Source organism: Manis pentadactyla, chromosome 2 (genome assembly GCF_030020395.1).
Source record: "Manis pentadactyla isolate mManPen7 chromosome 2, mManPen7.hap1, whole genome shotgun sequence".
Lineage (NCBI taxonomy): Eukaryota > Metazoa > Chordata > Mammalia > Pholidota > Manidae > Manis > Manis pentadactyla.
The window spans coordinates 225,943,587-226,087,765 of NC_080020.1; positions in this window are offsets into that span (position 1 = coordinate 225,943,587).

Here is a 144,179-nt window from a genome sequence, read left to right on the forward strand (position 1 = left end):
CATATGATGCACCAGACATAGTCTTCTGTTTACAGTCTGTCCTCCAGTATATGTGAAGAAAGACCCTCCCATCCAAATCTGATGTCCTGAGAGCACCTGTTTACACAAGATCATGCACACACACACACACACACACACACACACACAATAAGATCCCCAGTGTAAAGAATGATCTTTAGTGTTGGGAACATCTTTACCATTTTTAGTTAAAAACAATGTGTCTGCCTTCTTACGGTATTCATCTTTTCATAACTCCTTCATATATAAAGGCAGTAAGTAATGAGTTAGTACCATACTGCCTGGGATCAAATATTGATTCTGTAATTTATGAGTTGTATGAACTTGGATGTGTTATTTAAAAGTTCTGTGTCTCAGTATGTAACTCATTGATGTGTTGTAAGGACTAAATGAAATAATGCATGCCAGACAACTCAGCATCAGTGCCTTGTATATAACAATCAAGAACTTTTATCTCAATTAAGCAACATTATGACCAATCACATTTTTAAATTAATTATTATCTAGATGAAAAACAATATTAATTAAATTAATTAGTGATTCATTTATGCATATTTATTCCACACTTCCTACAGGCTATAGACAGAGCTGCTTTTATTATTTTTTGATGACATTTGCTATTAGACTGTGAGAATGCACAGCCATGTTTTCCTCTCACTTTTGTATTTTTTCCAAGTGGTTTATAGAGAGACAAAAATACTTATTTAAAATTATGCTTCTCTGTAACAGCTGAATAGTTTGGCTTCTGGTCTGTCTTGCACTTTAATCATATCTGATTACTTTCCTTACAAATATGTTCTTACTATTGTTGGCTACAGATTCTAGGACAGATGTGGCCAAGTCACTTGGCAACACAATTTTAAGCTAAGTTTATATTTCAAATGTTTAATTGCTTATGAGGTTAGAAAGTGCCAAGAGAACAGTATTGATTTCCAGATTGCAGATTGGAAGTGGTAAATTTGGTGTCTGGAAAAAAAACATCTGATTCTAAATTATGTAAATGTAATAGGGAAGCTGTAACATAAAATAAGGTTTTTAAAAATATCATTAAACTCTTCAGTGTATTTTCAGAGCAAATCTAAAATAACGCTTTATGAATGTGTTATGGTAATATGGTCAGATCATCAGTAACTTCAAGGCTTGAGTGCTCCTTGTGTCGCTACATTCTTATATTATAAATCAATTTGACAATTACACAACAGATATCAGACGTGGTGTTATGGAAACAGGAGTCCATTCCAATAACTCCAGACATCACTGCACCTGAATAATCACCTAAGTTGACTATTTTTGCAAGTGTGGATTTTAATAACAATCATCAAGTTACACCTAAAAATATTTCATGTGTAATTTGTAATTCATATCATGATTAGATAAACCTATTAGGCTTTGGAGAAAAAAAAGTTGCCTGAATATATAGACACTTTCTTAGTTTGCAAATTACATGGTATAATTCACAACTGACAATTACTTACTGGTCCCTTAAAATAAACACAGGGGATCAAATCCCTGAGGAAAAAAAATGAACCAATATATACTGAAAACAATTGATCCTTTTTTTATGCATCACCTTGTTTATTCTTGACAACAACGCTTTGTGTTTCATATTATTATCTCCATGTTACAAATTAAGAAACAGTGACTCAAAATACAAAGAAAATTTCCCAAAATCACACACACACACACACACACACACACACACACACTCACACACTCACACACTCACACACTTTCTTTATAATAAAATGATCAGCAAAATAACTTCAAAAATCCCCTACTAAAAATACCTAGGGACACCAGATAAAATATAACAAGTTTTTACAAACTCAGATAGTGTCTCAACAGGCTATGGGGAAATGTCAGGAGGCAATAAAGAAATAAGAAGGATATTGTAGTCCTTTATATAGATGCTGCAGTTTTTCTAGGAAGGGAGGTTGGCCAAGAAGTATCTTCTCATTTAACTTAGGACCTAGAATTTTCAGGTCTAAACTGGTACAGTGATTAAGGTTGTACTGTCACATACATGAAGAATTCAAACGGGACCTGTTTCTAAATCCAGAATCCTTAAAGTGCTGCCACATCCCAGAAGAATTGTCTGAAAAAATCTACCCATTGTCACTGGGGAAAACAAAAGAAGCCAAGGACAGTTAAGTACAAAAAGGCTCTTAAGAATATACATACATAAGCTAAAAATGGGGTCTTACTATCAGCAACATTCAAAAACCACATGAGAATTTAATGTAAATTTTCCCATAAGACATTAAAATATACTAAAGGAAAGTGGTGTGTTAGCATTCTTTGCATTTTCTTCATGTATTCCCACTTCAGAATAAATAAATAAAATGAACCTCATTTGCGTATTTTCTTCGAGTTTCCAAATACTCCCAATCTTTACTATTAATGACTGCTTCCTATTTCATGGGACAAATGAAACTCCAGGAAGACTCGCAGAATTCTGTTTCCCAAACTTCTCACTGGCATGCCTTCCCACTCACCTGAATTTGCATCTATAATTCTGATTCCCTCTACAAACACTAATGAATTATCCAAACTCATGACCAACGGCCAACGCCCCAGTTATGAACTACATTCTAGGTGGGCATTTCTTCCCCTCTCCCCTACCCCACTAAGGATGCCAGTCTAACAATTCTTTCTCTCTCTCCTGCATTATCATTCTCCTCCTTTTCATTGTAATATTCCCAAGAGCATACGACATCCTGTAGTAGCTGTATAGTCTCAGGAAAACTGTCTCATTCCATTTCAATTTTCAGCTATTCCCTCCTTTTTCCATTTATCTTTTCAGGATAATTCCTGCAGAGAAATGTTCATTTTGATGCCAGCAATTCATTTCTTATAATTCTTTGTCATCCTGCCAATATCTTTCTTTTTATGAAGTTAATGAATACTGAGCTGTGGCATCAAAGGAACAAATCTCAAAACCAACTTTGTTGACTAAACAGGAAACAATGATATTTCTGATATTTATCTTTGAGACATTGTCTTTATTAGTGATTAAGTCATTTCTTTTGGGGGAGACACCCAAAATTCAGAGGCTTAAAACAAGAAAAAAGTATTTTTCAAGATTGTATGGTTTAATTCTATAGTTCTTCTGGTAATATCACCTGTAGTTTCCCATAGAGCTGAATTAAGCTGAATTATAGCTATGGAATGGACATAGCTATGGCTACAGCTAGGGCATCTCAAGTATCTTCCGCATGGCCTTTAAAGAACTAGCTTAGACATCCTCACAAAGTACAGTCAAGGCGATGGTCCAAAAACAAACATTTAAAGACTGTGAAAATAAGTTAAAAATCTTTTAAGTCTGACCTTTGAAAGCCAGACATGATAAATTCTGCCAAATTTAGTTAAATGAAGTCACAAGTAAAAGTGGAAGTCATATCATTTGGGAAGAGATAATTTTTTTAAACCACATTGACATTTTAAAGACTAAACGTCTTAAGTGAATGACTATTAAAATGCAAAATTAGACTGAAAAAAAAAAAGGGGAAGTCATAAATATAAGCAGAGGAAAAGTAGAATCAGCTTTTTGCAAGAAGAGTAATGACGTTTCATTTGAGATCTCACAACTAAGATCCTAGTACATCACACTCTTCTTTCCCTTATTCTTGATGGGCCATTCACTTTGAAGACATTTTTGCTTGTTCCTTCTGACATCATTGACTTTTAATATTGGAATTCCCCAGGATGGAATCTTTGGAAATCATCTCTTTTCCTTCTGAACACACACTTTAGAAATTTCATTCATTCTCATGACTATAGTTGGTATTTTAAGGCTGATAATTTTCAATTTTACATCTCTAGTTTCACATACTTGGTATATACATAAACCTAATGCTTTCCTGATATTTGGATTTTTAATAGACATACAAATTAACTCACAGTATGAAAAATCAAAATTTGTAGGATACAGCTAAGACAGTGTTTAGCAAAAAAATAATAGCTTTGAGTGAATTTATTAGAAAGAATAAACACTGAAAATCAATGATCTAAATGTATATCTAAAAGCTCAAAAAAGAACAATAAGTTAAATATCAATAATATAGAATTGCAAAGATGAGAATAGATGTAAAATTGAAAAGCAATCATCAACTGAGAAAACATACTAAGAAGTTAATATGTTGAAAAGATTAATAAAATGATAAACCCTAAAGAAGGCTGACTGATTAAAAAATAAACAAATACTGAAGGAAAATAAAAGTGACATCACTACAGATCATACATACATGAGAAAGTTAAGAGGATGTTGTGAAAACTGTAGTTAATATATTTAATAGTTTAGGTGTGTTTAGCAGGACCACAGAAAATAAAGACAACATATAAAAGTCAGTTGTATCCTTAATACTAGCAATAAATAGTAGGGATTTGAATATAATACCATTTATAATAGCACTAAGAAATATTAAATATGTGGACATAAAATTAAGGAAAAGCAAAGGTTGAATAACCAAAACATTTCTGAAAAGGAAAACTAAATTCATAGGAAATCACATTACCTGATTTCATTATTTAATATAAAGCTAAAAGAATCAAGACAGTGTGGTATTGGCCATAGAGAGAGATGTAGAACAATGGAATATGATAGCCCAAAAACAGATAAACACACATGTAAGCAACTGCGTTTTAATAAAGGTGCAAAAGCAATTAAATGAAGAAAGAATAGATGTTTTCACAACCGGTATGGGAGCAATAGAATGTGTAACCCAAAAAAAGAGAAAAAGAAAGAAAACAAAAGAAACTACAACTGGCCTACATCTTTGAGAAAAATATAATCAAAATATGTTATGAGAACTAAATGTAAAATTAATAACTATAAAAATTCTAGAAGAAAAATATGAGAAAAAAACTGTAACCTGTGGTTTGGCCATTATTTTACAGATACAACACCAGAAAGATGATCCAAGAAAGAAAAAAATGATAAATTTGACTTTATAAAAATGAAAAACTTATGCTCTGGCAAAGTCACTCTTGAGAGACTGAAAATACAAGCCAAAGACTGAAATAAAATATTAGCAAATCACATTATCTGATAAAGACAGAATATACTTAAAATTTAACGATAAGAAAACACCCCAATAAAACATGGCAAAAGTTCTTAACAGACATTTCAAAAAACATAATAAGAATATGAAAACTAGCATACTGTAAACATGCTTGGCATCATTTGTCTTCAGGAAAATGCAAATTAAAATAATTGTATACCATTACACACCTATTAGAATGGCTAATTATTTTTTAATGACAGTACTGACAAGAATATAGAGTATCAGGAACTCTTATTCACTGCTAGTGAAAATGCGAAATAATAGCCACTTTGAGAGACAGTTTGGAATTTTCTTATAAAGTTAAACATAAACTTATCATACAACCTAAGACTTACAATTCAGTGTATTGCATTCCAAACTCAAAACTTATGTTTGCACAAAAATGCATGCACATTTTTGTAGCAGTTTCATTCATAATCACCAAAAACGGGAAGCAATCAACATTTCTTTCAACAGGCAAATAAATAAATTATGGTGCACCCATGACATTCAGTGATTCAAAAAAATGATTGATAGATCCATGCACATGGATGTCTGATGTGCGTTTTTCTAAGGTAAAGAATACACAGTGTACATACAAGTCTCCATGTTAAATAATAAATTCATATTAACTCTGGAAAAGGCAAAATTATAGCAATGAAAAACTGATCAGGAATCAGAAGTGAAATGATTGACTACAAAGAGGACAACCCATAAAGAGAATCTTGGCATGGTGGAACTTTACATGGTCCTGCTGTGGAAAACATGTCTCTGAATCTGGAAAACCTATAGAGCTGTACACCACAAGGAGTTCATATTAATGTGAGCAAATGCATATAATCAACCAGCATTCTGGGAGATCCTGGGATGGAATCAAACTTTGACCAAACAACCTAACTGTATCACAAATGCAGACAAGAAGGGAAAGAAATAAAAAGGAGCTGAGCCAGGTAACTTGAGCAGCTAGTGCCTTGACTCTAAACTGTAATGTTAAAGACAAAAGAACTGGCATAAACACTGCACTTTAGTTGATAAGCTTGTTTCTTACAATGGTATGTGCCCAAATTCTGAGAGTTGTTGATTCTATGCTTGGACTAAGTTAAATAAATAAATAGATAATAGATGCTGTTTTCCAGATTTCTCACTGCCCAAGGAAGAAGTTACAAATAAGCAAGCAGGGGAGGCTAGACAAGACCCAGCAGAACTGGGAAGGGTTATGGGAAAAATCTGTGTTAGCTTTGCAACTTTTTTTGTAAGTTTAAAATTATCCCAGAATATTTTTTTTTCTCCTTAAATCCAGAAAGGAGGTGATGGATTTGGGTTGTTGCCACACAGTTCTTCCTTCTTGCAGTGAATCAGTTTGCTATGATCACCTGAATGGTACAACTGATAAGAGCATATTGGCAGTGGACAGCAGTGATATCCTGACACCTTCACTAAAATAGTACTGGTCCATGGTAAAGTTTGCACTAGTATGTCACAAAATTAGTTTAAAAATTTAAGAAAATGTTATGTTAGCATGAGTTTTCTAGTTGTGAGTTATTTTCTTGCCTTTTATGATTTTTCTTCTTATTGGTGCTACAATATCTTTTTTTTATTTTTTATTTTGGTATCATTAATCTACAGTTACAGAAAGAATATTATGTTTACTAGGTTCCCCCCTTCACCAAGTCCCCCCCACATACCCCTTCACAGTCACTGTCCATCAGCGTAGTAAGATGCGGTAAAATCACTACTTGTCTTCTCTGTGTTGCGCAGCCCTCCCCATGCCCCCCATGCACTCACTCACTGTATATGCTAATCGTAATTGGTGCTACAATATCTTCATCAACATTATAAGGGTGATGGATAATTTTATTTTGCATTTTTAGGGATAATAAAAAGTGGCCAGCCTATATAATAAACTTTCTGAATTATCTTTATTGGCCCATAAATCAGAAATCTGGCAACAATGACATACAAGATAAACTTTAAACTATAATAATTATTAGTTTATTTGTCTAGAATTGCTAAATATGTTACAGTAGCAATTTATATGTGATAAGAATCCATTGTATGAAAACAAAATAAAATATGAATTACAATAAAATTATATAGACTATTATATTGACTTGCTAATAACAAGGTATATTGTATATATGCCTTTAATACTCTTTCCTAAAACCCTACAAGAATAGCAATGAAAATTTTAATGACAACTGATGGGGTTGGTGGAGGCTGGGGGTAGATGGATGGCAGATGATGAGTCAGTGATGTCGGAGGCTGGAGGAAGCGGAATCCCAAGCCGGCAGTGACAATGCTGAAGAGGAATTCCATGTACATCATAGGACCCCCCAAAGGCTCAAGATTGTTGGTCCCAGCTACCTCTGGAAGTAGAATGGTGAGAATGAGCCAAAACTGTAAAAACTGTAAGTCTGTTAAGATGGAGTTAGACTCACGATGCCTTCCCCTCGCACCATAGACATGAGCAATTGCATCAGCACAGTGACAGAAGACAGAATGTTTATCCCTTGGAGGAAAACTTTAAAAGGTGTCATGTTGCGGCAGATGGTATCATTCCAAAAGGCAGTGATTAAGTGAAAGTTTGTATGCTGTGTAAAAAATTCAAGTTCCCCCAGAAGCAGACCCCAAGATAAGGCACTGACATCAATTTCTGGGAGGAAACTGATAAAGACATCATGTGTAAAGACCACAGAAGAAAAGTCCCTCCTATACACCCAGAACTTCCTACTAGCTTTCAGGCATCTCCACTTAAATATGAAGAGATGGCCACATATGATCAGGTTCTAATAAGAATGACGTAAAATAGGCAAAGAAAAAAAGTCGCTTGGTGGAAAGAAGGATCATTCAGGAGAAGAAATTTTTAAAAATGCAGTTGCCATGAAATGGAGAGATACTGTTTTAATAAAGACACTCAGGGAACAGAAAAAATTATTAGGAATTAAGAATATATAACAGACATGGAAAACTCAAGAAGTGCTAGTCTTGACTGAAGCCAGTGGGAAGGTTCTAGGCAGAAGATAAAACTTATAGGGCACATAGGTTCGATTGAACAGAGAAGGGATTTGCACAACAGCAGGAGAATTTAGAGTAACTGTGTCGTAAGTGCTAAGGCTAAGCCAAATGATACCGTCAGCAAGAGTCATTACAACTGAGAATCACCATAAAATAATGGTTAAATGAACAACTTTTGATGTTGGTGCTAGAGTCCTTGAGTTCAAACACCACTCTAGCAACTGTTTTCCAGCTGTGTGACCTTGGCCAATTTACTGAGCCTCAGTTTTCCCCATTTGTAGAGTGGGCATAATGCTAATACTACCTTGACATGTTCTTATGAAGATTAAATGACTGTATGCATATATATTATATAATAAAAATAAAATCAACTACTAAAAGCTCTTGGGGAAAAACCCATGGCACTTTGAGGAAAAAGGGTGAACAAAATAAGCTATGTTTAATAGCCATCTAATGTTAACACAATATTGTTTTAACAAAAGTTATGGTGTCTTAGGAAGATGGAGTGTGTGTGTGTGTGTGTGTGTGTGTGTGTGTGTGTGTGTGTGTGAGAGAGAGAGAGAGAGAGAGAGAGAGAGAGAAAGAATGATAAGGATGAGTGTGTCAAGGTAGTGAATTTGAATCCACATCTTCTCTACTAGGAAATCAATAGATAAAGGCTAATACTGAAAAATCAATAAGTGGTTACATAAGCATGTTATTTATCAAAACGGAAGTAAACAGCAATGGAATTAGCTAAAAGAGTTCTAAGTATTTGCCTCTGCAGAGAGTTAAATGATTAGGACCTTCTGTTGTTTTCATAATCAGCCTTGTCAAACTAATTCACTCTTTAAACTTCCTACATGCATTACTCTGAAGGCAAGTAAAATTTTTAAAAAGGAATCAATACAGGTATGAATAAATGCTTAAATTCACATGCTCTCTGGTAGCTCTATGCCTTTGCACATTGTTTTCCTCTACCTGTAATACCTAATTTCTTGAACTTTTTTTTTCTGGCTTTTTTCATCAGTAAGCCTGAGTCAACTCATATTCTGGCCTAGGAAACCCTTACTGACCTACCCATGCAGATTTGGTAGCCCTTTATTTTGCTTCTTGACTGCACTTTGAGCATCCCTCCCTAGGGCACCACACCGAGATAGCAGTTTGTGCCTGCCTCCAGCTCTAGGTTGGATGCTCGTGGTAAAACTGTTTTTTGATTGTCTGTATTTTAGACCTTCACAGAATGGCACAGTAAGTACCTAGTTTTTTAATGAACTCAAGTAAGTCAATCCTCTAGACTGAAGTTTTCAGAGATGTATAGTGCCCAATAAAAGGTGCACAGTATTTTTTGGTTGGTTTCTTATAATGAGAAAAGAGGTCATATCTGAGTCTCTATGTTATGGCTTAGTTATGGGTGTTGTTTTGCCTAGCCAGCCAGCCAGCATCAGAATTACTGATCATAGAATTTCTGAAACTGTTCCATATCTCCTGGGAGACCTTTTTCCTCATCCCCACCTCAACTCCCCCCCCCCACACACAATCTGCGTGGTTACTGTGAATGTTAACATATTATTAAATCATGACTCAGAGTTGAATAATTCATGGTCATGACACAGTATTGTTTAGTTGAATGGTTCATAGATGGGAATATAACTAATTCTGGGACAATCGGTATTGAACCTTTGGAATTTTGGAACTGAAACTAGGAAGGAAATGAGTCTCTCTAGGAGTGCCTGAAGCAGTGTCATGTAAAATTCAGCAGTTTCCATCAGCCGTGTTTTCCACGGCATGAGCTAAAGTAGAGAAAGCTTATCTTCACAGACAGTAAAGAACAAAGCATATGCATAAAGCAGAGAAATCCAGAGACCTGAGGGCGCTGAGCTGCTGTTTCCATCCATTCCTAAGGCTTTGTTCTTGTCACTGAATTTCTTCAGACACCTTTGTGTGATTCTTTTTTTGTTTAAGTTATGTTGAATTTGATTTACATGATTTGTAACCAAAATGCTTCTCACAAACACAGAGTGAGTAAAGAAATAACTGCACATGGAAATTAAGGAAAACAGCACTGTCTGAATTAGGCAAGTGGTTTAGAGATTTAGGGGCTGGCTTATTAAAATAATTACGCATTGAGTCCAGACAGTATTTGCATGCTCTTCTCTGGTCTTTCTCTTCTATTTTCTGAAATTTCAGTACAATATTTTAGACAAAGATAACTTTGCCTAATTTGTAATAGAAGCAATTATGGATGGGTCAGCCCTAAAATTTGGGTTGAGCAGCAAAGTTTGGGTTGGACCTTCCTTCCCCAAGTCCAGTGGAGCACTGGCAGTGGTGTTAACTAGCAGAAGAGAATATGCCTCATTGGGGAAACACTACCACAGTCACTCCCCGGCATCAGAAGCATGATGTGGTGACCTGATGAGAAAGCTGGAGTAGTTGGTACTGAGGGACCTGAATGCTCTGAAGGCTGTTTAAAAATGTCTAAGGGAAAATTTGAGATGAGCAAGTGTTTAACAGTCTAGAAATAGGAATTACAGTGATAAAAATGTGATTGTTTTAGTCTTAATATGGCAAGGACCAGTTCAGTCTAGTATTAGAAAAATCATTTGCAAGCTATGTGGGGCCGAGTAACACTCAGGAAACTGTACTGAGAAGTATTGGAGTTGTATCACCACCCACCACAGCAAAAACATTGATGTCTCCTCCTGTAGTCAGAATGTTTAAAAAACTGAGAAAAGCCAGTGGACTTGTTTAGTTCTCTGTTGCCATGTAACAAAATACCGTGAAGTCACTGGCAAAGCGCAACAGGCATTTGTCATCTTCACGGTGTCTGTAGGTCAAGAGTCCGGGTGCCATTTAGCTGTGTCCCCTGTGCAGGTCTCACAAAGATGGAAACAGTGTCAGCTGGGCTGTGGTTCTCATTTGGAACTTGGGGTCCTCTTCCGACCTCATTCAAGTTGTTGGCTGAATTCAGTTCCTTGTGTTCATAGGACAGATTTTGTTGTTGTTTATAATGCTGTCTTTCAGCTCCTAGCAAGCCTCATAGTCGGTTCACAGATGGTCGTTGTTTCTTCCTGGAGAAAGAGAGACAGAGCTTGTTTAATTAATCAATCATAAAATTCACTCTCCTTCTACTGGGAAGAAGTGAGCAAGGGTTGGAATGATTCCTCAAAAACATTATTTATCAGAAAAATGCATAGGGAAACTTGAAGACAAAAGAAAAAATATGTTTGTAGTTAAGGGAGGGTAAAAAAAAAGAGGTGTTTTTCTTATGTTAAGATTGAGATGGGTATTACACAGCCCAGAAGAAATGTCAAATAGATATTGGAGGCTAGACAGCTCACCTGTATAGGTAGGAAGGCAGATGTCAGTGGTGGAGGCATGGTGCTTCAAACTTTGCAGATCATCCAGGAAGAGAGTTTAGAAAAAGAGGCCATGCAGCCAAAGACAGAATCTTAGGTCCTACAACATACAAGCGCCCCATAGAAGAAAAGTCCAGGATGAAGAAGACTGAGAAAAAGCAGAGACAGAGCTAAAACCAATGCATTATGGTATTATCAATTCAAGAGAAACTGTCATTAAATACAAGAGTTGTAAATGTACAGAATGTTCCTGAGAGCTGACTCCAGCATTTCACAGTATTTAGACTCTGAGATTTTTGATGAAGCAATTTCAGCAGAGCAATAGGGATAGAATATGCTTGGAGGTAGTTGAAGATAAAATTAGAAACCTAGTCTCCCTCTGGGTGTCTCTGTCTCTCAATCTGTGTGTGTGTGTGTGTGTGTGTGTAGGAGTACAGATAATTGAGCTTTAGTTAGAGAGGGATAGAGATAATGGAGATTCATTTTATTTTTAGTTTTATTTTCTGCGAGTCTATTGAATGTAGTAACAATTATTTTACTACATTATTAAATGGTCAAATATAAGCAATTTTTCCTAATGCTCTGTGATCAGTTTATTCAAATATAAAATGGAAGTATTAATTATTCCCATTTTGGGCTGTGAGAAGCAAAAGCAGTAACATATATAAAGCACTTAGAATGGTGCCTGAGACATAAAAGGAACTCATTTATTGTTTACTGTTTTTTGTTTGATGATTATCTTTGTATCTCCATATTCATTTTAGCATCTTCATGTATAAAATATGCCCTATACAAATTATTATGAATTCATGAGTAGATTGAATACTTTTGCCTCTGGATTCAGTTCACAAAAGATGAACAGAACCAGCTGAATCTGCATTCAAGGCTAATGTAATAGTAGAACTCTAAAAATTTACTAAAACTCATTGAATTTAGATATAAAATGAGGGAACTTTATGACATTTAAAATATACCTCAGTAAAGCTGTTAAATATCAACTTAAATGAACAAGACCCATTTCCTATGCAGAAGTCACTCTAATTATGTACCCCAAAAGCAGGAAGAAGAGGTTTCCTCTTGTCCAGATTCCAAGCAAATAATTCTGATGGAAGATGAGTAATATTCTCAATGCACTTATCTTTCTTGCATATGATTTAGTGTATTTGCTTAAAATTTTAACATTTTAGTAGAATCTTTAATGATCAGTAACATTATTAATTTTTGCATTTTAACAAGCAGGTTGTATAAATTTATGCATCAGAAAATATTAAGATACAACATGATCATCTTCCCAAGATTTACTCATTTGTAATTTAAAATAAAATATAATTGAAATAATTAAAGTTACATGTACAAATTGTGATTCTGATAATGTGTTTTACAGGCTCCTGTGCTCTTAGAGTTGGCAAAGTCCATCATGGCAACGTAGGGACTTGGAGATGCTGTAATTTTCTTAGCATATCGGTTTCACTGAACACTATTGTTGGTGATATTCTCTGGGCTACATATCAAATAAAGATTTCTTTAGACATTGCTTAATTCTAACAAGCATTTAAAGTGATGATACCCAAATTATCATACCATAAATTCTGTTTTTGAATGACATATTACTGACTCATTCAATACCAATGCCACTCTCTGAATGAAATGAAGTCATATCAAAAGTTGTTTTCTAAAACAATGTACTTATTTGACACACTGATATTTGTGGCTATAATAGACAATCTTAAAAGATAATTTTATTCTTTCTTTTTCTCTGTGAAAAAGGCAAACTCTAATGACAATTTACTCTAAGCATTGTATTACACTTAGTATTTTATCCCCCAAATTAGGATATGTAGTATAATATAATAGCAGTATAAACTACAGTTTAGAAATCCAGTTTTGAGATAAGCATGAACTGCGTTTACAAGCTCAAGTTCACCTTTAATTAACTCTGTGACATTGGATAAGTTATTAAATATTTTGAGTCTCTTTTTATATATACTGTTTGTAGGGACTATAAAGCCTAACTTACAGGATTATTACAATGGTTAATATAAAATATAAAACATAACATAAAGCACTTTGTATATGGTAGATTACAAAGTAAGTGTTCAATTAAGGGTAGTTTTGATAATGATAAGAAAAATTTTAAAATGAGTCAGACATGGTACCCATTTCCAACCTAGTGGTGTGGGGAATACTGTATTTAAATAATGACAATTAATTCATTTCTGTTTCAGCTCATCAATAATATGAGTTTCAAAAAATAAAAATCTGAGTATTTGATAATATTCCAGATGTTGTAGAAATATGGAAAACCAATCATAAAATACTCATTGCAGAGTTTATGACATGTATTTTCGCCAGATAATATCTTTCAACTTTCCAGTAGAAGCTTTTCATGTAAGAAGATAAAAAGACCAGGATGGTCATAGCAGAGGTCTAGAACATCATGTGTTCTAAATAAGATTTTGCCATAATATGGCAAAAAAAAAAAAAAATAGAGGGAAATGGAGGAGAATGATGAGGATAAGGTGAAATATTACCATCATAATCTTTCATCCATTTCAACTTATTTTGTCATAATATACTATTCACATATTAAGGCCAGTTTAATCATTGGTGTTATCAAAGCAATTTAGAATAATCAGATTAATCTTTGCTTTGATTTAAAAATTATTTTCAGCATGATCCTATGACTGTTAACAACAAATAATTCATAAGACAAAGTAAAATGTTCCATTTGAGAGCCCCAATCTCATTTATCCAAACATATACAACTATGCCATGCTAACTGGGTAAATTTAGCTACATGGGAAAAAATTTAAATTTTTTGGTTTGGATAAGAATTATCTACTCTAACTCTTTTAGGTACATATGAGGTGATTGAACAAAAATATAACTTAACTAGCACTCTTCCTCAAAGCCATTTGGATTTAATTATTTCTTTCTTCTTTGATTTTGTTATTCAAGGGTGGTATTTTTGTTCCAACAACTGATAATATAAGATACTTGAGAATATGAGAAGGTATGGAATCCAAGAAACAGCTAGAGAGATTGAGCAAAGAAAGCATAGAAATACTGCCTCCATGGAGAGAGAAGGGAAGAACATTTAAGTCAAATATCACAACATTAGTAATGCACAGTGGTTAGGAACTTCGTATCTGATGAGCTCTCTTTTCCCCTGAAATTGTTTCTCAGTTTCATGAAGCCACATAATCCTACATCTGAAGAAAACTGATTTTTGTTTTCCTTCATCTACTCATTCATTCTTCAAATAATTATTAGGTGTCTGTATTACATGTCAGGCATGGTGCTAATTGCTAGAGATAGAAAAGTGTAAAATAGGAATCGGCAGCTTAACAGGGACAACCGACATCAGAGAAAGCAAAACCTAAATAAATGTGTAACTAAATTTTTGTCTGTTTAAACTAAGGAGCATGCAAGAGTTAAGTAGGTGGAACTTTAGGTAAGGCACAAAAATTGGGTGGTAGTCACTGATCAAAGAGTGAAGAGTGTTCTGGCCGAGGCGGTCATGTGAAGACTGCAGTGGGCAACGGTCCTGAGTCGGTGCTGGGAAAGACGCCACCGTGACGCTGGGCAAGTTGGGGGGCAGCGTGGTACGTGGAGACCACGCTCAACTCTGAAAGGAATGTTAGAGGCCAGAACTTTCTCCTGTGGCAATTTTGGGTTTATTTGTCTCATACAACAGGAGGGCCCAGGACGCGGGCAACAGCTCAATAACGGCTTTGCAGATCCAGGCTTTGTGCCTTCCATTTAGCCACCTGAAGCCTGTAGTTTATGCCTTCAGGTCTGGTGGAGAATTGGCACTCACACCTGCCAGCCAGGCAGCCTGAGGGACAAAATGGCCCAAGGGGCACGGCGATTTCCTCTTTTACACCAGAGGAAGCCCTTGCCCAGTAATTCCACTTTCAACCCATTAACCAGAAACAGTGACAAGGCAGGCTGGAAAATGGAATAATTTAGCCTTTGTGGTAGAAGAAAGGAAAGAAGGAGATGAGAGGCTTTGTGTGGCCAAACCACATCTTTGGCCACTATCATGCCTTTCACTACCCAATACCCCTTCTTCCCAGGATGACGCTTTATGGGGAACGCCGTCACCTTCTCCCTAGAGGAGGCAGCTCCAGTTTCATTTCAGGATTGCATTCAGCTGGAAGTTCAGGGTCTAGGCATTATGTATGGTTCTCTGAGTCAAGGCCCCACTTCAAGAGGATCCCTTGGTCTTTGGAGCCCAGCAAATGGATCAGGAAGTAGAGGCTCTATGGGTTGAGTTGTCCTCAGGCTGGTCACCTGTGGAGGGTTGGCAAGATGATGATCTCTTGTAAAGACTGTTCTTACATGTTACTAGTCTCTCTGGACCAAAAGTTTGCCAGCATCCACATGTAGCATTATTCCATCAGTTCTCTTTCTGAAACCAGAAATGATTTTAGAAACACATTTCCATGTCTTTCTTTTCATACCTCCTCCTCCCCATGCAGACAGCTCAAATGACATTCAGTCAACTCCCCTTCCATATGTCTCTGATTTAATTATAATTCATACTGTCAAGGAGGGATGCTAAATCAGAGGTCTGTCAGAGCATACTGGCACAGCTTGAGAATTTTCCATGTTCATCTTTTCTCTGTCCTCAAATTTATATTAATGGCTATATCATTTCTTGGGAAGCTTTCCTAAGTAGAACTGGCCACCAAGAATAAAAGAAATAAACTATATATCGCCTCAAGCAGGGAATAGCTGTTGTTTCATTACATGAACACGAAGTTAAGCTGCTCCATTCAAGTTTCATATAACAAGGTATTTTGTGTTTCATAAACTAATCACATGCCTCTTGCCCAGTTTATCCTGTGTGGACAGGAAGGTATTAGTTATCTTACCACAAAGATGGAAATTCAAAAACAGAACAATTTTGCATGATACAAACCAGCTACAAATAGATAGGAAAGTCACTGAAAATGTTTATTTTAAGAGCTAGAGAATTTCTTTGAATGTAATAGAAGAGAAAGAATGTAATAGAATGTGAAAAAAAGCATTTTTTTTAAGCTTAAATAGATTGTATGCACATTTGGACAGGAAGAAATGTATCACTGATGTAGCATATTCTCTAAATATAATTCATACTATCAGAGACCAAAAGTCTAAGGAGTTCCACTTATCTGATTTCTCTCACTTATCCAAGTATTGACTCTGATGGGGCAGGTCTGGTCCATCTTCACATTTAGCATACCTGTTCAGAAGTTTATAAAGAATAAGGAGATCTGTTAAAAATTAAAAAAAAAAAATACCATATAATGGGGACAATCTAGCGACATCTATTCATCCACCCACATATACACACACAAATGCATTAAAACATAACAATCTGCACAAACTCCAAAGTCACCTGAACAATCAGGAGACACGGGCCAATGTGGCCACAGGAATGTCCTTGGTTGATGCCTTTCCCTCCATGTTCTATGGACCCTATTGTGTGTCCCACATGATTTCTGCCATAGAAAATCAATTCTATGACGTTTTTTGTGCTGTCTGGCCTGAAATGTCTGTTTGTACTTGAGAATTTTCTCAAGTGTTACCCGACACCACTCTTATGAAGATGTTTTGGCCAGTTTTCTTCACACTCTGGCAGTTGTGACTAAGCGATGCAGGTCACGGGCTCTGTCTGTCTAACTTCGGGCTCCCTGTCTTCTCTCCACTCCCCGGAATGGGCTATCTACTTCTTTGTGCTGTGTTTTCTGTTGTTCTGTGATGAAGAAAGGATAGTTTTAATGATTTTAGTGGGAGGAAATGGTCACTTCTAATTGAAACAGATTCGACGCTCAGCTTTTTATTCCCATTAAACAGACATGTGCATATTGTGGGTCTTTCCATGAAAACCCATTAAACATTGACACCCATGATTTTAGAATATTTCTCAAGTGTTTCATTTTTATTTTAATCATTAGATGTTTCTTAACAGTTTATTCTCATGTATCAGGACAGAAATGCTTTACCCCTTATTCATGAGCAAACGCACTAGAGTATTTATTTCACCCCACTCCTAAAGTCTAATAAGGGCCTTGTAAAAATTGAGGTGCTCACTAATGTCTATTAACTTGCATTTAGAAAAGAGAACTAATTCGATGGACATATTTATAGTGAGGTGCATTCAATTTCCATTATCTCAAGAGAGTTGAATTTTGTAAAGAGAACACACATTCCAAATAACTCATACATGTCTTAGTCAAATTAAGTTCCTTAAGTTAACAAAAACAACAACAGAGCTTTGAAATACCTTGAATATCACTGCAGGTTGGAAAAGAAGTAGCAAACATGTACAAAACATCTGGAAACTGTAAAAAGCCTTAACACCAATGGCCTATATTCAGTGTTACTCAGTTTCTGAAATCACTGGCTAGAAATGACATCTAAAAACAAACAAACCAAAGAAAACAGACAAATGATCCCAAGACACTTATTTTCTGTCCTTATGGAAAAGACTTAAAACTGACATTATATACCTGAACAACTTTGTGAGCTTTATGAAACATTTCCTTTTTTCCCCCTTACCACGATTTCCCACCTTTCGTTCATCATCAGTACCATCATTCTCAAAGTCATTTATTATATGTGCCCAGTGTGCTGAATCCTTCCTTTCATTCTCCATTCCATGTAGTCAATACCATGCAGAGCAGGAGGCAGGAGAAAGGGAATCTAAAGATGAAGTCCAGGCTGGTTTTTGTGGTGCCATTTTAGGCAGATAAAACTAAAAGGATGAATAGACTTCACAGAAACACACACACACATAATAAAGAGAAGGAACACCTGCTTTTAGGTCAAAATGTTTAGAGATAACAGCTGTCTCAGTACCCAAAGTATAGAAATGTTTAAAAGACCCTGACTTTGATACTCTATTTATATCATTTACTAGGTGTGTTATTTCGTATTAGTTACCTAGTCTTTTTGAATGTTAGCCTCTTCATATGTAAAACAAAACACAGCAAAGTAGGTTTTAATAACTATCTTGCAAGATTACTGTGACTATTATGTAACATAAATGTGTACAAAGACTTTGATATGCACAGGTGAAGTGTTTTTTTCCAATGGGCATTAGTCCCTTTTTTTAAAAAAAAGTAAAATAATTCTGTTAAGCACTGACTTAAATGAATGACATGTGTTTGTTTCCATAAGGCAATTAAAATACATTATGATGGTGACAAACTTTAAATTGTTCTGTAATTTAAATAGCCTCTCAGTCACAATAAGGTATAAATAAGTGGTTGAAAAATGAGAGATTTAGTTCAACGTATCTACGCAGAAAGGTTTTCCTGTTGTGTTTAATTCAATTGGTGTGGGTTTAGAATCTGTTTCTAGATCAATGCGGATAAACCATCAACCCATAAAGCTAATCTATCCCTCCTCTGGGAAATATATTGTGCAAGTCTGTAGACCCAGGTCAATCAGGTGCATTTATCCAGGTGCAAAAGGTGGAATTCTTCAACAGGTCCACTAAGGACAGAGTCCTAATACCTCATAATGACAAAAGCCCTCTGCAGCCTCTGCCCACCTATCCTGCGTGATAACCTGAGGCTTCCCCTCCAGTCACTGTCCTCATATACTCAGTGTTCTGGTCCCACTAAAAGTACACTGTTTTACAAACTGATTCTTTCCCTTTCCCCTTCCCCACCTTGAGGAGTCCAGCTCCTGGCCCAAATCCTGCATGTGATCTTTCAGGTTCAACTGTAGACAATTACAAGGCATTGCCTAGTAGGACTCAGGGGGAAAGCTGCCCTCCCTACACCAGACTTGGTGCCCAGCACTGCAGTCTCTGGATGGAGAATCAAAGACGCACCCCCTCTTCAGGCTGACTCATATCCATACATGAACCTATACTCCAGCACATGCACATGCATACACACATACACATACACATATGTACCCTCACCCATACCCATGCACATGCACACACATGTACACACATACATGCACCCATACCTGAGCACATACACATACACATGCACTTATATAGCTGTAGTCTTAGCTCACCTGCTCCATTATAAGCCATGGGGCCCAGGGAAGGGTGGTAGTGCTTAGCTGAGGCACTTTTTAGGCACCTGTGCTGAAATCTCTATTCTTCTCAGCCCTGACCCAATGTTTTTCCACTCCTGGTCCTCCCACCATCCCCAAGCCCTGCAGGTCCATAAAACAGCAGGAACCTGTGTTGAGCCTCCTCAACAGTGAATGGATTACTCCTGCCTGCACTTACTATTATGTGATTGACCTGCACCCAGTGCCCTTCTGGGTAGAAAATGGAGCAGTTGGTAACTGGCACGTTATTTTTCCTGTTGCTCACAGTATCACAGTAAGTGAATAAAGGCTTGTACTTCCAGATGGGCTCTTGTCCTAACTGACCACCTGGGCACCTGGCACTCTGGCTAGCTTCTTATATGCCTAGAAAAGTCCTTTATATGCTGGAGGCATAATGAAGTGTTCTCTTACAGTCTTCTCTCCTCTGACTCATCAGAAATTGAACTAATCCCTACATTATAAATGTATTTTTGTCCTACATATGCCTCTACACCTATGCTATTATCATTTTTCATACAGCTTTAAAACTGCATGCTCTTTTAGCTTTCTGCCTAAGAGACCATGAGGCTTTTGAGGAGACAGACTGTCATATTCATTTCCCCATATAAACTATGACAATGTGAGATACATTAGGTGAATAATACAATGTTCAATGAACCAGTCTTGTCAATATCTACCAAATGTTTTCATCTCTGGTTCTTATAAAAATGTATAGGTCTTGCTTTGCTTTATACAATTTAAAGAAGATGTTTAGGATATGAAAACAACACAATATAACACCTAATACCTTACATTGTTACAAAACAAATGTTTAAGAGAAAATAATTTCTCAAATAACTAAGGCTTGCATCATTAAGTGCTATTTCCTTTGATTAGTTTTAAGAGTTTGTTCAGTGGGTGTCATTCACATTTTATTGCCCAATTCCTCTTATTATAACTCACTGATATGTATTTAGGTAATCATCAATTTATATTCACATCCACCTTCTCACAAATATGACAAAAATATAGCCTTTGCAGCTTAAAATATCTCCAATTCTGAACTATTCATAAATACTCCAACTGCTACTGTTGTTACAATGAACTGGTTATAAAAAGTAAAATGTTTATTCTATGTAGCTACAAAATAAGATAGAAATAATTTACTCATTAATTATATAGCCTCCTATAGATATATATGAATACCATTTAAAAAACACTCTCCCAAGAAGTTAAGTATTATTGTTACATTTTAATTGTGAAACTATCACAATTGCATTTGCACTAGTTATAATCACTAAAATAAACAGATGGACTTTAATTGATGAAGAAAGCTGGTTCATTTAAAAATCTATTAAGAGATATGAAAATAGTGGCTCAAATCTCTGGGTGTCTTTGAGTATTTGGTAAAGATCTCATTTGACCCTTGAAGTGCTTCTAAAGACTCTTCTCTTCTACTTTCAGGATGCGGCAATGTGGGTAGTAATCCAGCCACAGAAGAATAATACGGGGCATAGAAACAGTAAATAGAAAATTCTCATTGTTAGTGGAAAAAGTGGACGGCTTAGAAACCCTTTGATGACTTTTTTGAGGAATGTGTGTCCTATCAGCTTTTGGGAAGGGGTTGCTCTTCTCACAAACAGTCCCACTGAATCCACTGCTAATGAGACTTCAGATTAAAAGAGGAAGGAGAAAGGAGAAAGGAGAAACAAGCTCTAGCACTTGCAGTACCAGCCCAGAGGAAAGAAAGCTGTTCTTTCAGAGACAGGGCCACGTTTGCAAGAGAACACACACGGCAAGACCATAGCCAGCCATTCTACTTGAAAAACCGTCTTTAATCTGATAGATTTATTTAGTCTTCTAATGACTGTATTATTCATCCATTGTTATCCATGCGTTCATCTTGTTCTGGGCATTGAAATCTTCTCTGAATTCATTTTCTATCCCCTTGTCTTCTTAAAATGAAGTTTAGGGATGAAAGTTATATTTTCCTTTTGGAGACTTACAATGATAATAATCATCATTAACAATATTCCAGCCTGGACTCAGGTAGTTGTTTTTGAGTACAATATAGTGAATACTGGGAAGGCATTGCCTCCAAAAATTACAAACAAACAAGCAAAGGGTTAAAAAAAAATGAATGAATTACATGATCCAGTTGGTTAAAAGCATTAAATGGCTGTGGATGCCAAGAAGCCTAGAGGGACTGAAGTTCTAGATAGGGAAGAACACTTTTCTAGCTGAACTGAGGTGGTTGGCCATTTCTGCCCCTGAAAATTTCTCTAGGTCTGGGGCAGGAGACCTGGTTCCCTGCCAATGGCAGAAGTGCTCTGGGAGGGAAAATGGAAAACAATGGACCTTGCCTCATAGCTTGAGAGGCTTGAACCTTAAGAACGTAAAACTCAAAGCTCGTTTTCCCCACTGTGCTTTGCCAAATGTTAGAGCTATGCACAAACGTAGGAGTCTGGAAAGACAGAATGAAATCCTCTAGAGGTTTTTTGTGGGTTTTTTTTTGGATGCTTAAGAGACAAAACTCCACAAACAAGTTGCCTCCTTGCAGCATTCATTGGCCAGATTTTTAACCTGAATAGGAAAGCAGACTAAAGAGCTAAAGTCAAAACATCTGAAGGGACCAACTTTTATGGCAGATGAAAGAGGGACATGACATGTCCGGAGGAAGCCATATGATGACAAAGACAAAAAGAAAACACAGAGCAGAGAGAAATGTTCTGGAGTCTCATAGTTTTTGAGTCCCTGTGTTTCCATTCACTTGAAAACTTTTTCAGTTGTTATTTATTCAGATATTTTTCTCCCCATCCCCCACCATTCATAGGTTTCCAGTCAAGATGGTAAACAGACTTTTTCTGCATGTCACTATCTATTTTATTTTCAGTCTTTTATTTTTCTGTGTTCAGGTTTACATAGTTTATATTGTTATGAAGTCATGCTTTTCCTGTAGTGGCAAATCAATTCTGAACCCTCTCCAAGGAAATTTTCATTTCAGTTACTGTATTTTTCAACTCCAAGTTTTCCATTGAATTGTTTTATGTGTCTTCCCTTGCTTTGCCTATACATACTCACCTGAGGAAATTACTATGCTAATGTTTTTGAATATATTCTTGAGAGCTGTTTTTAGATCCTTGTCTTCTAATTTCCTCATCTCTTTTAATCATAAACCTGCTTCTTTTGTCTGATTTTTCCCCTTTGCTTTTGGCTCATAACTTCTCGCTTCTCTGTATTCCCAACTTCAGATTAAATGCTTGACATTGTGAATTTTGAATCATTCGGAAGTAGTAGATTTTGTGTTCTTTCTTTGAGTGTTACTGTATTTGTTTGGGCTATTGGTTAATTATTTGTAGGTAACTTGATTAATGCTGTTTAAAAGCTTTTTTTAGGGGGTTCTTATCCTAGGGCCAGTTTAGCCTTTCTACTAAGGCACAGTCTTTATAGGGAATCTCCTGAATGCCCCGCATGTTTAACAAGATCTCTTTACTCTTATTACTCGAAAATTCAGTATTTTTCAGCAATTTACAAAGTCTGAAAATTGTCCAGCTCACAGCTCACCTGTAGTTCTTTATCCAGCCTTGCTGGGGTTCAGCTTTGGCATAAATAGCTTAGTTTATGCACCAGAGGTTTTCGGTGATATTTCTGGATTTTTTGCTGCATAGTTCCATTGTCTCCTGTATTCTACACCACAAAAGCAAGTCACCTCATCCTGCCCCAAATCCAATCTCTTTCTCTCTAACTCAAGGAAGTGTCTGCATTCAGCCCATGAGCTTCTCCAGTGCTGAATTCCAAAAGGTGCAGCAAGGCTGCGCATGGGGTGATCATGGGGCTCATTTCTTTATTTCCCTATTCATTGTACTTCCTATTAGCAAACTCTGAAAACAACTATCTCATATATTGTCTCTAGTTTATATTTGCATGCATAAGGGCAAACTCAATGAAAGATAATGCCACAAGTGATATTCTGATCTTTATAGTTTCCACATTAGCTTTCTCACAAATTAGTTGTACTTGAGTTACTCTGTGTAAATAATTTTTTTTCTAATTTTGATGACCAGAATTTTATTTCAATCATTGGAATGTGTCACATTCTATACTTATCATAACTAATCCATTGTGCTCCATATCCATAGGTTTCTTAAGTTAACAGGAGCAAAGTTTTTAATCCCACACTCTGTTTTGCCAACATTTATTTTTATACTGTCAATACAAAAATATGTATGCTTTTTAAGTAGGTTTACACTAGCATTTATAATAGTCATTTTTCATCTCCACAAGGATAAATTCTAATAAAAGTGTCACTTGGATTCCAGGAGCCATTTGAAAAGAAAAAAAATCAAACTCTTCTTAGAATTCATTATTTATATATTTTTGAAAAGTCTAATGACAGTGGTTATCATTTAACTGTTTATGAAGTCTCTCTTCTGGTAACCAGCCAAAACGTAACACTTTTTATTTCTGTCTGGAACAACCTGGAATCCAAAATGAACAAAATTAGTTTAGAAATGCATTCATTGGATTTAAATGAAAAGGCATGCTTCATAAATAAAATGTAAATGAATCTAAGGACACTCAACATGTTAAAGAGTCATCTTTAGCACATCTGGTCTAAGTAGCTACTCATTTTGAAGCAGATGGCTGAAGTTCCAGCAGGGTCTGATGGCTTTCATGACCTCAGTAATACCACTTTAACTCTGCACTGGGAAGTAAATGCAGCACACATTTTGTGCAAGTTACAGATTGATTATCTGCTTTCTTAAAAAATGAACATTCAATTCTAATTTTTTATTAAATATTTCCTTTTTTGATCATTGCTGTTGAAAGGCTTTATTGCAAGATATGTGAGCAATAAATAAGTACATAAAGCACTGCCAAACAAGACAAATACAAAATATATATACCTACACTGTACATCACATGAGCTTCTAGACTGTTCTTGCTATGTGGCTGTACTGTTCTGCCTCTTTGTGCTGCACATGTTTCCTCTATTCTTAATCTCAAATTTTCCACATTTCCCACTGACCACACTGACTTTTAAGCTTAGTTTTGTTTGAGGGCTAAGGCACCAGCTACAACAAAAGCAGCCGGTACATCCAGCGTCTGGCAGGCAGCAACATTGAAACTTCCTCCCTTGCTATCCAAGACCGGAAGGGGCTTGCTTTCCATAATCATTAGTGTCTGAGTGCTCTTTGCACTTCTTTTCTTCACATGAAATCCTATATGCTGATTAGCACAGAAGTTGTAGGTTAAATTGCATATGAAAGTTTCATGAAAACAGACTTGAGTTACTACTGGCTATTTTTCAGATTATACTTGTTACAAAGAGTAAGCCCTATTTAATGGAAGTGGGTCTCATGAGTGAATAAATGGCAGAAGACACGAGTACAAGAGGAAGTTCTCATAATCCACTTCAACTTACTTTAATGCAACTTTTTGTTATAACATTATGTGTTAAAATTAACAATCTGGGGATAAATTACAACAAAGATGGAATGCAATACAATAGGACTATACTAGAACTTTCCTAAGCAAAGGAGACATACAGTCACCTTGTCTCAGAGAGCCTCCCCCCACAAATTCCCACTCTGTGTCAATTGTTTGAATTATTTTCCTGATTTCTGTTATTTAATTTTTGTGTACCTTTTCTGATAGACAATGAAAACAGAGACTCAATTATTCTTTGATGTGGTGCTAACAACTCACAGTATGTTTAGACCACCCTAAGTTCTTAAAAAATATTTATTGAATGAGGGGGAGATACTTAAAACCTACATAGTTTCAAAATTTGTGAAGTTCTGAAAAACTATTTAACTAGTAGCATCAATATGTATAGTCCAATTTTATTTCAACTGAATCCTGAAAAAAACACAAATGCAAGTTAAATAATTCAACAAAGTGTTTTTGTGTATATGTAGAACTATTTTAGGTGAAATAGAAGAAAATAAAAACAAAATACACATTCCTTAATAACTGGGGTTGTATGTGTGAGATGGAATTTGATAGATTCCACACACACATAATTAGTGCCTTGCATTTGGAAAAGGAAAGGTGTCCTGTGGGCTAAAGACATTACAGAGATCTTCAGAGAAGAGGACTTGATCTGGAATTTGAAACAGAAAAGTCTTTTAAGAAGATTTTTTGTGTGCTAGAGGAAGACCATGTGCAAAATGTTCCGGTGGGACAGTGTCTGGCGTGTGTAGATGTTGACAGAGTAGTTCAATGGGAGCAAAGTTTTCCTCTACAAGAGCAGTGGATGCAAAGTAACAAGAGTGAGGTTGTAAACACTCTTGAAAGGCAAGTGTGTAAGTCGAGAGTCCAACTTGCTCAAAGCCATGGAAATAATATGAAAAAGGAATAAAAGTTCTTAAAATTGTTTCAGAATAGACTTGAGGAAAGTGTTATTAAATTTGACTTGGGTGAAGAATTCTTTCAATTGCAAGTGTCAGAAAACCTGGCTCAGGAGGGCTTAAAGAGTAAGTGGCTGTATTAGGTTACTGCCAATGGAAAATCTAGAAGCAGGGCTGTCTTCAGGCACAGTTTATTAAAGGGATTAACTCCAATTCTCTGACATCCTGTTATGTTAGCTTGGCTTTTTAATTGTTTGGCTACATTTGTGGTTTCCACACAGCTACCATTAGCAGCTGGAGCTATAAAGTTTTTTTGTTTTTTACCCAAATATGGAACTTTGTACTAATTGATCTAACCCGAATGAGTAGCTGTAGGCATGAAAAATCCCATGTGCTGATTGGCAATGGACTGGGTTATTATCTATCCCCAAACACAACACTTGGGAAGAAGATGTGATTTCACTTACTAGCTTGTAAGAAACAGGGTCCTTTCTAAACCACGTAGCTATACCATAAAAGTAAACCGGGGTGCCAATATTTGGAAGGGACCAGAAAAAGTGAATATCTATCTCTTATGTAAGCAGTAGGGAGCAGGATAAATTCTGATTTTTTTTCCATGTGGTCTTATTGTGTTAGTGATGAAGGTTTAGCAGTTTCATATTTATATTAAGTTGTTAAAATTCATAAGAACCAATGTACTCATAATAATCTTTTGGGTTTGAAACTGATTTTATGATAAAGATGAATACAAATAAATAAAAGTAATCTTAAAAGTTTCAGAGCTTTTATACATATGAAAACTAGCTATGTTCTGATTGTTGACACAACTATAATTCAATTGTAGTAAAATAAAACAGACAAATGATATTTTTGGTGCATTCACTAAAACACTAAAGTATGACTTTCCCCATATGACCAACAGTACAATTAGCAGGGCATTGCTTTTTAGTGGTAGAAGAGAAGGTCTTTTAAAACTTCTCTCCTCATCTGTTTCATGTTTAAATACAAAGTCAATTAAAACATGGAATGGGAAGATGATGTGTGAATTAGTAAACAGTATTTAGTAGGCATGCATATGTGTGATCTCACTTAATTTACTTAACACCCTTGTGAGTTATTGCAAAGGAGGTGACTGTTGCATGGAGAGCAGCTAAATAATTTGCAATGATTTTCACAAATTAGCAAGTGATAGAGCCAGTATATAAAGCCAAATAGGATACCCGAGAAACCAGTTCCTATGCTTCTTTGTTGCTTTGATTTCTTGAGTTCTAAGATTTTCAGTGAATACATCCAAAATCAGTCTGGTTAATTTCCTCTGAAGGATGTCTAGGTGATTGCCATTGGATCTACATCTTGGTGTATGCCTTCCAATAAGTAGAGCTGACATTTATCATTTGCATCCTCTTTGCAGTGATATGACCAAATTTCTGTCATTGATGAATAAGTCAGTTTATACCTGATTTTCTTGTGGACAGATGTGATCTTGTGTGTAATTATAAAAAGTGTTAGAATTGTATCTAGGCATTGATATTTCCATACCCCTTCTTACCTCTCTTTTCATGGTCCCAGAATTCAGTTGACTTCTTTATTCGCGAAGCAAATTAAAAACTAAAATGTCAATACTTACTAAGAATAGTAAGAGTCTGGCTTATATTTACAACGTGGATTAAATGACTGATACATATTTTTCTGAAAGCATATTTAGACAGGCGCTATGGATCAAGGAGTGATAGTAAATCGGGGAGAAAAAGGGAAGGACACAGTTCGCTTCTGAAGAAGGAAATTCTCAGAGAATAAACACTGGGAATAGTGAGATTGTCTTCTCTGTTGCCTCCAATTATCTCTTGCTGGAAATAGAAGTAGGAAGAAATGCCAGGGTTATCTGTCTCTATTTAACTGTCCAAGACATACATGGGAATTATTTTCTTAATTTTAGGTTTCATCTTCTTTTCAGTTATGCATGTATTTCTTAGACCTACAAATCTGCTTCTAAACAAACATTCATAGAGTGTTATTTCATAATAATTTCTGTATTCAAATTATTAGCTATAGCATTTTTAAAGAAATTATGAAAGGTTTAACCAATTAATTTTTTTCACTTAAATACCTTTTCTGAGGAATGTAGAGCTGTGTGTGTGTCCTCTTTCCATTTCACTTTGTTTCTCTACAGAGAATGTAAAACCCATGGCTGTTTTGCTTCCAGTTGCTAAGAGGAAATGTGCACATTTTCTCTGGCTAACAAGGTCACCTAATCATCCCTAGCCATCAAAGGATTTGTAAATGTCAATGCACTTGTTCACATATTTCCAGCTGCTAAGACAACTATGATTACTTTGCTTGAGTACTAAGTTTTTCTTTTCTCTGACCTCTAAACTATTAGTGTTTGAAGACCACTGGAGAACTGAAAGCTGGAATTTCTCCCAAGGAAGTTGCTTAATCAAACCTATTCCATATGTTTAGATCTATGCTAGTTGAACCACTTACTGTGTTAGCTTTAAAACACATCTTCTCTTAAAGTGCCTTTTTTTCCTTTTAAAGTTGATCAAGTTCTTGACAACTTGAGTAGAAATTTGCAGCCTGTTTTGTGATTAAATGACAAACTCAGTTCGATTTTTTCAGCAAATATATATTCAATTCAACATTCCCTATAGGTCTCATTGCCTAAGATATGTATTCATGCAAGTTTATTGAGGTACCCTTTTCTAGGCAAATCAGATTTCTATTGTTTTAAGGACCTAACAAGCCTCCTGGAAGAAACAAGACTGACCAGGTCGGCCTGATATCCCCAGTCCAAGCTGACAATCAGGTACTTTGTATATAATAGTCAGTCATAACCTTCCAAACCAGGATATCAGATGTGCAAATGTATCATATTAAAAGGAAAAAGAATTAGTGAACATAACTTTGCATTGCTTGGTGAACATGGGTAATCTGAGTGACTCATTCTGTGGTGTTGTTAAAATTGCCCTTAGCTCCTGTAGAACGTGTGACAGTGTCACAGGTGAACTGAGAAAAAAAATCTAATAATAGAGCAATATGCCTAGAGTCATACTGGCATGGCGATCATAGTAATAACCACATGAAGTATCATCCAACCGAGAGCATATTTGTTAGGGAAAGAAGGCAGTATAAATGATTGCTGTTTGGCGAAAAAGCATAAAATAAAACTTTTCAGATCAAACTAGGACTTCTATCTGCTGCAATAGATCAGATTAACAGAGATGAAAAAACTCCCCATCCATGCTGGAAATAATCTTCACAGGAAATTACCCGCAACACACCTACATACTGGAAGGCAACTACTTGGAAACAGATAAATTCATACATCAAAAAGAGAAAATGCAACTAGAAAGTCACAGACTGAGCGTCAGCACCAACTCAAAGAGGAGGAGGAGGAGGCCACACTGCAGGAGGAGAGAAGACTCAGGGTTGTTTCCAAGCCGCTGCTTCTTTACGTATGTTCTACTTTGATTTCTTTTTGAATCAATACAGTACCTGGTGTGAAGTTATATGAGATTCAGAGTGTATGTTAATCTTACCAGGACATACTGCCTAAATACCCAGAGCAGCTACTGGGGGCAAAGTGATAAACCTTTGTGGACATCAGGAAACTTGAGCAGGTGGTTATATTTGTTACTGAGGCTCAGGAACAAGAACAAACTGCGATTCTATCTGTTAGTTTGATTCTGTTGTGTTGTCTTCTGTGTTGACTTCACGTCACGGTGGCTCTGGGACACCCAGCTTATTTCATAAGCCTTTCGAGATAAATGATGTTGTGATTATGAGAGCCAAACCATCAACCCTCACGTCATCTTGGACAGTGACAACTGAAACCACACCTTACTGCCTCCATGACTTCTCCATTTCTCTGTCTTCATTAGCTTGACTCTTATTTTTGCAGAAGTCTCTTGCACAGATAAATGGTTTTATTGTTCATTAAAGGAACTTCTCCAAAGACCCATCAACTCTTTGATGGAAAACATCATTTGCTGTGCTTTTGTATCAGTGAATCCCATGTCTCAAAATCCTCCCCTTGATGTTTCCAATAATCCTAGACATTGTATCATGATTTGAAGCCAACCCTAATCATGTCCTTACACTGGAAGACCACCTTAAACCAAACCTCTGATTTCCCCATCTGGTATACAGCCAGAACTTTGTGACATGATATTCTTCCTAACGTGGACTTGCGATTCATTCAGCTTTGTCTTATGAATAGATTGTGTTTGTAATATTTGGAAAGTCATCTTCTGAGAGTTTCTGAGGCCAACATTTGACAGTTGTAGACCTCTACAAGCAATTCTATTTGTATTTTTTAATTAACAATGTCACCGTTCAATATCTCACCTGGAGATGTCTAACTATATTCCCTGTTATAGCTGTAAAGTCCATTGATGCTAATCATTTAGTGATACCTGATACCTTATCTTCCTCAAGAAGGAAACCACACTTTTGAAAGTGTAAATTATGATGGCGAGTATTTTTCCCATGAATTGCAAGAGATATTACCATCTGTCTCAAGAACTGTTTTCAGAGCTGCTTCCAAGATGGCTAAGTAAGCTCTTGTTGCATCATTGCTCCCAAAGATATGTACCATTAACTCTGGGAAAAATATAGAAAGCAAGTAGAATCTGGAAGGAAATAAGCATCTGTAAAAGAGGAAAGGTACTAAGTGATTTTATAGAATTAATGCCTTTTAGCCTAAGAACAAGCCAAATTCATCACCACATGGAGTGACTAGAATTTGAAAGAAAGCATAATGTGTTTTTAGCATGAATAAATAATTCACTTTCAGGCAACCACAGCCACCGGGAAGTGAGAGGTAATCAAGTACAGGAGAGATTCAGTGAGTTGAGTCTCAAATTCTGTGTGTACACACTGCCACCATCTCTGGCTGACCCCTGCATGGTGTAGATCCCAAGAATCACAACAAAACGTGAACATCTCCCCAAGAAACAGAGTTAGTTTGTATTTTGAGTTCATCCAGGTGAATTGCCTACTCGAAAAACAAAATCAATACTCTTCAGAAGAATATAACATAATCTGAATCTCCATAGCAAAACACAATCAACTGGATAGAATTCAGAAGTACCCAACATATTAACAGCAACAGGAAAACATGAGCATTCTCAAGAGAAAGAAAATGGAAGCAATCCCCGGAGGGAGCCAAGATGATGGCGTGAGTAGAGCAGCGGAAATCTCCTCCCAAAACCACATATATCTATGAAAATATAACAAAGACAACCCTTCCTAGAATAAAGACCAGAGGACACAGGACAATATCCAGACCACATCCACACCTGAGAGAACCCAGCGCCTCGCGAAGGGGGTAAGATACAAGCCCCGGCCCCGCGGGAGCCGAGCGCCCCTCCCCCCAGCTCCCGGCGGGAGAAGAGCAGGCAGAGCGGGAGGGAGACGGAGCCCAGGACTGCCGAACACCCAGCCCCAGCCATCCGGGCCAGAGTGCAGACACAGTGCGTGCGCGGGGCCCTGGATACTAGGGAAACAGTGCAGCAAAAACGGTGAGCGGGTACCAGATGCTGGCACCAGAGGACATAAGAAAAGCGAGTGGTCTTTTTTTTTTTGGTTGTTGTTGTTTTGTTGAGGTGAGTGCTTTTTGGAAGTCTTAAAGGGACAGAGACCGCAATACTAGGGAAAAAGGGCAGCAAGACCAATGAGCGGGTGCCTGAGGCTGGCGCCAGAGAATAAAGAAAAACGAGAAGCCATTTTTTAATATTTTTTATTTATTTATTTTTTTAATTTTGTAATTTTTTTTTGTGGTCGTTGTTTTGTTTTGGCGGGTGCTTTTTGAAAGTCTTAAAGGGGCAGGGTGGGACACTTAATCCACAGGTAAGGAATCCAGGGATCTCTGGGCACCCTAACCCCTGGGCTGCAGGGAGCAGGGAGGCCCCTTACGGAGATAAATAGCCTCCCAGCAGCTCCTGCTCCAACGCGACTCCACCACTTTGGAGTAGCTGCCCGAGCCAGGCCACGCCCATAGCAACAGCGGAGATTAACTCCATAGCAGCCGGGCAGGAAGCAGAAACCCTGTCTGCACGCAGCTGCGCAGCACAAGCCACTAGAGGCCGCTGTTCTCCCAGGAGAGGAGGGCCACAGACCAACAAGAAAGGAAGTCCTTCCAGCCGTCACTCGTCCCAGTTCTGCAGACTATTCCTATCACCATGAAAAGGCAAAGCTACAGGCAGACAAAGATCACAGAGACAACACCAGAGAAGGAGACAGACCTAACCAGTCTTCCTGACAAAGAATTCAAAATAAGAATCATAAACATGCTGACAGAGATGCAGAGAAATACGCAAGAGAAATGGGATGAAGTCCGGAGGGAGATCACAGATGCCAGAAAGGAGATCGCAGAAATGAAACAAACTCTGGAAGGATTTATAAGCAAAATGGTAAGACGCAAGAGACCATTGATGGAATTGAAACCAGAGAACAGGAATGCATAGAAGCTGACATAGAGAGAGATAAAAGGATCTCCAGGAATGAAACAATATTAAAAGAACAGTGTGACCAATCCAAAAGGAACAATATCCATATTATAGGGGTCCCAGAAGAAGAAGAGAGAGGAAAAGGGATGGAAAGTATCTTGGAAGAAATAATTGCTGAAAACTTCCCCAAACTGGGAGAGGAAATAATCGAACAGACCATGGAAATACACAGAACCCCCAACAGAAAGGATCCAAGGAGGACAGCACCAAGACACATAATAATTAAAATGGCAAAGATCAAGGACAAAGAAAGAGTTTTAAAGGCAGCTAGAGAGAAAAAGGTCACCTATAAAGGAAAACCCATCAGGCTAACATCAGACTTCTCGACAGAAACCTTACAGGCCAGAAGAGAAGGGCATGATATATTTAATGCAATGAAACAGAAGGGCCTTGAACCAAGGATACTGTATCCAGCAAGACTATCATTTAAATATGACGGCGGGATTAAACAATTCCCAGACAAGCAAAAGATGAGGGAACTTGCTTCCCACAAACCACCTCTACAGGACATCTTACAGGGACTGCTCTAGATGGGAGCACTCCTAGGAAGAGCACAGCACAAAACACCCGACATACGAAGAATGGAGGAGGAGGAATAAGAAGGGAGAGAAGAAAAGAATCTCCAGACAGTGTATACAACAGCTCAATAAGCGAGCTAAGTTAGGCAGTAAGATACTAAAGAGGCTAACCTTGAACCTTTGGTAACCACGAATTTAAAGCCTGCAATGGCAATAAGTACATATCTTTCAATAGTCACCCCTAAATGTTAATGGACTGACTGCACCAATCAAAAGACACAGAGTAATAGAATGGATAAAAAAGCAAGACCCATCTATATGCTGCTTACAAGAAACTCACCTCAAACCCAAAGACATGTACAGACTAAAAGTCAAGGGATGGAAAAACATATTTCAGGCAAACAACAGCGAGAAGAAAGCAGGGGTTGCAGTACTAATATCAGACAAAATAGACTTCAAAACAAAGAAAGTAACAAGAGATAAAGAAGGACATTACATAATGACAAAGGGCTCAGTCCAACAAGAGGATATAACCATTCTAAATATATATGCACCCAACACAGGAGCACCAGCATATGTGAAACAAATACTAACAGAACTAAAGGGGGAAATAGACTGCAATGCATTCATTCTAGGAGACTTCAACACACCACTCACCCCAAAGGATAGATCCACCGGGCAGAAAATGAGTAAGGACATGGAAGCACTGAACAACACAGTAGAGCAGATGGACCTAATAGACATCTATAGAACTCTACATCCAAAAGGAACAGGATATACATTCTTCTCAAGTGCACATGGAACATTCTCCAGAATAGACCACATACTAGCCCACAAAAAGAGCCTCAGCAAAATCCAAAATATTGAACTTCTACCAACCAATTTTTCAGAATACAAAGGTATAAAACTAGAAATAAATTCTACTAAGAAAACAAAAAGGCTCACAAACACATGGAGGCTTAACAACATGCTCCTAAATAGTCAATGGATCAAAGAACAAATTTAAATAGAGATCAAGGAATATATAGAAACAAATGACAACAATAACACAAAGCCTCAACTTCTGTGGGACGCAGTGAAAGCAGTTTTAAGAGGAAAGTATATAGCGATCCAGGCACACTTGAAGAAGCAAGAACAATCCCAAATGAATGGTCTAACATCACAATGATCGAAATTGGAAAAATAAGAACAAATGAGGCCTAAAGTCAGCAGAAGGAGGGACATAATAAATATCAGAGAAGAAATAAACAAAATTGAGAAGAATAAAACAATAGCAAAAATCAATGAAACCAAGAGCTGGTTCTTTGAGAAAATAAACAAAATAGATAAGCCTCTAGCCAAACTTATTAAGAGAAAATGAGAATCAACCCAAATCAACAGAATCAGAAATGAGAACGGAAAAACCACAACAGACTCCACAGAAATACAAAGAATTATTAAAGACTACTATGAAAACCTATATGCCAAGAAGCTGGACAACCTAGAAGAAATGGACAACTTCCTAGAGAAATACAACCTTCCAAGATTGACCAAGGAAGAAACAGAAAAGTTAAACAAACCAATTACAAGCAAAGAAATTGAAATGGTAATCAAAAAACTACTGAAGAACAAAACACCTGGGAAGGACGAATTTACCTCGGAATTTTATCAGACACACAGAGAAGACATAATACCTATTCTCCTTAAAGTTTTCCAAAAAATAGAAGAGGAGGGAATACTCCCAAACTCATTCTATGAAGCCAACATCACCCTAATACCAAAACCAGGCAAAGACCCCGCCAATAAAGAAAATTACAGACCAATATCCCTGATGAATGTAGATGTAAAAATACTTAATAAAATATTAGCAAACCGAATTCAAAAGTGTATCAAAAGGATCACACACCATGGCCAAGTGGGATTCATCCCAGGGATGCAAGGATGGTACAACATTCGAAAATCCATCAACATCATCCACCACATCAACAAAAAGAAAGACAAAAACCACATGATCATCTCCATAGATGCTGAAAAAGTATTTGACAAAATTCAACATCCATTCATAGTAAAAACCCTCAGCAAAATGGGAATAGAGGGCAAGTACCTCAACATAATAAAGGCCATATACGATAAACACACAGCCAACATTATACTGAACAGTGAGAAGCTGAAAGCTTTTTCTCTGAGGTCAGGAAATAGACAGGGATGCCCACTCTCCCCACTGCTATTTAACATAGTACTGGAGGTCCTAGCCACGGCAATCAGACAAAACAAAGAAATACAAGGAATCCAGATTGTAAAGCAGAAGTTAAACTGTCACTATTTGCAGATGACATGATATTGTACATAAAAAACCCTAAAGACTCTATGCCAAAACTACTAGAACTGATATCGGAATACATCAAAGTTGCAGGATACAAAATTAACACACAGAAATCTGTAGCTTTCCTATACACTAACAATGAATCAACAGAAAGAGAAATCAGGAAAACAATTCCATTCACAATTGCATCAAAAAGAATAAAATACCTAGGAATAAATCTAACCAAAGAAGTGAAAGACTTATACTCTGAAAACTACAAGTCACTCTTAAGAGAAATTAAAGGGGACACTAACAGATGGAAACTCATCGCATGCTCATGGCTAGGAAGAATTAATATCGTCAAAATGGCCATCCTGCCCAAGCAATATACAGATTTTATGTAATCCCTATCAAATTACCAGCAACATTCTTCAATGAACTGAAACAAATAATTCAAAAATTCATATGGAAACACTAAAGACCCCGAATAGCAAAAGCAATCCTGAGAAAGAAGAATAAAGTAGGGGGGATCTCACTCCCCAACTTCAAGCTCTACTATAAAACCATAGTAATCAAGACAATTTGGTACTGGCACAGGAATAGAGCCACAGACCAGTGGAACAGACTAGAGACTCCATATATTAACCCAAACATATATGGTCAATTAATATTTGATAAAGGAGCCATGGACATACAATGGCGAAATGACAGTCTCTTCAACAGATGGTGCTGGCAAAACTGGACAGCTACATGTAGGAGAATGAAACTGGACCATTGTCTAACCCCATATACAAAAGTAAATTCAAAATGGATCAAAGACCTGAATGTAATCCATGAAACCATTAAACTCGTGGAAAAAAACATAGGCAAAAACCTCTTAGACATAAACATGAGTGACCTCTTCTTGAACATATCTCCCTGGGCAAGGAAAACAACAGTAAAAATGAACAAGTGGGACTATATTAAGCTGAAAAGCTTCTGTATAGCACAAGACACCATCAATAGAACAAAAAGGAACCCTACAGTATGGGAGAATATATTTGAAAATGACACATCCGATAAAGGCTTGACGTCCAAAATATATAAAGAGCTCACACACCTCAAAAAACAAAAATCAAATAATCCAATTAAAAAATGGGCAGAGGAACTGAACAGACAGTTCTCCAAAAAAAAATACAGATGGACAACAGACACATGAAAAGATGCTCCACATCACTAATTTTCAGAGAAACGCAAATTAAAACTACAATGAGGTATCACCTCACACCATTAAGGATGGCTACCATCCAAAAGACAAACAACAACAAATGTTGGCGAGGCTGTGGAGAAAGGGGAACCCTCCTGCACTGCTGGTGGAATGTAAGTTAGTTCAACCATTGTGGAAAGCAGTATGGAGGTACATCAAAATGCTCAAAAAAGACTTACCATTTGACCCAGGAATTCGACTCCTAGGAATTTACCTAAGAACGCAGCAGTCAAGTTTGAGAAAGACAGATGCGCCCCTATGTTTATCGCAGCACTATTTACAATAGCCAAGAATTGGAAGCAACCTAAATGTCCATCGGTAGATGAATGGATAAAGAAGATGTGGTACATATACACAATGGAATACTACTCAGCCATAAGAAGAGGGCAAATCCTACCATTTGCAGCAACATGGATGGAGCTGGAGGGTATTATGCTCAGTGAAATAAGCCAAGCGGAGAAAGAGAAATACCAAATGATTTTACTCATCTGTGGAGTATAAGAACAAAGGAAAAAATGAAGGAACAAAACAACAGCGGAATCACAAAACTCAAGAATGGACTAACAGGTACCAAAGGGAAAGGGACTGGGGAGGATGGGTGGGTAGGGAGGGATAAGGGCGGGAGGAAGACGGGGTGTGTTAAGATCAGCATGCATGGGGGGGTGGGAGAAAGGGGAGGGCTGTACAACACAGAGAAGGCAAGTAGTGATTCTACAACATTTAGCTACGCTGATGGACAGTGACTGTAAAGGGGTTTATAGCGGGGACCTGCTATAGGGAAGAGCCTAGTAAACATAATATTCTTCATGTAAGTGTAGATTAAAGATAAAAAAAAAAAGAAGGAAAGAAAGAAAAGGGGGATTACTCCATGATAGGATAAAACTAACTGTAAATCAAGGATTAATGCATGCTTTAAATATCCTTAATTTTGATCACTTAAATGGTGTCAGATGATCGGCTATGGAGGTACACTTTTCTGATAATATTCCTTTCTCTTAAAAAAAAAAAAAAAGCAGTTCCTGTGTGGTGACCTCCAATGAGTTCTACACAACGGTATAAAGGGCAGATCAAAGTGCGGGCAAAGGGTCTGTTTGCGTTTATACAGAAGATCAAAGCCTAATTGGGCTACCCCGAAAATGAACTAAGATACAATATGAAGAACTTTCAACATCAGCACTCTCTGGAAGAGTCATACCAGAAGATGCTCATCAAAAAACCTCAACAAAGATCCAGGCGATGCTGCAGTTGTAGCTGCATTCATCCCACTGGTTCCTGGACTTGCCATTGGAATGAAGAAGGAGATATCTAAGCTGGCCTGTGCATACAGTAAAACAACAAATTTGACAGGATCTACACTGTTGGAACTCAACCAAGAATTAGGAGAAGTGCAAGTTATAGTGCTCCAAAATCTTACAACTACAGACTATCTACTGTTAAAAGAACATATGGGATGTGAACAGTTCCCAGGAATGGGCTGTTTTAATTTGTCTGATTTCTCTCAGACTGTTCAAGTACAGTTGAACAATATCCATCATATCATAGACAAGTTTTCACAAATGCCTAGGGTGCCTAACTGGTTTTCTTGGCTTCAGTGGAGATGGTTGGTAATTATAGATCTGCTTTGGTTATGTAACTTTATTCCTATTATGTTAATGAGTGTGCGCTATTTAATTAGTAGTTTAAAACCTATACATGCTTAAGTTACTCTACAAGAAGATATGTCAAAGAAATAGTCAATCTTCCCATGTTTTCTTCCATCTGCTACTTCTATAGCTTTTCTTCTTCCTTCCTAATTCCAACCCTCAAATAGAATTCGTGCCTCATATCGAATTTACCGAGTATCATAATTCTTCCAAGTGGTAAAGATACCTCAAGACAAATGCTGGGCATAGGAACCACAGAGCATAAATCTGCAAAGAAGTAAAAAGCTAACCTTTTCAAACAATATGGCTTCTCTCTCACTTACCAACTTAACATTTCCCTGTATGGCCCCGGAAGATGACTGGTTAGCCAGAGACAGGGAGGAATAACCCTAAGACAGGCACAGTCGCAGGGGGCCCATCAGGTGAGAAATTGGGGATCAACAGAGGTGAGGCTTAGAACCTCACCCCCCCCCCCGTTTTGAGAGGAATCTTCTGCATCTGTGGATGTTTTATTGCCCTTGTGTAGCTTGGATTAACACATAGTCTACAGGCACACACCTGATCATCTACATTTGCTCTCTTACAACACTAAACTAAGTTTTCTACCTTTATCTTGTATCTACCTACCACTTCAGCATTTTATTAAAAATCAAAATAATAATAATAATAAAGGGAGAAATGTGGGATCCACATACAAATCAAGTATAAAAATCAAACGAATATTCATATTTGACCTGATTTTTTATAGTTCATAATGCGTGATCAAAACTGAAAGTTTCTGTGATGGCTGCCCTTGTACTTTTCACCATGTAAGAACTTATTCACTATGAAAGAACTTGTTCACCATGTAAGAAATTGTTCGTTATGCTTCAGAAGATTGGAGACTGATGAGAATTAGGCTTGGGGTGGATTAATGATTGTGCATTGAGCATTGACTCCCCTATATAGAATTCTATTGTTGTTAACAACCATTTGATCAATAAATATGAGAGATGCCCTCTCAAAAAAAAAAAAGAAAGAAAGAAAATGAAGAATTCATGAGTTTGGGACTATTTGACACTTAAAATGACTTTTGGTACACTCTTCTACAGGCATGAGAAGGTGTAGAAAGTTGCTCAGCTACCAAGAAAGACATATTCTCCAATAGCCACTTCAGACATGACCAGGGAAATGGAGAAGGAAAGACTTCACAAAGGTACAGGACCTTGTGTTTGACACTGTGACAGGATAGAAAAATTGAGTTCTCTTCCTTATTGGGTGTATTTTTATTAACAAAAGAAACTGAGCTAAATATACAGCAATCAAAAAGGGAGAATATGGTTTTCTCAATATTTCCAGCTCTGTTTTCTGAAGACATAATAGAATTTCACTACCTGAACTTATTGTGGTTAGCTGGGACCTTATGTTTAATTGATTTGTAGGAAAATTAAAAATATATCACCTATATGACATGTTAGTTACATATGCCAATTTTTTAGATCAGAGCTTTAAAGCGTGGTATAAGATCATTTATACATGTTTTTACTTCCTTTTCTAGCATAGCAAGTGTTAACATTCAGAATGATGGTTGTTGTTCTATTAGATTCCTAAATAATTACAATGAGCAGAAACCTTTTCCTAATTCTTATGTATAAGAATTTATAGTGAGAAATGAATCTTGCTTATTTAAATTAAAAGGTATCAAATAGCAAATACTAAGTTTTGGAAGTTGCTGGTGAATTTAATGAAATGTAGCATAGTCTTACCATTAAATAAATTCAGCCAACTATTTTTGTTTTCCATGTTGGCTATGGTTAAGTCATCCAGGAAGCCTTTGTTCCTTGATGTCCCATAGTTTTGGCTGAAACTTTGAGCATCTTGTTGGTCTTCTGTTCTGCTCTAGGACCAGCTATTAGAAATGTCTTCACATTAAGTATTTCTCATCCTAAATTCAAAGATTCTACAGATTCAAAGGTTTTTCACTTAGCTCTCTGTAAATAACGAAAATAGAAGTCCAAACTTTAGAGAGTGATTAGAGGAATGAAAAATAGATATTAAGAATTTAGACACACCTGCTGATGTTTTCATCAGAATCATACCAGCAGCAGCGCCCTCACCTGTGCAATCCTACGGCGGACATGGAAGAGCCTAACATGATTTCCTGTCCAGGTTCAGAACTCTCGGATCACGTAGGTGTTATTTCCATCAGCATTTCGCTGAGATAGCGTGATTATACCAGCCTAATTTAATCAAGTGTGAAAACCTTAACTGTTCAAGGATGCTTCCACACTTGTCTATTCATTTCCATTCATAGCCTAGCCCATCTCTCTTTAGATTTGACTAAAGGAATCAAAGCAGGAATTATAATTGTAGAGACTCACCATGTCTAAATTGTCGTCAAAACTCCTCTGACTTTCACTCCTCCAACACATGCCTGGAAGTTAAGCTCTCTTCTCCTTTTAGTGAGAAAATTATATTTAGTGTTATCAGGAATTATTTGCAACTTTATAGTTTGAGAACCATACAGTCTGAGGCCTTCTTTCATTCCAATATGCCGTGTTCTATTTTTTTGTTTGAAAATAAACACACCAAAAAAAACAAAAGCATATTAAAAGCACTATCATTTCTGATAAGGGCTTAAAAAAATATACATTGCAATTCAAAACTGAGAAATAATTTCTTTTTCAGCTTAGATTATCTCTTTTCCTGGAGCAATAAATACACTGGCTTAATGTGTGAGAGACCATGGAAAAGAAAGCAAAATGTGAAAAAGCAAAATTTTAGTTCAAAATCTGCCGAGTGTATCTTGCAATGCTACTATTAATAAGGCTATTTTGGGGCCTCGGGAGTATTTAATAATCTATAGCAACACATTAAATTTGGCATTGCTAATTGGGAAAACTTCATGCTGACAAAAGTGTCTGTCTACTCTTTGTTTCTCATACATGGTGTGTATGTAACTTCAATACCTTACACACCAGCTACAGGCTAAAGTGTTTTGGGCCACTCGTGGACAGCCTTCCCTGTGCACCTTCTCCCTGCTCAGAGAGAGAAAGGAAATGTACTCCTACAGCTTCAGTGACTCTTGCCTAATTACTCCTGATTTGTTTAGTAACTGATTACATATTTCTTGCCATAATTAATGATATACCTCACTTCTATTTTGTCTTCCCACACACAGGATTATTTCTTTGTGTAATTATTGCCTGTGCTTTACGTATTATTAAAGTTATGTATCTTCAATTTCATATTGGACTCAGTAAAGAATGACTTACGGAGCTCTGGTTTTGCAGCCTTGAATGCAGAGCTGATGCCTTGCATGTTGGTGGCCAAAAAGTGCCCAAGTCCCTATTCTGACATTAAATATACTCAAACATATTTATCAGAATTTTCCAAGCAACTGTAGTGAAAGCATTTAGATTATGTTATATACTAATAGAGAGCTACCTCCAAGAATATATTTTATTTTTTTGCCTAGCAATTTAATATGAATGTATTTTGAAAACATATCCCAAAATTCAAACCTTTATGATTATTTTTTTGTCAACTTACAATCCTCATATTATGAGATTTTCAAGCTTTTGGATTCTCTTCATCCAGGCTTCCCAGATCATGGAAGATTTCCATAAATAGCTCTTATTGCAACTAATGACCCCTATATAAATTAATCTGAAAATTGCTTCCATTGGCACATCTATAATACGCCTGCATTTTTTATGATGACTCAGCTAAACTTTTCTCGCATAATTGGAGTAGTGACAACAAGATAACTTTGACAATGTAACTGCAATTTTTCCGTCCAACAGTTCTACATAGTTTTAAGTTTACAGGTAGAGGCAAGGGAAAGAGCTAGGATGCCAATGTTTCAGTGACTTTTTGTTTCATAAAAATGAATTGTGTATGTTTCAATGCACATTAAAATAATAGCCCGGCTGTAATTTGCACATATTTCAAAAGTGGTGACAGAAAGTTTTAAAAAATGGAATTACCTGAGAATTTAAAACAATCCTGTGAATTGATGATAACTAGAAAAGAGTTTTGGCAACACAACTATGGTTTGCAGTATTCATCCAACCAAGACTGGAAAAGCAGAGCTATTATGAAAAAAAGTACAAGTTGCTGAAAGGGGTTTATATTTGCTTTTGCTACTACTCTAAGCATTGCTTCTGGAAGGGGTGATCTAGTTCCTTCTTTTAAGTTAGAAATAGGAGTAAAGGAGACTTTCCCTATCCACAAATCATCCTGGTGTTTTTATCCAGCAGACCATAGATATGTTTCAGAATCTCTGCCTCTGGAAACATATTTTGGTGTCTCTTTGAATGGAGAAGGCACCTTTATACAGAATATGAATAGTTTATTTAGAGATTACTATGAACCTCTAATTCCACAGGGACTGAATGAATTCTTCTTAATCCCTGCTCCTTTTCATTACTATTTCACAATTCCACATTTGGGCAAGTGAGTCTGAGTGGAGATTCTGGGTCATATGCCTGTTTCCTATGGAAAGGGGATGACAGAAAAGCAACACGTCACTTCACCTTCTACTGAGGGACAGCGATCTGCTGTCTGGAGGAATTCAGATAGTCAGAGTCCCTTTCTGCAAAATGACAAATGCCAAGTGTGCAGGTTAAGAAAATAAGCTCTGAAATTAGTCAAAATTGGGTTTGAATTTCAGCGCTGGTGCCACTTAAGTGTGGATTCTGGGAGAATTATGTGCCCTTTCTGAGTATCAGTTCTTCATCTAGGAAAATGGAGAACACAACTTCCCTAACTTTTGAAATTATTGTTAAGATTAAAAAAACGTAAATAAAATGCATAACATGGCATCTGAAATATGGTAGATGCTCAATAAATATTAGTAATTATTACTTATAATGATACATGGGCTCTACTTTTAAGATTTGAATGAAGATGTTGGAGAGTGTGACAAACGTTAACAGAAGGGTTAATGGCCAAGGTGTTAAAAGAAATACTAATCATTTTGGGAAGTTCCTGCTTAAACCAGGTCCCTTCCACAAGAATCATGTTCAAATAACACAAAAGGCTACCCTGTGAAGGGATGGTGGGAAATGCCTTCATGTTAAAGATAATTTTGCCACTTGCTCAAAGAATAAGTAGCAGCATTTGGACTGAAAGATAAATCAGATCCCTTGGCTTTGCAATGATTTGCTTTGTGCTGTAGCAAACATAGGAATTGGCTTATTTCTAAAGGAATTTGAAGGTAAAGGCATTACAAAAATGTAGTGAAGTAACACCAAAGGTATAGAGGTACATTTCTAAATCCAAAACAGAGCTGATCTTTGACTGAAGATTTGCCATTTTGTAATTTTTATATTCATTGGCAAATTATTAAAATTTAATTCATATACAACTTTATGTAATGAATGTTATTATATGAAGGTATTTTCTTAAACTGTCATTGCTTTAAAGAACTAGGTCTGATGTTTACCTTACAGCTAAACTATAAAACTAATGAACAACACTCAGCCTATATCTGCTATGACTTCAACAGAGACAGCCATTGAACAGTTTCAAAGCCAAGAAACTTGTCTACCTTTGACAACCTCTCAAACACATTGGATGTGGACACTTTAGGGGACAAAATACAGTGTCAATCATCTGTCTGACATTAGTCTACATATGTCATTGATATTACTGTATCTCCAAAAATATGGACTCTAAGTTGTAAAAAATACATATTTTATTGGTTTAAGTTATGAGTATTTTAATACATAATATATTATGCCAATTTTTATTGGTTTTGATTCAAAATTTTCTCTGAACTGGCAAAAACAAATTTTGCCAACATCTTGAAGCACCTCACAAACTTTGTGACTTCTAAAAACTTGTCATTCTAGTTATTATAGCCAATTCATTTTCAGTATGGAGTTAATGATATCACTCGATTCATTACTAAATAGATCAAAAAATTTGCTTTGCTTCATTGTTCTCATAGTCTTTGTTTGCACTTTGTGTATTTGTTTTCTGCTCCTCTTCTCTATGCTGTACAATATAAATGTATCTATCACTCTATTCAGGTATGCCATCCCTACATATCTGTACATGTACCTATATGTACATACAACTTAGTGCTTGCACACTTTGTATATAAAATGATAAAAACCCAGACAGTCATCATCATCATCATCATCATCATCAAGTGGGGCTTGCAAATTGCTTTGTATGTAAGGCTTTGTTACTTTAAGTGAAAAACATTCTCTTTAACAAATTTGCTAATATCCTTAGTCTGTGCTACATACAATGTAATTTGGCTCCGTGTAAATTCAGACAGGTGTCTTAACCTTTCACAGCCTCAGTTTGGTCAACTGTAAAAATGTGCTAATTAGATGTATGCCTCACATGCTTCTACAATTTAAGGTAATTGCCTACATAAACTATTCGGTGCCTTGCTGGTTCTTTCCTTGGCAAATAGGTGGAACTCAATAAATAATATCAGTCATTTCTCAATTCCAGATTTCACCAATTGGATGACAGCGGATTCTTCATTCGCTCTATCAAATCTTAATCATATGGTCCATATGGATGCGAGCTTCATCAGAAGTCTACTACCACTGAATCCACTTAGCAGCGGTTATCATATTTTTTTGATTTCATGAACAATAAATTTAAAAATAGGAAATATAAAAGTATAAATAAATAAATATAAAAATATAAAACTGTGGCATATTTTGCATGTTTATATATTTTCCACATGCCCATACTTGAACTCCCCTCCTGTCTTCATCTCTGATATTTTTTAAAACATTAAGGAATAAATGACAGGCATAGTTTCTGTCAGTGTAAGCAACATATGCAGGAGGCATATATAAAATTGTTCATGTGTACAAAATTCTGGACTAAAACTATCACCTGTATAAATACAATGATGGGTCCAGTGCAAGACAAATCATGGACATTCTATCATGGACTACAGTGGATTCAAATGGAACTGGAAAGAAAAACAAATTAGTGATAGATACTATACTGCCGAGGTCAGTCTGCTGTAGCCAAAATTAGTCAAGTGTCACCTAGAAAAATGACCTTGTAACCGAGATGATAGAGTCCTGTAAGGGAAAAAGCACATATATACAGCATATTTGCCTTTCTTTTTTTAAAACAAACTTACATTAAAAGTTCTAATTAGTAAACCTCATAATGGAAAGTAAAAGAGAAAAAAGCAGCCAAAATTCTTGTAAATGAATTAAATGGGTTTTCAACGTGCACATACTGGGCATTGGAAAATAAATCAATAAAACTTTCTCAGTGAAATAACTGAAAATTATCTGAAAACAGCCTGGCAATCCATTAAGAGCTTTTATTGTAAAAAAAAAAAAAAAAAGTCAACTAATGCTGATAAAATAATACCAAAAGCACCAGTAAGGGACTGAATTCTGGCCTGACAGCTTGCAGAACGCTGTATACTTGCTTCTAGTGAAACCAGTGAAAATTATTTAAAAAGGAAACAAACATGCAAAGGCTCTGGAAATGGTCCTAAGGTAATACATGGGTGAAGCAGCATCTATTCAAGGAAATCTACAAACATACTCTGAGAAAAGCAGAAGCCTGTGGAATTTGAGCCAAGACTGCACTTTACCACCTCCCTTCCAGCCAAACTGCTCTTGTGTCTTTATATTTGTTTGCATTTCCCAGAATTTTACACAGGTATTATTACACACATTCGTGACCTGCTTCTTTAACTCAATTATTTTCAATATATAATTGTCGGATACATCTATGGAAGTATCATTGGTCCAGTCCTTTTGTTCTCACATAATATTCCATTATTTAGATGTGCCACATTCTCTTTATCCTTTCATGTTCAGATTGTTTCTAGCTTTTGGCTACTGTGAATAGAGTTCTCAGTAACACTTGTGTACAAATCTTTATGTGGACATACTTTTTCATTTTGCTTAGATAAATTCTGGGACTGAAATGAGCCTTAAAATAGATATATAGTCAAAATGAGTCATCAAGTAGGTATGGGTGTATGATCAAAAGAAATTTCCCAGTTTCCCAAATGGTCTTATCATTTTATATTTGCACAATTAATGAGGAGAATTCTAGTTACTCTAGATCTTGCATTTTTTCAGTCTTTTAAAAATTTTAGCCATTCCAGAGGGCATATATTGCACCGTGGAATTAATTGGTCTTCTCTGATGGTTTAATTATGTTGATTTTTATGTGCTTACTGGACATCCATCTCTTCTTTACAGTCTCTTAAAATATTTTACCCATCTGTAGGTTGGGTTGTTAGTTCATTATTGAGCTCTAAGAGCTTTTTATCTATTCATGATACAAGTCATTTAAAATATGTGTTATGAATATTTTCTCCAAGTCTCTGGCTTGCTTTATCATTTTTTAATGGTGAAACCCAAAGAGCAAATCTTTTTAATACTTTTAAAGTTGTATTTATCACTTTATAAATTTCAGTTCATGCATACTTGTCCCACAAATATTTTCCAGTAAAGTAGCAATGATTTTCATTGCACTTTCTTCTAGAAGACTTACATTTATAATTATATATTTGTCAACATGATCATAGGTCTAGCCATTGAATATAAAAAACGTAATAGTTGTTACTATCTCCTAATTGTGTGCCAAGTACGAGGTATTGTGCTAAAAGTACGTAAGGTGCTCAAGAGACATTGAGAAACTCAGAAAAGAAACGAATCCAATACTCTTTTCCCAGGAGGTAATATCTAAGCTGAGTAATTAAGGGAGAATGGAAATTAAACACAGAAGAACAGGGGAAGATTAAATGTTAGTCATAGTGAATATCAGATGCAAATGCCAGGAGGTGAGAGGGCATAGTAAGTTGGAAAAGTGATTTTAGCTTGAATGAATCCTAGCATGTAAGGGAGTGCAAGCTGAGAGACCGGTCTGAAATGGATAGAAGAGCTGGATGGTAGAATAAATGAGATGTGAAGAATTGTATGACCAAAAAGCCCCAGAGCATCATTTCATCAGCATCCTCTTAGCTAAGTCACTAATATCTTATCTGCTTTTTGCAAACAAAATGTAGTCTTAAATATATAGAAAAATAAATGGCACTATCTGGATGGTAGTCAGTGTGGTAATTGCTAGGCAGTGATGTCCTGGTCTACTTGGCAGCTAATTCTGGAAGACAAATATGTCTGGCCATTCAATAATGCACATTTAAGTGATTGCTTCAACCAAAAGAAATACTATAAGTCACCTTATTTTTCTTATTTAAGTATAGTTGATGTACAATGTTATATTGGTTTCAAGGATACAACATAGTGATTCAACAGTTGTATACATTAAGTCCTCACCTCACAACTAGTGTGGTTATATCTGTTAACATAGGAAGGTATTACAGAACTATTGAATATATTCTCTATGCTGTAGTTCATCCCCATGACTGGTTTGTATTATGATGGAGATTTTGTGCCTCTTTATCCCCTTCATCTGTTTCACCCACCTACCTGAACCCCTACCCTATGGCAACCACCAGTCACCTCTCAGTGTCTATGAGTCTATTGCTATTTTGTTCATTTTGTTTTTAGATTTCACATGTAACTGAAGTCACATGGTATTTGTCTTTCTCTGTCTGGCTTATTTCAGTTAGCATAATACCCTCTACTCACTTTTAAAATTCACTGTATAATTTCTCTTTGATTTTATTGTGTATGATAAACAAACAGTGTGGAGAGGTTTGGGTTAATTGTTTTAGAATTAAATTTATATGATTAAAAATAGGTCTGCAAAAATGAAAACTTCACTCATAGTGTTGATTCCATGCCCAAGAAAATGATTTAGGACAGTGAATATATTACATTTAGAGGTGAATAAATGTCTGTAAAATTGATAAATGAATAATAATTGAATGAAGTAATTGCATATAAGAGCTGGAGCATACCAGGCCAGATAGTAGCAGTCAAAAAATTCATACCCTATTTTTAATATCTTATAATATACAATAAATAAGTAATGTATACTAAGCTTATATTATTTTAACAACACCATTCCATGTCTCTTTCTATTTTTACTACTAATCAGAAGAAAAAAATGACTTTCAGTAAGTAGTTTGTGGTGATTCTAAATCCAGTGCTATTCAAAATATAGTCTTTAGATTATGCCAACCTCAAAATGTTGGTTTCCAGTCTGTAATGAGGTGGGTACACAAATTCAGAGGAAGCGTTAAGACATTTTTATAGCAATTTTACTTTTTCATGAAAAGTTATCAGTTCTGTATTTTTACTGTAGTTTGCAAAATGATTGGTATGCAGACATTTTTTAAATTAAAAATAAAACCTATTTCTTTGCCACAGACAATTTGAAAACAATGTATCTAGCCCACTTTTTGTACATAGAATACACCGTTGTCTTTTTGCATTAGGGCAACCTGCACTTATTGTTCTAAAACAACTTGTACATTCACCATTTTGCCTTTGGTATATTCAATACTAGTATAGTGTAATTGTATTTCCATTCTTTATAATTGATGCATAGTACCTCATTGTATAAATATACTGTAATACATACACTACAACTCCTCTAGTGAATAAACATTTAGATTATTTCCAATTTTTTTTTTGTTTTGAAATAATGCAATAGAAACGCTTCCACTCACGGCTTTATGCTTAACTGTAATTAAGGTAAATTTGTAGAAATGTAATTACCAGTTCAGTATATGTGCACAATTAAAAGTCAGCTGTATAATGACCAATCTCCTTAACTTGTCTTTCTCTTCCAACTCTGGCTATGGCTTATTAGTTTAAAGCATAGCAACCTTCCCACCAGGAAGAGCTAGAAAACAACAAGATAAAAAAAAACTGATTGGCATTGAAGAGGAATCAAGACAGATAATTCAGGAAATCATTTCGTCTCTCTGAGAACAGAGAGGAAACTCATTGAGGGGTTTCCCCACATTCTACAATGGTTTTAATAGCTGATTCATCAATGGCAGAACTATAATATGTATTTTATCCTTTCCTAGTGATCATGGTTTTGAGTTAAAATCAGGAGCAACAGTCATCCATAGCACATTAGAGGAGAGAAAAGACTATGAATCCAGGGTCTGCCACTTATTAGCTCTTGAAGAATTGGTCAATTTCCTTCAACTCTTGAAAATCTCATCTTTCTTCCTTAAACAAAGTAGATAGTAATATCTAAGTCACAAAAGTGTTAGGAAGAAATATGAGATGTAAAGTTTTAAAAGTTCTTAGCCCAAGAATAGTGGTCATATATTAATCTACTTCCTCATCAATTTCTAATCTCCTTTGACTTTGTTCAAGATTATTTGAGGTCTTCTTTCTCTCTGCAGGCAGCGAGCTTGGATCATTGTTTTATTATTTCAGCTGCTTGGGAGGAAGATAAGTGAAATGCCTGCCAGGCTTGGTTGCTTTCTCTACAAGAAGCCTGCTTATTCATTCTTAGTGGGAAGTCTGTTTCCTGGGTCAATAATGGCTTCAGCTCCTCCTGGGTTTAGTCAATTGCCAAAGGTCTGAGGAATTTTGGGCCTTTGCTAGTAGTTGAATTTAGGCTTTCATGCTCTGATTCCAGGTGGTGAGTTTGCCTGTCTGTTACTCCATAGTCTGAAATTGTGCACTTAAGAACTATATACACATCTGGGATGGTACTAAGCTACTTATTCTCACTTGTGTACAACTGGTTATACACAACAGACACTTTTCCAGCTCCCTTTTCAGGGGTCTGCAAACCCTGCTAACTATTCCCTGCCCAGGAAAGTATGTTGCTCACTTTTCTTACAAGTCTGTATCTTCTGCTAAAACCCTTAGGAAGTCAGTATTTCCTAGGATCCTGAGGCAGTATGTATCTGTTCCCGAGGCATCTGGGAACTTATAACCAATGCCACTAGTCCATCCCTAAACAAGTTATTGTCTTTTGACTTCTTAGTTCCATTTCAGAGCAACATGTGCATGATTGTCCTTTGGGCAGAGCCTTATTGAAGGGCACTGGGAGCTCATTCATTGGTGGAGCCAATGAAATTACCTGAAAGAACGCAATTATTTGGTCCATTTTTAGTTGCTGCATTTCCAAAGCCTGCCACCTTCTTTACCATATGCCTTGTGATATAACTTCTCCCACCCCAATCTGCAAGGACAACTGAGTTTCTTCTATTCCTTTGACCACTAACTTCGATCTCCCACCTTATTCCAGAGAATCCCAGTACTTACCATTCTGACCCAAAAAGTCTCAGCCAGAATTCCCATGTTCCATCAGCAAATTTGAAATAAAAATCCCTTTTTCACTTGAAAACATGCCTTCACAGCCTATATAATAACCATGCTTTGATCACTGTGCTAAATTAGATATAGTTTCTGGTCTGCTCTAGCAAGGAAAGGTTATCAGGTGGAGATGCCACCTTCTTTTCCTGCTGTTTCTTTTTCTTCTCTGCAGTAGCTTTATGTTTTTACTGCTCATGTTCTCTGGCAAAGCTGCAGTTAAGGATTTTTGTTTGTTTTGTTTTTACGTGAGAAGATCACTGTGGATAAATGGCATTAGGAAGTCCTAGAGCAAAGGATGGAGTTTTCACAAAAGAAAAAAAATAATCCCAAATGTACCCTCTTTTGGAGTCTAAGACATTCTTCCCCAAGTGGAGATAGAAACTAGAGTACTGAAATAATTTCAAAACATTTGAGTCAAAATATGAAAAACAGCACAGTATGAAACTTGCAGCATCTAAGTTAATTCAGAATTCATTGTCATCTGAGACTATATTGGTTTAATTTTGAGAGCCAGTATGGACACAGAGTGTGAACAGATTACTAAGCAGAACACTTCGCTAGAATTCCAGCACTTTCACTTACTAACTCCTCAACAAATACTGGATGTCTCCTAATCTCCATGACTTGATTTCTGCATTTATTTAAATAAGATCATAAGAATAGCTGCAACACAGGGTTGTGCTTTGCAGATAAAATGAGTTTATGCATGTACAGTACATAAAACAGTACCTGGCATACACTAAAGACATCATATATGTTAGATATAATGTAGCAAAAAATAATGTCATATTACAGAATTCATTTATGGTAAGAATATTGTCCAGTTCATTGATATTGGTCACTTAAATATGATTCATATCGTAAAATAGTTTGAGAAATTTTTTTCAAATAAATGTAATATCTGAAGAAGGGGAATAGATATAGGAAGATACAGTTAAGGTAATACGCTGTCCTATTATTTTGCATATGCGAATGTCACAAAGTATTATTATTGGTAGTAGTGTCACTGCAACTTTTATCAATTCACATCCCTATCATTTGCCTAGTAGTCCTTTTTCATTTGAAAATGTATACTACATGGATATGTATAACTTAAAAGGAGGACATCTAAACAATTCTCATGGCAAAATAGTTGATTTCTGTGGCCCTTTTTCCTCCAGAAGTAACTCTGGAACGAAACTATGTAGGGAAATGTTCTGCAAGGCTTTGGATTTGAGGATTTTCCTCATGTAATCTTTTGACAATATCTGTGCTCAGTTGACAATGTCAAAGAAGCTGTACTTTCTACCAATAGGCTTTTTATTTACACATTTTATTTTATCATAATCCTCTGATTCATATTATTTTTGTAAGATGACATGTTGCTCAGTGATAAATTTTAATATATGGACTTATGTGTGACTTTGAGCTGTTGAGAGCAGTGACTTTTATCAACAATTAGGCAACTTGTGAGGGGAGGTCCTTCCCCCTTATTTGTTAGACTCTCAAAGTTTCAAATATTTCATACTATTTTAACAATTTTAAACATTAAGAAGAAATATTTTTACCTGAGTAAAAGAATAGAGAAATATGCTGTGTATGTACATAATCACATATACAAATATGTATCTAAAACGTATGAATATATGCATATGTGTGTCTGCATACATACATGAAACATCATGTATAATTTGTGTGTGTATATTCACATGAAATATTGCAGAAATTTCCAAAAAAATTAGCATGTAGCTTGATGAATTTTCACAAAATGCATAGATCTTGTAAATAACACGCAGATCAAGAGACAGGACCTTAGCAGCCACGTGTAAGCCCCTCTCAAACTCATTTCCAGGCCCTAAACTCCAAGGGTAACTGCAATCTGAGCTTCTAATATCATAGATTAATTTTAGTTTTCCCCAGTTGTTTTTTCTTTCCACTCTCTGAAGCTCCATGTTGAAGGGCAGGGGCCATAGGCTTGAGGCCCCTCAGCTCCCCAGTTGTGTCTCTGTGATCTTAGGGTCACCCTAGCTGTGCTGGTTTCTGGTTGCCAGCAATACCTCTCTGCTGGGGCAAAGCACAGATGTGGTTTCCAGCCCTACACCTTGAATCAGCCAAAGCCCTCTAAGATAGGCCAATGCAAAAAGCCCCCTCTCTACTCACCATTGCCTCACCAGCTCTTTAACACCATCAACAGTTGATGAATTCTGTTTTATCCAGCTTTTCAAGTTATTCTTGATGGGAGCATAGTTCCCTTCAAGATACTCTTACTCAGAAACAGAAACTAGAATATAATTTATGTAATATCATTTTGAGACCTACCTTCTGTTTCACAGTGAACACTTCTTATGGTTGTGTTTTGAACCAGTAATAATATTGAAGGTAGAACTAATTTAAAGAGTATGTGATTAACTCAGGCTTGTGTAAAATAATTAACTGAAATTTTAAGACAGAGAAAGACTATTGATAAAATACTGGCTGTGCTTAACTCTTGATTAGAGGTAAAGTAAAATCCTTTATTCCATGGCAAGTGAAGTATAAATCTATCTTATTGTGCTAATTAATGTTCCTGCACTAGTGTTTTCCCCTGGGGTTAAGGCAGCACTCTCTGAAGATATGGCACAGCTATCAGCCATAAATTTTTAGTCTGCCCACCTATATCGGAACATTGACAGACCCATATTTAGTTTTAGCATTCAAAACTTTAATAATAAGATATTGCCTCACTTCTGTTAGAATGACTATTATCAAAAAGAGAAGGCATACAAGTGTTGATGAAGATGTGGAAAGAAGGGAACCCTCACACATTGTTGGCAGGAGTGTAAACTGGTGCAGCCACTCTGGAAAACAGTATGGAGATTCCTCAAAACATTACAAATAGAAATACCATGTGACCCAGCAAATTCACTTATGGGTGTTTATTGGAAGAAAACAAAACACTAAATCAAAAAGATACATGCACACCTATGTTTATTGCAACATTATGTACAATATCCAAGACATAGGAACAACCTAAGTGTCCATCAATGGATGAACCAATAAAGAAAATGTGGTATATACACAATAGAAAATTGCTCAGCCATAAAAAGGAATGAAGTCTTGCCATTTATGATAACACAGATGGATCATAAGGTTATTACGCTAAATCAAGTAAGTCAGGAAGAGAAAGACAAATATTATATGAGATCACTTACATATTGAATCTAAAAAGGAAAGAAACCCAAATGCATATATACAGAGAACACATTGGTGGTTGCCAGGGGTAGGGAGTTGGAAGAAGACCACATGGATAAAGGGAGTCAAATACTACAAACTTCTAGTTATAAAATAAGTCAGTCTTGGGGATCTAATGTACAACATGGTGATTATAGTTAATAATGTTGTATTGCACATTTGAAATTTGCTAAGAGAATTGATCTTAAAAGTTCTCATCACACACAAAAATATCTGTAACTATATGTGGTGATGGATATTAACTAGAAATGTTATAGTGATCATTTCACAATATATACAAATATTGAATCATGTTGAAAATCTGAAATTAATTTTATGTCCATTATATCTCAATATCTCAATATATAAATAAAATGAGGAAAGGAAAAAAAATCTTAATTAAACTCATATTCCAGGATGCTATTACCAGAACTTGCTAATCACCAGATACAGCCATCAGAAATGTCTATGTGCCCTAGACCGGAAAAGAACATATATGATGCACTTATTTGGACCTACCGCCTCTCAGCTCCAATCACATTCTTTTTGCTTGGTATATAACAATGTAAATATTTTTTTCTTTGCATGCTGGATCTTAAGCTTTGTCAGTAGAGAGTACTGGAGAGTCATTGCTGGAGGGAAGGGTTTTGCTGCTGGTCCTGGGGTGGGCATTAGGAAAGCTCCTGAGTGCATGTGGCTCTCAGAGCACGCGTAACTTCTCCAGAGCACAGATCCTGCCATCTGTGCAGCTTCTCCAGCCTTCAGCTCCTGCAGTGCATGGCCTCCTCAATGCTCAGTGCCTGCAGCATGGATGACTGCTCCAACACCAGGCTCTGGAAGTGTGTATGGTTTCTCCAGGGCTCAGCTCCTGCAGTGCACAGCGGCCAACAGCACCTGGTGGCCAGAGCTTCTCCCAGAAGGCTAGTGACCAACCACTCTGGTTTACTCAGGTGTGATGGGATCCATGGGACATGGGACTTTCAGGTTTAATATTGGGACATTCTCAGACAAACCAGGACAAGTTGGTCATCCTACGGACAGATCCCCTCTCCTGGGTGGTTGAAGCCTCTGGTGAAACTCCTCCCCCAAGACTTTCCCTGAAACCTAGAAGGCAGACTCAAGTTCTGCCAGCCTGGCACTTCAGTGGGCCTCCAGCAAGGTTTGCATCTCAGACATGGGGTTCGGAAGCAGGGGCTCTTCCCTGGGGACGCCACTTCAGCCCACAGCATAGCGGTTGCTCCTTACACCCCCTATTCCTATATCGTCTGGGGTTCCCTTTGCTTCTAACAAGTTAATACATCATTACCCCAATTTCCTTTTACAGTTAGTAATTCTTTATATGAAACTTACCCACTTAACTTCTGTACTGTCTTTCTTTCTGTTTGCACCCGGATTCCTTTGCTATGTTGATTTTTTTATCTAGTGCTTAAAATATCTCCTGACACACAGGAGGTACCAAATACATATATTATTAACACATATATTATGTTGGTATGAAAATTTTACCAATACTTCTCCCCCAGAATTGAAAAATAGAAATCCATTACACTTTTCGTGGAGAGGTGGAACTTTTTCTAATAAAATGATATTAAACTGGACTGGAGCATATAAAAGATGAAGAATTATACATTAATTTTTCCATCTTTTTACATTCCAGAACCACCATGATGATAAAATTTGGTTAAAATCTGAAATAATAAAATACCATGCCTGAATATATTGGGAGAATAAAAGCTTTCCATAATCTACAGTTGTTGATGATGATTTGGGGGATAAAGTGAAGAGTAATTTTTCCAATTATTAGAATTTATGGCCTGCTTGGAGTAAATCAGGCTTGCGGGGCCTGAAATGAGACGGACATTTTCAAAGCTGAAGGGGTGAATTTTAGATTTGAGGAAGCGGCAGAGTGGGGCTTCATTACAACAGCGCAATATGCAAAACACACCCCAACAGATGAAGCTTCAGAATTTGAAAATTATAACAGAAACAGGTCACACTGATCAAGGAAACCTAATGCTCCCTTTGGATTATTTGCCACCTAGAGGAAACAGTGACTCCTTCATGTGAGTTTGCATTTCTTGACAAGGAGAATTACACTGATTCGTTTCCCCCAGCGTTCTTAATAGATGTTTCCCTGTTGTTTGAGATAATGCAAAGGCCTGCTAGTTTTGTTTTTTTTTTGTGAAGCCTGTGACTCTTTTTACATCATTTATTTCCTGTATTTGAAAGAACACTGTCCTCTGTCACCCAATGTCTTGAAAAACATTGTTTCATGAGTTTGGTCCAGTTTTTATTGTATCTGGCCTCCAAGTCAAATCTGGTACTCGTTCTTCAATCTTATTTGGAAGTAATCAAGATTGATTTTGCTATTGCTATGTTATTGTGGGCACTGAACTAAGGCTGTGATTTTAAATATCTTTTAATTGATAGAAACCTGATACCCTTAGATTAAGCCACACACCCACAGAAATACGCAATGCAACCTAACCCTCGTGACTACAATCCAGACTACAGATCAGTTTGGTTAGTAAAACTTTTTTTTTCAAGTTTTTTAAACAACTGTACTTGAAGCTAATGCTAGACATGTGTAGAGGTAAATCTGCACTGTGGTTTCTGAAGTCTGCTCTAAGACAGGCCTACATTCCCCATTAGGGAGATGAAAAAGTGGGTCCAGGTTTTAATCTCTGCTCAGCCATGAGACCTGTGAAGCTCAGCATCATATATTTTGAGAAGTTCCTTGTTTGGTGTGATTCAGACTTTCTTGTTATAGCTTAGATATTGAAGAAAGTGGGGGGAAACCTCTGCTTTTCTTCCTGTGTTCTTTGTCAAGAATTCTGTGGACAGTTTAATATTGATAGCAGAATATTGTCATGGTGATAGATAGTTTTGAGGTAAGACTAAAAAGGAAGAAAACAGCCAGATCCTCAGTGACTTGAAAGACTTAACAAGCAAGTTTACTTTATTACTTTGACTTTGAGATTTCATTGATACCATCAGAGGAGAGGAGCTGGGACATCTATCCTGTGTTTTGAATGATAAATTTGCTAACAATCTCTTTAAGGTTATCAATTTCCCAAGGCCAAATGAGATATCTTAAAGTTACTTTTCTTCTGAGAATGAAATAACTCGTATCATAAGAAGTCTTCACAAGCCAAATCTTAAGAAAATATCTATTCAATAATTATTTCTGCTAATGCATTGAGCAAACAGTTTCCATGGCAAAGATGTGCAACTTTAGAAATGCTACAAGCAGTACAGGCTACATAGGCCAAGTGAGTTTTCTCTTGTTAAGTGCTGAATGTTTTCCAAGTTCATAACTGTAATAAGGTATTTGACTTACAAGGTTCTCAAAGTACTGCCCTGATTGTGGCAGAGTTTCAAGTGGCAGCAAGTGTAGATGAAACACAAATAATCATAACAACAAATTTTGAGAATTCAAGGTGGTCTTTTTTATTTTACCATCAAAAAATTAATTGGATAGAAGGTCATTATTTGGAAAAGTAGTATGAAGAAATGTATTATGAGGCCTAGATTTAGTTTTTAAAAAGAGAAAAAATATCACTATCTTGAAAGATATCTGCACCCCCATCACCCCCGTGTCCACTGCAGTGTTATTCACAATAGCCATGGCATGGAAATAACCTAAGTGTTCATCGGTGGATGAGTGAATGAAGAAAAGACACATACACACATACAGGAATATTATTCTGCTATGAAAAAGAATGAAATCCTCCCCTTTGCAACAACATGGATGGACCTTGAGGGCATTATATTAAGTAAAATAAGTGAAATAAGTCAAACAGAGAAAGACAAATACTGTATTATCTCACTTATATGTGCAATCTGAATAAAATAAACTCATATATACAGAGAGCAGATTGGTGATTGCCAGAGCTGGAGTTGGGGACTAGGAGAAATGGGTGAAGGTGGTAAAAAGGTACAAACTTCCAGTTATTAAAGTTCTGAGGATGTAATGGACCACATGGTGGCTATAGTTAATAATACTGTATTATATATTTGAAAGTGCTAAGGCAGATCTTAAAAGTTTTCATCATAAGGAAGGAAAACATTGTAATTATGGGAGATTATAGATGTTAACTAACCTTATTGTAATTTCATTATATATATATATATTTCATATATATATCAAATCATTGTGTTGTACATATTAGAATAGTACAGTGTTATATCTCAGTTATATCAATGAAACTGGGCAAATTATAATTATTAAGAGACAAGATATTTTAAAGAAATTGTACCTACCTATTTAGATCAACAGTGTTGTACATACCACAAATCATTTGATTTATTTTCAATTAATGACCTATAACCAACTACTAGTCTACTTAGTACTTGGATGTGTGTACTATGTCCTTATGTTTGGAGAACATTTTGTATTCATTTCATCCTATACTACTACATATGTGGTTCTGCCTTGGAAGATTGCACTATGTCCATGAAATAATGTGATAGCTGTTCCACAGTGAAGGAAGAAATTGGATAAACTAGACCAAAATATGACTTTCAGGTTTACATTGTTTGTAACTGATTTTGAGGTGGGAAGTTTTCTTCTTTTACTTTTGCCGCGTTCTGTATTGGATCCCCTTTAGAAAAGATGAAAGTGCACTTCTGAAAGCTTCACATGCTTTGGCATCAGATTTCTACCCAATGACCTTGGTGAGTCATTTCATCTCATTTCATATGCTTATCAATCTACAAATAAAAATTATACTCCCTGTCCATAGCTGTTTTCTGGACTAAATCTGAGAGTAGTGTCACAATTGCTTAGCATAGTGCCTGACTTACAGTAACAGGTTTTAAAATATACTACCTGGATCAGATTTAATGTGTGTCCTGGGTATAATTAGGTCCAAAAATTTAGTTTTACAGGCTGATATTTACACAGTGATATTTTTGTTATATTGTGATGGTAAAGTCGATGGATTTCTGAAGTATTTTGGTCTATGGTAAACAAATAGGAGAAAATAATGAGAATGGAGATGATTTGAGGAAAGACATTCATGCCACATATAATACATACCACATTACCTGGGTTTTCTAAAATAAAGACTGTAAGAATAACTATACTCTAACAATAATGATATTTAAACACACAAATTTAGGAAGGAAGGGTATGAATGCTGACATTTGCAATGCCAGTGTTCCCAGATGAAAATAGGGTTGAGTCAATGGCATATTAGGACAATAAGGCTTTACATTCTTGTAACTCCCTACATTTCAATAGCTACATGCACTATGCCACAGGAAGATCAAGAAATGTCATCTGAGGTGAGGTTTTTGAAGGAAGAATGATTTCTCAGTTAGAAAAGAACTTTCAAGGGTCAGGGAACAGTAAGCAAAGATAGACATAAAACTGTGAAAACTAATGGCATTTTAAGAAACTGAGTTTTATAAACAAGTGTCTTGAGAACCCAGTTTTATAGTGCTGTACTCATCCAGCAAGTACTTGTACTTATTCTTATAATCTAGACACTCTAGTAAGTAGCATCAGATGATTTCATAGCCAACACAGGGTTAAGAAAGGAGCAAATATGGTTACCCCCAACCAAAAAAAATTTAAGTGTCTGCCTACATCTATCTATATGTTTTTAAATAGGTTTTTAGATATTGCTTTCTCCAGTCATTGCATCCAATGTAAAAATTGCTATCTTGCTAAAGGATGTTGCCAAATATTTTTTTTCCTTATTAATGACACAGTTGTTTTAGTTAGTTCTCAAAAATTGAAGAAGGATGGATGTATATTCCACAAATTTTCATACAACATATTTTCATTATCATTCAGTTCGAAACACTTTCTAGTTTACATTTTCATTTTTTTTTGATCAATGGGTTATTCAGAAGTTTGCTGCTTTACTTCAAAGCAGTTAAATATTCTCCAGTTATCTTTTTATTATTGATTTCTAGCTTATTTTCACTGAGGTTAGCAAATATATTTTGCACCATTTCTGTCTTTCAAGGTTAATTTTGGTAAATATCCTGTTAACACCTTAAAATAATGTGCATGCTACATATTTTGGGGTACAGTGCTTAGGGTTTATATGCCAATTAGGGTAAGTATGTTGATTTTTATTGTCCAGATATTCTGTAATGCCTTTAAAACATGTTAATATGTCCAGCAGTTATTTTGCACATCATCTTAATTTTTTTCTTGAAGCTTTGGAAGCAATTTTGTAACTGCCTATATTCAAACTCTTTTTTTTTAGTTTTAGTCTGTATTTTTGTCTTTTAGTTTCCAAACTCTTTTTTTGTTGTTGTTGTTTTAGTTTCCAGACTAGCTCCTGACTGATACGAGAAGCTAATAATAGCAAAACATTTCTGTCTGTGTTCAGGAGCAGAGGTAAACTGATGGGGTGTAGTCAGAGCAGAGAGAGCTAAGTTTATTTTCAATGAACAAAGTAAGATGGGAGAGAAATAGTGATAGAAATTTTTATGCTTAACAACATTACATGTAATAATTACACAGGCTGTTGAGACTGCATAAATATAATCATGCTGATAAATTTGCAGTTGTGTATTATGCTGTTCACTGGCACTGCAGTTTTCATATGTTTGTCCATTGTGACTGGCCTGGGCATAAATTATGGTAAAATAAAAATTCAAATATTTGCTTTTCAAATTATTTAACATATTATTTAGGAATAAAGTTGCTTTAGCTCTTTTTTTAGAACACTTCAAATTAAAAGTAGATAGTGCAAAATGTCAAGTGTTAATTTTACTAATTAGTAAATATAACTGAAAGGCATATATGTATGTTTGTAATACTAGTCTGATTTTTCCATATTAAAAATTTTTTTCATCATATAAGCTAAGAAACAAAAGATATAATGGGTTGTGTTTTAAAATACACCCACCACAATTTATCACGCGTTTTCATGCAAGTTCACATTAGTTATAAAAAATTGAAAATTACTCAGATAACAGATACTTCAAGTTATGTAGAGATAATAACTGATCTTCAGATTTTGTGAACAAAGGCAATATAAAATGAGAATTTTATCACATTTCTAAAAATCCATACTTTTTCTTTGAGTATTATCGTTTATCATTGAGAATATTTTCTCATTATTATTATTCAGTTATCTTATCAGAAATGAAAAGGCAACTTATCAAAAACTTACCTACTTATGTGAAATATTGCAAATAATCATATGAGCTAACACCTGTTAGTGCTCTGTATATGCCAGCCACTCTCTTAGGTACACTGCAGGTATCAAGTTGTTTGATATTTACAACTAAATCTTAAGAAAATGACATTGTTTCCATTCCAGATGACAAAACTGAGGATTAGAGAGTTTAGTAATTTCTCAGACTTCACGAGTGTGGGATGGGTGTGGGCAGAGCACACCAGTTCTGCTATACCGTCTGTCACTGGAGGTTAATTATTACTCCAAAATGCATATCCTTGCTATTAATGTGAAAGAAGAAAATTCCAACTTGGAAATTAAATAAAATTTCTTAGTGTAATTTTAATTGTACTTTCATATAATTCCTTTAGTTGAGGACTAAAATATTCATTTGGGACATATTTAAATAAATTGTATTAATTTTTGCTGCCAAAAATGGCAGCAAAATTGTGAATGGAGGACTTTTCAAATAACTCTAGTTGAAACACAGTTGCAACGTTAAATATTATAGCAAAGGAACAGCATGAACCATAAAAGAAATATTTTCCTTAAACACTTTTATTGAGGAATTTAAAAAATACTTCATTTTGAATAACAGTTAATTACATCAGAATTTTACTTTAATTATTGCTGTACTAGTAGATGCCATCTCTATAAAATTTGTTTCAGTTATCATTTAGTAGAACATTTGCCGTTTATTTTGTATTTAGTTTCAGTTTTCTGCAATTGATGTTTTATTATCTTAAAATCCTTGTTAAAGAAACTTATTGATCAGAGACTGCAAATTCATAGCCTTTGGACTGTATCTAGCCTGCCTATAAGTTTGACCTGCATAGTTTTTTTAAATTCTTGATTGTGTTTCATTAATATTTTAAAATACAGAGATGGCCCCCAAGATCTAAAGTCTTTACCTTAGTAAGGAAATCAAATCTAAAGATATAACATTTAAATAATATTTAATTTATAAGGAATAAAGGAGGATAGATCCCAGATCCCAGTTAAGAAATGGGTAATTGAAATTAAGGATATTTAAGCTTCTTGTTTTGCAATGCAGGAGATTTATGATATTGATAAATTTAGTTATTATTACTTACATTTCATTTTCAAATTTAGGTATTCTGTAAATAAATACGTATGTTAGAATTTCTGGAGTAACTACTAAGATTTTAAGTACCAATTTAAATTTTCTAACTGGTAGAGAGAAAAAATATAATAAAACCCAAGAGGTTGAATGTAAAAGGATGAAAAAGATATAGAGGCAAGAGCTAACCAAATATTAAACAAATCACCAAATTATCCTTGAGTTGAGCATGCTTCTTTTGGGAAGGGTAGTAATACTGACTTCATTAAATCCATTTGCTGAGTTTATCGAGTTTTGGAAATTATTTAAGTCAGTTTTAGTAGTGCAGAAAATTATTTGTTTTTGAAATTCCACGCTTTAGTTAAAATTTTCTCTCTAGCTTAGTAATTATGCATGCACATGGTTATTGCTAGAAGTCTGCTCAGGGCAATCTGTCTCTTTCTGTATATTTTAAGCGTTTATTACATAGCAGAAAACAGATATTCTCTAGATTTCCTGTTCCATAAACTCAGACTGAAATATACATGCATTTCATAGGGTTATTCGGTTCTGATTTTTCAGTCCAGTTATCTTTGCTTCTATATCTCTCCTTTGACTCTGGGGAATAGACATCTTGATATTGTCTACTTTCAAAGTGCGTTAACACAAGGTCAAATAAAATGCACAAGGCAGCATTTAGCACCTTGAATCCATAGTAACATCTAACAGAAATCCATCACAGCCTAAGAGAGTGACAGAATTTATGAGCACTCTCTCAAACTCCAGCCTTATTTATTTGGTGAGCAGTCTTAAGACAGTAGCACAGTTCATGGGTAATGTAGTGAAGAATTGGTTTTTAATTATATAGAAAACAATTTGTTAGTGTCAGAACATGGAAGCAAAGGAAGTACAGCCTGTTTTAAACAATCATTATTTAAAATTAGATGACATGAGGAATTATTGCAGTTGCTGGTTTTAAAATTTTAAGCTTATATTCATAGGCTGCACTGCTTTAGGGAGCCAAGGTTCTAGTGTCTAGGGCAGGTCACATACCACAGTCGTGAGGAAACGTGTACTGGGCACTGTGCTCATTACACTAATATAGGTGCTGCCCATACATCATATCATTGAATCTCCACGTTGAAGAGTAGATATTCACAATTTCACCCATATTTTATACACAGAATCTGGGAACCCAAATCAACTGACTTTCCAGTCTTGAAAACCTCAAGTGATGGAGTTAGATCTTTGAAGTTTTACTTGACTTAAACCATATACCAATGATAGTAAATCAATCTGGGACTCTCCAGTGAAGTTGCAATTTAATTGAAAAGAGGGATTTTAAAAACTGGCAGCATTTCCCAGCAGAGCAAAAATAAACAAACTCAGGAAACATTTTTGAAAACTTATCTTGAACTAGTCGGTGAACTATTGCACAGATGAACTCATGTGAGTGTGGTGTATTAATTTTCTATTGCTTCCATAACCAATCTCCATAAATTTAGTGGCTTAAATAACAGAAGCTTCTTATTTCACATTTCCATAGGTTTAATTCAAATATAGGGCTCACCAGGCTGAAAGCAAAGTGTTGGCTGAGTTGCTTTCTAATTGGAGGCTCTGGGGAATAATGTTCTTCCGAGATCATTCAGATAAACTATATTTGTAGAACTGGTCCCAATTTTCTTGCGGGCTGTCAGTTTTTTACTTTTGTACAACTGAAATTCCAGTGTTTTTGCAGGCTGTCACCGGTAACGGATCTATGCCCCTGCAGACTGCCTGTATTCCTTCTCATGTTTTCTGTGAGCTCCTTGAGGTCTCTCTTTCTGGTGCCTGCACATGGGCCCCTGCATCTCAGAGCCAGCAACAGCATCTCAAGTCCCCCTCATTTTTGCAATCTGTATCTTACCTTCCTTTTCACATCATCTCTCCTGCTTTTTTCTTCCATGGCATCTTCCCTCAGCCTGGAAAATTGTGCTTGTAAGGACTTACGTGATTAGAATGGTTGCACCCAGATAACCCAGATTATGTGAAGGTCCATAACCTTAAATGCATCAGCAAAGTCTCTTCTGCCACATAAGAAAACACACTCACGTGTTCCAAGGATTATGGCATAGACATCATTATGGTGAAGAAGTGGGTATTAGTCCTTCCTAAAAGGCTAAGGAAAGAAAAATCAGCTTTCTGAAGGAACTAAGCGTCCAGTGGTATTGGTTGGTCACAGACAGGTTCTTGGAGAACATGGCCATTGGCTCTCTGATGATTTTGGAATACAGTCAGTGGACCCATCACCCTCTTTTGTTCACCAACCTTCCTTTTGTTTAGAGACACTTTGAGATGGTGGGCAGAAAACATGGGTATTTGTCTGATTAATCCCATGGTTTCTTTTTTTTTTTTTTTTTTCCCGGTTACTTATTTATTTTACAATTGGAAGTATGTTTATATATATATATATTTTGTGAGGGCATCTCTCATATTTATTGATCAAATAGTTGTTAACCACAATAAATTTCTGTATAAGGGGGTCAATACTCAATGCACAATCATTAATCCACCCCACGCCTAATTTTCATCAGTCTCCAATCTTCTGATGCATAACGAACAAATTCTTACATGGAGCACAAATTCTTACATAGTGAATAAGTTACATGGTGAACAGTACAAGGGCAGTCATCACAGAAGCTTTCGGTTTTGCTCATGCATTATGAACTATACACAGTCAGTTCAAATATGAATATTCATTTGATTTTTAAACTTGATTTATATGTGGATCCCACATTTCTCTATTGTTATTATTTTTAATAAAATGCTGAAGTAGGTAGATACGAGATAAAGGTAGAAAACAGAGTTTAGTGTTGTAAGAGAGCAAATGTAGATGATCAGGTGTGTGCCTGTAGACTATGTGTTAATCCAAGCTAGTCGAGGGCAATAAACATCCATGTATGCAGAAGATTTCTCTCAGAACATGAGGGGGGAGGTTCTAAGCCTCACCTCTGCGGCTCCCCATTTTCTCACCACATGGCCCCCTGCGACTGTGCCTGTCTTAGGTTGTTCCTCCCTTGAGGAATCTTAACCGTCTCTGGCTAACCAGTCATCTTCCGGGGCCATACAGGGAAATGTTAAGTTGGTAAGTGAGAGAGAAGCCTTATTGTTTGAAAAGGTTAGCTTTTTACTTCTTTGCATATTTATGCCCTGTGGCTTCTATGCCCAGCATTTGTCTTGAGGTGTCTTTACCACTTGGAAGAATTATGATACTCGGTAAATTCGACATGTGGCACGAGTTCTATTTAAAGGTTGTGATTAGGTAGGAAGAAGAAAAGCTATAGAAGTAGCAGGCAGAGGAAAACCTGGGAAGATTGATTATTTCTTTGACATATCTTCTTGTAGAGTAACTTCAGCATGGATAGGTTTTAAACTACTAATTAAATTGTGCACACACATTAACATAATAGGAATATAGTTACCTAACCAAAGCATACCTGTAATTACCAGCCATCTCCAGTGAAACCAAGAAAACCAGTTAGGCACCTTAGGCATTTGTGAAAACTTATCTATGATATGGTGGATATTGTCCGACTGAACTTAAACAGTCTGAGAGAATTCAGATAAACTAGAACAACCCATTCCTGGGGACTGTTCATATTCCATATGTTCTTTTAACGATAAATAGTCTGTAGTTGTAAGATTTTGGAGTACTACAATTTGCACTTCTCCTAATTCTTGGTTGAGTTCCAACAGTATAGATCCAGTCCAATTTTTGTTTTACTGTATGCACAGGCCAGCTTAGATATCTCCTTCATCATTCCCATGGCAAGTCCAGGACCTGGTGGGATGAGTGCATCTACACCTGTGACAGTGCGTGGATCTTTGTTGGAGTTTTTTTTTTTTTTTTTTGCTGATCATCTTCTGTCATGAGTCTTCCCGAGAGTGCTGATGTTGGAAGTTCTTTTTCATATCGTATCTTAGTTCATTTTTGGGGTAGCCCAATTAGGCTTTGATCCTCTGTATAAACACAAACAGACCCTTTGCCTACACTTTTATATGCCCTTTATATCATTGTGTAGAACTCATTAGAGGTCACCACATAGGAACTGCTTTTTTTTTTTTTTTTTTAATCATTAATCTACACTTACATGACGAATACATCGTTTACTAGGCTCTCCCCTATACCAGGACCCCCTATATACTCCTTTACAGTCTCTGTCCATCAGCGTAGCAAACTGTTGTAGAATCACTACTTGTCTTCTCTGTGTTGTACAGCCCTCCCCTTTCTCCCACCCCGCTATGAATGCTAATCTTAATACCCCTCTTTTTCTGCCCCCCCTTATCCCTCCCTACCCACCCATCCTCCTCAGTCCCTTTCCCTTTGGTACCTGTTAGTCCATTCTTGAGTTCTGTGATTCTGTTGCTGTTTTGTTCCTTCAGTTTTTCCTTTGTTCTTATATTCCACAGATGAGTGAAATCATTTGGTATTTCTCTTTCTCTGCTTGGCTTGTTTCACTGAGCATAATACCCTCCAGCTCCATCCATGTTGCTGCAAATGGTTGGATTTGCCCTTTTCTTATGGCTGAGTAGTATTCCATTGTGTATATGTACCACATCTTCTTTATCCATTCATCTATCGATGGACATTTAGGTTGCTTCCAATTCTTGGCTATTGTAAATAGTGCTGCGATAAACATAGGGGTACACTGGTCTTTCTCATACTTGATTGCTGCATTCTTAGGGTAAATTCCTAGGAGTGCAATTCCTGGGTCAAATGGTAGGTCTCTTTTGAGCATTTTGATGTACCTCCATACTGCTTTCCACAATGGTTGAACTAACTTACATTCCCACCAGCAGTGTAGGAGGGCACATCCTCGCCAACATTTGTTGCTGTTTGTCTTTTGGATGGCATCCATCCTTACTGGTGTGAGGTGATACCTCATTGTAGTTTTAATTTGCATTTCTCTGATAATTAGTGATGTGGAGCATCTTTTCATGTGTCTGTTGGCCATCTGTATTTCTTTTTTGGAGAACCGTCTGTTCAGTTCCTTTGCCCATTTTTTAATTGGGTTATTTGTTTTTTGTTTGTTGAGGCGTGTGAGCTCTTTATATATTCTGGACGTCAAGCCTTTATCGGATGTGTCATTTTCAAATATATTCTCCCATACTGTAGGGTTTCTTTTTGTTCTATTGATGGTGTCTTTTGCTGTACAGAAGCTTTTCAGCTTAATATAGTCCCACTTGTTCATTTTTGCTGTTGTTTTCCTTGCCCGGGGAGATATGTTCAAGAAGAGGTCACTCATGTTTATGTCTAAGAGGTTCGTGCCTATGTTTTCTTCCAAGAGTTTAATGGTTTCGTGACTTACATTCAGGTCTTTGATCCATTTTGAGTTTACTTTTGTATATGGGGTTAGACAATGGTCCAGTTTCATTCTCCTACATGTAGCTGTCCAGTTTTGCCAGCACCTTCTGTTGAAGAGACTGTCATTTCGCCATTTTATGTCCATGGCTCCTTTATCAAATATTAATTGGCCATATATGTCTGGGTTAATGTCTGGATTGTCTAGTCTGTTCCATTGTTCTGTGGCTCTGTTCTTGTGCCAGTACCAAATTGTCTTGATTACTATGGCTTTATAATAGAGCTTGAAGTTGGGGAGTGAGATCCCCCCTACTTTATTCTTCTTTCTCAGGATTGCTTTGGCTATTCGGGGTCTTTGGTGGTTCCATATGAATTTTTGAATTATTTGTTCCAGTTCATTGAAGAACGTTGCTGGTAGTTTCATAGGGATTGCATCAAATCTGCATATTGCCTTGGGCAGGATGGCCATTTTGACGATAGTAATTCTTCCTAGCCATGAGCATGGGATGCGTTTCCATCTGTTAATGTCCCCTTTAATTTCTTTTAAGAGTGACTTGTAGTTTTCAGAATATAAGTCTTTCACTTCTTTGGTTAGGTTTATTCCTAGGTATTTTATTTTTTTTGATGCAATTGTGAATGGAGTTGTTTTCCTGATTTCTCTTTCTGTTGGTTCATTGTTGGTATATAGGAAAGCCATAGATTTCTGTGTGTTGATTTTGTATCCTGCAACTTTGCTGTATTCCGATATCAGTTCTAGTAGTTCTGGGGTGGTGTCTTTAGGGTTTTTTATGTACAGTATCATGTCATCTGCAAATAGTGACAGTTTGACTTCTTCTTTGCCAATCTGGATTCCTTGTATTTTTTGTTTTGTCTGATTGCCGTGGCTAGGACCTCCAGTACTATGTTAAATAACAGTGGGGAGAGTGGGCATCCCTGTCTAGTTCCCGATCTCAGCGGAAATGCTTTCAGTTTCTCGCTATTCAATATAATGTTGGCTGTGGGTTTTTCATAGATGGCCTTTATTATGTTGAGGTACTTGCCCTCTATTCCCATTTTGCTGAGATTTTTTATCATGAATGGATGTTGAACTTTGTCAAATGCTTTTTCAGCATCTATGGAGATGATCATGTGGTTTTTGTCTTTCTTTTTGTTGATGTGGTGGATGATATTGATGGACTTTCTAATGTTGTGCCATCCTTGCATCCCTGGGATGAATCCCACTTGGTCATGGTGTACGATGGTTTTGATGTATTTTTGAATTCGGTTTGCTAAAATTTTGTTGAGTATTTTTGCGTCTACGTTCATCAGGGATATTGGTCTGTAGTTTTCTTTTTTGGTGGTGTCTTTGCCTGGTTTTGGTATTAGGGTGATGTTAGCTTCATAGAATGAGTTTGGGAGTATCCCCTTCTCTTCTATTTCTTGGAAAACTTTAAGGAGAATGGGTATTATGTCTTCTCTGTATGTCTGATAAAATTCCGAGGTAAATCCATCTGGCCCGGGGGTTTTGTTCTTTGGTAGTTTTTTGATTACCTCTTCAATTTCGTTGCTGGTAATTGGTCTGTTTAGATTTTCTGTTTCTTTTTGTTTCAGTCTTGGAAGGTTGTATTTTTCTAGGAAGTTGTCCATTTCTCCTAGGTTTCCCAGCTTGTTAGCATATAGGTTTTCATAGTATTCTCTAATAATTCTTTGTATTTCTGTGGGGTCTGTCGTGATTTTTCCTTTCTCATTTCTGATACTGTTGATTTTTGTTGACTCTCTTTTCCTCTTAATAAGTCTGGCTAGAGGCTTATCTATTTTGTTTATTTTCTCAACGAACCAGCTCTTGGTTTCATTGATTTTTGCTATTGTTTCATTCTTCTCAATTTTATTTATTTCTTCTCTGATCTTTATTATGTCCCTCCTTCTGCTGACCTTAGGCCTCATTTGTTCTTCTTTTTCCAATTTCGATAGTTGTGACATTAGACCGTTCATTTGCGATTGCTCTTCCTTTTTTAAATATGTTTGGATTGCTATATACTTTCCTCTTAAGACTGCTTTTGCTGTGTCTCACAGAAGTTGGGGCTTAGTGTTGTTGTTGTCATTTGTTTCCATATATTGCTGGATCTCCATTTTGATTTGGTCATTGATCCATTGATTATTTAGGAGCGTGTTGTTTAGCCTCCATGTGTTTGTGAGCCTTTTTGCTTTCTTTGAACAGTTTATTTCTAGTTTAATGCCTTTGTGGTCTGAAAAGTTGGTTGGTAGGGTTTCAATCTTTTGGAATTTTCTGAGGCTCTTTTTGTGTCCTAGTATGTGGTCTATTCTGGAGAATGTTCCATGTGCACTTGAGAAGAATGTGTATCCTGTTGCTTTTGGATGTAGATTTCTGTAGATGTCTATTAGGTCCATCTGTTCTAATGTGTTGTTCAGTGCCTCTGTGTCCTTACTTATTTTCTGTCTGGTGGATCTGTCCTTTGGAGTGAGTGGTGTGTTGAAGTCTCCTAGAATGAATGCATTGCATTCTATTTCCTCCTTTAGTTCTATTAATATTTGTTTCAGGTATGTTGGTGCTCCTGTATTGGGTGCATATATATTTATAATGGCTATATCCTCTTGATGGACTGAGCCCTTTATCATTATGTAATGTCCTTCTTTGTCTTTTGTTACTTTCTTTATTTTGAAGTCTGTTTTGTCTGATACCAGAATTGCAACACCTGCTTTCTTCTCTCTGTTGTTTGCTTGAAATATCTTTTTCCATCCCTTGACTTTAAGTCTGTGCGCGTCTTTGGGTTTGAGGTGAGTCTCTTGTAAGCAGCATATGGATGGATCTTGCTTTTTTATCCATTCTATTACTCTGTGTCTTTTGATTGGTGCATTCAGTCAATTTACATTTAGGGTGATTATTGAAAGGTATGAATTTATTGCCATTGCAGGCTTTAAGTTTGTGGTTACCAAAGGTTTAGGGTTAGCTTCTTTACTATCTTACTGTCTAACTTAACTCGCTTGTTGAGCCATTATAAACACAATCTGATGATTCTTTATTTCTCTCCCTTCTTATTGCTCCTCCTCCCTTCTTCATATGTTGGGTGTTTTGTTGTGTGCTCTTTTTAGGAGTGCTCCCATCTAGAGCAGTCCCTGTAGGACGCCCTGTAGAGGTGGTTTGTGGGAGGCAAATTCCCTCAACTTTTGCTTGTCTGGGAATTGTTTAATCCCTCCTTCATATTTAAATGATATTCGTGCTGGATACAGTAGTCTTGGTTCGAGGCCCTTCTGTTTCATTGCATTAAGTATATCAGGCCATTCTCTTCTGGCCTGTAGGGTTTCTGTTGAGAAGTCTGATGATAGCCTGATGGGTTTTCCTTTGTAGGTAACCTTTTTTTTCTCTCTGGCTGCCTTTAATACTTTGTCCTTGTCTTTGATCTTTGCCATTTTAATTATTATGTGTCTTGGTGTTGCCCTCCTTGGATCCCTTGTCATGGGAGTTCTGTGTACCTCTGTGGTCTGAGAGGCCATTTCTTCCCCTAGTTTGGGGAAATTTTCAGCAATTATTTCTTCAAAGACATTTTCTATCCCCTCTTCTCTCTCTACTTCTTCTGGAATACCTATGATTCTTATATTGTTCCTTTTCGTTTGATCACTCAACTCTCTTAAAATTCTTTCATTCCTGGAGATCCTTTTATCTCTCTCTCTGCATCAGCTTCTCTGCGTTCCTGTTCTCTGTTTTCTAGTCCATTAATGGTCTCTTGCATCTCGTCCATTCTGTTTTGAAGTCCTTCCAGAGCTTGTTTTATTTCTGATTTCTCCTTCCTTAATTCTTGCATATTACTCTGCAAGTCCATCAGCATGGTTAGGACTTTTGTTTTGAATTCTTTTTCAGGAAGACTGGTTAAATCTATCTCCCCAGGTTCCTTCTCAGGGGAAGATATAGCAGATTCCGAAGCTGTCTGGGTTAGTCTTGTCTGGATCATATTTTTTTGCCTTTTCATGTTGACAGGTGCTATTGACTGTCAGCTGGGAGGGCCAAAATTTTCACTTGCTACTGGCCTTTCTTTGCTGGGACAACTGTGACCCCTAGTGGCTTGTGTTGGGTAATTGCGTGTAGACTGGGTCTTTGTGTCTTGCCTGGCCGGAAGGGAGAAATTTCCCTTTCTGTGGGCGGAATTTGTATCAGGCTGCTTCTCTGCTTTTGCAGCGCCCGGTGGGGTAATGGATGGGGGGGCTGCTTGACTGTTTGCCTCCGTGAGGGGTCTCAGAGCTATTGCCCAGGGGGTTAGTGCGCCCGGTTTTCCCTGTAATTTCCAGCTGCTGTACTGTGACCTGGGTTGTTTCCGTCAAGCTGTTAAGTCCCTGTCCCTTTAAGACTTTCAAAAAGCCCCCGCTTTTCTTTGTCACAGGGGCATCAGCTTCGGCACCCGCTCAGAGGTCTTACTCCCTGTTCCCCCAGTATCCAGGGTCCTCTGGGCTTGTACTGTGTCTGCGCTCTGGCCCGGATGGCTGGGGCTGGGTGTTTGGCAGTCCTGGGCTCCGTCTACCTCCCGCTCTGCCTATTGTTCTCCCGCCGGGAGCTGGGGGGAGGGGCACTCGGCTCCTGCGGGGCCGGGGCTTGTATCTCACCCCCTTCGCGAGGCGCTGGGTTCTCGCTGGTGTAGCTGCAGTCTAGCCACTGTCCTGCGTCTTCTGGTCTCTCTTTTAGGGCTAGTTGTGTTTGTTGTATTTTCAAAAGTATATATGTTTTTGGGAGGAGATTCCCACTGTCCTACTCACGCCGCCATGTTGGCTCCGCCTCCCCATCGTTTCATAAAAGAGAAAGCTTGCATAGAAGAGGAGTGAGCTGTCCAAGATTGTACCAAGGCTAGTTAGCAGAACAACTGCTTAAATGGTTAAGGAGATAAAAATATAGGTGAAAATAAACTAGATATAAACTCACAGGAATCACTGTTGGCTTCTCTTCATTCTAGAGTGTTCTAGTGACAGGCAGGGGCTCTACATTCTCTCTCTCTCTCCATTTACATCCACAGTAAAGGGGGTCTAAGGTTTACACGGGGGAGTTATACGTTCTTACGGTTGAACCTCTTTTTCATCACCATTTCCCCAAGATTTGAACTTTCCCTGCCTGAGTCCTGAAGTGCCAACTATCCTGAGGTGCCCGAACTGTGTTACCTTTCAATTGACTTCCTGGTAATCTTTGTGCTTATTTTTAAAAATTGTAGCACATCTTCCAAAATAGAATGGCAAACACTTTCATAATATAGGAAGGGTCCCTCTATACTTTGTCATCCTTTTTCTTTTTCAGAAACGTATCTCCCAACTCTTACAAAGCAAGATTATCTTACTCCCTTCAATGAGATTCCTTGTCTATCAAAAGAAAGACTTTTATTTTGACTATTTCATTTGGAATTTTATGCTCTACCACTAGTATTTTAATTATATTTTTCTTATATCAAAAATAAACATATTCTAGGACTGCATATGATTTCCCCAAATTGTTACAAAGTCCCCTTTGTACCCACTGCTTACTGATACATATATATATGAATTTTAAACTGCAGCCTAAGGGCAGGAATTTGATTTTCTGTTTTATCTACTAGATTACAGTACTTGGTTAGGTTATTTGACATTACAGAGCCTTAATTTTCTCATCTGTGAAGTAAGATTTATACACCCAGTCAACTGTAGTGCATATGGATGAAATCAAATCATGTATGTAAAAGCATCTGGTACATACACTGGTTCATAGTGTTGATTCTCTCTCCCAAAGCTTCCACTGTAATTTTATATATGTTTTCTAGGAAATTCTAATGCTGAGTGAACAAAATAAATGGAGAGATCTAGCTCCTAATTCATAGAGAATGTGTTAATAATCATTCATTAATGAAGCTTTGAAGACAACAGTGTAAAGAAAACATTAGGGTAAATTTCAAATCTTCTTCCAATTCCCCATGTTGTCTTTATAATTACTATGCTTTAAGAATGCAGTCATATATTTTATAAGTGACTTGCGAATGTCAGCTAATCTTGTTTTAATTAGAGCATGTAAGATGGATGTGAAGGCAAGTTTCAAACTTTAATGTTGAATTCCTTTCAAGTATAAGATGCAGTGAAAAAATTTACTTTTTTAAATGAAAAAGGAGTCAACTGTAGTGAATCATCAGTCTCAAGAGGAAAGGCATTTCTTTTTTGAAGCACAAGAAAAATAAATATTTTAAAACAATATACAACTTCCCTTTGAGAAAGTATATGAAATCAATTTCCAAATTTAAAAGCTTAAAGTACAAATAAAGAACATTACACTGACTGTAATAGCTAAAATGTATTGAACATGTTCTATGTTCTGGATATTGACCAGGATGGCCTTAATGTTCCCCTCAGTTTGAAGAAACCTTAGATGGGATACTAGGCCCTAACCTCCTCCTTAGAGCATTTGCTTTAGAAAAAGTGGAATTGCAAATTATTTTTCATTCATTTGAGAGCAGAGGCTTGTTAAAAGCCATTTTCCAGTTTTATAACCCAAGAATGTGTTTCTCCAGGACCTGGGAGCGATCCCTTTGAGTCATCATCAAGGGAGGCAGTGTTCCTGGTTGCCAGTGTCCTTGGGAGGCTTGGAGTGGAGCTTCAGTGGGTGCCTTGCTTCAAGTTGTAAAACAGGGATATATAAGAAAGTTCACTTTCCCTTTTTGTAAAGCCAATTAGAAAACACAGATGGCCTGTCATCCCCACTCCCTACCCATCCCCGACTCCAGCTTGTACAACTCTCTCTCCCTTTGCTCCAGTGAATTTGAGTTCAGACTGAGTTTTGGCCTCTCTTCCCTATTTCAATTGCCTTGAATAAAGTCTTCCTTACCTATTTAACTTTGCCAGTGCAATTTTTGCTTTGAAATATCGGTACTTGGTAATTTGCTCAGGGGGCATGTAATACCTCCACTCGTCAAAAATTCAATAATAATAGTAATAATAATAATAATAATAATAATAAATACACCTGGTCTAGGCAGTATTTATGGGAAGCAGTTTGAACAATGATCCTCAGAAGCCTGGCTCATATGATTAGTTGGTGCCATGTGATCCGTCAAGTCACCCTTAACAATCTAAGGAGCCCATTTACTTAGTGTTTTCTGATGGTGAGAAATGTATCAAATGGCTGAAACTCATCTTGTAAAAACTACAATTTAGCATTCACATGTATTAAAATAAACTTGAAGAATTTGTAGTGGGTATCAAGACTTCACAGTCCTTCCTTTTTTATTTTACTTTATTTTTTATTGAAGTACTTACAATAAAATGCACAAATCTTAGTGTATCACTCCATGCATTTTGACATGTGTATATACTTAGATAACCATCACCCAGATTAAGATAGCAACCATTCTCGCTAAATTTTTTTCCTCTTCCCCTATTTCATTCTTCACAGTGCTTCCTTTTAACCGCTCTTGAAGTGTCTGATTAGGTGTTCTCATCCAGTCCAAAGATATCCTGTGGGTGCCCAGTTGTTCACCTTGTTCAAGCTCTAGCACTGGCGAGGTTCTTACCTTTGGTTTATGCAACTCCCCAAAAAACATTCCTGAAATATAAAGTTCTGTCAGTACTTTCTAGGCCACAATTGTCGAGGTCCAAACCAGCCCTCAGTGGGCAGACCAGGCTGTGAGGAGCAGCATCTCTGCATGCCCTGTGTGGCTGTCTCACATGTCTGTCTGCACACTCCTGGTGTATGCACTCTGTGAGGCCCACTTGAACTGATGTGAGGGATATTTTAAAATTCTTTTGGTAAGAAGGCTCATTTCCTGCCTAGTGCAGATTCAGGAAACTCATTCCCCTTGCAGAGCTGTCATGATGCTTCTGGACAGCAATGTGAAAGGCCTCCTCTGGACTCAAGTTCAAGCAGGTTCCTGACTGTTTCATTCCAAGTTGAAGCTCTACCTGCAGTATCACATTCTAGTCATATAACAATACAGTGAGGCAAATACAATTATTTCCATTTATAGATGAGGGAAATAATAGAGAGGTGAACATTTTTTGGAGATACAGGACTAGTAAGGTTACAAGCCTGAATTCAAACCTTACTTGTTTGGGTCTAAATCATGCTTTCTTAAATTGACTCTCTTTCATAGAACCAAGAGACATCAAGTCACCTTACAGTACATAAATTACAGATGAGAAAACAGGTTCAAAGAAGTTGAGTGATTTTGCCCAAGGTCTTCTGGTTCCTGAGTGGCAGAGCTTACATGAAACTCCGGGTCAGTGCTACATCATAAGTAATAGAGGGATTGCAATATAGGAAAATATTAAGTCTTTGTAGTAAGGGTGGAGTTAGGAAACACTTGGGAGTTAATTGCTTCTTTTGCAAAAATAACTATTAATGAAAAACTTTCCCCAATAATAACCTTCAGAACTTCTATTAGTATAAGTTCTAATGCTTACTCAGTGACACATATTATTCTTCATGAATGAACAGAAGGAAAGCAGCCTAGGAAAAGGAACAGTCTATCAAGTTATTTATTTTTTTAACAAATCTGTTCAATATTGTATTGGTGCAGCTTCTTCAAAGCAAGAAAGCCAATTGAATGTGTGTTGGGGGGGCGGACTGAGATTTATTTGAAGAAATTGTCTTAAACAATCTTGGAGACTGGAAAGTTCAAAATCTGCAGAAGATTGGAGATACAGGGAAGGGTTGATGTTGCAGTTCTACAGTTAAAGTCCTAAGGCCATCTTTCAGCAAGATTCCCTTTTCTTCAGGGGAGTCAGTCTTTTTTCCATTAAAGCCTTTAACTGATTAGATGAGGCCCACCCATATTATGGAGGGTAATATGCTATACTTAAAGTCTACTGATTTAAATGTTAGCCTCAACAAACTTCAGAAACTTAAGCAAATCACTTCTCTGAGCTTCAGCTTCTTTACCTTTCAAATGGACACAGATCTCTACCTGGCAGGTAACTAGGGAAGATTAAAAGTAATTTATTCAGAGTACTTAGCACAAGGTCTGTTAAATAATCCTCATTGTAAAATATCATCCTGCTTGGTCAGATCTTCGAAAGCCTGTCTGTGCTTATCCCCTCTCTGACCTAGTATCTGCTCTCTAACATTGAACATTTTGTTATTCTCAGCCCAGTCTGACGTTTTGTCCTTCAGCACTGATTCTCCTGCCTAGAGTATCTTTTATCTATAGTTGGTTGGTTGATTCTTATAATGAGACTCTTAGATGAAGTGTTAACCTTCTCCAGGAAGGCTTCCCTCTTACCAGCCAACCAGCTTTCCAGGAGCTGCCTCCTCACTTTATAATAGTTACAATCCCCATGCCACTGGGGCAGTGAGCACTACAGCCATGTATTTATTTTATTTCCCCAAGAATTCATGCAGAATATGACAAGTAGGAGATGATAAATGCTTACAGTGGAATGAATGGAACAGAGGTAAAAGCAAAATCAAACATACAGGTAATCCACCAAGGAACTATTTCCCACAGAAATACTTTCCAAAGTGATTTAAATATCCTTTCTTCTTACCAATATGTTCAGTGATTTTAGGCACCGTTTAGACACAATACCTTTCCTTCTTGGTATCCATTTCCTCTTTTGTCTTAAAGATCGAACTGAATTACTCTATAATAATGCCTGTAGTTCTGAATCTATGTTCTTTTAAACAATCTAGTAGTGAGAAGGTTAATAATTTCTTAAGAAAAAAAAAAACACCTGGTATTGTAACAGAAAATAATTGCATATTTACCAAAATCCAAGTCTGTGAATATCACACCCACGTGTGGTTGTGCCTCTGGCTGACAATTTTCCCCGAACATCTCTTCCTTCAAAGCTGCCCCCCTGCTGCCTCCATCTCCCAAGTACCTGTGTGACTCAGTACACGTGTCCCAGCCACACTCCCTCACAGAGCAGCAGTGATTTGGCTATTTTCCCGTCATTCTTCTCCTAGTGAGAGAAGTCCTTTATATTCTCAGGTCAGCAAAGCACTTTACATCCTCAAAGAAAAAGCTATTAAAATTCAACACATTATTTTCTTTCAAAGCAGAACTCTCCTACTTTTAAGTGTACATTTAGACCTCATATAAATGCTTAACCTTATGTATTTTGTACCAACCATTAATAGCAGCATATTTAATAATTCCTTATAACAGTATCACCTCATATCCCCAACAACTAAAAATGACTAATTTTGTTGCATGAACCATTCAAATATTGTGTGTCATGTACACTTTATATCCATATCGATTTGTACCCTATTCTTATACAGATACGTGCATGAAAAAATTATGCATGCGATTTTTCTAATTGCGTGTATTTCTTGATAAATGGATACATATATTTAGGACAAGAGTTATCCGATTAATCTCTGTACACTTTAAGACAACAGTTTTCCACTGTGGGCAAGTTTGTCTCCAGGGGACAAGTGGCAACATCTGTAGACGTTTTGTTGTTGCATCTGGAGGGTGGGCTGATACCAATATCCTACAATATCCAGGACAGCCGCCCATAACAGAGAATGACCTCACTGAAAACTCCAGCAATGCTAAGGTTGAGAAACGCTACCCTAAATCTATTACAGTACTTGGCATATCAGACATAACCAATAAATACTTGCTAACTCTTACGGGAAAATCTTTACCTCCCTATGGAAAGCGAAAAATCAGGTGCTTGAATTCATGATGCCCATTTTCTCTAGTATGCTCATTGCACATTAAAAGGAAAGTGCAAGGAATGCCCCAAATTATTACTGTGTCTAAGGGACTTATTCTGAAAACGTGTTTTTTTATTTGAAATCAGTTTCTCTGAACAGCTCATAAAGGCAGTTCTAGCTTTGAAAACCCACACAGCTCACGTCCTTGGATCCACTAGGCTGTAAGGCACTGCTGAACAGCTCTCAAACGGCTTAGAGCTCATTTTGGGCCTGCGCTGTCCTAGAGCCCAGGACCGAGGCGGGTAGCACACTCCGGCTCTCCGTCTGCCTGGCGGGGACCTGCAGGCCCCGCCCCCTGCCGCGCTGGGCCCCGCCCACACCCGGGCCCCGCCCACACCTCACTCCGGCCGCGCACCCCGCGGGCATCACGTTGAAGCTTCCGGGCTTCTCTCCCATAGGCGGCGCCGTCTCCCCGCGCTCCCTCTGCCTCCAGCAGAGCGTTGGTAACGCGCAGGAGCTTTGACGCTTTCGCGTGCTCCCATTAGCCTGTATTTGGGTGCAGAGATAGTCCTCGTTGGGACTCTGCAGGCCTTGGCCCCAAGCCTCCACTTCGCCCAGCTGTGCAAGGTTAAACGGGCTACTTGGAGGCTCGCAAAGTTTCCCCAGAGACAACCAGTTGCTGGGGCGGGTGGAATCTTGAGGTTCGTCCCCTACACGAGGCCAGTCCTTCAAGCCTGAGAGAGGCGGCTGGGCTGTGGACCACCCGCACAGGAGTCAGCACGGAGTCAAGCAAAGAGAAGGAGCAGGCACGAGTTCCCAACAAGAGAAAGATAAAGCCTGAAGAAAACCAAATGACAGGGACGAACCTCCTCCGGGATGACACGGCTGCTTCCCGGGTAAGCTCAGACAAATGTTCATTCCCATTTTATATAGTCTTTCCTTGCCTCTGCTTTGCTGCTCTGTGATGTGATGAATTTATTTGGTATTTGCAAAAGGACATCAGAGGAGGAAAGGTTTAAGAGGGCTGGGAGTGATTAGACAATTCTTTGGGGGAAGATTGGGTTTGAGCCTTGATGGAGCCTCTGCTAGTTCTCAGAGTGTGTTCCTACGGGCAGCCACAGAGTTTCCTCTTGGGAGCAGGTTAGAAACCAGATTTTGGAGCCCCACTCCGGGCCTACTGAGGGAGAAATTCCGAGGTCAGCCTCGGAGCGCTGCGCTTTAACAAGCTCTCCAGGCGTCTGAGACACATCAAAGTTTGCAAACCTGTTTCAGATAAACGGTCAGGAGGAGAAAGGGTATCCACTAAAAAAGAAGCAGAGAGTTCATTTGCAGCATAATATTGCAAGAATGAAATTCTCACCCTAAATGATGTTTTATGAATATAATATGGAATATAGTTGGATAGATGATTGACAGTCAGATATTCATCTTGTGTTATATCACAAATCATGTTTACCTGCTTCCTGTATCTGAATTCACTTGACTTTTATTTTCCTTGCTTCTTACTGTTTTAGAAATCAATTTAGCAGTATTCTGTGTGGTAAAGAATAGGTAATAATAATCAGTTGTTTTTATTCCCTTTCATGTTTCTTAACTCCAGAAAAAAAGCATAGTTTCTGTCAAGTTATTTAATGAATGTTGATATAATGCCCTCAGAGTTTGTGCAGTTATTGTAGGATGTCGAGTGAAGTTACCCAAGGTCTGAAGCTTGTCTCAGTCTTGTTCCAGCTATAGTCTTTTGCTAGTCTCACGTATTCTCTGTAAACTGTAAAATGCTATTCAAATATTAATTGTCAATTGGACTGAAAGAGAATCTGACATGCGCTCAGATAATTTCAGATTGGTTCTTGCATTACAAGGATTTTATATTTTACTTGCTCATAAAATACGTGCTCTTTTGGATAGATTCGGTAGAGTAGAACCCTGAAGATTCAGCATTACAGGTCAGTGAGAGCAATAAAATCTGCCTCATGTGATGGGCATGTCAATAATAGCATCTACCATATACTGAGTTGCATATATGGATATTGTTGCAGTGGATTTAGACATTTTATGGACTCCTTACAGCTCTGCTTTTAGTCTAGCATCATCATGCCATTTTAAAAGGTTGAAGAAGTTGAAACTTGACCATAGATAAAGTTGAAATGTTAAAAACTGAGAAAATTGTGATTGAAACCCGATTCTGGTTGACTAAAAGCTGTTGTTTTTCTAATCTCTGGAGTCATATCCATAGGGCCATGAAAGCAGTTTGATATTCACCTATCAAGCCCTTATTCTATACTTCCCTTGCTGTAGAATGTTCTGCAGAGGATGGGGACACATGTTATATATTTCTGCTCCATTTCCCCAGCCATTTTCAACTCTAGTGTCACCTTAGAGAAGCCTGAGGTTAAGCATTCTGTGTCTCAGTTTTCTCATCTCTAAGATAAAGTGAACCATGTTATATAGCACACAGAGTTGGGGTTAAGATGAAAATGTATGTAAAGGTGCAATTAGTAGAATAACAGATTTTTTTAAAGCCTCTATGGTTCCCCAGTGTTTTATAATGAATCTATATTAGTTAAATATCAGTAAGTAAATTTATTTTCTAGAAGAACCATTTTCCACCAGTGTTCTGGAAAATGTGTTCAATATCTATTCTTTGAAAAATCCTAGTTTGCCTCTTTCCTCAAGTTGTGTATTGGTGCTGCAGATCAGATTAGGCAAGGTAAACATGAAACAGCAGAGGATAAACGGAGCATTTCTGAAGTCTTAAGATAATTAAAATATTAAATACAAAATAAGAAAGGCATGTAGGAAGAAAAAAGACCTTTCCTACTAAGTTTGGAATCAAGAGTCCTTGGGCAGGTTTCCCTGGCAAGTTTTTAAAGAACTCTGATTTGGGATCTTATATAGAGCTGCATTATCAATCCTGGTAGAAATATGCTCAAACTACCAACATCTGTTCATATGCAAACTCCACCCTTCTTTCAACTGCCTCATAATTCCATTAAGCCTGCTCTGGTTCTGTCTCTATATACCTTCTCTGAATGCAGGGGGTTCTCTAGGACACTGTGCCTAAGGAAGTGCTGGGAAGAGGGTGAGAATTATCATTATACTGTTTAGAAAGAAGTGTGGAGAATGAAGACATTACCTCTGTTCTCCTCTGAAGACACTAACTAATGGTATTTTGGTTTTATTACATTCACTTTTTTTTTTGGTGTTTATTTGGTGTGTTTTTTTTAACATAATTAAAATCAACTTGTGAAAATATGAAGTCAAATTGTAAAAACAATCACACTGTACTTGCATATCATAATTTGTAATATCATAATTTGTCAGGCCACTCACTTCCTGAGGGTGCGTCATTTTCCAACATGTAGCCTGGGTTTTCACTGATTGTTACCTGCCACACTAGACCACACCTGGATGAAAGCATAAACTCTATCTGAATTTTACATTTTCCCCAGGGTCTCCCCATAGTAGATAGTCAACAAATATTTGTGTCCGGAATGGCTCTTTCACTTTTACTGTATTTTGGAATCCATGAAATACACTGTGCCATTGAACAACGACAACCCCTTAAGATAGGTAGACCTTTTTACTATTTCATGGGTAATTTAACTCTGGGAGTGAGAGGTCAAACAGATGTGGCCGTCCATCCTGAGTCTTTCATCCCAGGGCTGGTGTTCTTTCCCACAGAACCAGCTGCCTTAAATTCAAAGAATGAATGGATCACAAGAGGACCTTTCAACCTGGATTTATACCCTTTATAGGATGGCTAGGCAACTCTTCCCAGTGAAATTCAGGACATTAATACTCTGAGAGATTTGAGGTATTTCTAATGAGTTGGTCTTCAAATCTTCAAGCACATGCAGTGCCCAAAGCATTCTTTTGATAAATAGGCCCTAAACTTTTAAAAAATGAAGCTGTGATGGCAAATATCAAATCCTTTAAACAAAATCAAATTCAGAAGTGCAATTTAAATTTTGGCAAAGTTTCAGGCACATTAAAAGAAAATTAAATCAGTTTTAGGAAGCAGAGCTTTCATATTTTACCTTTATTATTAAACAACTTTTGAAACCTCTACTTTTTATTTCTCTACCCCAGAGGAAAAAAGTCTCCTGTAGCAGCAACCTTCTGTCTGACCCAGATATAGTAATACAAATAAATGGAGGAACAAGTTTTTTATTTAAAAGGCTTTTCAATTAAGTCTATTGCCAAGAGTAAGCAATTAAAACAGTTTACAGTTGTATTTTTAAATTTTCATTCTTAGAAATATATAGAATCTATTCCCAAGAAGTTAAACAATCCTAATATCTACTATTTTTAAGCCCATAAAATGTGAAAGATAGAGTGTTTTTAGGCTTTTTAATACATCAAGGCACTGTAGTCTTTTGAAGCAGCCATAAGTATCTCTAATAGCTCTAAATACATAGATGGGAACAAAATCTTGCTACAGTTGTATGTCTATAATCCAATGAATTGAAGTCTTGGACTTTAAAATCTCTGTTCTCTGCATACTACCCAGCTAGCATTAAAATCCATAAATCAATGTGCTTAAAAATGCAAGTTTTTTTTACTACAGCACATAATGTGTCTGTTTATTTTAATGCACAGTTAATATTTTGTATTGCCTATTATCAAGAAAACATGTTCTAGAAAGAAATGACATATTTTTCCTTGAGCTTTCTATCTATCTAAAAGGTGTTTATCCGAGGAGTATGTGCTTCAAGGTTGAGAAGAATAAATAAATTGCCATGTTTTAGGCGCTTATTGTGAGGAAGGATTATGCTGAGGATTTTATACATGATTTCATTTGATCCTCAGAAAAATCATTGAGACACAGCCTTGTGAGATCTATTTATGTAAAACATCCTTTACCATTTAATACAATCATCAGTTTCCCTTAAACTGAGTTGCTTTATAAGTAACACCAAGTTTGAACTTGGGTTCCGTAATCTGTGTTATTCATTTTGTTTCCACAAAGTGTAGAATTAGTGACCGAGAGGAATAAGGGGGAGTAGTTACCAGCAATGGGTAGGATGCCAGAAATTCTTGAGAAAGCCCGTATTTATAGGTGAATCTAGAAATAATATATTTCTCAGATTATATTACATTTTTATGGAACTGGAAAACTTCCTTTTATGTTAAAAGCAGGTAACTATCATTTAATAGTTAACTAAAAATAACCAGCTGAATTTATATATGTATCTGATTAGTTTTTGCAGAACAGAAAAATTCATGGGGATACTATATATCTGACTGATGATATACATTAGATAAAATATTATATTTCACTATTAGCCACTTTTTTTTTTACTCTTCTGTGCTTTAATTTGACTTTAAGATATTTCAGTTCCCAAATAAACTTAGAATTCTTAGTTTGAAAAGTAATGCAACAGAGAAGGTAATTTTGCAAGTGAGCATAGATAAAGGCAATCAAGTACGCATCTCTAGTTGTAGCTGGGGAAAGGACAGACGTAGTCAGGGTCACTAGACTCTGTGACTGGTGTTCTTTGGCCAAGGCAGTGGGTGCTTGTTGAACTACTGGTTCTTCTGTGTCTGTACTTATTTCAGGAAAACTGGATTGTAAATATAAAGCAGTTATGGGGAGTAGTGATCATTGTTTATTGTCAAGGGCTCAGTGTAACATTGCCTTCTGCACCAGCTTCCTACTAACTTTTCTAAATCTATTTTTAAATGGTTTTATTTGACTCCATCTTTTCCTCATGTGAACTAGGACTATTTCCCAGGCACTGTGCTATGTTCTGGACAAGACAAAATTTCTTTACTCATCAAACAAATATGTTAAAGGGGAAAGACATTAAACTGATTAAAAAAATGTTTACAGAATGAGTCCCATTATCAAAACAGACTTAACAGGGAATTCTAGGCCCTTCTGAAGAGGTGACATATAAAGTGATATGAGCTTGAGTCCCAAAGTGAACAAAGAGCATGTGGGATGGGAAACGGCAACCAAGATAAATGCCTGAGATGAAAGATGGCCTTGCAAAAGCCACTGTAGCTGAAATAGAGGGAGACAAGGAGGGTAATACAAGGTGCTGTTTCTGAAGGAGCTTTCAAGTATAAAGAATCTTAAGCCATAGCATTAGATTCCTAGGGCTGCTGTTACTAAGTATCACAAACTGGGTGGCTTAAAACAACAGAAATCTATTCTTTCACAGTCGTGGAGGCCAGAAGTCTGAAATCAAGGTGTGTGTAGGACTGATTCCTTCTGAGGATACCGAGGGAGAATCTGTTCCATGACTCTCTCCTAGCTTATGGCAGTTCTTGGAGTCCATGGCTTGCAGACACATTTCTCCTGTCTCTGCTGCCAACTGCACAAAGTGTTCTTCCTGTGTGATTCTGTCTCCTCACATGGCCAACTTCTCATAAGGACACCAGTCATATTGGATTAGAGGCCCACCCTTCTCCAGTATACCCTCAACTTACTGTAAGGAGCCTACTTCCAAAAGCAGCACATTCTGAGGTATTGGAGATTAGGACTTTAAGATGTCATTTTGGGAGGACACAATTCAACACATAAGAGCCGTATTAAGGGATTTTTATTTGCCTTAAGATCAAAAAGAAATCACTGACAAAGTATATACATTCCTGTGGAAGTTTTTGAAGAATTCAAAAAGACAAGAGAAGAAAAAGAAAGCAAATTGTAAGCTTTTCGTGGATACATTGGGATGGTGAGAGAAAATAGTGGCTTAAACTAAGACGGCTATAGTAAAGATAGACAAAGATGCATTTGACAAGACTATCATAAGAGGAGAAATAGATTTGAGGATAGCAGCAAATCAATAAATCATTATGGGCTTGTTAGGCTTGGCATGCTGCAGAGACACCAAAGAGAAATGAAAGTAAGAAGTTGGCCAGATAGGAGTGTCATTCAAAAAGGAGGCGGAAAATATGACTTAAGGACTCATCAACACAGATGGCCCTTAATGAAATGAGTGTGGATGTGTCATAAGGAGACTATAGGACACAGAATGAGGTCCTGGACTGAGTCTAATCCAGGTAGAGAAAGAGGGTAGGTAGTGGCCTGAGAGGTAAAGGGAAAAACAGGCCATAACAAAAACAAAACAAGAATGAGGTTCACAAATGAAAAGAAGAAAATGTTTCCAGAAAGGAGAGTTGAAAAATGCTTAATGTTGCTGAGAATAACATTGATAAGGAAAACATGGCAGGATGGGCTAATATGGACATCTTTTCAATCTCATAGGAGAATGCCATGATTATTAAAATAATTTCACATATAAGGGGCAGTATACCACCAGATGTATAAGGAATGTTTTACAATGTAGACAACTTTAGACTGATTTTGTTCTTGGCCCAAACAAATGTCAAAATCATAAATTGATAAAGTTAAATTAGTAAGGGCCTGGATAAAATCCCGATCTTTTTTTTTTAAAGACTTCTTTGAATGCTGTCAAATCAATAAGTCCACAAACCTCCAAGCACTTTTTTGCAGAATAGTTGAGGGCAATAATCTTATAGTTTTGTGCAGCAACTATTGATATATACTTCTTAATTTTCAAAAATTACCAAGTAGCCTTTGAATAGTTTCAGCTTTAACTTTTGAAAAGCACTGCCTATTTATATATTAATTTTATGTAACTATTATTGTCATATTCAGAGAGCATCACAGGGAATTTTCTTATTCCACCCCCCATTACGTTTGCCTCTCCTCTACTTCTCTTAGTGGTGGGTTATAAAGTAGTCAAGAAGGCTAGTGTAAAAGAGTAGTCCATGGTAGGAACTGTAACCCACCACAGAGAACATGTTGTGTCTGAAATCATTCATGCTAATTTTATAAAAATGTTTGGAGGCTCCCAAAACAAAACAAAACAAACAAGAAACCCTGCCCTAGTGTCTTGAAGTTTTATGCTGTATCTCTATAAGCTGAAAGTACATTTTCATAACATTGGAAACATAAAAGAAGCCAAAAACTTCAGTGAGATTTTGAGCATACCCACAGAATCCTGATTCTTTCCACACTTCAATTTATTGGATTCACTCAACAGTACAGTATTTTTTCTCTCCTCCCAAAGACTTGTCTACCTGCTGTTAAGAACTGGACAAGATTTACTGATCTAGCTGCTTACTGGTGTGGTGTCTTTAAGTGGTGAATATAAATCTTCAACTGCACTGCTTAGAATGATTTTACTTCTTCCTAGTATTTCATCCATGAATAAGAAGAAAAGGCTGTTGAGAACATATTATTGATGTTTGCAATACCAGTTTTGTCTTTCTGTTTAAATTCATTTTCAACAATTTTGGAGAATACACTATTTTTTTCCCTCTTAGACTGTAACTAGTTCTTCCTAGAAAACCAACTGTAGAAGAAAGAAAATATGCACTTTCCTAATATGGGCAGATATGCTAAAAGGGGATTTTAGAATATGACCAGGGTATGAAAAGTTTGAGATCAGGCATCTCATGGACCAAGCTTCTTTTTCAATCTGTGATGAATGGACTTAACTGAAATCAGTGTTGTTTGCTTGCTTAACTTCACTGTTGAGAGTTATTATTATGTCTAATGAATCATTAAGAGTTTGCTATTGCTAAGAATTCTGTGACATTACTAGAATAACTGGGCATCCTAAACATTAGCTTTTGGAAATACACCTTATTTTTCCTACTCGAAACATATCACTGACCCCCTTTCTCTGTCTTCAGCCTTTCCTTCCACAACCACATTCACTTTTTTTCTCTATCACTGCTATTTTTTTTTTCTGGATACAGATAGTTTAATAACTGGATTTGTGATTGAACACTTTCCCCCTTTTATGAAGTGTATATTGATGAGTTTTAGTGTTAATTTTTCAAACTCCAAGATGTCGAATATACTAAGGAAAACAATTACTGATAACCCTTTTTAGTGGAGTAATGCTAGGTCCTACAAGGGTAGTGGAGTACTAGAAAGACTAAGGTACATGAACTTTAGAGTAAAAGTTTGGAAATCAAATCCTGTTCATGCTATTGGCTGGATTTATGCTTATGGAGTCAATAATCAATTTTCTTAGACTGTCAATTTACCCACCTATGAAAAACAGATGCTAAGGGCGTTAAGAACTCTGCCAAGGATAGTTCTAAGAATTAAAAGAAATAATGTGAATGAAAGTGCCTAAAATGTAGAAGGTAGTTAATTATTGCTAGTTCTTCCCCTTCTTTCTTAGCAAAAATCTTCAGTAAGATTGGATGCTATTATAATATGTTTATGCCATAAGAAGTCTTCTGGAGAAAAAGAGTTTTCTATGCATAAATAACATAAATATAATGGTTTTGCTGATTTTAAATATTAGTATCATTATTATTACATCCTTAGAATTAACTTGTGCCCAGTGCTAGGATAACTTTATTATTCTTGAGACATTTGGAAACTTGCTGTCCAGAAGAGTCATATTAATTTAAAACATCATTAGTAACTAGATTACCAAATAATTTTTACTAAATTGCTTGCTATTACTCATTGTTATTTTACTATTTTAAGTGAAAGAGTTTTAACTCTAAGAAGGGACACATGAGTATTATCAGAACAAACACTATATTCAATTACAACATTTTTTCTCTTACTTACTCAAAAGAGCTTTGACTAAAATCTAAGGAAACCTACCGGGTTTTTCTGGCTATTTTCAGGTAACAAATATACTGGTAACTCTTAGGCACAAAACAGTCTTTCTAAATAACTTGAATGGTGCAGTGAATAGTTGCCTTTTTCCTATCTTGAGTTCGTGATTATTTCATCAACTACACTATGAATGGAGATATGATTGACTTTTCCATCTTTCTCCATTTGTGTGTTCTATCCCATCTTAATAACTGATTTCTAATATTGCCAGAGGTAGAAGTAGATAGGAGAAGTGAGGTGATGTAGACAAATCCCAGGACAGCCACTTCTCATTTGCTCTAACACTAGAGCATCCTGGTTGACACAAAGTTCTGTTCTTCAGCTCTCTGGGTCACAAAATAGGTATCACTGCTTATTGTCTTCCAAGTTCCAAGGGTGATATATCATGTACTCTAAGTGGTCCGTTAGAGCCATTTTCTCCAGGTTGCATCTGCTTTCTAGGAGAGTCAAGAGTATGACTCACATCTCAATAATAGGTTTTCCCAAAATACTTCCCTAATCTTTTAACTGTTCTTACAACCTTTTTCTTCAGTAAGTTGAAAGGGAATGATCAAGGACATGTTGATGAACATTTTTTTTTATATGCACTTGAATTTTTAGAGAAGTTTTAGATTCACAGAAAAACTGAGTGGAAAGTACAGAGAATTCCCAGACAGTCCCTGTCCCAACACATGAATAGCTTTCAGCACTATCAATACTTGAAGCAGTGTGGTGCATTCATTATAACAGATGAATCTACATTGACACATCCTCACTCAAAGTATGTAGTTCACATTAGAGCTCACTTTCCTGCACATTCTATGGGTTTGGACAAATGTATTAGGACATGCATCCACCATTATAGTATCGCACAGAATAGTTCCACTGCCCTAAAAATCCTCTGTGCCCTACCTGTTGACCTGCCCTCTTCCCCCCACCAAACTCCTGGCATCCACTTATGAATTTTCTACTGTCTCATAGTTTTGCCTTTTCCAGAACACCATATGGTTGAAATCACACAGTATGTAGACTTTTCAGATTGACTTTGTTCATTTATTAACCATGCATTTAAGGCTTCTTCATGGCTTTTCAGGCTTGAGAGCTCCTTTATTTTCAGTGCTAAAAAATATTCCATTGTCTGGGTGTGCTAGTTTATTTACCTGCTCACCTACTGGAGGATGTTTTGGTTGCTATCAAGTTTTGGCAGTTATGAATAAAGCTGCTATAAACATCCATGTGCATATTTCTATGTGGATATAAGTTTTTAACTTACTTGGGTGAAGTCCAAGGAGAGCATGAGTACTGAATTGTATGGTAAGAGTATTTTTAGTTTTCTAAGAAACTGCCAAACTGTCTTCTAAAGTGAGTATCGGTTGCATTCCTACAAGCAGTAAATCAGAGTTCCCACCATTCCACATTCTTGTCAGCATTTTGGTGGTGTCAGCATTTTTTAGATGTGGCCATTCTAATAGGTATGTAGTAGTATCTCATTTTTAATTTTCATTTCTCTAATTTCTCTATTTTCATATGTTTATTTGCCATCTGTATATCTTCATTTTTGAGGTGTCTGTTGAGGTTTATGACCCATTTTTAAAATTGGATTATTCATAGTCTTAATATTTAGTTTTAAGAATTTTTAAAATATAATTTTGGGTAACAGTCCTGTATCAGATGTATCTTTTGCAAATTTTTTTCCAAGTCTGTGCTTGTTTTCTCATTCTCTTGACCGTCTTTCAGAGTATAATTTTCTAATTTTAATGAAGTCCAGCCTACAAATTTCTTTCCTGGTTATGTCTTTGGTGTTCTAGCTAAAGGTTATCCCCATATCGAAGATCATTTAGGTTTCCTACTATATACCTGGTGAAGCTATCCTTCCGGAGTAAGGAAAAAAAAAGATAGTCTCCAGTGAAAGAAAACTAATGGTATTTATTTGTCACTTGTTGAAACCTTGAGTTGTAGTAACAGAAGTACTTCAAATAGAAAAGAAAGCTTTATATTTGGAAAGAAGGCTTGTAACTTCTGAAAGGGGAGAACAACAGAATGACTGAAAAGAGTGGTAAAAAATATTATCTATCATTCTTATAACTTTCTTAAATCATTGTTGATTTTTGAAGCAAAAGCCATAATATAATATAAAATAATAAAATATAATAAAACAATGTAATCCATATGCAGAGGAAATACTTAAGGTAGCTATACTTAGAAATTAATATGAGTTAATAGACCTAGATGAAGTAAAGTTTTTTTGACAATTCTTGCAGTGGTAAGGCATGAATCCTAGTAGACTGTGAAAAATTATGCATGTATATTGTAATACCCAAGGGAACCACTATACAAACTACGTAAATGATGTACTAAAAAACACTATAAATAAATAAAACAGAATTTTAAAAGATATTCAAGTAACTTGGAGGAAGGCAAGAAAAGCAAAGCAAAGCAAAGCAATAAAAAACAGAGGAAACAAAACAAGTAAAGTGGAAGACTTAAGCCCTAATATGTCAGTTGTTATTTTATGTGTAAAAGAATTAAGCAAACATATTAGAAGACAGAGACTAGTAGAGTGGACAAAGACAAAGAGCACAACACACACACACAATTATATGTTTTCCACAAGAATGGCATAAATATACAAAAGTGAAAAGGACTGAAGACATATTTATCATGCAAACGTTAATAAAAAAGCAGCAAAGGCTATATTAATATCTGGTGAAATAGACTTCAGAGCAAAAAAAATGACTAGGGACAAACAGGAACATTGTATAATAATATCAAACCATCAAGAATACATGGCAATCCTGAGTGTGTAAGCACAAAACAACAGTGAAGCAAAAATTGGTAGAACTGAAAGGCAGACAGGCAAATCTGTAATCACAGTTGGAGATTTCAACATTCTGCCTTAAGTGTTTGATGGAATAACTAGATATAAAATCATCAAGAAAGGAGAGCTTATCAACACATCAATAGACTATGATTAATATTTATAGGACATTCCACACAACAGCCGGACATCCGTTTGACATTCACCAAGAGAAGCCACACTCTGGACCATAAAACAAACTTCAGCAAACTGAAAAGAATTGAAAACATACAGAGTATATTTCCTGACCATAATGGAATAAAACAAGAAATAAAAGAAAAGCAAATCTCTAAACACTTAAACATTAAACAATGCACATGGATCATAGAGGAACTCCCTAATGAAAAAAAAAAACCAGAATGGAATGAAAACCCAATGCATCAAAACTTGTGGAAGCAGATAAAGCAGGGCTGAGAGGAAAAATTATAGTATTAAATCCTTGTATTAGAAAAGATGAAAGTTCTAACTCAGGAACCTAAGTTTCTGATTCAGGACACTGAAAACAGAAGATCAAAATAAACCTAAAGAAACAAAAGGATGGAAATAGTAATGGTAATAGCAGATATCAGTGAAATTGAAAACTGGAAAACAGTTAGTAAAATTGGTAAATTTCTCATAAGGTTGACAATGTAAAAGAGTGAAGACACAAGTCACCAATATCAGAAATAAAGCAGAGATATTACTTCAGGTCCTTAACAAATAAAAGGATAAGGCCATACTAGAAACAATTTTGCACTTAATAATTTAACAATTGAAAGAAATTGTCTAATTATTCAAAAACTGAACTACCAAAACTCAATAAAAATTAAGTAGATAATCTGAATAATACTCTATCAACAATTTAAAAAATTGAATTTGCAGATAAAATGCTCCCATAAAAGGAATTGCCAATCTCAAATACTTTCCAAGGACTAATTTACCATATTTTAAAATAATAAGTAACAATAATTTTACCCAATATATTCCCAAAAGTAGAATAAAAAGGAGTACTTCCACATTTTATGGACCTGAATTACATCAATCTCCAAAATCAGACAAACTAGTACAAAATAAGAAAACTGTAAGCTTATATCTCTTAGGAACCTGGAGACAAAATTTTCAATCAAATATTAACAAATTGAGTACAACAGTGAATTCAAAGGATTAGACCACAACCAAGTGAGATTTATTCCAGGCCTACAAGGCTTTCTTCAACATTCAAAAGTCAGTGTGATCTATCATATCAATAGGGCTAAAGAAGAAAAATCAAATTGATACAGGAAAAAAGTAGAAGTAAAACACACATTCACGTCAATAACTCTCAGCTAACTAGGAAAAGAAGGACACTTCATCAAAGTAATAAAGAGCATCTACAAAAAACCTACAGTAAACATAACACTTTAATGGTGAAAAACGGAGTGCTTTCTCCCTAAGATTGGGAGCAAGGCTATAATCACTCTTACATCATTAACACTCAGTGCACCCTAGTCATTGCACTGAGGCAAGAACAAGGAATAAAAGTTACATAGCTTGCTAAGGATGAAGTAAAACTCTATTTGGCAATGACCTGATTATAGATAAAAAAATCCTAAGGAATCTATTTTTTTTAAAAACTTGATTGAGCAAGGTCACAGGATACAAGATCAATACTCAAAAATCAGCCACATTTCGATATACCAGTAATGAACATGTGTAAACCAAACATTAATAATTACTCCTAAGAAAAGAAAATACTTAGGTATATACTTTACAAAACCTATACAGAGTCTGTATGCTGAAAATTATAAAATGCTGATGAAAGAAATAAGAGATGATCTAATAAGCATGTGGGAAAACACCATGTTTGTGAATTGGAGGACTGAACATAGTAAATATGTCAATACTTCCCAAATTAAGTTTAATAACACAATTCCTATAAAAATATTAAGGACTTTTTAGGACACAGATATATATATATTCTAAAGTAGGAGTGAAAGGCAAGCATGACATCTGCAAGCAAGGAACTCAAAGAGCTAAAGTATTTTTGAAAAAAGAATCATTTTTTCCAGTGTTAAGTTTACTAAATATTTCCAGTAATAAAGACAGTGAGTACTGGATGAGGAATAATGGATAAATGGATGAGTACTGTATGAAGAATATACGTGGATAAATGGAACAGAATTAAAAACCCAGAAATAGACCCACACAAATATGTTCAGTTGATTTTTATAATAGTTTAAAAGCAGTTTAATGGATGAAAAATAGTCTTTTCAATTGGACATTCATCAACCAAAAAAGAAAATGATCCTAGTCTTGAACTTCAAAACTTATATACAATTTAACTCCACATGTATCACAAACTTAAATGTAAGCCATAGATTATAAATCTTTTAGGGGAAAAATAAAAGCATTGGAGGAAATCTTTGTGACCTAGAACTAGGTGAACAGTTTTTAGAGTCGGCGCTGAAAGCACAGTCCATAAAGGAAAACATTGATAAAGTGGACAGATCAGAATTAACTGTGTTTGCTTTGTGAAACACTTTGTTAAGAGAATATAAAAGGTAAGCTATATCCTGGGAGAAATATTCACAAACCATGTATCTGCCTGAGAACTTGTCTGTAGAATATATAAGAAACTCTCAAATCTCAACAGTCAGAAAATACCAGACAATCCAGTTAGTAAGTGAGTGAAAGACATGAACACACAGAACACACAGAAAGATGTTTAACATCATTAATCATTAGACAAGTGCAAATTAAAACTGGAGTGAGGTATCACTCCATGTCTGTCAGGCTAAAAGAAAAGTAAGAATACCAAATGCTGGCAAAGGTAGGGGAACCGGATCATGTATACATTGCTGGCAGGAGTTTAAAATGGTAGAACCAATCTGGAAAATGGTCTATTGTTTCCTTTTACAACTAAGCATGTGCTGCCGTGTGATTCAGCAGTTGTTCTTTTGGTCATTTACCTAGATAAATCAAAATTTATGTTTACACAAAAACCTATAAATGAATGTTCATCACAGCCCTATTAGTAATAGGAAAAAACTGGGAATACATAAATGTCCTCCAGCAGTTGAATGGCTAAGCAAATTGTGATACATCTATATCATGGAATATAGCTCAATAATAAACAAATGGATCAACCTGTTGGTACGCACAAAAACTTGAATGGATATCAGGAAATTATGTTGAGTGAAATAAGCTAATTTCAAAAAATTATGTACTGTATGATTCATATAGCATTCCTGACATAATACAGTAAGAGGGAAAAAACAATGGTAATTGCTACTGGTTAGGAATCGGTGGTGTGGTGTGTGTGCATGTAACTGTAAAGAGAGACAGCCTTGTAGAGATGGAACAGTTGTATGTCTTTGTGGTTATGGTTAGATGAAGCTACACATATGATAGAATTGTAGAGAATTATACAATCACATAAATGAATGCTAGTGAAATATTAAAATCCAGATAAACTCTGTGAGTTGTACCCATGTCAATTTCCTGGTTTAATATTGTACAATTGTTATTCAAGTTGTTATCACTGGAGGTGGTTAGTTAAAAAGTACATGGGATCTCTTGGCACATTTTTTGCAACTTTCTGCAAATCTATTATTTCAAAATAAAAGTTTAAGAATGTAATTAATGCTGTCACATGTGTATGGTAGCAAAAATAATTTCATATCACCCACAAAAATAATCCTTAGGCTTTTTCCTAATACATTTATCCAACTTATGTATCTTATTATTTGATTTTTAAATATTACATGGCATCATAGGATAAGCTCTCATGCCAAGGATCTAATGGCTTCTTTCAACTCACAAATATTTAGTTGTGGGCTCTGAGTAGGACATAAAATGATGCAATTATCTTAGGTAGGAATGTTGTGGTAAATTTGGAAATGTAATGATATTACTAAGATATTATTTAACCTAGGTTTTCTGATTTCTATTCTGATACTCTGTTATGTCTTGAGAGTAGCCTTGATCTTGAGTCATACAAAGAAAATTGTGGTCTCTCTTATAGATGGCATATTTAATATTGGGAAACTTTCACCCAAAGGATTTTCTCTTTTCTACCTGAGGCTTTCCTATTGCTTAGCATAACGTTGCTACAGGACAGTTTCTACCTTCAATTTGCTCTTTTAAATATCCTCAAATTTTCCTTTAGGGACATCTCACATTATTTTATGCAAGTTTTGGAGAAATTTCTCTTCACTTGTATAAAAAAAAATGCTATCAACCTTATTTTTAAATAAACTCTATCTCAATACTCAGATTACTCTACAAAACATAAAAAATACATCTACATTGCAAGAATAATGTAGTTTCTGAAAGTAACCATGTTGTAATATAATGCATTCACTCCGCTTTACTGAACTTGAAAATATTGTATTTGTTGTCATTGTTAAATGACAAAAATGATGAAGGAACATGTAGGGAATCCATGCAGAAAATCATCTTTCCTGATCAAATAAACATGAAACAAATCTAACCTTCTAGGTAAATGCCTAGCCTGAATGCAGAAGTGGGCATGCCACAGCATGTTAATTTCTGTGTCTAGGTGGACAAATTTGGGTCTGTGCTGAGTGAGAGTTATTCTGTGAAGGTCTCTGATTGTTTGCTAGGCAGAAACCTACGGAGCATTGTTAGTTTTCTCCTACTCCCACCAGGAAAAAGCTTTTCAAGTTTGACTTCCATAAAGCATTTAATAGACAAAAATGATTTTAATATAATAAAATGAATGTTCAGGTCTCCAAGTTCTAAAAAACATGGTAAGATACCCAGTTTCCCTCTTGGTTGGATGCTCAACTTTAATTCAAGAAGTTAAGGCCCAGAGGGCACAGTCCCCATGGGTGGAGCTGTTTCCTCTTTGGTTTCAGAAGGTGAGGCCCAGGGCCAAGAAGTCTGTGCCTTGCGGTTGAGGGGACAGGGCTGCCACCTTGGTCTGCCTGAACAGCAGGGACACCGCTCTTGTGGGCCCTGGGCATGCAACATCAAGCCAAAGCGGATTATTCTCAAGGTTAAAATAGAATAGAATTTGTCCTGCTATGTTTTAGACTTTCTTGGGAATATTACAATATTTGAAGATAGAGTCTTTACAGATATAATTAAAATGAGATCATATGGGTAGGCCGATAATACTGGTGTCCTTATAAGAAGAGGGAATCTGAACAGAGGACACATGTGGAGACAGGGAGAAAATGGCTAACTGCAAGGTAACGTCAGAGGCCTGGAATAGTTCTTTCTCTCACAGCTTTGAGAAAGAGCAAACCATGCCGACACCTTGATCAGGACCTCCAGCACCCAGAACTGTGAGAGAATGAATTTCTGTTATTTAAGCCACTCAGTCTGCAATACCATGTTACAGCAGCTCCAGCAAACTAATATGCCACCCAAAATGATGACTTTTTCTGCACTTGATTTCAAGCAAGGTTTGTGAAGTTAAAAGCAGAAACACATGAACATCTGTCCATTTCTGAGAGTATGCAGTTATGTAACTGTTCCTTATTTTATTGGCTTTGAATAATAAGGTAATAAAAATGCCCAGTCTTTAGTTGTATATTTTCTTTTTTTTTTAATATTGGCTCTGCAAGATTAGCAGAAGTGATAAATACATGTCTGATATGAATGATGACAAAAATAATGTGTGCCATTCAATCTGGTGAATCAGAATTATAGGATTTTAGAGCTAGCAAAACATTTGAAAATTTTATTTCAACCTAATATTACACAATGTTCTTAACTCAAACCTTTACTTTGGTAGCGAATGGAGGTTACTTTTTGCTATTATAAAAGTAAAATACTATTTGTAACTTTGTATCTTTTTTTATCTTTAGAGATCCCCATCCAAAACTGCTTTTTGCAGGAGATAGTTCTTTATCAATAGAAATAAATCTTAAAGAAAAAAAAACTATTTACCTAAACATGACTAAATCATGAAGAGGCTCTTTTGGGTGGAGGAGTAGCCACAGAAGAGCTTTTAATTTCAGAACTTAATGAATGTACCAAAACCTTTTTTAAGGACTGAACCACTTTGTAGAAAAAATATCTTGAAAAATTTTATCATTTGCTTATCTTACACATAATTATTTATGGTAAACTCGGTATGTAGTGGGCTTAGGTTAAAAATAAACATCTTCAAGATGGACAAATTAAGAGAATCATTTCTGAATTAAATAAGCCATGTTTGAAAGATAAAAGGCCTTCACCTCTGTGCAGCAGGTTCTTCAAGTTCACTTCTTGAGAGTGGAACTTTGTGTGATTCCAAAGCACACTCATTCCTCAGCCAGGAACTGTGGTAATTAGCATACCAGCAAGGATAGCAGTCCTTTGTCTATACTGTTTAATTCTAGATTCCTCTGCACTTTGAGATTTCCTAGATCTGTAGCCTCCAAATTGTACATCTTGGTGACTCTCTCCTTGCTGTCTACTTTAATTTTAAAGAGGTATCGTGGATCTGCTCTCTTTGAAACTCTATTCTAGTTCTCGCTCTTGGTCTGCATCCCATATATTTTGCAACCCACTGGATATGAATGTACCATCTGAATGTTTAATACATAGGTTCCACAAATGCAACTATATACAAAATCAAACTTTAGTAATCTTCTTATGTCTCCCACTTCTCTACTCCTCCTCTAGGGATTTGTGTTTATCAGGGGAGACCACTGATATGTGAAGCTTTCCACACTGTAAACATACATATCACCTTATCTTCTCTTCATTTAATCTCCTCATTCATCCATATCATTTTTTATTCTATTTCCAAAATGTTAGAGGAGACGTCTTTTTTCTTTTCTTAATTTCAAATTTTACCTCCATATGTCTATTTCCTCAATTACTTTCACATCTTTCAACTGTTGCCAGCTTTCCATCTGGCTTCCTTCAATAAGTTTTCCATATTGAATCCAGATCGATCTTTACAAATAGAAAATCTGCTTTTGAAAATGTTTTTGCTTCAACTCCTTGCTCCTACCATCCTCAGAATGAGTTCCAGTGGTTCCAGTGGTTTGCCTCAGCCTCTGTTTCATTTATACTACCTACAATCCAGTAAAATAAGCTCAAGCAATTAGACTGATGACCCACTTGCAGATCTCTGAAGACATCATGTTCTTTCATCTCAGTACTAATTCCTTCTCCAGAACATTTTCCTTGCCTCCCTTATCAGCAACTTACACTGAACAACCTGTTCACATACTTTAGGGCTCAGATTTGAGGTGTTACTACAAATAAAAATTTCCCTGATTTCTTAAGACTGAATTCAGTATCCATGCAAGGTGCTTCACTGAGTACATTGTTATAAGTTAAACCATAACACTTGTGGGGTGTGTTGCTATTCTGTTTCCTTTTCTAAGCCCCTTTATGGAAGGGACCATTATTTTGTTTTATGTATAGGTTCAGAACATATCACAGTTCTTAGTGCATTGTAGACATGCAAAATTTCTTTTGTTGAAAGGATGGAAAAAAAATTCCTATACTCTAGCTCAAGTCCCTTCCAGTTCCCTTGACCATAACCTAGTCCTCAGACTTAGATGAAATTTTCTGTTTCTAGTCCCAAAAATTATGGACACTTTTATTGCAGCTTTTGAAATTAGTTCTAAAAAAATTAGCACAAACCTCAGTGCCTAAAAATCTATTGCCTAGGAACTCAGATATCTGAATCTACATGGTATATATGTGTTTATTCATTCAAATATCAAACATGATTGAGCATTTACTATATGCAGAATTTTAAGTCAGGGGTAGACATACAGAATAGCACAAATAAATCAGGCCTTGTTCTCCAGGTGTATATAGTGTTTTCCATCTGTATGTTAATGTTGATGGCTTCACTAATAAATATTTTTAAATGTTTGGGTTATATGACTGATTTATCTAAAATTGCTAATATTTGATAGTTTTTGTCTAAAAGGTACTGATTTCAATTGTTTCAACCTAATGTTTTGCCTATAAATTTGGGACATGTTATAAGATTTGCTTGTATGTATATGTTCCATAAATAAATTTCAATATACATATTCCTAGTGTTAGCAGAAGTCTGAAGTCCATCATTTCCCTTGAGGTTATGATCACATAATCATATAATTCAAGTAAAGAAGCATTTATTTATCCAAAATAGTGCTTACCACATGGGTGAAATACATGAATATTGCCTTTGGTCTCCAGTGTTTATATTTATTTTGAATTGTAGTAGAAACTGTACAAACCCAGATAGGGATTTGTACTATGTTTCAGTCACTCATTACCTATATTATTTTGGACAGTAAACTTTGAAAGCTTATTTTAAATACTCATTCAGACACAGACATTCTTTATACTTATCACTGTATGCTCCTTGAATTACGTATTCACTCCACTCTTTGCTCCAATATAGGGGAAACTGTATAATGAAGGAATTGAATATGCTGCTTAATCTAGATGGATGTTGGGGAGATATCTCAGAAAAGAGTTAAAAAAATGAATTATTTCCCTAAAAATTACATTCTTCCATATGCTCCATCATTAAATCTTAGATGCTATGCTAATTTGACAGTGACAGACCTCCGATTCCTCCTGATGTCTGAGATTAAATGCTGACTCCATTTTCTCAATTTTTCTTTCTGGTAACTAGAACAACAATATTTGCATAGGATTAGATAAACTAATAATCAAATAGCAGTCTTCCTGTTTCAAGGGAGCAATACAGTTGACACAAACAAAGAGACTATTTGGGTTGCTGTCAGGGACTGTGGCTCTAAGTTTTGCCTCACTATGAGACCATAGAGATGCTAGGCAGGGCCTCTGGCAATCAGTCCAAGTGGAGGAGGAGTTTCCTGTGACCCAAAAATCCCCATGACCTGGAGATGCTGTGAACATATCGTTCAATTCATATGGATTGTAGCCTTCTTATTTTCATAATTGTCATTTTAATCAAAATTAGCACAATTTCTTTTGTGGAAGTGAAAGATGGTTTGAATTTTTGACTTTTACCAAACTGTTAACATGCAAGCAGTCTGAATCCTCAAACTTACACATATCACAAAAGTGTCTGGATAAACTTGAAGATATTTTTTCATATTTAAAAGAAAGACAGATATGTGCCAAATACAGAGTTAAATGTAACATTTTAAAAGTATTGAGTACAATGTCCAGTTAATGATAAACTAGCTTCCTATGACTATTGCATACAATTTTTGTTTAAAAAATTAAAAATTAAGGTACTGAAAGAATAAAATGGTATTTCCTCTCATCTGTCTTGCAGAGCCCATGTTAAATGACATTTTACTCTTAGAAATCTCTCTATATTCCCTGAGAATTCTGACTCCCAAACAAGATACTCTCCTTACATTTGCTTTATAAGTATGCATCTGCATTAATATTTGTATTTAAATACTTATAAAGAAGCTGTATGGGCAATGCACATGGTTGGTGAAGATTTGGCGTGTTTTGAAAAGGGTATATATTTGAATACAGCAGGGATGCATATTGTATGAAACTAGGAGAAACTAGCTGGGGTTTACAATGGAAATTTAGGTGAAAGTTGGATTAGGCCATGTAAATGAAGGTGGAAGTGTTTTGATGAATTTGGTCCTAATCATCAGGTTTAAATTATCTTCAGTTTTCCACTGAAGATCTCTGCTGTCATTTCTATAAAGACCACATCTGACCAGGGTTAAGTTTAGTCTGAAACTGGAAGAGAATGTGAAGGAAAGAACTTAAAATTACCACTGTGATCTGACAGGATAAAGGGACAGAAGTATGGCTTGATTAAACTGTGGAGTGAAATGGATCATATAAAGGGCACATCGAAGACTTTGCAGGGCCAGGGAGGGAAGAGGAAGAGTTGATTGGATTCTAGTCATTAATCTGCCAGGTTATTTTATAGTGTCAGAAATATTATGGTTCCTGGGATAATAGCTAATTGCATCAACTAAGCATATTTTATAGTATACTCCCAACCTAGGATGTGTAAAAATTAAGGCATTTTGAAAGTATTAGGTGGAAAGAAAATTACATGAAGCCAGTGTTAACATACATGGGTGATATGACTCATGTTTTCCTCTTAAATATGAACTTCTTTTAAACATTTCCAAGTTGATTAGTAAATACTAACCCAAAGACTTAGGAGTGGTAGTAAGGGTTCATTTAAAAAGTGTCAGGAGGGACCTGGGGGAAAAGATGACAGCATGAGAAGTGTGACAGAAACCTACTCCCCAAACCACATGTAACATGAAAATACAGCAAATACAACTAATCCTGAGAGAGTGACCAGAAAGAAGACTGCAACAGATTGCCTACAGCTTGGAAAAAGAGAAGAACTAACAGAAAAGGGTAAAGTAGCAAAGCCACGATCAGGTGGGATTCAAGCGTACCACCCATGCCAGTTCATAGGTGGGAGGAAGAGAAATGAAGTGGGGAGGGAGCAGAAACCCAGCACTGCTGGACACCCAGCCCTGGAGATCTGCTCCGGGAGCACAAACCCACATTACATGGTGCTCTGGAGATCAGTGGGATTGGAAAGCAAAGACAGACAGAATATTCAGAGGGACTGAGATTCCCATTGCTTACTGAGAACAGATACCTACAACTGGCTGCCCTGGGACAAAAGAGAGGCAGGTACTTTGAAAAACTTCCCAACAGTGAGAGGGATGTTAAAGGGGAAAGCATTACACAGCTTTCTGCTCAGAAGAAAGGACAGGTGGACAAAATTGTTGGGGCGCACTCAGTCCAGCACATTGAGAACTTTCAGAAGCTTCAGGTGCTATATCCCCCTGGCTGGCAACACAGTGCTGAGGCCTGCCCACTGGAATAGGCACCTGTTGCTTCTTCTTCGTGGCCAGCACCGGTTTGCAAACCTGCTGCTCCCACTATTGTGCCAGGCCAGTCACAGGGTGGCCCATCTACAGCAGCTACAAGGGTATAATGCAGAGGATCCTCCCTGTGTGCTTGGCCCACTGACCCTGGCAGAGGAGACAGGCACTACAGCTGGGAAGCAGGGAAGAGTTCTTTCCTCCTGGCAGGCACCAGTTCTGCTCACCTGTGACCCCTGCATCACTCCACATGCTTGGCAGCTCCAGAGAGTAGAGCTTCTGGGCACTGGAGGATGCCGCTTACACAAATTTATTATTCCATAGTAATCATTAGAAATATGAAACAGCAAAAGAATCTTGTATAAACCAAAATCCCACAAACACCAGAAAGAGGGCTAAGTGAAACTGAAATCACCAATCTTCCTGATAAAGACTTCAAAATAAAAAACATAAAAATGCTCATGGAGCTACAGAAAACTATTCATGATCTCAGGGAGGTCATTAAGAAAGAGAAACTTTGAAAAATACAGTATCTGAAATGAAACATACAATGGAGGGATTTAAAAGCAGATTACGTGAGGTAGAAGAGATAGTAAATAAAAATTAGAGAATAAAAATACAAAGAAGGTGAGAGAGAGAAAAACTACCTCTAGGAATGAAAGAATAGTAAGAGAATTGTGCGACCAATCCAAATGGAACAATATTCGCATTATAGGGGTGCCAGAAGAAGAAGAGAGAGAAAAAGAGATAGAAAGACTCTTTGAACAAGTAATTGTGGAAAACATCCCAGTCTTGGGAAGGAAATAGTCTCTCAGGCCATGGAAGTGCACAGATCTCCCAAACTAGGGACTGAAGAAGACAACACCAAGGCATATAATAATTAAAATGGCAGAAATCAAGGAAAAGGACAGAGTATTAACAGCAGCCAGAGAGAGAAAAAATATCACATACAAAGAAAAACCCATCAGGCTGTCATCAGACGTCTCAGGAGAAACCTTATAGGCCAGAAGGGAGTGGCATGATATGTTTAATGTAATAAAACAAAAGGACCTCCAATCAAGAATACCCAAAAAGATTGTCATTTAAATTTGAAGCAGGGATTAAGCAATTTCCAGATAAGCAAAAGTTGAGGAAATTTGCCTCCCACAAACCATCTTTACATTATATGTTAAAGGTACTACTCTAGATGGAACTGTTCATCAGGCTAAATAACTGTCACCAGAGAATATAACACCACAGTAAAGGAAGTAGACCAATTAATCACTAAGCAAATGCAAAATTAAATCAACTGCCCACAAAGTTAGTCAAGGGATACACAAAGAGTATAGAATATGACACCTAATATATAAAGACTGGAGGAGGAAGAAAAAGAAGGGAGAAAAAAAACCTTTAGGTTGTGTTTGCAATAGTGCAATAAGTGAGTTAAGTTAGACTATAAGAAAGTAAAGAAGCTGCCCTTGAACCTTTGGTAACCACGAATCTAAAGTCTGCAATGGCAATAAGTACATATCTATTGATAATCACCTTAAATTTAAATGGACTGAATGCACCAATCAAAAGACATAGTCACTGAATGGCTATAAAAACAAGACTGGCTATATGCTGCCTACAAGAGACTCACTTCAAACCCAAAGACATACACAGACTTAAAGTGAAGCAATGGAAAAAGATATTTCATTCAAACAATAGGGAGAAAAAAGCAGGAGTTGCAGTACTTTATCAAACAAAATAGACTTCAAAATAAGGTCACAAGAGAAAAAGAAGGATATTGCATAATGATAAAGGGGTCAGTCCAACAAGAGGATATAATCATTATAAATATTTGTGCACCCAACATAGGAGCACCTACTTGTGTGAAACAAATACTAACAGAGTTAATGGGGGAAATAGAATGCAATGCATTCATTTTAGGAGACTTCAGCACTCCACTCACTCCAAAGAACAGATCAACCAGACATAAAATAAGTAAGGAGACAGATGCACTGAACAACACATTGCAACAGATGGACCTAACAGACATTTCTACACCCAAAAGCAGCAGGATACACATTCTTCTCAAGTGCACATGGAATATTTTCCGGAATAGACCACATACTAGGCCACAAAAAGAGCCTCAGTAAATTCAGAAAAATTGAAACTGTACCAACCAACTTCTCAGATCACAAAGGTATGAAACTAGAAATAAATAATGCAAAGAAAGCCAAAATGCCCATAAATATTTGGAGGCTTAACAACATGCTCCTAAATCAATGGATCAATGAACAAACAAAAACAAAGATGAAGAAATATACGGAGACAAATGAAAACAACAACTCAACACCCCAAAATCTGTGGGATGCAGCAAAGACAGTTCTAAGAGGAAAGTATATAGCAATACAGGCTTACCTCAAAAAAGAAGAACTATCCCAAATAAACAGTCTAAACTCACAATTAATTAACCTAGAAAAGGAAGAACAAATGATGCCCAAAGTCAATAGAAGGAGGGACATAATAAAGATCAGAGCAGAAATAAGTAAAATTGAGAATAATAAAATAGAAAGAATCAGTGAGACCAGGAGCTAGTTCTTTGAGAACAAAAACAATATGGATAAATCCCTAGCCAGACTTATCAAGAAAAAAGAATGTGCACACACATTAAACAGATCCAGAAATGAGAAAGGAAAAATCTTTACAGACACCACAGAAATACAAAGAATTATTAGAGAATCCTATGAGAAATTATGTGCTAACAAATTGGATAACCTAGGAGAAATGGACAACTTTCTGGAAAAATACAACCTTCCAAGACTGACCCAGAAAGAAACAGAAAATATGAACAGACCAGTTACCAGCAAGGAAATTGAACCGTTAATCAAAAAACTACCTAAAAACAAAATCCCTGAACCAAACGGCTTCACCTCTGAATTTTATCAAACATTAAGTGAAGACCTAATACCTATCCTCCTTAAAAGTTTTCCAAAAATTAGAAGAGGAGGAAATACTTCCAAACTCATTCTATGAGGCCAGCATCACCCTAATACCAAAACCAGGCAAAGACACCACAAAAAAAGAAAATTACAGACCAATATCCCTGATGAACATAGAAGCAAAAATGCTCAACAAAACATTAGCAAACCTAATTCAAAGATAGATCAAAAAGATGATCCGTCATGATCAAGTGGGATTTATTTCAGAAATGCAAGGATGGTCTAGTATTTGAAAATCCAACATCATCTATCACATCAACAAAGAGAAGGACAAAAATCACATGATTATCTCCATAGATGCTGAAAGAGCATTCCACAAAATTCAATGTCCTTTCCTGGTATAAACTCTCAACAAAATGGGTACAAAGGGCAAGTACCTCTACATAATCAAGGCCATATATGAAAAACCCACAGCCATCGTACTTAACAGCAAAAAGGTGAAAGCTTTTCCTCTAAGATTGGGAATAAGACAAAGATGCCCACTCTCCCCACTTTCATTCAACATAGTACTGGAGGTCCTAGCCATGGCAATCAGACAACACAAAGAAATAAAAGGCATCCAGATTGGTAAGGCAGAATTTAAACTGTCACTGTTTGCAGATGACATGATACTGTACATAAAACTCTAAACAATCCACCCCAAAACCACTATAACTAATAACTGAATTCAGGAAAGTTACAGGATACAAAATCAATACACAGAAATATGTTGAATTCCTATATACTAACGATGAACTAGCAGAAAGAGAAATCAGGAAAACAATTCCATTCACAATTGCATCAAAAAGAATAAAATACCTAGGAATAAACCTAACCAAGGAGGCGAAAGACAAATACCAAATGATTTCCCTCATTTGTATAGTATTACAACAAAGCAAAACTGAAGCAATAAAACAGCAGCAGACTCACACTCACAGACTCATAGGTACTAGTGATTACCAAAGGGAAGGGTTTCGTGAGGGTGGGTGGGGAGCGAAGGAGAAGGGGATTGAGTGGCATTATGATTAACACACATAACGTAGGGGGGTCATGGGCAAGACAGTGGAGCACAGAGAAGACAAGTAGTGACTGTATAGCATCTTACAATGCTGATGGACAGTGACAGCAATGGGGTGTAAGGGGGTACTTGATATGGGTGAATGTAGTAACCACAATGTTGCTCATGTGAAACCTTCGTAAGATTGTGTATCAATTATATCTTAATAAAAAAAAGTGTCAGGACAATGTAGCTTTAAAGCACATGCAAAATGTTTCAATATTATTGTCCATTATGCAGTGGCAAATAGAAGGCTTTTAAAATCATTCAAGTACTCCTGCTAATAGTTGGAGAAAAATATTATACTTTTACCACATCAGGGAATAAAAGTACCTACTGTAAGGGCTTTAAAATTTAAATTGCCATAATGACCCTCTATTGTCATCCTGCAGTTTACAGTTCACTTTTGGTTCCAAATTGCTCCCTGGGAATTCTTCTCTTTACTTCTGTTTATTTATTTATTTATATTTATTTGTTTGTTATTTTTATTTAATTTTTTAAATAAAAGGAAACCACCACTGAAATTTAGGCTCTTGATTTAAGTTTGTTTACCTAAGTAAAACTTAATGGCTTTGAGAGACCACTTCCAGCATGAAGTCAGGAGGCATGCAAATATTCTCCCCCACAAAGAGAAACTAGACAATGCTATAAAAAATAGCCATTTCAGTGCTCTAAAAATCGACCAAAATGTGCAGCAGAATAAGTGCTTCTTCATGAGAAACTCCTGAACTTTGTGTTAAAAGAGCAGGAAAAGATGGTGTTCTTGCCAGGGGTAGATGCCATCCTTTCCACCCTGGCTCTGGAGGTGTAGCTGTGAAAACCAGTATCTTTACTGGGGGATGTGGTTGAGCTCATTGAAGCAGAGGGGAAAAACTCTTTTGAAATCCAGTGTGTATGCTATACTTAGAGGCATATCAATTTGGAAGGACCGCACATTCCAAGGGCTCAATAGCTGCATTTGACCACTGGGTGCCTTTGCTCTATATTAACTGGCCACTGATAACTTTTAACTAGATGAATTCACTGTTGTTATACTGTATTACTTTCTTTGCATGTTTTGTTCATGGTTCTGTTCAGACCCATAGCACTGCTTGTTGGGATGACCGCCATGGTCTTTAAGGAATATTCCTTCTGGTTGCTGCTCTGAACTTTCTTGCTTCCACCTCATTCTTCCCACAGCCTCTGGAACACCATTTAAAAGAAAAGAATCATCCATATTTGAGTTTTACTGTGTGAATTTTCATCATACTGTGCATTTCTCTTTATGTACGTGAAATTGTAATAAAAATTTACATAAGAGAGACCAGGTCCTTCCAGTTCTTGAGGCTGCAGTGGCACTTGAGGGTGCCACATGATCTCTTTCCCACCCAACACATTTTTATAAACCCTTAACCCCAATACTCATGACCACCCCAATGATGAAATTCAGAGTTTGCTTCAACCGTTAAATTAGAATGTGCTTTTTCTTGTTTTTAATATTAATTTTGCCATTGATAATCCTCATTGAATTCCAAGGCTCAGCTTAAAAGGACCTCTTGTTGGAGTATTGTGGAAGTCAATCATTGAGGCTGAGATAGTAATTTCTTCCCCTAATTTTTCTTAGAAATTCACATATGGGTATATAAAATGTTATAATACATTCTTTTATTTTAACATGCAGTTTCTCATCACATATTTTGGATAGATGCATAATGTTTGTGCCTGATATGTTTTAGTCTAACTCACACTGGCTCCTTGAAGAAAAGATACTTCAATACATTTGCACTTAGTATTTTCAGAATATAGCATAGAGGTGAATGTATTAACTCAATACATTTTGCTAAATTTCCCAGCAAAATGCTCAAAAACTGTAGTGAAATTGTTTAAATAATAACAGATAAATAAAAATGTATGAACTAGATATCTTTGTGTTATAAATTATACCATATTCCTGTATTTCCTCTAATTCCACAATAGTCATGTTCATGCACATGCAGATAAAGGTAAGCCATGAGAATGTTTTCTCCACATGAAATGAAAATCCCTCTGCAAACGGCTTATGAAAAAAGAAATTAGTGTTATACATATCAGAGTTACTGAAAGTGTACACTTAGGTGGCATTTAGAGTATTTACAATGTAGTGCAACTATACTTCTATCTAGCTTCAAAACTAAAGTCACCTTTACCAGTGATTTTTATTTTTTCTTATGGCTTTGAGTCACTGTACAGTGTCCTTTTTTATTTTTCAATCTGAATGACTCCCTTCAATATTTTTTGTAGACAAGTCTACTAGAGACACATACTTTTATCATTTATTTATGTGGGAATGTCTTAATATCCTTCATCCTTGAAAGACAGTTTTTCCAAATATAGAGTTTTTAGGTAACAGGCTTTTTCTTTTCTCCAGCACTTTAAAAAATTTCATCTCACTGTCTTCTGGTCTACATGGTTTCAGACGAGAAATTAGTTGTTAATTTTATTGAGGATCACTTATTTGTGATGAGTTATTTCTGTCTTGCTGCTTAAAAGATTCTCTCTTTGATTTTTGACTATTTGATTATAATGTGTCTCAGTGTAGATTTTTTTTTAAAATTATCCTGCTAGGGGTTCATTGAGCTTCTTGTGTAGATTGATATTTTGCATTAAATAATATTTTGGTCATTATTCAAATTTTTCCCCCTTTTCTTTCTTTTCTTCTGGACTCCATTAATGTTAGTACTGATGTTAGTATGCTTGATGCTGTCTCATAGTTATCATAGGCTCTCGATTTTTCTTCATTTTTTATTTTGTTTGCTTTTGCTTCACTGACTGGGTAATTTTAGTTGCTCTAACTTTAAGTTTGCAAATTTTTTTTTTGCCTGCTCAAAATCTTCTTTTGACACCCTCTATTGAATATTTTATTGCAGCTACTATACTTTCAACTTCTGAATTTCTATTTGGTTCATTTTTATAATTTCTCTCTCTTTATTGATATTCCCTACTTGCTCATATAGTGTCCTCCAGATTTGCTTTAGATTTTTTTAATCCATTATTTCCTCCATCTATTTGAACATTTTTGATACAGATAATTTAAAATCTATCTAGTAGGTGGAATGACTGGGCTTCCTCAGGGATGATTTCTGTCACTTTGTTTTCCTGTGAATTAACCAAAATTTCCTCTTTTTTATTTGCCTTGTCGTTTCTTGTTGAGAATTGTGAATTTTGGATATTGTAATATGGTAACTAGAAATTAGATCCTCTCCATTCCCCAGAGATTGCCATCTTTTCTTGCTGAAGGCTATGGTATTCTGTTTAGTGACTTTTCTAAACTATTTTTTGCAGAGACTGTATTTCTTATCATGTATGGTTACTGAAGTTTCTGTTCTATTTTCTCCATGATCACTCTGTGATGTAAAAGAGATTTACTTGAATGCCTGAACTAGGAAAAAAAAAGGGAAGAAATAAAGGCACTCTATCTCTTTAAATTCCCTTGATCAACACTGCCAGGAAGGCCACTTTAGCTGGTGAGAGTTGAAAAAATGGTCAGCCTCTGTGCCATCCCTCATTGAAGAATCAGGCATATCAAAACCCATGGCCTCAATTTGTGTATGACAGTGTCCCTGTTGTCCAGTTTGTCATAAGAAATCCTCATGTGGGCCACAGTCCTAACAGCTGCCTACTGCTAGGCTAGGGGTTGGGAAATTGTACCCACTACTCAGTGCCAAAATTTGTCAAAATTTTCAAACCTCTTTTTGCAACAGGTACTCTTTTGGATGCTGCAAATGTTCAACTAGATTTAAGGGTTTTTATAATTTAAATAGTTGATTCAGATGATTCTTGCCCTAAATAAGGTTTTTGGTAGAGGAATAGATTCCTGGAACTTCCTCCTGGCATCGTCTGTGAGATCAAAAATATAAAAGCTTTATTCTTCCTATTTTCATTCATCCTCTGATTTCTTTCTTTCTTTCTTTCTTTAATTTTTAATAGACTTTTTAAACGAGTAGTTTTAGGATCACTGCAAAAGCAAGTGGAAAGTACCCAGAGTTCCCATATATACTTTCCCCTATAAATGCACAACCTCCTACACTATCAACATCCCACACCACAGCAGTACATTTTTTATACTCAATGAACCTACACTGACACATAATTATCCTCTAATATGCCTAGTTTGCATTACGGTTCACTTAGTGTTATACATTATACAGGTTTGGACAAATGTATAATAACATATTATCTACCACTGTCGTATCATATCAACATAATTTCACGGACCTGAAAAATCCTCTGCACTCTGTTTACTCACCCCTGCATCATCCCTAAACCCTGGAAATCACTGACCTTTTCACTGTCTCCATAGTTATGTCTTTCCCAGCATGTCATATAGTTGGAACCTTATAGTTTGTAGCTTTTTAAGGTTGGCTCCTTTCACTTAGAAAAATTCATTAAAGGTTCTTCCATGTCTCTTCATGGTTCAACAGTTTCTGCTTTTTTAGTGCTGAGTAATATCCCATTGTCTGGAATTTTATTTATCTAGTCACATATTGAACGATATCTTGGTTGCTTCCATGATTTGGAATGACAAAACAAGAATAAAGCTGCTATAAACACACAAATATGATTATATGAACAATGAATATGAATAAAGCTATTATTAAACATTCATGTGTATGTTTTTTTGTGTGAACACAGGTTTTCAGTTTATTCGGTTAAATACCAAGGAGTGTGAAAGCCAGATTGTATGATAAGAGTGTTTAGTTTTGTAAAAAACCACCAAATTGTCTTTCAGAGTACAATCTGGCTTAATTTTTGTAAGATATACAAGGTCTCTGTGTCTAAATTTTTTTTTGCATATTGATATCCTGTTGTTCTGGCAACAGTTGTTGAAATGATTGTCTTAATTGTATTATCTTTGCTTCTTTGGCTAAGATAAGTTGATTATCTTTGTATAGACTGATTTCCAGGCTCTCTGTTCTGTTCTATTAGTACGTCTATTCTTTCACCCACATATTCTCTTGATTACTATAGCTTTATAGTAAGTTTTAAAGTAAAGTGTTGTCAGTCCTCCACTTCTTCTTCAGTCCTTCTCCATTGTTGAGTTGGCTACTCTGGTTATTTTGTCTCTGTATATAAATTCTGTAGTCATTTTGTTGATTATGATAAAATAACTTGCTGGCATTTTGATTGGGAATACATTGAATCTATAGATCAAGTATGAATATCTGTTGTATGGTCACACTACAGTATGGTGACATCTTGACAGAACCGACAATATTACTTATTCTTCTCTAAGAATACAGAATAGCTTTCTATTATTTTATCCTTCTTTGATTGCTTTCTGAAAATGCCATATTACTCTTTTTGCATTTTAAAAATTATTTTGTGTCCATTATTTTACTACCTGAATTTCTCTTTATGCTCCCTGAGCCCTCTCCTGCAAGTTTCCCAATCAGTAGTATTTAAGGATTACATATGATTTGTTTCAAAATCTGTAAGGCATACCTTGCTTTATTGTGCTTGGAAGCTGTGGTGCTTTTTATAAATGAAAGGTTTGTGGCAACCCTTCATCAAGCTAGTCAATTGGTGTCATTTTTCTGACAATGTTTGTTCACTTTGTGTCTCTGTCACATTTTGGCAATTCTCATAATATTTCAAAATTTTCATGATTATATTTGTTATGGTGATCTGTGATCAGTGATTTTTTATATTACTATTGTAATTGCTTTTGGGTCCCACAACTGCACCCATATAAAGTATGAACTTAATTTATAGATGTTATATATGTTCTGACTGCTTCACCAACCAGCTGTTCCCATCTCTCTCTCTCTCTCTCTCTGTTTCTATTAGGTCTCTCCCTGCTGGGCTTCCCAGTTCCCTGAGAAACAATATTGAAATTAGGTCAACTAATAACCCTACAATGGCCTCCAAGTAGTCAGGTGAAAGGAAGAGTCACAAACCTCTTCCTTTAATCAAAAGTTAGAAATGATTAATTTTAGTGAGGAAGGCATGTCAAAAGCCAAAATAGGCTGAAAGCTTAGAGGTCTTGTCCATACAGTTAGCCAAGTTGTGAATGCAAAGGAAAAGTTCCTGAAGGAAATCGAAGAGCTGCTCCAGTGAGCACATGAATGCTAAGAAAGCAAAGCATCCTTACTGTTAATATGAAGAAAGTTTGAGTGGTTTGAATAGAAGACCAGACTAGCCAAAACATTCCCTGAAGCCAAAAACCTAATCCAGAGTAAGGCGCAAGCTCTCTTCAATTCTGTGAAGGCTGAGAGATGTGAGGAAGATGCAGAAGAAAAGTTTGTAGTTACCAGAAGTTGGTTCTTGAAGTTTAAGGAAAGATACCCTCTCCACAACATAAAGGTGTGAGGGGAAGCTGAGCAGGTACTACTGTATTAACCGAAATAAGTTATCCAGAAGACCTAGCTAAGATAATGAAGGTGGCTTCACTGAATAGCATATTTTCGATGTAGACGAAATAGCTTTCTGTTGGAAGAAAATGTGATCTAGGACTTTCCTGGTTAGAGATGAGAAGTCAATGCTGGCTTCAAAGCTTCAAAGGACAGGCTGACTCTTGATAGAGGCAAATGCAGCTGGTGACTTTCAGTTGAAGCTGATGCTCATCTACTATTCCAAAAATCCTTGAACCCTTAAATCTCTGCTGCCTGTACTGTATAAATGAAACAACAAAGCCTGGATGACAGCACATCTATTTACAACATGGTTTACTGAATATTTTAATCTCATGATTGAGATCTACTGCTCAGACCAAAAGATTCTTTTCAAAATATTACTGCCATAGCCACCCCAAGCCTCGGCAACCACCGCCCTGATCAGTCAACACGTGTCGACATCGAGTTGAAAGCCTATGCCAGCAAAAAAGGTTACAACTACCTGAAAACTCAGATGATGGTTGGCATTTTTTAGCAATTAAATATATTTTAGTTAAGGTATGTACATTGTCTTCATGGACATCTGTTGTATGGTTAGACTACAGTATGGTGTAAGCATAACTTTTATATGTACTGGGAAATAAAAGTAACTTGACTTGCTTTATTGCAATATTTGCTTTATTGCTGGGGTCTGGAACCTAACCACACACTATCTCTGAGGTAAACCTGTATCGTATGTTTGAATTTATCTTACTTTTTCATCTAAAACCTTATATTTTAAGGATTATCACACTGTTTTACACTCTTATATTTTATCACTCCAGCTATCTCCTTTTTTATATGAAGTGACAAATATTTTTCCTCACTTATAATGATATTGTTGAATTATTAAAACAATACACATTTATAACAATGTGGGAGAATTGCAAAAATAAGCAAAGGAGAATTAAAAATATGTATTCTCCACAAATATTTACGTAAGTCTTACTTTTATGTTAATGAATTTACTAAAATCTTTTTCTTTATACACAATCCTTTCTCTTGTGTGCCACACATATATAAACATTTATGTATCTGATCCCTATAAAAAGTAAACTTTTGCTTCCTGCATTTTGTCTCATTACATCATGACCATTTACTTATATTTTTACAGATTATTTCAGGATGTATTCTCTCCCTAAATGGTCTCATTCACAATCATGGCTTTAAGAATAACTCATGTAGGGGGTGGGAAGGGAGAAAACAAAGAATAACCCATGTAGATGATCCAGAAATGCATACCTCAGTCTCATATAGCTCCTTCAACTTCACATGTATATATTAGAACTGCATATTCAAAGTATACTTGAATTCTCAAAGATTTACCACTCATTAATTTAAAATTCTGATTTACAACCTTAGAAAATTCTAATTTATAATCTTCTATTCCAAATTTAGTCATATTCAAGTTTTCTATTTTGCATGGCCTATAAGATCATTGACCCTGTTATATGAACCGTAATTTTGGCATAATCTTGATAAACTCTCTCTCCTCCTAAAAAGTATCACATTCTGATTATGCTATTTGGATTTATACCTACAACCACAAAGATGTAGTTGGATTAGGCAAATTCAGTGCTCAGCTGTTATATTAGAGTATATTTTATGTGAAAGTTGATAACATTTTAATATTTATACAGAACATCCTGACAGTAAACAAATAACATTTCAGGTTTATTTGAGCTTGTGATCATACTTTTGAGTATTTGATTTATATTTGGAACATGTACAATATTATTCTACTAATTGATGTAACCTTTGTTTTATAGTCCAAAACAAATTAATAAATAGCCACTATTTTTGAGAATACATTTCACTTTTTGAAAATACAGATTAAGTCAATACTGTACTGTTACATAAATCCTAATAGGCTTTCATGAGGAACCAATGGGAAATGTAGATTTTCTGCATAAATGTTATTCATAATTGTGAAAAAATAAGATTAAATAAATATCCAATAATAGGAAATATTTAAGTAAATTAGAATTAATTGTAGGTTAGGTGATTTATTGCAACTTCTGAATGGGCAGGAGCTAATGAGGAACTGAAATGGTATGAATTAGAATGGAAAACAAAGAGGTAAAAGTTTATTACAGTGGCCGTCCTTAAGTTTCAATAATGTGTATATGTAGATATTTGAGCAGGCAAAAGCAGTGTTTGAGGAAATCAGGATGACCCTTAAGCTTCTAAATTGGGTAATTGTGTTAAAGGTAGTGTCAATATGTACATATATATGTACACACATACACACAAACAAGTTAATATGTATTTGAGGCAGAGTTGATGTAATAACCTATGGAAAGTTTGAATGTGACAGCTGTGTCAGATATCCAGGAGGAAGGATACACTAGGTCATTATCAGTACAATTTAGTTCTCAAATGACATGTCATAGTATCTAGGAAATTATCTTTGTAAAGGTGCTCATAAGCTTAACTGCTCATAAAGGGTTAACACCTCAAAGACAAAAACCTAAAAGATGAATGAAGATTATGGAGACAGTGGTGATCTTAATGGGAAGATAATATTATGCCTAAAGCCTTTTGCTTCTGTGATTTGTTTTCCAAACTTTTCCTGCTATTCAAAGCCTAGGATATATGAACACATTTATGTATGTAGAAAAAAAGCTTCCACGAATTTGCATCTGCTGTTTAATATTGAGACTAAAAGTGATCTGATATCTTAGTTTTCTAAATTTGTGCTCCTTAAAATCCCAAGGTTCACCACAGAGTAAGCAAGAGCCAGTATACCTGGTGTTGAAGTCCTTATCCCTCACTCCACCAGAGCCCTTGTGTCCCTATTTATTTTGCTTATTAGGATTGTGCATACATTCTCTTCTATATGAATAAGGAAATGAACTACTCATTTCCTTCTTTACCGCTGTAACATGATAGATTGTGACTAGCTTATATTCCAAAAAGAATGAGCATAAGAACTACTTATTCAAAGAAAGTACAGAGAATATCAGCGAATCATTCTGTTGAGGAATTACATTACTCAGTTGATTAAGAACTTACTAGTTGAAATTTCCAATTCAATGCATTGTGCAGTTTTTGCAATAAACTTAGAAAAAGGGCAACAAAAAAAAACAAGAGAGTATTCATTCAATAAACTAAAATAATTTGGAAGAGCAGATAGGAATACGTGCAAAACTTCCACAGCAAAATATTATTAATAATAACCATTGTTTGAAAAGTTGGATTTATTCTAGGTACACCTGAACAAGATTAAAATATTAAGAGGTATGTGCAGCATTTTAATCACATATTCCCCCAGATAATCACCTACCTACTTCTATTTGTCAGCCCAGATTGGCCTCATTGGAAATATTTTTGAGTAGAAGATTTAGAACCAGGTTTAAATGATGAATTAAAATACTCCAGGGAATGAAATAGATGGTGCAGCCAAACATAAAGATAAATTTTATCATTATTTGTTGCCCAATGTAATGTGCATGCATTCTTTTAGGTGTCTGAATGGCTTATAATATAGCATCTAGGAACATTTATAAATGTTGTTAGGCTATAATGACATATTTCACTCTGAATTATAGCCAATTTATGTATATGAAATTAAAGAAGCTCAGTTTAAAAAGAAATAATATCTTGAGTGTTGTAGCATATGTAATAGCTTTTCGAAAGAAATGAAATAAAACAAAACAGGCACATTCACTAAAGAAAAGTAAATCAGGACTCTTACATGACATCCAGAATAAACACTCTATGGCTATTAATAATTGAAAGTCCTGAAATGTAACCTTTTACACCACAGCATAAATTAACCAATTTGTTTTCCAGAAAAATCACTGGCTGTGATCTTCGTGTTAAACATTTAATGGTGTTTATTTTTTGTTTATTTATTTTTTATCAGGAAAGATAAAAAATCCTCAGGCCACCAGATGGTATTCATCAAAATAAATTATTTCTTAGCACTTGTTTGAGTTAATTTCAGTAAATATCACTGAGCACATTTCTGAATACTCACCAAACCCTGGAGACCCAAAGATGAATTTGAATGCACTTTTCCCTTGGTGATACACAAGTCTAGTGAGGGAGATAAAGATGTGATGAAAAAATGTCAATATGTCAGGTGCCATGATAAATATATGTACAAGGAGTAAATGACAAGGAGAGGTTGCTTCACCAAATTAGGCACTTCAGAGAGTAATTCCTGAAGAAGATACTCAGTTAAATCTTGAGAGTTAATTAGGCTTTCTTCAAAAAGAGAATGGAAAAATACAACATTTCAGACAAAGGAACTAAGCATTTTAAGGTACTGAAGCATAAACTCCCACAGTATTCAGAAGAGGTGCAAAATTTTTGATTTACTAGAGTATGAAGTTTAAGATGCAGAATACTGAGGAATGAAACTGGATAAAAGGAAGAAGCCAGGTCATGGGAGCCTTGCATGTCATGTTAAAGCTTGGACTTTATCTTAAAGGCAATGGAAGGACATGGAATAAATTAAACCTAGGGTATATCAGGAAGACACCCTTGCAACAAGATAGATCTGTAAGGAGAAAGCAGCTTGGGGAAAGTTTAGTAAAATGAGTCTCAGTCAGGTACTGTGGTTATAAAATATATTAATTCTATAAATTTCTTAATGCCAATATTAAAAAATTTTAAAACAATGTAAGTGACCATTTGGTCTCCTTTGATTTGCTATATAATGATAAATTTCTCTTCTGTGACTCCCATTCATAGAGAATGGCATTTTGACTCTCCTGAACCCACTTGTTCATCAGTAACAGCCAAGATTTGGCTTGAATATGCCCTGTACAAAGGGGTCTGTCATTATAATCTATATACTCTTCAGGCCCAAATGAGAGGCCCTTATGCTAAAATTTATGGCTGGCTAATATATAATGTGTCTTCCTCAGCCTCATGACATTTGGGCTGTGTCTGAGCATCATGGGTCTTGGGTCACAATATATTTTTCTAAGAAGTTCACATTATTCCTGGGCTAGCTATCTCCTCTTCATCAGAAATGTTTCACCAAATGTCAAGTGCCAAAGATGTTTGAATGATTTTGTAGTTCTTCTTGAAATCTTGAGGCTTTAAATGATCGTATTAATTGGGTCATTGTTTTCTCCATTTAATCATTTATTCATGATCCATTTGTTCATTTGGCAGACAAATTCCTTTGAATTAGATACTTTTTTAGGTACCTAGGATGCATAGTACAAAACTGAACTGCCTTCAATTATCCAATAATCAATTAATAAAATATTGGTATTTCTTTGCCATTGTGGGTACGGAAGGCAGAAAATACCCTTGAAAACTTTCCAGATATACACTGTGTTTGGCTCTGATTAAGCTAGTCATTAAACCTATAATATCTCATTTATTTTTGGTGATCCTGCCTTTTTTTTCTATTTTCTTGATTCTATCTTGCAACCTCTGCAATTCTGCACAAATGACTTACTGTTCTAGGATCTAGATTTTAGGTATTGGCTAGTTTAAAAAATGCATTTCAGTATAATGGGATCTCATCTTTGATTCACACTGTAGAGATAAGGAGATTGAGAAAAATCTCTTAAAGCAGGAGATAAAAAATACATGCTGTATGTGCAGTATATTACAAATTATTTTCAGCTACAATGTCACACTTCATATTCACAGCAATATGATGAGTTATGGATTATCATTCAATTTGATAGATGAAGAAAATGAAAATTGTTTTAAGATTTGTCTAAGACTACACATATTGAAAATGTTAGAGTTGGGAGTTGAATATGGATCTCTGTATTCTGAAAGTTAGCCTTTGTAATCGGGCCCCAGTTTTTCAGTCAAGTTTTTATTTTATAAGTTTGCCTTATATACAAATTCTTGAATCCTGCCTTCCCATTCTGTTAACATTAACCCCATAAGTACTGATTATGGACACTGACATGAAGTTTTTCTCATGTTTAGCAATTACCTGGAGCCATACAAACAAATAATATGGACTTGATGGAATCTCTTGTGTAAATAGTCATATTATAGTCAGCAAACATGATTTTTTTAAGTAGCGAATGGCAGAGTTAAAATGCAAACTCAGTCTTTCATTAAATGCCCATATGTAAAGGATTACTGTGCAACAAAACCTATATATTTAAGAATACTAACAGAGTTTGTATTTTGAGGAAACTGCTAGATAAGAATATCAGTGATTAGATGTTTGGTGAGTGTTACCATCCTTCTGCAATTGAGTGGTCTTGCTAGGATGTCACTGCAACATACATATAATTGTACATTTTTTTATATTTGCAAAAACTATGAAAGAAAGAATTTTCCTATGTCAGTCACACACACAAAAATGTAATCAAAGGAAATGAAGTTTGTCTGATTTGAGACCATATTTACACAAATTCCAAGAAAATGTATGGACTAGAGGGAGGGATCACTATTGATAATGGATCTGGTGTAAGAAAGAAACATAAATAGCATATAAAAATATTATATTAAAATTAAGCTGAAGGACAGATAATTATTGTGATATATTTATAAATTTAAATATGACACGATGGCCTGGACCTGAGTTAATCTCTGTCTCCAAAATCAGGGTTTGAATGTGAATGAATTCTAAAGTGCAGTAGGAAATCTAGAGTCTACTATTGTTTTCCCCTTTATTGTACTTCAATTGACTATTTTTTATGTTTTTTGTAGATTTTGAGATGATTGCATATTCAAATGCAATAGCAATAAATAATACAGACTCACCCCTTTGATACTTTACCCAGTTTTCCCAAAGGTGACATCTTGAAAAACTAGAGTACAATAACGCAACTAGAATATTGACCATACTGCAGTTAAGGTACTTAACATGCCCATCACCAGAAGGATTCCTCATGTTAGCCTTTATATCCACACCCATTCCCTTCTATCATAAACCCCTCCTTCACCTCTGGCAGCCATTAATGTATTCTCCATTTCTGTAATTTTGTCATTTTAACAGCATTATGTGAATGGAATTATGTAGTATATAACTGATTTTTTTCTCCACAAATTATAGCTTTCTGGAGATTCATCCAGACTGTTGTGTATATCAGTAGTTCCTTCCTTTTTATTTAGGCTAGTATTCCATGGTATGTATGTGTGTGTGGTTTGTTTCACCATTCACCCGTTGGCAGATATCTGAATTGTTTCCAGGTTGAGACTATTATGAATAACTCTGTTACAAACATTAGTACACGGGTTTTAGTGAGAACAAAAATTTTGGTTTTTCTGGGATAAGTATATGCTCTGGTTTGAATTACAATTGCATATGTAGGTATTTAGGAAACTCCCAAAATATTTTCCAGAAAGGCTATACAGTTTTACTTTTCCCCAGCGATATGTGAGTGACACGGTTTCTCTGTATCCTTGGCAGGATTTGGTGGTGTCACCTATTTCTTATTTAAGCCATTCTTACAGATGTGTGGTGCTAGCTCATCGTGGTATTTTTAGTTGAATTTTCTTAGTGGCTAATGAAATTAAACATATTTTTATGTACTTAGTTGTCATCTGTGTATCTTCTCCAGTGAAATATCTCTTCATATATTTTACCCAATTCTTGATTGACTTTTTACTTGTTATATGTCTATTTTGCCCTTATTTTTATAGGTTCCTAATGTGCCAGCTTAGATTATTGATTTGAGAAATCTCAATTTTTCAGTTTTTCAGCGTATGTATTTAATGCTATAAATTCCCCTGCCGACACTGTTCTGTCTCTCCCCTGCAAATATCAATGCGCCTTCTCATTTTCATTCAGTTCAATGCATTTTTATTTTCCCTTGAGATTTCCTCTTTGACCCGTGTATCAATTTTATGTGTTGTTTACTTTCCAAGTGTTTGCATATTTTTCTGTTATATTTCTGGTACTGATATTTAGCTCAATTTCATTTTGTTCAGAAAACACACTCTACATGATGTCAATTACTTTAATTTTTATTTTTTAATGTCCCAGTGTAGGGTGCATCTTGGTATGTGTTCTGAGGGCACTTCGAATTAGTGGGTATTCGGCTGCTTTGGGTACAGTGCCTGTATCATTATATTTAAGATGAGTTTCTTGTACACAGTCTGTAGGTCAGTTGGGCTTTTTATTCCACTCTCCCAATCTTTGTCTTTTTATTGGTATCTTTAGACAAATTACATTTAATGTTATTATTGCTGTAGTAGTGCTAAGTCTGCTACTTTATTTGTTGTTGTTTTGCTTGTTTTCTCTCTGTTTTTTTGTGTGTTTTTTTTTTCTGCTGTCCTGTGGGTTACTTAAACAGTTTTTAGAATTCTATTTTGATTAGTGTGCAGTGTTTTTAAGTGTATCTCCTTTTAATAGCTGTCTAGGGGTCGTCTAGGTGTGACATCATACGTATATAACTTGTCGTAGTCTACTTGTGTCACACTTACCAGTGTGAGTGGTGTAGAGATCTTACCTCTCTGTACATCCTTTTATCTTTCCTCTTTTATAATGGTCTTAAATGTTTTCACTACATACTTTTAAAACCACATCTAACAGTGTTGTAATTTTGCTTCAATTATAAATCATAATTTGAAAAACTCAAAAAGAGAAGTCTATTGAATTTACCCACACATTTGCTTCTCATGTTCTTGCTTCCTAATCTTCCAAGGTTCCTTCTTTTAGCTTCTTTCTTAGACAACTTGGTTTAGTTATTCTTTTAGGATACGTCTACTGGTGACAAATTCTCTTAGTGTTCTTTTATCTCAATTTACTTTTCACTTCTGCAGGTTATATGCTTGGATATAAGATTCTAGGTTGACAGTTCTTTTCTTTCATCAGAAAAATGTGCCAGTGTCTTTTGGCCTCCATGTGTTTTTATGACAAATGCACCATCATTCAAATCATTTCTTCCCTAAAGGTAAGGTGTAGTTTCTCTCTTATTACATTCAAAACATTTCCCTTGCTTTTAGTATTCAGAGGTTTGACTATTATGTGCCTCACTCTGGGCCTTTCAGGGATTATACTGTCAGGGTTTTTCTCGGCTTCTTGAAACTGTAGGTTTCTTTATTTTTTTCCAAATTAGGAAGTATTTTCTCCTAGTACTTTTTCAGTCCTTCTCTCTTTTTCATCTTTTTCTAGGATTCTGTTGTCACAAAAGTTAGATTTTTTATTTTTATATGTGTTCCCACTGGTCAGTAAGGATCATTTGTTTTATTCCCCCCCAATTTTCACTGTAATTTTCAGAATAGGTTATTTTTATCATTCTGTCTCATACTTGACTGATTCTTTCTGTTCTCTTCATGATTCTGTTGTCTATTTATTGAAGATTATTATTATCATCTTTTTCAGTTCTGAAATTTCCATTTAGCTTTTCTTTATTTCTTTGCTGAGACTTGTTATTTTTTCATTTCTTTCTATCATGTTATATAATTGTTCATTAAAGCATTTATTTGATATCTGCTTTAAAGTCTTTGTCAACGAAATCTGACATCTCTGTTATTTTTTGGTGTAGCATTTATTGATTGTCTTTTTTCATTCAGTCTTTTCATTCTTCCTGGTTCTTGGTATAAAGTATGTTTTCTATTGTACTTTGGATAATTTGGGTGTTATATTATGGATTCTGGATGTTTAACTTCTTTTTCCTGAGATTGCTCTGACATAGGAAAGGGGAACATCTCTTTATTACTGTCAGTTGAGGATAGAAATACAAATTTCTCTTTTGGCCTCCATGGACACCAATTCAGTGGGGGCTTTCATTATTTCTTGGGGTTGGAGGGGTGTGGGTTGTTTTTAGCTCTCCATCAGATCTCCACTGATACTGTACTTGCTCAGAAGATAGGAGTGCCTTGTTATTGTTCTCCATCGAGCCTGCACTGATGTCAAGGTGTAGGGTGGCCTCTTTATTGCTGGTGAGTGGTGCAAGTACTGGAACTCCAGTAGGCCTCCTCCAGCATGGCCCCAGCAGGGAGAAGGAGCAGTAGCTCACTCTTACAAGGTTTGCATGGATATCTTGGCTCCGCCACTGTCAAGGGCAGGTGGAGGACTGATAATCTCTTGCACGGGTTAAACTTTCCACTTCTTATCTGGCCTCTATTGATAGCATTCTACCTGATTGCTGGGATATTGAGGTGCCTTGTTTCACCCTGGTGATGATGGAAATCTTGGTTCCCAACTCAATCTTTGCTGGTGCAGTTGGAGTCACAGTTGTTTCTGTCCTGTTTATCTAGAATAGAGCACTGTTTGTCCCCAAATGTTCCATCTCCTAGGCTTCCCCTTTCCTGGTCCATGACTAGAGAGAGCAGATTTTAGTAATGGCATTCTTTCTCTGTGGGGAGGGAGTGCCTGTTGATGCTTTTGGGTATTTGGCTTCTTAAGCTTCAAGTTTATGATATGTGAGGTAAGAAACCTCAGGGAACTCACAGTTTCATTCCCTTAGGTCCTGTAATCCCCAGCTATTCTCTCCACCTTTCAGCAGCATATTATTTTTTAATGTATGTCAGGGTTTTAGTTGTGAAATTATTTGGAAGACATTTGTTTTAATAGTACAGAGGTCTTTTATAATTTTTCTTACACCCTCAGTTGGATGATTTTCAAGAAAGACTTGCAGAACTCAGTAAAGCTGTTATGCTCACAGGGTTTATTACAGTGAAAGGTTTGAGATAAAAATCAGCAAAGGTAATAAACAGATGCATAGAGTGGGGTCTTTGGCTCTCTAGGCACAAGCTTCCAACGGACCTGTCCCAGTGGAATCCTGTGGACAACACTTAATTCTTCCAGGAATAATGTATGACAAGACATACAAAATATCGCCAATCAGGGAAGCTCACCTGAGCCTTGACATCTAGAATTTTTATTAGGGGACAGTCGCATAGACATGGAGCACCCTGTGTAACTGACCTTAGCTCACTCAGTTTCCAGCCATCTCCCCGAGGTCAAACTAATATAGCCCAGAGCCCCAGGTGAGCAAAAATAGCTATTCACCATAATTCATATTGTTAGCACAAACTAACTGGTGTGCCCTTGGTCTCAAGTATGTGAAAACATTTTATGAAGCAGGATAATCCAAGGGCTCAAAGTTTATCTCCTTAGTCAAGGGGCAGATCCTTTCTTTGGAAAACAAGGTTTGAACACTCCAATTTGCTGAGTCAAAATTTTACTGCACTGCTACGTATGTATTTTGCAGGACCCAGTGAAAAATGAAAATGTACCTCTTGATCAGAGAGCAGGAATAGTGCCACTGAAGGTGCCAAATATAAAGCAAATATAAAAATGCCAATTATTAAGCTTTTCCTTTCTTCCATTATCTCTCCTTCACAATGCTATGGTGTTTTGTATTTGCTGTGTAATATTCTAATTAAGAAGAATTAAAATTTTAAACTAGTGGCAATAATTTTACCATTTATCTAATGCTGTATAATATCAGTTTTAAATGTAAATAGGAGCCTTGAACTCATATCTTGAATAACCAAAATTATACAATTTGTATTTCATAGCTCATAAGTGCGTATGTATTTTATTCTTACCAGAACAGTGGAAACAATGCGGAAATCTAACTGCTATTTATATTTTACTTTTTGATATGTACACTGTCTAGCAATATTCTCTATCACTGGCTTACAAATGAGTACAAAAGAATTGTAAGAAAAAAGAATTCTTTGCCTATCTTTATTGTCCTGTATTTTTGTATTTTCCTTTCCTTTTATGTCATTATTTTAGGTGTGAGTAGTTTCTAACACAGTCAAGTAGCATAAGTAAGAAAGAATATGGCAGGCTTCCTTGGCTCTTTGTCCTTCTTAGAACACTGTAGCCTTATTTTTGGGAAATGAAGCCTCTCAGCACTGTAGAGTTCCTGCTTACATGCTTCCTTTGCGCCCATTTTGAGTGCACTCAGTCAGGCACCATGGTCCGCAGGAACCTGATGGGCATTGTAAACACTATGCAAGCAGCTAACAGGGAACTTTGGCAGACCTGCCTATTGTGCATATTTCGTCTGTTCACTCACATGCTCCATTGTCCCATTGAGGTCAAATATAAAATACAAGTTCAAAGATAGAGTTATGAAGAATTTCAAGAAAGCAAAAGCAGAGCATTAAACCAAGTCAGAAGCTCTTCTTACCACGAGGTCCTATCCAACTGTGAACATCATAAAAATTGGAATGAGTGTATACTAGTATACAATCTATTAACTAGAAGAATGGTAATATTAGATCATATTGTTTTCAGTGAGCTTAGAATAAAGCATGAAAAATACCAATACTGGAATTGTTCAGGGTGCTCAGAGAATCCCCTGGAGACAACCAGTTTAACTCAGGTTTCAGGAGTGACTTTTTGAGTGGGAGCCAAGGTTTGAGTAGGAGTTAGGTTAGGAAACATGGGTGAGGGAAACATTTTGGGAGAAGGAAGAGTATGGACCATTCCCCCATGACTCTTCTCTCATATCCATACGGATGCTTTTCTAAAACTACAAACAAAAAAAAGTGGGATACTTTTTCAAGGCTTATTGAAAATTTGTATACATTTAGTAAAAAGGGTTTCATAAGCCCAAGGAAAAGGCAGATAAAGTTTGAATGGAATTTCAGAGTATGCACTGATAGCAAATATGTTAGTTGCAATTTCAAAGAAAATGCTACTTTGAATAGCCATGCTTGAACCTTCTGTTTCATCCAGAAATTTTCTTCCTCATGTCAGGTAGAAAATTACAGCTGATTTGTTCTTCCTAGAAAGTTTTCAAAAGGAAATGGACTATAGAATTATCATTGGACCATAGAATTATCAACAAGATGACACAGATTTCTTAAATAAGTCCTTAATGCACAAATAAAGCATTACCTTGTCGCTTGTTTTCAGCATAATTGTAGCTGAAACTAGTAAGTACAAAATTCCAGACATTGGGGTGGAGCTAATTAAGTTGAAAGCCTGATGCTTCAGTCCTGTCTTCTTGGTCCTTTCTACACCCTGAAAGATACACTTCATGCAAATCACAATCCTACTGCAGTTTATCTGAGAACCTGAGGTATTATCCAGTATGGATCCTGAGTGAGTTCAAAGCTTGAGAAGGGGACCTTAATAGGTGTTAGAACAAGTACACCACAGTGTTTGAAATGCAAAATCATATAAAGTAATGGGGCAGTGATGAAATGACAAGACAAACAGAATCCAGGTGCTTGGGCCTAAGGTGATTAATTAAATGCCATCATTAAAGGAAAACACAGCATCAGCAACATCTGCCTCCGCAGGAAATTTTGCACAGTTGAGGTTTGGTGAGAAGAAAGATTATGAGACGATGTATGCTGTTACCTAGTGGATGTAGAGGTCATAAGCACAAAGCATAGTGATGGGGAGGTCCAAAATTAGAATTATTAATTGTAAGATTCAAGAGAGACATGGGATAAAAGCAAAGGGGATGAAAAGGAACAGCCTTCTAATTATAAAATAAGTAAGTAACAGGGATGAAAAGTACAGCATAGGGAATACAGCCAATAGTATTGTAATAATTTTGTGTGGGGTCAGATGGTATTAACACTTACTATGGTGAGCTTTTCATAATGTATATAATTGATCATTATGTAGTACACATGAAATTAATATATTATATGTCAACCATATTTCAATAAAAAATTTTTAACAAAAGCCAGGGAAATGTGACCAGAGAAACTGTTAGGTAACTTAATGTATTTGCTGGCTGACTTGAAAATAGAATCCAATAATTTTCCTTACCCCCTGTCATCTATGGTTCCCTTCCACGATTCTTTCCACACTGCATTCTCCCTTTGAATGCCTTTCTCTGGATGCTCAGGGACCATAGATTTGGCAGTTCTAGAGCAATATAAAATTTACCTTGTCTGTGTACTTCCCCCCAGGGACCTGACCTCTGGAGCTATCTTTATAAACGTAAATGGTGGCAGTTTAGTTTTGACATTCATTCCTTCAACAACTCATCCATTTCCAAAATAGTTACTAAACTCCTTCTATATGAAAAGTCTATTTAAATAATTGAAGGCATGAGATGAAACTGATTTGGATCCTTGTTTTAATGATTTGATATACCTATAAGCAAGTATCTGCAATTCAAAGTAAAAGTAATAAAAATAATAAAACAAAATAATAAATACCCTAAGCATGGTATGAAAATAATATAATGGGAATGTGGAAAGATTTTTTCAGAGAAGATCCTGTTTAAATTGGTTCCTGGGAATGTGTATATGTTTAATATGGAGAGATGTCAGAGCTTTATTTGGGTTTTCAGAAGGTGTGAGTAAAGATAGAATATTCAGAAAATAGGGGTGTCTGGAGAAGTAATTTTCATGGGGAAATGTGGTATATTGGATAGTTTTATGCAGAAGTTCCTTTTTTAAGGCAAGATTTGGTTCTTGAAACACTGGGGCATTAGAACGTGGAACAGAATGTCTTGCATTCGAAGGTGGATGAGAGAATTTAGGGAGCTAATAAAAATTTGGGAAAGAGCACTGAGAATCAATTTTTCAACCATAATTTTTTTAACTAAGTCGTTATATACACACAATAAAATTCAGCCACTCTAAGTACACAATTTGATGAGTTTAGCACCCGTCTGTAATCATGTAGGAACCCCAGCAGTGCCCAGCGCTCCTACAGGTGGTCTGCAGCCACATTCGTGTCTCTTAGAGGTCCAGGGAAACCTAAGGAAACCGCCTTCCTTTCTATAGTGCAGCCCTTTCTTACTATGACCACAAAGAACTTACGCCACACAGTTGAGCAAGTTGAAAATAAGTTTGCCTACAAAGGAAACAACAACAAAAAAAAGAAAATGACTTTAATTTACAGCTATTTGCATGAATATGACTTTACTATTCTAGGGAACTCTTTCTCAGGAAGATGAAGATTGTTTTCAGGTGTTTCCTTCTCAGAAAAATAGTAGCTTACAAAACTGGGTTTATCCAATGATTATTTACTTAATATTCATTTTCAAAAAATTCCTCATTGTATGCATTAATTTTAAACTGTTATTATTACAAGCATTGCCTGGTCCCAACTAAGTCCCCATATTGAAAGTTCTGCCTTAAATTAGGCCCCAAAGCTTTATAAATATCTCATCTTGGATTTCCCTCTTACAAGGTGGTACTTAGGTAGTTGTCTCTCTCACTGCATTCAGCAAGAACCTTGGTTTACAAAAGGTTAATCAAAAGGTACATTTTGCTTTGCTTTCCTGGGACTAGCAGTAGACATCTCACTGTCCCCCTGCCGCCCTACGAGGAAGACAGGATGAGTGTGTTTTATAGGATGAGGAAACTAAGACCAGAAAGTGACATGACTTGTCGTCTTCTGATTTTAATCTGGAGAAGTTTCCACTGTGTGAAGCTACTTTCCAACATCAACATTTTATGTTAAGTATGAAGAATTCTAGTCACCAGAAGACCTGGGATTAACTACCATATACCCTGATGCATCAAATACGTGCCTTACACATTAGTCATCTTTAACCTTTCTTAATATTTCTAAAATTACTTGCATGATGTTATGTTCATATTCAACCTGTTATGGTCCTGCGTTCCCTACAGGATAACTTGCATATTCTTATATTGACTTTAAAGACTCTTCCTAATCAGACCCCAAACTACCCTTTGGCTTATCCTTCATTTCTCTGTCCCACCAACCTTTTTTAATCCTAACAATGTTTGCTCTTTCCCACCCCTCAGTGCCACATACTTATTTTTGTTTTCTATGCTTTTGTTCTTTCCTGTTCAGCATGACTGTAAAGACAATTTCTGTTTATGTCTTCTCTCCAGCATATGTCTATTTCACCTCTGTGAAATTAGAAAGAAAAAACTCTGGTCATTCATATTTATTCAGTTAATGAATTATCAACTGCATGTTGCTTCCGAAGAACAAATTGCTCACAATAATCCCAAGTGAAGAGGGTGAGAAGAGGTGTAGAATTGTAATAATTTTTCTTAATATGTTATTTCCAGGGAATTCACAAAGGTCAATTCTTCACATTCTTTTTGTGCTGAACATAGTGATAATGTTAGGCTGCAGAAACAATGAAGCAGTAAATTCTGAGGAAGTGAATCACTTTGTGGGAAAACCTGAACAATGGTTGAGGACCAAATGGTTTGTACAGAAGGGAAACCCCCTCTACTATTACTTTAATTATTCACCCTATTAACTGTGACAGTGTGTCTTTAAAATCTCTTCATTACTCACTGTAATTAAGTGGCATAGCACACAACAGGATGTCAGAAATTGCATTCAGAGAAGACATGCTGTGAGTGATGGCTTGCACACTATATATAGACAAAACATTTTAAGCAGAATAATTGCTTTCACATAACTTCCCAGGATGTCTCACCTGTCTTGTTTTAATTTTTTCAAGTGGAATGTATGCAAATGTGCTGTGTCTAGTTAGCACTTTCTGTTTTGCAACTCTGTGAACAACAGCTTTGCTAGTTAAGTAGCTAAGAGTGAAGGGGAAGTTCAGAATTGTTTGTGCACAGGTTGATGGATAACAACTTAAAATAAAACAAAATCCATGGAAGGTGAAGGAAAAGCAGGAGAGGGGGCATATGGCACAGAAATAAGCCTAGTACATTTCTAAGGGTCGTTCATGACATTACCTTTTTTAATTATAAAAAGGAAGAATGGGATTGGGAAAACAAAAGAATAAAGGTGAGGAGATAGGAAAGGGTTTGATTTTTGTTTATTTGTTTTATTTCACTGTTTTGTTTTGTTTTTTAGTTTTGTAATGTGATCTTGTGAACTGCATTACTTCCTCCTTGAGAGAAGGGGCTGCAGAGAAAGAGTAAAAGAGATCCTTAAATTACACTTAAATTAGTTATTTAATTACTTAAAAAGTAAAATAATTTTTCTAATTCATTGGAGGTGCTATTGTGACTTTATACAGTAGCAGAATGCACATTTTTCAAGTACCTCCAGATGTATACTAGGATGAATGGCACCCTAAGTCATAAAATCTCAACAATTTAAAAATAACTGAAATTTATACAAAGGGTATTTCAGATCTGACCACCGTGGAATCCATACAGAAATCAGTAAGTAAGAGCTAACAGGAAAAGGATCCAAACACTTGGAACTGTCCAACAACCCACTTCTATATAATCTATGAGTCCCAGAAGAAGACTCAAGGAAAATACAAAATGCATTGAACTTAATGAAAATTAAAATACTACATATGAAAAGTTGTGGGACATGGCCAGAACAGTGCTTATAGGGACATGTACATCACTGGTATGGAATACTTTGTGGTGATGAAATATTTCTGTAACTTTATTGTGGCCATGATATTGTGACTCTATGCATGTGATGAAAATAGATGTGACTATACAAACACACACACACACATTATTCTAATGTAAATACTTAGTTTTGATAGTGTACCATAATTATGTAAGATGTAACCATTGGAAGAAACTGGATTAAGTCTTACACACACACACACACACACACACACCAAATTTCATGCTGTGCCCAGGTCTCAGGAAAATCCAAAGATCTGGCTCAACCTTGGCTCTGGGAAGCCTAGAGCCTGGACTTGTTTTAGGGGCCCTCTTATGATCTAGAGCTAAGGACATATTGCTTCCATTTTTTTTTTTCTTATCGTGGATATATTACTCTATATGTAACGGAAAAAATTAGAGATATAATTGCCTTTGAAGAATAGTAATTATTCTTAAATGAAGGTGATGTTAGTAACTGAAGAAAAATAGCATTGCTCTTGTTTTATTCTAAGTCTCCTGTGTATCTGGATTTGCAAAGTGGGTCTGGAGCTTCAATTAAGAAATATAAGCTTGAGAAAGATACATTACTCTGCACTGGTGAGAAGGGAAATTTTGCCATTCCTAGAGTAGAATGCAAGGAAGCAGGATGGATGAGGGCAATGGGGGCACATGGAGGACAAATGGAGAGGACCTCAGATGACTGAGCATTTCATTGATGGTGAAACATTGAAAAATCCCGGTGACAAGGTGGCCAAAGCAACACTTGGAAATGGTGTTTATTATCCTAGAAGCACTAGCGAGCATTGCTAATGTTGATACATATATGAAAACCATACCAAGTTAGGTTTTGCTAGTTAGGAAGTTAGTTAGTTATAGTTGTTTGTACTGTTGCTTGTAAATCACAAAAGTAGCCACATTCATAATTGTATTGATAGTGAAGAATATAGCATTGTTTATCAGGCCTTGTGCCTAAAGCCTAATTTGTTTACCTCTTTAAATCTTGACAACTCCAATATATCATCTCCATTTACTAGTAGATAATTGAGACCCAGTGAGACTAAGTAATATGTGCAAGTTTACACATCCAGTCACTGGTGAATATGGGAGTCAACACTCAAATTCTTCACATGTCAAATGTGAATTAAGGTCACCATTTTCTTTGGTTTACAAGTTTCTGTGTATGACTGAAAGCAAATTTAAGGTAGTAACAGAACAGTTTAAACATAATGCTTTTCAAAACTTTACCTATAAAAAATAGTTGCTCTCATATACCTTGTACATATTTTTTTATTTTGGGTACTTTTGTTATTGAATATAACATTATCACTGACTTGTGCCCACTTCTGAGCCATGAGAACCAGAAAACTAAAGACTTGAGTTATATATTATAGCACTAATTAAATATTTGTCAAATTACAATGTAACTAGAATGAGGAAGTAACCCACAGATTCTATTCTTGTATTTGTTAATTATGACTAGAATAAATTCTGTCAACAAACTAAGTAATAAACCCTGTCTGTTTTTCACTCCTTCCTACAAATTCAAAGAAAAGGAATGAGTTTGTAACCATTGAAGAGCTTTGAAACACAGAAGGCATAATTTATGTTTTTATGTTTTTTTTCAATTTTGGAAATGCTAACTACATACACATTTTTGTAAGATATCAGCTTTAAGAATAGTCATTTATGGTTAAATGTCATTGTAAAATGTCAAGATTATCAGGTTAGGAAAAATATTTATGAACAGAAAGGAAAAGTATAATGCATTCTCTGGGATTTCCTCTTTCATTGTGCTGGAAAATTCAAGATTCACCTCAGTCAACATCTGTAAGATTTCCCTAAATATCTAAGTCTGATATAAAGACATATATATTCCTGTGTATTTATTTTTGGTCTTCTTCACTACATGATGGCTCCATGAGGAATTCTTTTTGTCTTGTATATAGTTTCTGCAGCACTGGAATATTGGTTGGCAAATGGTAGGTGTTCATTGAACAAATGATTAGAAATTATCTACATATGATTATCAATATACTATATTGTCTGTATTTAATGCTATATAATATATAATTATATATTTTTGTATGTGGTTATATACATTTCTATTTGTGTATATATATACACATAGACATATGTATCCACAAATTGAAAATGACTTTAGAACAGAGATGGTGACTATGTTACACATTCAACTGTAGCACAATATCTGTTACTTTGTAAATACTAATTGAATAGAATGAAATTCAAGTGGGCATCTTATTCAGAACATTCTCCAATTTGTTGTATGACTCACTATACATCCAGTATAAATGTAATTAACCAAAAATATTTAATTTACTGAAAAAGTCTAGTAAAAGTATTAAAATTACTTAAAAGTAGTTAAAATAAACAGTAATTATTAGGTATTCAGTGGTTTCTGGGTTTTTGTTTTAGATACATGGAGGGTTTCCATAATTTTCTTCCAAGTGCATTTTTGTACTGATGTCCAGAAAGAAGGGCTCTAAAGTTAATCAGAACATAAAATCAACTGCTTTTTGTAAAAGCCTTTGTTTATTATTTACTATTTTTATTTATTATGTAAATAAACATGATTAGATTTTTTATCAAAATGTATTGCTATAAACCCATTATAATGTTTAAGACTTCAACATAAGGTTGGGTTTTGCTTACAAAAGAAATGACATTGATTTCCTGCTTTTATTATTCATTTTTTAAGATAATGGAAAAAATTAAAACATTAAGTTAAAATTGATTTAATGAGTCTAATGCGAATGAACAAAGGCAGCTTTTGTTGGGAAAAAATTTTTTTTGATATTAAACTGTACAATGATAAATACAAATACACACATATTTTACATACATTGAGGGATGGCCCAAGTTCAGGAGGTAAAGCATGCATTAGCTATCTAGTTGAGTGAATGAGAGCAATTTTTTTCAAATTAGTTAACATAATTCGTCTTTTATTTTAACATCACTATATAAAAATATAAGTTTAGCATAAATGAAGCATTTGAATTCCCAAAATATTGAAGGCTTTGATAAGACTGCAAAGTGCTTGGCATCCATAGAAGGGATTAGAAGTGAGGTAGTCAACAAACACATGGACAATGGCCAGATTATACATGACAATAGAATTCTGACCCAGAATTTCTGCTGCAACCAGGCCAATCCACAACCACAGCTATCAGCCCAGAAGCATCAGGACTGGGTCAGTAACTTCCACTTCCCTATTTTTTTGCCCTGGTTTTCAAGACAGGACCAGTCAGAAAAAGTCAAATAAGTTTCCCAAACCAGTCACCTAAGATGCCCTGCTGTCTGGCTCCAGCTTCTCCGTGCCGAGTACCTCCCTCCAAAGCATACCTGAAACCTCCCCGCTCTTGGCATTTTAAAGCTGTCGCACACCCCTGCCTGCCTTTGAGCTTGTATCAGGTGCGTCTGATGGCGGTCGCCGGCTCTTGCAGCAGCAAGCTCTGAACAAATCGCCAGTTCTCATTTCGATCATCTTTATTTTCACAAAACCAATATGAGTAGAGACTTTTCAATCAAATAAATTAGATCCAAAAAACAAAAGCTGTGTTTAAAATATGATTCAAAGGTGTTTTTTTTTTTTTTACAAGTTCCATGACTTTACATACTATATTTAAAAGAGAAATAAGATAATACTTTGTCTATTATAAAAGAAACATTTCACATGAACCAAATGAAATCAGTACAAGGAAAAGTTCTGCATCTTTTAGGTTTCCTTATGATGTGGATGTCATGAAACAATGTTTTTAATTAAAAACAAAAATCTGATCATGTTGGTATTCAACTCAAAATCTTCCCATGGCTTCCTAGAACTTTCTTAAAATTATTTATCTTAGCCAGTCTTTGGTTGGTGATAGATGTATATACTTTGGGGGAAATAAAAGTAACTCTGGTAGCCCTAGACTATAGTATAATATAATAATCAAGTTCCTTTAAAATCTTTCTCCAGCCTGGTCTCCTACCACTTCCTACTTCTTAAAGATTATATTCTATTCATATCAAAATATTTACAGGTTTTGAGAACACCAGTTAAGTCCGTAAATAAGTCCTGAATGTCTAGCAAGCTCAGTGCTAAGATCCAGAGGCAGTATCTCTATCCTGGAGGTCACGTCCTGCTGGAGTGGATATATCTCTGTCTTCGGAATGGGCTGCTTTTCCTAACTGACGAATTCCATTCTCTTATTCATGATCCAGTTCCTCTATTTCATAAGGCCTTTCCTAAATCATGCAGGCCAAATTAATTGTTGCTGGTTCTGAGTTTCCAGAACAGTATCTATATATCTCTTTTATATCCATCACTTTGCATTATACATTGCCTTATAATTGTTTATGGTAATTTTTGCTAATACCCTTTAAACCCTTTCAGCAGACAATATATCATGCTGTCCTTTATGCTCATTATTTTTTCTATGTCTAATCCATGGAGTAGACATTCTTACTATCACTATTCACACAAGAGTAAGTTGAAGATTACAGAGGCTTATTAGTTTTCACAGAATCATATCATGAGTGGATACTGCTGCCAGATTCCCACTGCAGACTGGGCCATTAAAACTCTTCAGTGACCTGCCTCCTCCTCTGACTCCACTGCACAGTGAATCTTCCAAGGAACAGCGTGGTCATTTATTTTGTATTCTTCCCTTCCTTTGCAAAGTAAGGATAAGAAAGCTATGTAGTGTCTAGCATACTGACTGGCATGCTGTGTATGCAGATATTGTTCATGGACTGACCAAGAAAGCATTCTCCTGTCTGTAGGTCCTTGACTTTCCTTGCTTAGACCATTTACTTTAGCAAACCTGAGATTGCAGATTTTTTCTCTACCCTTTTGATGTGTAAATCCTGTTAAAAGCTTCTTGCCAGTTTTACAACCCCTGACTTTGTCAGAGACCTGTGGATGTCTGTTTGAAAGGTAATCAAGGAAGATCTTTTCCCCACCTCCTGGTTTCTGTGGAGAAGAGGAGCCTAAGCTTGGAGGGCAGCATGCCCCGCTCCCTTCTGCAGATGGGCCGCATGCAGAACAAGAGGCGCCCCTTCTCTGAATTTGTCTTGTTGCTGAAGTTTTAACACTGGATAATGCAAGATTCCCTGTGTCTCCTTTAATCTTAGTCACAGGGTTTATTGTAAACAGTATTCTTTCCCTTTATGGAAACAACAGCATCTGTCAATCTCTTTAGGTAGTAGTATGGATTCAGTGTTTGTGTGTTGAACACTAGTTCCCAGTGTGACAGTATTTGGAGGTTTGACCTCTGGGAGGTGATTGGGTCATGAGGGTGCCCTCATGAGGGGAATTAATGACTTTATAAAAGAGATCCTAAAGAGCTTCCTTATCCTGCACCCAGGTGAGGACGCACTGAGAAGACAGCCACCTGCAAACAGGAAGTGAACTCTCACCAGACACAGAAGTTGCCAATACCTTGATTTTGGATTTCCCAGCTTCCAGAACTATGAAAAATAAATATTTGTCATTTAAGCCACATGGTCTATACTTGGTTATAGCATCCTGAACAATCTGAGATTGGAAATGAACAAACCATAATACAAAAATATATGCTTTACATTAAAATTGATAATAATCTTTGAATGATGAGAACTTGCTATCTCAGCAAAGGCAGTCTAAGAAAAAAAGGCTCAGTGTCAAAGGGAACTTACAAAAGGAAACACTATATAATCAGTTTCTGAAGATTTTTGAAATGTTAGCTTAAAGCTAAAAGATAATAGAGGTTTTTAAACACTAACTTCTTTTCCTTACGCAGCTCTTTGGCCGGCAGCACCAGCTAGAGAGCTGAGACCACAAACCAGTCTAAGCCTTGAAGGTTACTAATGTCTCTTTGTCCAGCCAGGTTCAGAAGATGGCATTTACACACAGAAATAATTTCCTAGCCTAAAAAGGAGTAGACATAACTCTCTAACAAGTTAAGCAAAAAACAAAACCAAAAAACTTTAAAGTTCATTCTAAGCCATAAAACTGTCAAAAGGAACTTAACAAACTACACAGCTGAAAGAGGACCCAAACCTTCTTCATTTTAAGGCCTCCGTTCTACATAAGTGTCATTTAGCTCCAAAGAATTCTAATGCTATTTCTGTTAGGTGATAAAACTGCACAGCACTGTACTTTTCTGCCAAACTGCTTTAAAGACAAGGAAAGCTGCTCTCTCTTTCCCTTCATCCTAATTCTAAACCTCACTCGTGGGATAATGAGATGCTGCCTTCGGATCTCCAAAACCACAATCCCTGTAAGTAAACAGCAAATTTTCCACATATGACATCTGTAAATGTTTTTTTACAGTGTTGTCAACATGGTGAAAGCTACTGTGGAGGCTCTGAAAGAACTAGACTCCACTCCTGAAGCAGAAATCTGTAAAGTTCAGAGGGTTGTAAAGATTTGCAGATGGGTCCAATCTGGAGGGTGAGGTGGGGCTCCTGATTAGTCTGAAATGACCACTACCACCTTTAAACTGCAGACAGTTTGAATTGCTGTTACTGTTGGAACAGTTTTACAAATTACCTTCCGTTTAGTAAAAGCCTTTTATTGGACTCCACTGCTGAGGCACTGTTTAAAATTGGAGCATATATAGAGTCTTGAGAAGTTGACTTTTTCTTGTGGGCTCTTTCTCTCCCGCCTCCTTCTCCACACTGCCTCACACAGACACACAGATACCCAGAAACCAGACACCCACACACAGGCATACATACACACACACACACTCATGTGCACAATGATTTCCTAATAGTGTATGAAGTCAGATGAATACCTTTTAACCTGAATCACCAGGCTGATCTTCACCAAAAGCTTGTCTGATTATCTTTCCCTCCCTTGATCTCTGATGTCATATTTATCTTACTTCTACTTACTTTAACTTAATTCATTAATACTTGCATCAGAGGATATTTAAAAAACAAAACTCCTGAGAATATGTGAAATAGATGTGATATTTTGATTTGTTTGTTTATTTCTGGACATAACCTTCTCAAGTATCTCTAATCAAGTTCAAGTGTTTAAAATGTTATACCACTTGTTATAAACTAAATTGTCCTCCCAAAAATCTTTATGTTGGATTAAAACTTTAACCACCCCTGTGACTATACTTGGAGAGAGGGGCTTTAAGGAGATAATTAGAGTTAAACGAGGTCTTAAAGGGGGGGCCCTTATTCCGATATGACTGGTGTCCTTAGAAGAGAGACACAAGGATGTGAACACAGAGGAAAGATCGTGTGAGGACACAGGGAAAAGTGGCCATCTGCAAGCCAAGGACCAAGGCCTCAGAGGAACCCTCCCTGCTGACACCTTGATCCTGAACTGCCAGACTCCAGAGTTGTGAGAAAATAAATTCCTATTTAAGCCCCCCAGTCTGTGTCCTGTTATAGCAGCTCCAGCAAACTTACATACCTATTAGAGTATCTTACTTGCATAATGTACCATAAAGCAAATAATTGTACCTATCATTTAAAACATATCATTTCAATAAGTTGTGTTTTTTATGATGATCTCTTCAATAATCCACTTGTACTGAGTTCTGTTGAACTCTGTTACTCTCAGTCTTCTAATAAACTTTAATATACAGATCTATTTACATAGATTAGGTATACACAACTATTGTGTTTCTTCATCTTTGATCCATAATTAGTGTGTAATTTTAAGAATACTATGGAGGAAAATATAGTTCATAACTCTAAAAATATGTGTAGATATCTCACTAAATAAACTGCATTACTTAAAAGTAATGGAAAATAAATCATGAATAAATGAAGGCCTAACGATATTCCTGAATGTAACAACTTATTACTTGTTGATGTCACTTCTTCCATAATAGTATCATCTTAGGAAGTAGAAATAGAGATTCTAAAATTAATTTTAAATAGTAAATATATAATTATGGCTAAAATGTTTTTGAAAAATAAAAACAATCAAGATATCTCATCATAATGAAAAGCACATTATACAGCTATAATAATTTTAAGTATTAATTCAAGGATATGTTCCAATGACATTATGTCAATGTTGATGAAAAAATAAAATGTTAGAGGCCACAGATTAAACATTGAGTGAAAATACTTGCAAAGTTTTTATAGATGACGTTCTGAGGAAGGAAAGTAAGGTAGATCTTCTGAAGACAAAATAGTGCAAGTGAATATCTCCCATACTAGTGGTGATTCAGTAGATAAGTGATGGTCTTTTCACCAAATGATACTAGAACAATTAGATATCTAAATTCAGAAAATTTAACTTTTAGAATAAGCTTCATAAAAAGCTTTCGTGACCCTGAATTAAGCAAATATTTCTGAAATATATGAAAACACAATTCATAAAAATAATTGTAATTCAGACTAATCAAAATTAGAATTTTTTGTTTTTCAAAACACTCATGAGAATGAAAGGACAAACCACAGATTGGGATAAAATATTTTCAAATCAAATATCTAACAGACAGTAAGAAAACATACAAGCCGTTTTAAATAATGGGAAAAAGATTCGGATAGTTATTTCACCAAAAGGAGACTTCAGTAACAAGCGCATAACAAGAATCTCAGTATCATTAGTTATTGGGGAAATGCAAATCAAAACCACAATGACATATCACTACACACCTTTTAGAATGCTAAAAATCAGGAAAACTGACAATATCTAGTATTGATAATAATGTGAAGAAATTGAAAATGTCATATATTACTGTTGGAAATATAAAATGGCACAACCACTTTGGGAAACACTTTGGTAGTTTCCTAAAAACTAATGTGTACACTTATCATGTGTTACAGCCATTCTACTCCTAAGTAGTTACTCAAGTGAAATGGAAAGCATTTATCTGTGCAAAGATATGACACCAGTGTCCATGGCAGTTTTATTTGTAATTGTCCCAAGCTGGGAATGGACATATCCATCAAAAAATGAATGGATAAACAAGCTACCTGTTGTATATCTATACAATGGAGCACTGGTAAGCAATGAAACATCCATTGATATATGGATAAATGTCAAAATAATTGTTGATGTCACTTATTCCACTAAATGAAAGTAACCAGACCAAAAACATATATAGCTTTGGCATGGCTGGCAACTTCCTTTCCCCAAGGCAACATAAGTACATCCCTTTGAAACAAAGATTTTTTCCTAAGGTTATCCAATTTTGGAGACCTAAGTATTTCATTTCTGATATTTCCTATCCTAAGACATTAGTAGCATCATCCAATCTCACTATACCAGTAGTAAAGAGATTGAGACCTCTATTATCCCACCTAACTTTGTACTTCCCTAAAGAAAAACAGGGTGTGGGTAAAATTGCAGTATTTCCAGAATTTCTTGCCTGGCTTTAGTGCATCTCCATATCAATAGGTGTTTCCAAGGGGTGGAGACAAGTAGTCCATCTCCGTATCAGTAAGTAATTACAAAGGGCGAGGAGGGCATATCTGGACTGGAGAAGTGGGTGGGGTCCCTTCTGCAGCCAGGTTGCCAGAGACATGGGAGAGCAGAAGTGGACAAGTACTTACAGGAAATAAGCAAGTTTCGAGGATTAAAGATGGCGGCGTGAGAGAAGAGACAGAGGCTTCCTCCTAAAACTGGATACAGTTAGAAAATTTAATTGGCGCAACTAATCCTGAGAGAGCAACAGGAAAGAGGGCGGCGTCAGACTGCACACACCTGGAGAAAAGAGCAGACCTCAGCGAATGGGGTAACGTACCGGAGCTGTGGCTCCCGGGACCCGAGCCCCTCCCCCACCCCAGCTCACCAGTGGGAGAAAGACAAACGGAGCAGGGAGGGAGTGGAAGGCTTGGGACTGCTGAATACCTAGCTCCGGAGATCTGCTCTGGGAGCACAAACCTACATCTCATGGTGCTTTCATGAGACTCGCATGACTACCGGGTTGGAAAGTTAATACAGGCAGAGTTCCTGGGGAGACTGGGATTCCGGCTGCTTGTGGAAAGCAGGGATCCATATCTGGCTGCTCTGGGACAAAAACTTATAAACTGGGACAAAAAACTGTGCCCAGCCCACTGGCTCAGGTAGTGGAGACAGGCACAGGAGCCAGGAGGCAGGGAACAACTCTTTCCTCCACCAAGTACCGCTCCCCTGCGACCCCCGACATTGCTTCAGGGGCTCAGCAGCTCCAGAATAGAGCTTCTGGACACTAGAGGGCGCCATATACAAACATGAAACGCCAAAGGAACCTTATCCAGATATTACTACAACTCCCAAGAAAGATTTAAATGATATGAACCTCGTGACTCTTCCTGAAAGGGAGTTCAAAATAAAAATCATCAACATGCTAATGGAGGTACAGAAAGACATCCAGGAACTCAGGAATGAATTCAGGTCAGAGATCCAATCGTTGAAGAGCACAATGGAGGGTATTAAAAGCAGGTTGGATACGGTGGAGGAGACAATAACAAGAATCTCAGTGGAGATTCACTGCATTCACATGGAGAAGAAACACAAAATCTAAACAAACCAATTACCAGCAAAGAAATTGAGGCAGTAATCAAAAAACTACCCAAGAAAAAAACCCCCAGGCCAGATGGATTTACCTTGGAATTTTATAAGACATACAGAGAAGATATAATACCCATTCTCCTGAGGCACAGAGAGAAAAAAGGATCTCTAAATATGAAAGAATATTGAGAGAACTGTGTGACCAACTCAAGTGGAACAATATTCGCATTATAGGGATACCAGAAGAAGAAGAGAGAGAGAAAAGGATAGAAAGTGTCTTTGAGGAGGTAGTTGCTGAAAACTTGCCCAATCTGGGGAAGGAGATAGTCTCTCAGGCCATGGAGATCCACAGATCACCCTACACAAGGGACCCAAGGAAGACAACACCAAGACATATAGTAATTAAAATGGGAAAGATCAAGGATAAGGACAGACTGTTAAAAGCAGCCAGAGGCAGAAATCAGATCACATACAAAGGAAGGCCCTTCAGGCTAACATCAGACTTCTCAGCAGAAACCTTACAGGCCAGAAGGGAGTGGCATGATGTATTTAATGCCATGAAGCAGAAGGGCCTGGAACCAAGATTACTTTATCCGGCAAGACTATCATTTAAATTTGAAGGAGGGATTAAACAATTTCCAGATAAGCAAAAGCTGAGAGAATTTACCTCCCACAAACCTCCCTGCAGTCTATTTTGGAGGGACTGCTACAGATGGAAGTGTTCCTAGGGGTGGACAGCTGTCACCAGAGGTAGTAAAACCATGGTAGGGAGGGTAGAGCAGCAGAAAGTTTCTATAAAGGCTGAGCTATTTTAGAAAAATTAAGAATTATTGTCTACAAAGTGGTCAATCCTAAAAGTGAACATACAAAAAACCTTCAGTTGTCTTTTAGTCTGGAGTAAAATATAAATGAATAACCTTTATTCTCAAGAGTGCAGAAAACATCCATCTGCTGAGATTGTGATCCAAATATTGCAGTTTATTTACAGATTTACAAATTTCCTATAGATATTTTGTGTCATTCCTGAGCTAACTGTCTTAAGAGATACATGGAGTCCTCCTGTGGACTACCTCAGTAGAACACAGCACTAAATCATATACATGCCATTTCAGAGTAGATCCTCAAGCAAACATTAAATTTGTAAGATTATCATTTAGACATTCAGGGAAATATGAGGCAGTTTTCATAAATACCGGAGGCATAACCAGCCATGTATATTGCAGATTGTCCCACCAAAAAAACAAATAAATACTAGCGGCTCTTACCTACTGGTATCTAAAGAAGGTTGCAAATAAATCTGCTATTGTAAAGTGTTTATTTAGCAGTTAGGAACTCCATGGAATCTAGGGATCACAGTTCTCTTGATTGCCCTGAGGGTTTGTACAGATAAGTAGCCTTTCCATTAAGCTCCTTAACTAGCAATATGGGAATACTGCAAGGACTAATACATGGCACAATAAGTCCTTATTGTAATAAAGACTCAATAATAGTTCTTCCTCCTGAGGTTACTTTATGTTTCAAAGCACATTGAATTATAATTCAAGCAGGGGTTTATATGGAATATTTTGAATTTTTATAAAGTCAGCTCCATATGTTCTGCTCAGGTCAACTGAATCTTTGTCACAAAGAGTAAAGGGTAACTGATCTAATATTTGGTTTGTAGAGGCACAAAGATGTATGCCTCATTTGTTTATAGCATACTTAGAGCACCAACTGATCACTTATATGTCCTATATAATAACGATAATATTTGAAAAATAGATCTCTAGCACAAATAACAATAATATTTGAAAAATAGATCTCTAGATCCAAGTTTAATGCAAGGGGAGAAAGATGTAGATAATGTAGTCATACCAAGTATTTAATTCTCTTCTACACTGAAGCCCAGTGTGGGGAATTTTGTGTATGTATCAGAAAAGTGTATTGGTGTCATTGCCATCTTTTTGAGGTCACTGTGTGCAGTTATTAGAAGTGTACCAGGAAGGATCTAAATAAACTCTGCAAATAAGTTATTGCAGAAGTCATTCTAGTAAAGTCATATATTTGCATTCATATTAACTTACTATGCAGTCAGCAAACTGGCCCTTCAGCTAATCCAGTCTGGCTCTTTGTGTAGAGCCTGTAAGCTAAGAATTATATTTACATTGGTTCAAAAAAATAAATCAAAAGAAGACTAATATTTTATGATATGAAAAACTCTTTGAAATTCAAATTTTAGTGTCCATGAGGTTATACTGGAATACAGTCATACTAATTTGTGTGTTATCTTTGGCTGCTTTCGCACTGCAACAGCAGAGTTAAATAGTTGTGATAACAGTCACATGAACCATAATGCCTGAAATATATACTCCCTGTACCTTTAGAGAAAAGTTTTCTAACCCTTGCATTAAAGTAAGCCAGGACCCCAGCTCCTGTATATTATACTTTCTTTTTATATAATAGATATTTTAGAATATATATATTAAAGAAAGGACAATATGTATATTACAACAAAAATGGAGAATCCAAGATGTAGATTTTCATCTAATTTGTCGCACTGAGTATGGCATGTCATTCGAGATGAGGTTATTGTTCTCCATCATCCTGTGTGTCTTTGTGTCAATATATTAATAATTTTACATTGCAATAATTAATAATTAAAATGTTGGCTTAAACCATAAGAGTGGTTCCCACATAACTGTATTCAGCAAAATTAAGAAAAAGTGTAGATTATTTCAAAATATAATTTTTATTTAATTTGGTATAGTCTTTTTTTTATGAGACTGTTATTCCTATCGTATTAAAAATATTATTTTTTTCTTTTTATGACGATGCCATAACAGTAGGTACAATTTTGTGTATTTTAAAATTTTTTTCTAAAAGCTTAAAACCATGGCAACCCCATTACATACACACACACATGTGGAAATATATGCGTGTGTAAATAACTATACATACACATGTATACATACATGTATGTTTATGTGTCAGATATGTTTAAATTCTTTAAACAATTTGACTTAGTGACTTTAATGTCACCTCCATTCTGCAATACTTCTTACTTTATACATTTGAGTCTCCAAATAAGGATTATAGTATAGATAATTTTTGAGAAAATATTCTAAGCCTCATAGACTATTTAGGAAAGTACTAGTATAATATTGGCTATTTATTGCTACAATGATTACTTAATGTACATATTTTCTAAAATATTGACTTATATGAGTAGAATCATTTCTCCTATTTTTTTCTAAGAAAATTCCACCAAGGTTTTAGATTTCATTATGATTCATAGCTTCTGTGTCTACAGAAGTATTTTGAGTGCACTCTTTCTAACACAAGCACCTTGTGAATTGATTTGGCATATTGCATGTCAGAACAAACGGTCAGCTGCTTTCAGAAAATAGGGCAATTCCCATCACAGCCTCTACTCTAAACTTTTTATCTTTATGGGCAATTCAAAGAACATGGCTTAGGAATTATATCTATTCTTTTCTGACAATATATACCCGATTACTTACATACTAACTTGTATCTATTGATCTCTATTGAATTCCTTTGTCCTCAAAAACCTTTGAAGAATTCTCTAAAACTATACAGGTGTTTCTTCTGAAAGGTAAAAAATGGAAATCCTGGAGAGTTTATATGTACAAGAGTAATTCTGACACGTTTCATCCATTTGCACCCATAACATCCCATAAATCGGTTCATTTCATGTTCACGATTTTATGTCTTTCATAAACCTCTCAGTGAAGTGGATTTTAGTTCTGGCCATGGTTGATATAAGAAATGATATGAATTATAAACACCACTAAGAAAAACTCATTCTTATGGAGTAGATTTTATATATTATACACACACACACACAATTTGAACTGCCTCAGATGTTATTGATATAGACAGGTGAAAAAGTTTTATCAAAGTACTATTAAGAATCTTTAAATATTCATGAATAATGGGTAAAATACTAAGAATAAAAAGGAGGAAATGCTATCTTATTTTTAAAATCACATGGATAATTGAATTTTGTAAACCTCTAAACTTCTTAGCTTCAAATTGATGTAAGACAAATCTTAAATTATTGAAGAAGAGTGTGTTATATTACTTAGGAAAAGAATAGCTGACTTCTAACTAGTAACATTCCTTCAGTACATTAAGTTCTTCTGAGATTATATTCTCTTTGATGAGGTTACTGTCTTAGTAGAGGATGGCAGAATACAAGCAGCTCACGTGAAGCAGGCTCCAAATTGTGGGTTGCTCAGTGTGATTCATCGATATGATGTGCCTGTCAATAAAAATCTAACCTTATCCTAAGTTCATAAGGAATTAACTATCTGGAACAAGAGCAATAATATTCTTGTCAGTTCTCAATAGAGCAGATATTATCAAGAACTGACAAAATCACAAATGGAATGTTGTATTCTCTTCTGAGCTTCATATGTTACGAGTAAGAGAATGGAAAATGTTACTAGTTGGGTGACCAAGGTGGTGAGAGGAACTGAAATTGTATCAATAAAAAAGGGGGACAATGTCAAGGACTTTGTAGCTTTCAAGTGTACCCAGGACATTCCTTTGGATGAGATATGATTACACTTGGGATTTAGTTCTAATTAGAGAGTTGATTTTAGATATCTTTTTAATTTTTGGATATTTTTTCCCTCCATAGCCACAGAGTTTCCCCCAAATTATTTGAATGCCTAAACTTTCTTCATCTATTTCAAATGCACTTTAGATTTTAAATTTCCATATATACAGGCATCACTTCTAAGTCGGCTGTTTCATTCAATTATTTGTTCACTTCTAAAATATTTTATTAAAGTCTTTTACTTAATGTAGCAAGATAGTATTTATTGATCTGAAAAGATAAGCTCATCTTCAATAATCTTGTTTAAAAAAAGATTGACAACATTAATCAACAATTTCCTCCACTTCCCCAGAAATTACGGAAGTAGACAGATTTGGTATAAAGTGGCTCGTTGAGGTACAGGCTTAATGGTATCAAATTCTGAAACTTCACTCTGTGATCTATAGCAATTCCCTAGCCTACTTGAAACTTAAAGATGTGAATAATAGTAACACCTAACTTGTACAGTTACTTTGAGGATTTTAGGAGATGATACATGTAAACAGGTCACACAGTGCATCATACTGGCTATATACTAAACAGGGTATTACTATATTATTATTCCTAGTATGTTTTAGAAATAAATTTAAAATTTTTGAAATCTTGAAAGCAGTTGTATTAGTTTGCTAGGGCTGCCATAACAAAGAACCATAGACTTGGTGACTTAACCGAAATTTATTTTATCACAGTTCCAGAAGCTAGAAGCCCAAGATCAAGGTGTTGGCAGGGTTAGCTTCTCCTGAGGCCTTTCTGCTTGGCTTGCAGTTGGCTGTCTTCTTCTCCCAGGGTCCTCACCTGGTCTTCCCACTGTAACTGTCTGTGTCCTAATTTCTTCTTATAAGGGAACCAGTCATATTGGATTAA